The sequence below is a fragment of the Mesoplodon bidens genome (genome assembly GCF_964165515.1).
Source record: "Mesoplodon bidens genome assembly, chromosome: 2".
NCBI lineage: Eukaryota > Metazoa > Chordata > Mammalia > Artiodactyla > Ziphiidae > Mesoplodon > Mesoplodon bidens.
The window spans coordinates 13,648,299-13,792,477 of record NC_138177.1 but is presented as its reverse complement, the minus strand read 5'-3'; positions in this window follow the sequence as shown (position 1 = coordinate 13,792,477).

Sequence of the window (144,179 nt, the reverse complement as noted above, 5' to 3'; positions counted from 1 at the left end):
GTCGATTCCTTTAGTCCACAGATGATTTAACCAACAATGGCTATATGTAGGGATATAAAACATAAATAACGTGGCTTGAAAAGTGGAGCTGAGCCCATTTACAACTACTGTTTAGTAACCAGATCCAAGAGATGTAGCAGAAATCTAGATAGGAGGAGGTCCTTGATCTGAAGGATCCTAGTGGCTGTTAACACATGACAAGTGTGATCGAGACAAAGGTAATCTCAAGATTTATCTTTTAGAAAATTTCCATAACATGACTCACACTGTTACCAGGCTGTTTATGAAGTATTTAGCACCCCCTTTAACTGTGGTGCCCTTGGGCAGTATACAACCTTATCAACTAAACATTCTGGCATTGGTTATGACAATATGAAGCCACATGGACATGAAAATTGGAAATCAGCCTTGACTGAAGCATAGTGTTTAGGGAACACTAAATAGTTTGGCACTATAGAGTTAAGCTATATGAAAAGACTTGTAACATCCTCTTTTCCGGATAACTGAGATGGCGGTATTAAAGACCTTGTTGTCAGAAGTTTAGACTTTACATTGTAAGCAGTAGCTACCCGGTAGGTATTTTAAGATGGGAAGTCAGATTAATGAGAGCTCTGCTTCACAGACTCGGGCACTGGGGACAGTGTTGAAATACCCACTGGTTTTGGTGGTGTTATTAATATCACAAGTACTACTTTGCTAACATCTATCTTGCCCAGTGTTTTAATCCTTGGCTCTGTATCAGCACTGGTGTTTTTTAGAGGACTTTTTGGAGAAATATATGTTGGTTTCAGATTATGTAACCTACAGCATTTATTTATTTAAATTTTAAGGTTATTTTAAAAGTTTATAAAAATTATATGAACATAATTTAGTTACATATACTTAGAAAAATATGAGAAAAATTATATATGAATGTTAGTGATGTGGGCTATTGTAGTAGACAATTTGGAAGGAAAAGAAAAAACAGTTATACTAGAGTTGTCAAGTCTGAGATCTGATTCAGTATCAGACTTTACTAAATGATGTCAAGATTACAGGCAGCTGAAAAGCACACATGAAGCAGAGGGAGGTCTGCAAAGTCATGGACACCTTACCAGGTCCTGTTCTCTCACACTAGACATGTCTTTTGGGCCCAGAGCAGATGAGGTCTTAGATGCAATTTCTGGCATTCCTCTTACTGTAGGGAGCCTTTCATCTCTACTACTTTATGGCCCAGAGTTGTATAGCTTAGGTGACATTCTCCAGGGAGCCTTGCATCATTGGTCCAGGGTTTTATTTACTCTAGGTAATCCTTAGCCAGAGCCATCTTTCTAAGGACATAGACATTTACAAGATAATGAATCTTTTTCCTAGCAAATCTCATTAGTTTTCTAGCTTGAGAAAGTCCAGTTGACAAGGAAATTATGTTATCTTCCTTTCCCCTTTCCCAGTATCATTCCTGTCTTCCACAGGGGAGGGAATGGATCACTGGCCTGTTGCTTATACTCTTTTCTCCCAATAATATTTTAGAACCATTCTGAATTATTAATGAAATAAAACAAGTTTTATGATCAGGAAATTCCCTAGAGTTATAGCAGCCTGATTTAAGTCATGGAAAAAATTGGGAAGAACCAGCTGATCTGGGAAATAAGATGGTACCCTTGGGTGGGAGTGAAGTGGAAAGTTTTTTAAACCCAAGAGAACTGATTGAAGGAATGTAAGGAAGTCAGCTCTTCACTTACTCTTTAGCATCTTGACTGCAGCTTGATTGACTGTGCTTTATGTATTAGACAGTTTTAGAATCATATAAATCACTATGTCTCACTTTTAAAAATGTTTTCTTTCCAATGGATGAATGCTTGCTGGTCTTCCTTTTTAAGAAAAAAATTAAATGTCTATATTCTGGGCAAACATACGGTATGCTTTAAAACTGCTAGCAAATAACCTACATAAATGGACAACCCATTATCTTGATTATTACTTACCACAGATATAACATTTGACTAAAACAGTATTCACTCAAAGTAACTGACAAGCATTAGTTACTTAATATGTTCATGTTCTTTATGGATAAGTTAAAATACTTGAATACATATGTGAGTCTGTACACACACACACACACACTCTCTCACACACTTCCAGGATTAATATGGAACAAGAGGAAATATTTGTTGCCACTGAATGTCTATATACTAATGTCTATAAAATTCCTCCAAAATGATATCGGTCTTTTCAGAAATAATACTCTCAATAATAACATTTATAATCACAGTTAGACACATTTTTAGCATAAAAATTATTTTAGGAAGCTCTTTGCAGTTAAACTTCTGTGATTATTTTTTCCAGCTTTATTGAGGTATAATTGACAAATAAAAATGTTATATATTTAAGTTGTAAAATATGATTTTTTTACAGACTTAATTTTTTTAGAGAAGTTTTAGGTTCACAGCAAAACTAATGGGGAAGGTTTAGACATTTACTGTATACTCCCCCCACCCAGACATGCATAGCCTCCGCCCTTATCAACAGAGTGGTACATTTGTTACAATTGACGAATCTACATTGATATGTCATTATCCCCCAAAGTCCAGAGTTTCCATTACAGTCCATTCTTGGTGTTGTACTTTCTATGGGTTTGGACAAGGGTGTAGTGACACATATCCATCATTATGGCATCACACAGAGTATTTTCACTGCCCTGAAAATCCTCTGTGCTCTGCCTATCCAACTCCCACCCATCCCCACCCCCAGGCAACCACTGATCTTTTTACTGTCTTCATAGTTTTTCCTTTTCCAGCATGTCACAGAGTAGGAATCATACATAGGTCGCCTTTTCAGATTGGCTTCTTTCACTTTGTCTTTTTTTTTTTTTTAACATCTTTATTGGAGTATAATTGCTTTACAGTGGTTTGTTAGTTTCTGTTGTATAAAAAAGTGAGTCAGCTATATGTATACATATATCCCCATATCCCCTCCCTCTTGCGTCTCCCTCCCACCCTCCCTATCCCACCCCTCTAGGTGGTCACAAAGCACCGAGCTGATCTCCCTGTGCTATGCGGCTGCTTCCCACTAGCTATCTATTTTACATTTGGTAGTGTATGTATGTCAGTGCCACTTTCTCACTTCGTCCCAGCTTACCCTTCCCCCGCCCCACGTCCTCAAGTCCATTCTCTACATCTGTGTCTTTATTCCTGTCCTGCCCCTAGGTTCTTCAGAACCTTTTTTTTTTTTTTTTTTTAGATTCCATATATAGGTGTTAGCATACGGTATTTGTTTTTCTCTTTCTGACTTTGTCTTATGCATTTAATGTACCTCCATGTCTTCTCATGGCTTGATAGTACATTTCTTTTTAGTGTTGAACGATGTTGCATTGTCTGGATGTACTGGTTTGTTAATCCATTCACCTACTGAATCACATCTTGGTTGCTTCCAAGGTTTAGCAATTATGGATAAAGCTATTATAAACATTTGTGTACAGGTTTTTGGGATGGACATAAATTTTCAATTTCTTTGGGTAAATACCAAGAAGTGTGATTGTTAGATCATATAGTAAGAGTATATTCAGTTTTGTAAGAAACCAACAAATTGTCTTCCAGATTGGCTTTGCATTCTCACCAGAAATGAATGAGAGTTCCTATCATTCTACACCCTCGCCAGTATTTGGTATTGTCAAGTGTTCTAAATTTTTGCGATTTTAATAGGTGTGTAGGGTTGTTTTAATTTGCATATCCCTGATGACATAGGATGTGGCTCATTGTTTAGTATGCTCATTTGTCATCTGTATATCTTTGCTGAGGTGTCTGTTAAGGTCATTACCAATTTTTAATTGAGTTGTATGTTTCTCATTGTTAAATTTAAGAGTTATTTGTATATTTTATTTTATTTTATTTTATTTTTTTTTTTTTGTGTGGTACGCGGGCCTCTCACTGTTGTGGCCTCTCCCATGGCAGAGCACAGGCTCCGGACGCGCAGGCCCAGCGGCCATGGCTCACGGGCCCAGCCGCTCCGCGGCATGTGGGATCCTCCCAGACTGGGGCACGAACCCGTGTCCCCTGCATCGGCAGGCGGACTCTCAACCACTGCGCCACCAGGGAAGCCCCTGTATATTTTAGATAATAGTCATTTATCAGATGTATCTTGCAAATATTTTATCCCTGTCTGTGGCTTGTCTCTCATTCTCTTGACTTTTGTAATAATTTTAATCCATTTCTTCTTGTGGAAAATAACACAGTATCCTTTATTTTGTCTTCCATAAAAGATACCCTAAGACATCCCCATACGGGTATCCTTGGATTTAGTGCAAATGAATTGAAAATGGGAAGAAGACACACACCCTCTTCCCCTGTCTGAATGTACATTCATAATAGACTAGAAGGTGGGTGTTACCAGTTAGTCTTTTATTTCCTTCAATGGACTGAAATGTTCTCTAGAATTATGTACCTTAACAAAGACAGCTCCCCCTCCTGGGTTAGTTACAGTCTTTAGTCAAATAATATCTCAGGCATCCTTTCCTCTCACATGTGAGAGTCCACAGGTATGCCTGAATTTAGTTGTTCTTCCCTGTGTTTGTTATATTTTCTGTAACTCAGGTGGGGGGTTGATATTCCGGGTCACTGAAGGATCCTCTAGGGTATAAAGAATGAAAATAATGTTTGTGGTTAATCATTCCTTGCTCATTAGAATCTCTAGAGAGAAGTGAGATCAAAAGTCCCTCTTCAATTTCAAACAAATAACATAAGCATCATACATCTTAGCCACTTCAGACTGAATGTGCCACGTAGGGCATTCTGTGTCACAGTTATATTCATGACGTTTGGACTGAATTAATTTTATCTTTCAAATGATCAACATTATATTCTATAAAAAATAATAGAAAATGTGGAACTTTTCCTCCTGAGTCTCATCTGTTACACAAACCAGAGCTAGGTAGGCAATAAATAGCATAGGCAACCAGAATGGTGGGAAGCAAAATTATGGAAGAGGAAATAAATCAGGGTGAAATGGCCAGTCCTTCAGGACAGGCTTCCATAATATGGAAAGATAAGGTTTAGGCAGGAATTAAGCTGTTGGATAGTCTTTTCCAATATACACTCTATTTTATTCTTCTGTTCTTTTAAGTCACTTTTGCTTTAGAGTAAATCTCTTCTACTTAAACCTTCGTTATAATTTGAAAAGCAGCCAGTCTTATCCTTCTCTCTGAAAATCTTGTGAGAGACATGGATATTGTGCCCAGAAAACACAAATATACACATAAACACATAATAATTTTAGGGTTTTACATATAATGTCCATCCAAAGACCTTATGAGTGGTCCATGAAAGGTGTTAAAAATCCCTCTATTTTATAAAATGTAAGGAAAAGAAACTTACTATTTCATCTAATAATGATAACTAGACTAGAAAATATAGAATGAAATCAATTGTTCTTTTATGATTTAGCTTATACAATACCTCTCAGTTTTATCATTTTAAAGATTTAAAACTTCAATTCATGTGTATTATTCTATAGTTTTTAATTTATATGATATTATTTATGTATCTGCTTATTAAAAATCCTAGTAATTTTGAATTAGCAATCTTCCTGAGTTCTTAAACATAGTCTAATAATTTGTACCAATATAACCATCTTCATATCTCATTTCTAAATTTTCTCCCATTATGAAAGTATTATTGGGATCTTTTGTTTTTTAAATACATGATTGAGTGCTTTCAACATCTCTAACTGTAATCTGCTCATGTGAGTCTACAAGTGCAAGAATATCAGCCCTGTTCAGGCCATATATGAGTATCTTTGAACTTTTTACTTTACAGAACCTGGGATTGTTTGGATTTCTTGAATTCCTTATTTAAAAGAACTACTTCATAAATGGCTGTTAGTTCTTTCTCTGAGCTATGTGATTATAAAAAGATATACCTACTGAAAAATCTGAATGAAAATGCAAGATTTTTAAAAGGTATATAATTATACATTAACCAATAATAGTGTGGAGGTATGAGAATGGAAAAAAGTAGTCATTCAAGTTATCCACTTCTATACAACAAGCCACCCCAAATCAACTGGCTTAAAACAACCATGTGTTAGCTGTCATGGTTCTGTGGCTTGAATTCTTTCAACTAGACTGTTCTCACTCGGAGTCTCTTCAGGAGCAGCAGGTTGATGGCAGCTGGGACTGAACTCATATGAAGGATGGACTGGCCTGACCATTGATGCTCCCTGTGGGCTAGTTGCTCAGCTGGAGTTCCCCATTCAGCACCTACACATCACCTTTTCCTGTGGTAAGGGACTCCTCACAATGTGGGTAGTTGAAATCCTTACATCAAGTCTCAGGGCTCAAAGAGAGAAGGTGGAAACTTCCAGGGCTCTTCTAAAGGCTAGGTCCAGAACTGAAACAGTGTCATTTTGCTGTAGATAATGCAAGTCATTAAGGCCAATGCAGAGTCCAAGGGAAGGGAATAAGACTCCACTCTTCATGGGAGGAATAGTAAAAAAATGTACTTTCATCTCTCACAGTATCCATTGAGATAATTACCAGAGATGAGCAGGGTTAACAGCTACAAGAACAGGGATGTCTAATACTATATTTTAGGTTACTAACACTGCTATGACATTATAGCAGTGTTACCTGTATGTCCCCCCAATTTTTATTAGTCTGCTACACACATGTATAAAGGTTGTGGAAAATTGCAGGTGAGAGTATTAAAAGGAAGCATAGCTTGTCCTGTATTCACCACTCTGTTAATAAAAAAAGAACATCATCCTATCTAAAAGATTATGTCTAGGGCATTCAGATAATGAGAAGCAGTCAAATGAACAGTGGTACATGATCAAGATAGAAGTCCATCTAAATCTTTGAGAGGTCCTGAAGTGAAGATGCCGCATTGATCTTATTCATACCAGTAGTTTCCAAACTTATGGTCTGTCTCTCTCTCTTCCATTCTCCCTAACAACTATTAATATCTAACAGAATTGGTGTTTACTACACACATTTTGGAAAATGCTCCCTACCAAAATGCTCCCTACCAAAATATAACAGAGATGGTGTTGAGTTCATAGAAAGGATAATACCTTTGGGTTACAGGTTTTAGGATAGATTTAATGACAGAGCTAGGAATCTAGAATCATTAATGAAACTTGTTTTAGAAGACAGGGGAGGAAACTTTGTTAGAAGAGATATTAAAGATCATCCAGGCCAAGAGTTTTCATAATATTTTCAAGGAATCTAAGGTTTTGGGGGAGGTGTTTCAGAGAAGACCAGGAAGGGTTTCTACCTCTTCTCTGGGAGGAGTCAAATATTAGATTTCACTTGAAATAGTAATGCTGATTAAAAGATGAAGGAGCACAAGGAGAGGCAGAGAGCATTCATTTTAAGAGGGAGAGAATCAGAAATAGAACGGAGATCCTCTGACTTTTAGACCAGGATATTTGCAGTCTTGTACCGTCATCCCTGAGGAGGGGAAATTTGAGATTAATGGAAGTTAGGTTGTTTTCAGATTGTGAACAGTCTTAAACTCAGGATAAGGATTTTGTCATTATTCTTGTAGATTTTGAAAATTCCACAAATATTTATTAGCAGAAAATAGGATTGCACTTTTAGGAAGATGGGTAGAGTGCTAGATAAAACTGAGGAGATAAACACTGCAATTGAGAAGGAAAACATTTGAAAAAATTGACTAGCTGTTTATTTAAATAATCCTGGCAAGAGGTAGTGAATTATAAGGGCTCTACTTATTCCGTGCCAGTGGAAAGGTAAGCAGGAAAAGCAATACATCATCTGCATTGAAGTTCTTAAGAAACTTCCTTACTTGGATGAATTTGATACTTAATTCTGTATGCGGAATTTCTAACAAATTAAGTCGTGATTGTAGCAATATGGGTCAGTTGCTGATAGAGATATATAATGCTTATACATATATTACTCAGATGGGAGGATATATCTTTCATTAAAAACATTTGGTGTTAAGATAAATTTCTACACCTTAAATACTTTTGAGGTGAAATCAGCAGTGTTACAGGATAGTTTACTGAAAAAGGAAATTAATGATGGTTTAGTACATTCAATTGTGTAGACAAAGAATCTTCCTACAAGACACTGTCTGAAACACACCACTCAACTCTTCAATGCCAGTTTTTTTAATTAAGCTAATTCTTTAAGCCCCACTAGGACAGACATGTTTGTCTGTTTTGCTGTCATTTTCCCAGTGTCTGTCACTAGTAGACACTCACACAGTAGACACAGAATGAATACTATCTGTCACCAGTAGAAACTCAAAGTGATTTGTAGAATGAATACATGCTAATCCATGAAGCTACTTATTATCATGTGGTTAAACATTTTGCATAATACACTATTACATTTTGAAAGTTTGTAAAAAACTTACTCATCACTAATAATTTCTGTGAGAAAATATGATTGGATAACATAAAAACATAACATTTTATGTAGAATTGAACATGCTATAATTGAAAATTACTTAGAAACTCTTCAAAGAAAATATGCATGTATATATCATACTGTACAAGGTCATCCCTCCTTTCTGAGAGGACTTTCAGCCTAAATTAGTTCATCCAATCAGACGACTGATGAAGCAGTTTTTGCCACACTTGAATTTTCTGCACAACTCTAATGAGGGAATGATACATAATTAGAAAGTCTGGAAGAAAATTTGCAAAGCCCCATCTGTTTTTCTTTCATGTTTTTCATTTATTCTTCCTCACCTCAGCTGAAAAAAATATTTTGATGTTGAATTTATGAATTTAGTGCTTCAAATAAAATAATTTATTGTAAAGTAGGACTTTCAGTCTCCCCAATTAATTTCTCAAAATTGAATGGATTTTGAACTTCTTGGAATAAATACACATCTTCTGATATTAGACTATTACAATCAGTGCAGTGGTTTTTGGTGAGAAGATCCTGTATCAGGGACTAAGGTAATTTCTTGTAATTTGGGCTGCATAGGGTCTGATTGCAGATAGCCTATGAGAAATTCTGATTAGCAGTTGTAGATGTGTTTGATTAAAAGTGATAAAGTCATCACTAGTTGATAAAGGCAGTTGGTGTCATAGAAAAATTCTCTTCCAAAGCCATGACTCATGGGAGTGGGCAGGGGTCTCTGTCCCTTGGGTGGCAAAAATATCGGGGCCCAATGAACTCAATTTGGTTATAGGAATTAGCAGCTCTTTGATAGGGAGTCCTCTGCATTAATTAATTTGCTTTTCCTTCAAGGTCTTAAAATATCCAACTTGATCTTTGTCCACCTGATTAACCAGTTAATTAAATTTTTATGTAAGTCTTCCGACCTAGTTAATTTGCCAGGGACATCCATTAATGGGGAGTAACAGATGAGGTTCTTCCTGACCCCTCGGTACAAATCGCTGCTTCTCATCTAATTCTAGTGGAAGGAGCCCCTGCTTTCACTAACATCTGTGCCATCGTGGAAACAAATAAGCAAAGGGCAAACACTGAAACTGGGAGGACTTTCGAGTCTGTAAGCTTCTACAGTAGAAGTTAAAACACTGAAAGGAGAAGGGAAATGTTGATAAAACTGACCTCACACAGAGCCTTTCAAGGGGAGAAGCACTTCAATGTTTATTTAATAGACAAAAAAAGGAATAAAGGTATAAATGGCTAATGGGCTGTGCCAGCTCACTCTTTCGGTATCTTCCTCTGTCCAAAAACTCTGCCTTAACATTTTTTTTTTCTTAAAATTTCAGTGCTTTTCCTAAGTCACAGATTTTACGCCGGTAACAGGCCTTGTCTTTTAGAGTTGTGTGATCTGTGTGGTTTAGGAAGCTTAACTTGGCAGTGGCTGCAGGGCAGTGCTGTTGAGAGCACATGAGTTACTCGGATGCTTGCAAAAATGGGCAAAGGGGTCAGAGAAGAGGCAGAGAACAGAAATATAAGGAGTTTAAAATGTTTCTTAGGGTTAGGCCAATATTGAGGAACCGGCAGTGGATTTCTCCTCCATCCCGTTCTCCATCTCATCTCTCTTCTTCCTCTTACCTCCCTTTTCTTTCTCCTCTTTCTCCTTTCTAAACTTTGAGATCCTTATTTCCCAGACCCAAACTCAGGCTAAAATTATTTATTCTGTCCTTAAAGTACGCTCGAGTTAAATACAGTCCAAGGACTTCAGACCCTGATCATCATAATTTCCTTGGGAAATGTTGCTTCGTGACAAACTTTGTTGTTCTATAACACAACAACACAATTTCCTAGGTTGGGGGTCTGCTTATATTTCACAGATCTATGGGCTATCTCTCTGCTTTCCTTTTTCTCCTCATTAAAATAAAAATCAAGATGTTCTAGTAAATTCCTTTCACTGATTACTCCGTTGATGGTTGTGTTCCTAAATACCTGGGAAGAAAATTAATGAGCTTTGGCAGAGTTCTAAACGTGTGCATATCCTTGGAAACTAATGTATTTAACTTCAGCCATGATGGATTGATCTGGTGTACTGTTATACTTGCGGTTTCAGAGAAATGATTTATAAGAAGAAAAACAGGTGTCATTTTGTTTATGATTTATGAGCTTTGATTGTTAATCCTGAATTTTTATATCATTAGTCCTGAGAAAGGGATAATATAAGACAGGTGCAATGAGATTTCAAATATTTTCATATGTATAAATCAGTTTATTATCCATACTTTGGTCATGGGTTTTATAATAGAGCACATAGTCATGATGGAACACACAATCCTTAACCCTAGCATAATTTCTCAAATACATATATTTGCCAAATTGCATAACCATATGTATATTCTCATGGGTATAGCTATATATGTATGTGTGTGTGAAAAATCAGTTTAAGTATAGGTGAAGATTGCAGTAGAGAAATAGCTTATTCAAAGGAATTTAATGATGGAATACAAATAATTAATGTAGAAAATAAATTCCTTTTAAGTATGTGAGGTCACCTACATTTTATAAAATGAAAAGATTTTCAAGGATTTATTGAGCTAAGTTCAGGAGAATTGCCTTTCTCCTTGCCAGGCCCTAAATAAATGAAGAGGTTAGTTTTTATAAATGAGTGAGCAAAAGGTGCAGAACTCTATAGAGACATGAACCAGAAAGATTTTTCAAAAAAGTTCCCTTTTTTTTCTGACTCAACATAACATTGAAAAATGACTATACCTTACCCAACCCATTTTTTTCAGTCTTCTCTGAGTGTTCTTTCTCCTTGAAGGGTTTCAAAGTTTCAAGCTAAGCCTACAGCTCCATGATGGGAGGCAGAATGTGGCTTGTCTCCCTGGAAACCACCTGGTCACTGCTGCCTTTCCTTGAGGTGCCTGCCTGGCCTTCTGCTCTACAGGCAACACAGTGGAGAACTGTCAGAGGTTCAACCAGAGAAGCAGTGCCAGGACGAGAGATACACATTAAAAGAATTATTGCAAGGAACTGGCTTGAGCGTTGGTGGGAGGTGGCCAGGCAAGTTCAAAATCCATAGGAGAGGCTGGAATTCTTGGGCATGAGTGGAAACTGTCATCCACAGGTGAGATTTCTTCTTTATCAGGGAAGCCTAGGCAAGGATTCTAGAGGCCTTTCACCTGACTGAATCAGGTCCACCCAGATTATCTAAGATCATTGCTCTCTCATGTTTGGCTTTTATATATCATAAACAGGTAAGAGATGATAATCTCCCTTACGTAGAGTCAGCTGGCTATGAATTTTAATCACATTTTAAAATTACCTTCATAGCAACACCTGGATTAGTATTTGATTGAAACTGCTCACTGTAGCTTAGCCAAATTCACACAGCCAAAAACCATCACATCACAATGATGATATACTGTTACAGCTTTTCTTTTCTCATTTGGGGCACCCAAAGGCAAATGCTGTTATGAGTCAGTGCAGGATCAAGATACTAAGGACATTTTCATGCTTCGTGGTTGTTTTTTTTTTTTTTTACCCCTGTTTCTATAGCTGAGCCTTGTCTTCCTGTGTATCCATAGTAACAATTCTACCAATTCCATTTATTCACAAATGGAAGAAACATTGCCAGGAATTTTTGCCACTGGCACAGAAGAGTTCTTATGGAAAATTTTGCTTTATAAGTTGATAATTTTGTCATATTGCTTAAAATATAGTTTCATGGTTTAGAATATTTTATGTAATAATTGTTAAAAAGATGGAATATTATAGGTAAATATGAAACATCTTTAAATCATAAAAGTCTGTACTCTTTTGTGGGATATTTATATTATTATAACACTTTTACATGGATAGGGTAGAAGTTAAATTAACTGATGTTTTCACCTAATATACTATACTACTCTATCATAATATTCTTTAATTTTGAGTATAAGAATATAGTCTATCTACAAAGAAAATAAACAGTTTTGTTGAAATATTCAATTGAAGACACTTTTGGGAGAGAAATTAGTATAAAAATCATATTGTAGGGGGAAACATTCATCACAGGCTTGAGTCTTCTTATGTCTTAAAAGGCTTATTATCATGTCACTTGAAACAAAAGTTTGAAGGCTAAGTTTGAATTAGCTTCTAGTCAAGATATGAAACTAAATTAGGAAAAAGTCTAATCATTTCAGTCGGAGCAAAACTAGAAGCAAAATAAAGGATTTCTTCAGAAACTGAGGTTTTCTTAAGAATTGGAGACTACGTGTTTATTCTGTTTTCCCCCTCTTTCCAATCCCTTTTATTTATTGTATGGCCACTGCATTAATTAGCAATTTTATTTGTTTGTGAATATCTCTGAAGTACCTGAAGTAAATTGTAAAGCGATTTTTTTTTCTAAGAGCACTGTTTGTCTATGCCCAAGCTAAATAATTCAAAAATTTTCATTAGTTTTCTAAGGTTAATTGGGTCTCATTGTCTTTTCTTTCCTATATCATTTGATAGCTGAGTGGGAGCATGCACATACCTAAGAGCTGTTTTGTAAATATTTGTTGATTGATGACAGAGGCTGGTTAAAAGAGTTTTAATGAATCATTAGTACATTAAATTAATAAATCATGACAACAATATTAATGTTGGCTTAGCTATTTCTAGACTGCTTCATATACACAAATAGTCCATTAGTGGCTTTGAGTTCATTGCTTTATATATTTAATTAAATATAGTCTAAATTAATTATAAACAACAAAACTTCCTTAATAAATATTTTAAATGGATATCTCTATATGTCTTCCTGTATACTCATCAGAATATTACATAGGTTCAGGAAAAAATAGAATATGTTGACTTAGTTCACTTGCCCACTATACATGCACACTTGAATCTAATTAATTTTTTACCTTGTGAGCATCATTCTCCTATAACCAAGGCAAACAATTTATCACAACAAAGGGAGGTGTCAAAAGAGGTGTTTTTCTCTTGGGGGAACTGATTTTCCTAACTGACTAGCAATTTTGCTTCTCCAGCATTTCCCAGTCATAGCCAAGCTTCCCTTCCCTGCTTATGATGTATAAAAGGCAAACATGAGAAAGCAAGTTTTTCTCAGAAACCATCTTTTTAGTACTTTTGTTATATTGTTTTCATTCTGTTTAGAGATAGATTTGTTCCATCTTTTACGGAACCAAAAATATAGCCATGATGATTTAATTGCACTACACTAAATGCTGATGGTGGTAACAGAAAAAGGAGGAGGACCTTACAGATGCTACCAGTAGGACAATATAAGCTTAGAGCCGCAGATCATTAGATTTTTGTTTCTTTTTTTTGTGTGTGTGGTACGTGGGCCTCTCACTGTTGTGGCCTCTCCCGTTGCGGAGCACAGACTCCGGACGCGCAGACTCAGTGGCCATGGCTCACAGGCCCAGCCGCTCCGCGGCATGTGGGATCTTCCCGGACCGCGGCACGAACCAGCGTTCCCTGCATCGGCAGGCGGACTCAACCACTGCGCCACCAGGGAAGCCCGATCATTAGATTTTTAAATAATATTTTTAAATTACACTTTGATCTAAATTGATTGTCAGATTCAGATCTTGAGTTCTTAATGTTTTTCTGGATTCTACTATAAATTGACAATATTATTTGGCTTCAGTATATAATTTTACATAATTTCACTATGCACCTAGTAAGGATGTAGATTATACTATTTTTAAATATACAGTCAAAATCTAGTTTAATGATTTAGTCTAATTTTCATCAAGTTTTTTTTCCCCTGTGAGATCTGTTAAATCTGAAAATGTATTTGAAAACGATTCTGAAGTTGGACTTCCGGTGGCTTTTGTCACTTTGCTGACAATGGTAAAATATACACTGCTGAGGAATCACAGACCTGCCTTACTTTCCTTGTGGGTGCTTTCTCCAAGTATAGGCAACTGCACATGAGGGTGATTGGGCAGGTCCACAGAGTAAGAGAAGCAAAAACCGTCAGTTACTGATTAATCATATTTCATGTGTTGCCTTATCATGGGGCTAAGAAAGAGATGGTCCTTTGGAAATTACAAACTTGTGAAATAGGCAGATATTAAACAAGTAATTGTAAAAAGGTAGCGCTTGAGAGCAATGAGACAACATTAGACATGGAAGAATGGAAAGTGAAAAGCTGTGCTTCCCAATCTTTCTCAGCGCTGTAGGCTGCCCTTGACTAAACTCTGAGGTTTGATGATGTCACACCATTAATCTCCAACAAGCTGGCAGTGATAAGAGCCACACCAGTAGAGTGATTTGACTTGAGCCCAGATTGTAGCCGATTGAGAGGCCAACAGCAGAATCTCCCCCCAAGGGCGTGTTATGAGTTGTTCTGCTTTTTGTCCTAGTGTTTCCTCCCATGCTGCCAGGGCCCAGCCTGCTGCCAAGTGACACACAGGGCTCTGAGTTCAGAGGAGTCCCTCCCCAGCCTCGGGAGAGCCCTTAACCTCTGGGATATGGGAGCTGATGGGTGAATGTTCCAGCACACCCTTCTTCAGACACACAGTTCTGAAAGGTGTTCCCTTTACTTCTTAGAAGGTCCCTCATGGTGGACAATTTTCCTGCCTGTCCACTCACTGCAGCTTCCTGAAATCACTCCTCAAGCCAACTTTCTGCACTTGTTTCAGTCTCCAAGTGCCGGGGAACCCAAATGAACACTGACTGGCCACTGAAGGGGGATTTAGATCAGGGAAGGGTTTTGTTCATTTATTTGATGAAGATGGGAGAATCATAAATAAATAGAAAATCTAACCAGAAAGATCCAGGAGTGAAAGAGTGAGTGAATACAAATGAGAGAAAGGTGTAATCAATGGAGCAAGTTACCGCAGGAAGTAGAAAGTGATGGAATTCCCTGTACTGAGTGATTACCTTAAGTTAGAAGAGGGACACACACATACCTTCACACACAAAGGGAAAAAAAATAGGGGTGGTACAATGTTTTGTACATTTTATGATGAGAAATACATGGAGTTCCTCCTGATGGCTTCTGTATTTTCCATGAAATCCATTTATTCATTTGACATATACTTATTGAATGCCTACTACAAGCCAGCAACTCTGCAAAGCACATCATCCAGAGAGCAAGAGAGTGACTATTCTCAGGAAAACTCACTGTCCTCAGCGAAGGCATTTTAAATAAATAAATAAATAATTTACTTAAAAATTTTTATTTACAGTTTTAAGACGAGAGAACCTGAACAGAAATCTGCTTATTGTCTCTTTTAGTATTATTTAATATATATGTAACAAAGTGGAATTCATTTTGGGAGTTTACATTATGGAAACTATATATCATATTCAAGAACATTAGAAAAATACAGAAAAACAGAATTCAGGAAAATTCTACCTGTGATTTCACTAGACAATCATTATTTACATTTTTACTCATGACCCACCCATTTTCATGCATACATTTAAAAATATAGTTATAATTATATTATGAACATACATATGTGGCTTATTTTATTCATTTAACATTGTAACATAACTATTTTTCTATGTCACTTCACAGTATTCACAAAATAACTTTACTTATTATAATATTTCAAAAATGAATACACTACTGTATACTTAACCATTTTCCTCTACATAACATGTAGAGTTTCTCCATACTGTTTTAATATTATTTGAATGTAATTTTTGACTAGGTACTATATTCACATGGCTCAAAATCCAAAAGATTCATAAGGGTAAACCTTGAAAAGGCTCTCCCCCTCTTGGATACCAGTACAGACCTACACAGTATGTAAACTAGTCTCTAGCCTCTGAGTCCTCACCTGTGAACAGGTGAGTTGGCAACTTCCCTCCCTCTCATTCAGTCTCCTATAATACAGCCTGGGCTTTCGTGCATCAGGGCTCTAGAGGGTTTGCCTTCAGGAGCCACTAGGGTGATCTGCAAATGTATTGTGTTCTAAACTCCTAACACTCCTGCTGCAGCTCTTATTTCTGTAGGTAACACTGGTAAGGGTAACCTTGAGGAAACCTTGGTTTCAGTGGTTACACTAGCATCACATCTCCTGCCATGGACATTTCAGGGGCTGTTGCTGCTGCTTTATCTAGGAATGATCATCTAATATCATCTAAAATGGCCCATCTTTGAGCCAAAGTGGATGCTGTTAATAATTACACAAGGACAACAGGTAGAAACTGCTTGAGCAAAATGGCCCCTATGGTCGCCTTATTATAGCAGGGGCTCTCTGCTCACTGGTAGTAGATTTATTTCCTTGATTGCTTACAGCCTGCTTTCTTAAAGACCTCAGAAAAAGTCCATCTGAATGAAAAGAACATATTAAGGTACTATGGAGTGCCAAGTCCACCCAGATCATCCTTTGATACTGACAAGACCTGGACACTTGGGTGGGTGAGAATTAGTGCTTGCTCCCCTTTTGCCAGAGTCTTGATTCTGATGCTGTGGTGTTTGTTGTAGGCTGTCAATAGTTCTAGAACTCCTTTTCCCTTTAATGCTAAGAAGTCCACCAAGACTGTACAAACTGAAGCTGAAGGCAACAAAGTACAGCCCATGCGTGGGCAGGAGTGATTGCCAAGGGCCTAAGATTACAACTTGCGGTTTTCCATTAAATGTCAAAAAATCTAACATGTAAGGAAAAGTGTGGTGACAGATGCTTTGGCTGTAAATTGTCATTGCGTTTTTGTTGTTTATTGCAGATCATAGATAAAGGAAATTTGGTTTGGTTTTTAACATTTGGTTTATAACATGTTATAATATATGAAGGGTAACAAAAATTAAATTAGCAAAATGAATTAAAAACAACTTCTGCAAACATTTTGAGACTAGTATATTTAAAACTAAGTTTTTACTTAATTTTTATTTTGATTATATATTCATGCATAATTCAGAGAAGACACTAGAAATAATATCTTTATGGCCCTGCCTGACTTGATGCAGACATTGGCAAGCAATTGTTAGAAAGACATTGATCAACTAAATTCATATATTTTAAGTATCTGAAAAGTTAAATTGGAAACTGAAAAGCCAGGCTTGTTATACTTCACAAAGATGCCCAAGCATTGGGTTCTTTACTGTGGAACTATTTCACATATCTCTCTTGAGCTCTCAGCATTAGGCCATCTACCACAACTAAATGTTATAATCAATTCATAGCTGAACTCCTAAAGAAAACGAATGTTCCCAAATTCCATAAAGATTGATGATGCCCATGAAAGGATGGCATATATTTTGTGACAGAGCAAGATTTCTTATCTGTCCTGGGAGCCATTGACTGCAGACACATTGCTATTCAAGCAGTGGTAGTTAATGTTTTAATCTTTATTAATAGGAGAAAAGATTCCATTTGTTTAATATACAGGTTATTTTTGATGCTAAATGCAACGTAATTGATGTAATTTAAAAGTTCCAGGGATAATGTCATGATTAATTCATCTGTAAACAATCTGGCATCTTTCATTTTATTGAGGCAGGCAAATTTTTTTAACTAGCTGAAATGTGAGTAAGAACATTTATGACAACAATTATCACTTAAAAATATAATGCAGTATGAAAGATGAATGTCCTATAGGGCATTTTGCATTTGCTGTAAGGTCTTAAGAGCTGTAATTCGGCATGATTCATTGTCTCTGTATGAAAAAAACAGGAGGACAGCATAACTAGCCTTGTGTCTTTGGGCTGAATGAGGTTTTAAAATTTCATAAGAGAGGTTACTGAGCATATTTCAAGGGTCGATTTCTTGAGAGTTTTGCTGCCCCTATGCAACTATTCATTCATTGTATCATTTATTCACCCATTCAATAAATATCATGAAGTGCCTTTTAAAGGACAAGTTTGAAAAGACCTCTTTCTGTAGATCGTGGAGAGTCATGGGAACACTATTATTTTAAGTAGATAACCTTGGAGATTTGAAAGGGATCACACTAGAGGCACAGAGAAAGTGGATAGGATTCTGTTGATATCATCTGGGGAAGAGATGGGCTATGTCTGAAACTTGAGAGTGAATGGGACAATTCACCATACATTTGCTGTATCAGAAGCATACAGATCAAAGGCACAGGGGAGTTTTAACATATCATGAAATGAGGGTTATGTAAGGGGCACAGAGAGAAGGGCCCATAAGGATGACAAAAAAAGAAATGGTGAGAGAAACACTTGGATCATTAAGGGGGTGTTGTCACAAAATCCAAGGAACGAGTGACCAACAGAAAGTTCTAAGGATGTGGCAGGAATAAGAAAGATGGCTTTAACCATGAAGTCATCATCTGTGACTTTGTAAGAGCAGTGTCAGTGGACTCCTACTAGTAGAACACAGATGTCAGTGGGTAGAGTAGTGGATGGAGTTGGGAGTTGAGAAGTGGAGGTGGAGTGTTGATAGTTATGTCTTGCAGAGAATATAGCCTGGGTACTGAATGCCCTAGATCCTCAGCTTGCCATCGACCATGACCAAAGTTGTAGTTGGATATGTACACAAAGGACAAAAAGTAGGCCAATGGTTGTTTATTATTGGCTAAAGCTTTTACTCCAGACTCCAATGTATTTTTCTATGGAAGTAGGATGAGTTAATGAGGCAAACTCTTCAAATACAGGTCTGCTTGTAAAACCAGTTGGGGCAGTGAATCGGGGGGCGGGGATAAACTTCAGGGGTTTCACTTGTGAAGAAAGATAAAACATGGAATAGAGTCACATATCCACAGAACAGGTTCAAGCAGGTGGACTTTTGAGAGGGTGGGGGAGCTAGGGGATGTTTGTTTTATATAATAAACATAACACTTTCTAAGTTCTTTACAAATGTTAACTATTTAAATGGTTTTATTTTTAAATTCCATGAGATAAAAATTGTTATAGATAAATAAACAGAATCACAGCAAGAGTAAGTACATTGCCCAAGGTCACACTGCTGTGAATAGAAGAGCCAGGATTTGAACTTAGGCAGTCTGGCTGCAGAGTCCCTGCTTTTAACATGCTATATTGTATAATTTGGGGGGTTACCATAAGGACATAGAGTAGTGGTTGAAAGTTATCATTTGGGATCTGCTGGGTTCAATCTTGCTTACTAAAGAGGTCCTTCAATTTAGAACTGTAGAAATACAAAAATAGTTAAATTTTGAAACACTGACTCACATCATGTAATAAGTTTCTTCACCAATTTATATGTAATGTTAAAAATAATATCCAGCTGCAATTATGCTGATTCATTGTTAGCCTTGAGTTTCTAAAATGTATCACCTTCAAGAATGAGAAATTCAGAACTAGAAGAGAATATAAATGTTTTAGAATGGGCATGAAGAAAAATGGGATAATGAGATGGGGATTCAACTTCAGGCTAGTAAAAGGCACGTTAATCAGCTACAAAGCCTGTCTGAGTCTGAATAGCAAACACTGGCAGTAGACCAACTGGTCTGGCTTTCAGGAGCAATAGTCAATAAAGAGGAACCTGTGTGCGTGTGTATCTGTGTGTCTGTGTATCAGGGGTTGGGGAAAAAAATGATCCTGTCTTTTCAGGGTTACTGAAGGGAAATGCAGTGAGGCAGATGGAAAAGAGAGCAGTTGGAATTTTAGGAATACATATTTACATAGTTTTGTACAGTTCAGTAATAATCCAGATAAATTGTCTGGGCCAGATGGTTGGTTTATCCAGGCATGCTGTGTGCCTTTTTGTATGCAAATGAAATGTCTACATATCAGGAGAGGCTTGGGAAGAGTCCACAAGGAAGCGACCAATTTAACCTAACCTAAAAAGTGATAAATTTAGGGCCCAGAGAGGAGAATATTGGAGGTTGAAAACATTGTTTCCTAATATGTCCTAGTGACTTAATGTTAATAAATGAATGTGAACTCACTGATCACCTAACTGTTCTCTAGTAGATGTATTATGGAGTGGTCTTTTGCATAAGTAGGTGGCAGAAGAGGCCAATAAAACTACAGTTTCCTTCAATTTTTGGTTTATTCAGACCATTTCAACTTTAATTTCCCCAAAACTAATCATTGGGAGGAAATTAAGAAGCCCCCAAGTGGTTAAGAAATTGCAAATTCTCACACTAGCCTCATGGAAATACCTATCAGATCAAAGTTAGCTATATCAAAAGTATATCTGACCAGAATGGGAAGGAGGCCTGAAATCCTGATGAAACTAATGACATCTGCGTCACCCAAAGGCCCTGCCACCCTCAGTAACTGTGTTCTTTATCAAGTTATTCTCTCTCCTTGAACCCAGGTGGGTGTGAGGATGTGACTCTCATAGTTTGGCCAGTGCCTACCTTAAAAAGAACTGAAAATCAAATGCTGCTGCTATTGATAATTTAGGACCGAGGAAATATGTTACTGAGTCATCTAGGATTAGGGATAAAGCAAAATGTGAAAGAGAGAAATGTTCAAATAGAATAAATTATGGGTAAGCAAAGGATTTCTCTGGGAAAAAAGAGGCGTCTAGAGCAGAAATTCCATGAGTGGGAGCCCAAGTAGCCCTTGAGATTGATAGACAGAAACTAGTTATCTTGGTGGAATGGGTTAAGTGATCTAATCATCTTGGTAAACTTTTCTTTCCCCTGGCCCCCTTCTCTTAATTCACTCTGAACCCTGGCCACAGAAGTAAGCACATGACCTAAGCCTAGCCAATGATGTAACTCCATCTGCCTGGCAACAGTGATTGGTCCAAAGAGTAGGCATGTGACCCAAGCAGAGCCAATCAGATTTTTCTTGTGATTGTTATTTGGGCATTGACGAGAAGAAATTCTTTTCCCCCTGGGAGTTGCTAATGCAGCTGCTGGTGGTAGGCTGTGGAGTTAGGCTACTGGTAGTAGGAGAGAAAGAGCTACTGATACCTCTCAAAGAGAAACAAATGGAGAAAGGTTCTCCATTTCTGTGTCTAGCCTGTCTTGAGTTGGTTACTGGCATCTTTCAGGTCCCACTTTTAAGTCCTATTCTGGTCTATGCAAAATTAGCCCCCTAAAAATAACCATTCTTCCCCCCACCCCACCCCAGCTATCCAAGTGTGTGATTTTTGAAAGAAAAGCATTGGTAAGTAAAACGGTGGTTTAAAAAAATCAAATCATAGAAGGCTGTGGTCAAAAGGAGAGATTTTAAAATTCAAAGACATGAAAATATGTCAGGAGAGATGGTGAGGTCTAACAGAAGGAATGACTGATAAAATCTTAAGTCAGATTCTACTCATGTCAATATATTCTTCCTAACGGCCATGAAAATGATGGGTCCAAAGCATCAGTGGAGAGTACCTTGCTGTTTCGTTTAGAAAATCATCCAGAGGGGCCGCCTGAACCAAGATGGCAGAGTAGAAGGACATGCTCTCACTACCTCTTGTGAGAACACCAGAATCACAACTAGCTGCTGGACAATCATCAACAGGAAGACGCTGGAACTCATCAAAAAAGATAACCCACATCCAAAGACAAAGGAGAAGCCACAATGAGATGGTAGGAGGGGTGCAATCACAGTAAAATCAAATCCCATAACTGCTGGGTGGGTGACTCAGAGACTGGAGAACACTTATACCACAGAAGTCCACCCACTGGAGTGAAGGTTCTGAGCCCCACATCAGGCTTCCCAACCTGGGGGTCTGGCAATGGGAAGAGGAATTCCTAGAGAATCAGACTTTGAAGGCCAGTGGGATTTGATTGCAGGACTTCGACAACACTGGGGGAAACAGAGACTCCACCCTTGGAGAGCACACACAAAGTAGTGTGCGCATCGGGACCCAGGGGAAGGAGCCACTAGTGACCCCAGGGGAGACTGAACCAGACCTACCTGCTAGTGTTGGAGGGTCTCCTGCAGAGGTGGGGGGTGTGGCTGTGGCTCACCATGGGGACAAGGACACTGGCAGAAGAAGTGCTGGGAAGTACTACTTGGCATGAGCCCTCCCAGAGTCTACCATTAGCCCCACCAAAGAGCCCAGGTAGGCTCCAGTGTTGGGTTGCCTCAGGCCAAACAACCAACAGGGAGGGAACTCAGCCCCACCCATCAGCAGTCAAGTGGATTAAAGTTTACTGAGCTCTGCCCACAAGAGCAACAGTCAGCTCTACCCACGACCAGTCCCTCCCATCAGGAAACTTGCACAAGCCGCTTAGATAGCCTTATCCACCAGAGGGCAGACAACAGAAGCAAGAACTACAATACTGCAGCCTGTGGAACAAAAACCACATTCACAGAAAGATAGACAAAATGAAAAGGCAGAGGGCTACATACCAGATGACGGAACAAGATAAAACCCCAGAAAAACAACAAAATGAAGTGGAGATAGGCAACCTTCCAGAAAAAGAATTCAGAATAATGATAGTGAAGATGATCCAGCACCTCGGAAAAATAATGGAGGCAAAGATCGAGAAGATGCAAGACACGTTTAACAAAGACCTAGAAGAATTAAAGAACAAACAGAGATGAACGATACAATAACTGAAATGAAAACTACACTAGAAAGAATCAATAGCTCAATAACTGAGGCAGAAGGACGGATAAGTGACCTGGAAGACAGAATGGTGGAATTCACTGCTGTGGAACACAATAAAGAAAAGAGAATGAAAAGAAATGAAGACAGCCTGAGAGACCTCTGGGACAGCATTAAACACAACAACATTCACATTATAGGGGTCCCAGAAGGAGAAGAGAGAGAGAAAGGACCCGAGAAAATATGTGAAGGGATTATAGTTGAAAACTTCCCTAACATGGGAAAGGAAATAGGCACCCAAGTCCAGGAAACACAGTGAGTCCCATACAGGATAAACCCAAGGAGAAACATGCCGAGACACATAGTAATCAAATTGGCAAAAATTAAAGACAAAGAAAAATTATTGAAAGCAGCAAGGGAAAAATGACAAATAACATAGAAGGGAACTCCCATAAGGTTAACAGCTGATTTCTCAGCAGAAACTCTACAAGCCAGAAGGGAGTGGCATGATATACTTAAAGTGATGAAAGGGAAGAACCTACAACCAAGATTACTCTACCCGACAAGGATCTCATTCAGATTTGATGGAGAAATCAAAAGCTTTACAAACAAACAAAAGCTAAGAGAATTCAGCACCACCAAACCAGCTCTACAACAAATGCTAAAGGAACTTCTCTAAGTGGGAAACACAAGAGAAGAAAAGGACCTACAGAAACAAACCCAAAACAATTAAGAAAATGGTCATAGGAACATACATGGCAATAATTACCTTAAACGTGAATGGATTAAATGCTCCAACCAAAAGACACAGGCTTGCTGAATGGATGCAAAAACAATACCCATATATATGCTGTCTACAAAGACCCACTTCAGACCTAGGGACACATATAGACTGAAAGTGAGGGGATGGGAAAAGATATTCCATGCAAATAGAAATCAAAAGAAAGCTGGAGTAACAATACTCATATCAGATTAAATAGACTTTAAAATAAAGAATGTTACAAGAGACAAGGAAGGACACTACATAATGATCAAGGGAACAATCCAAGAAGAAAATATAACAATTATAAATATATATGTACCCAACATAGGACCACCTCAATACAAAAGGCAACTGCTAACAGCTAAAAAAGAGGAAATTGACAGTAACACAATAATAGTCGGGGACTTTAACACCACACTTACACCAATGGATAGATCATCCAAAATGAAAATAAATAAGGAAACAGAAGCTTTAAATGACACAATAGACCAGATAAATTTAATTGATATTTATAGGACATTCCATCCAAAAACAGCAGATTACACTTTCTTCTCAAGTGTGCACATGGAACATTCTCCAGGCTAGATCACATCTTGGGTCACAAATCAAGCCTCAGTAAATTTAAGAAAATTGAAATCATATCAAGCATCTTTTCTGACCACAACTCTATGAGATTAGAAATGAATTACAGGGGAAAAACGTAAAAAAACACAAACACATGGAGGCTAAACAATACATTACTAAATAACCAGGAGATCACTGAAGAAATCAAAGAGGAAATCAGAAAATACCTAGAGACAAATTACAGTGAAAACACGATGATCCAAAACTTATGGGATGCAGCAAAAGCAGTTCTAAGAGGGAAGTTTATAGCTATACAAGCCTACCTCAAGAAACAAGAAAAATCTCAAACAATCTAACCTTACACCTAAAGGAACTAGAGAAAGAAGAAGAAAAAAGCCCCAAAGTTAGTAGAAGGAAAGAAATCATAAAGATCAGAGCAGAAATAAATGAAATAGAAACAAAGAAAACAATAGCAAAGATCAATAGAACTAAAAGCTGGTTCTTTGAGGAGATAAACAAAATTGATAAAGCATTAGCCAGACTCATCAAGAAAAAGAGGGAGAGGACTCAGATCAATAAAATTAGAAATGAAAAAGGAGAAGTTACAACAGACACCACAGAAATACAAAGCATCCTAAGAGACTACTACAAGCAACTCTGTGCCAATAAAATGGACAACCTGGAAGAAATGGACAAATTCTTAGAAAGGCATAACCTTCCAAGACTGAACCAGGAAGAAATAGAAAATATGAACAGACCAATCACAAGTAATGAAATTGAAACTGTGATTAAAAATCTTCCAACAAACAGAAGTCCAGGACCAGATGGCTTCACAGGTGAATTCTATCAAACATTTAGAGAAGAGCTAACACCCATCCTTCTCAAACTCTTCCAAAAAATTGCAGAGGAACGAACACTCCCAAACTCATTCTATGAGGACACCATCATGCTGATACTGAAACTAGGCAGAGATACTACAAAAAAAAAAAAAAAAGAAAATTACAGAGCAATATCACTGATGAATATAGATGCAGAAATCCTCAGCAAAATACTAGCAAACAGAATCCAGCAACACATTAAAAGGATCATACACCATGACCAAGTGGGATTTATCCCAGGATACAAGGATTCTTCAATATATGCAAATCAATCAATGTGATACACCATATTAACAAATTGAAGAAGAAAAACCATATGATCAGCTCAATAGATGCAGAAAAGGCTTTTGACAAAATTCAACACCCATTTATTATAAAAATTCTCCTGAAAGTGGGCATAGAGCGAACCTACCTCAACATAGTAAAGACCATATATGACAAACCCACAGGAAACATCATTCTCAATGGTGAAAAACTGAAAGCATTTCCTCTAAGATCAGGAATAAGACAAGGATGTCCACTCTCACCACTGTTATTCAACATAGTTTGGGAAGTCCTAGCCGTGGGAATCAGAGAAGAAAAAGAAATAAAAGGAACAGACATTGGAAAAGAAGAAGTAAAACTGTCACTGTTTGCAGATGACCTGATACTTTACATAGAGAATCCTAAAGATGCCACCAGAAAACTACTAGAGCTAGTCAATGAATTTGGTAAAGTTGCAGAATACAAAATTAATGCACAGAAATCTCTTGCATTCCTATACACTAATGATGAAAAATCTGAAAGAGAAATTAAGGAAACACTCTCATTTAACATTGCAACAAAAAGAATAAAATACCTAGGAATAAACCTACCTAGGGAGACAAAAGACCTGTATGCAGAAAACTATAAGACACTGATGAAAGAAATTAAAGATGATACAAACAGTTGGAGAGATATACCATATTATTGGATTGGAAGAATCATTATTGTGAAAATGACTCTACTACCCAAAGCAATCCACAGATTCAGTGCAATCCCTATCAAATTAGCAACGGCATTTTTTACGGAACTAGAACAAAAAATCTTAAAATTTGTATGGAGACACAAAAGACCCCGAATAGTCAAAGCAGTCTTGAGGGAAAAAAACGGAGCTGGAGGAATCAGACTCCCTGACTTCAGACTATACTACGAAGCTACAGTAATCAAGACAATATGGTACTGGTGCAAAAACGGAAACATAGATCAGTGGAACAAGATAGAAGGCCCGGAGATAAACCCATGCACCTATGGTCAACTAATCTATGACAGAGGAGGCAAGGCTATACAATGGAGAAAAGACAGTCTCTTCAATAAGTGGTGCTGGGAAAACTGGACAGCTACATGTAAAAGAATGAAATTAGAACACTCCCTAACACCATACACAAAAATAAGCTCAAAATGGATTACAGACCTAAATGTACGACTGGACACTATAAAACTCTTAGAGGAAAACATAGGAAGAACACTTTTTGACATAAATCACAGCAAGATCTTTTTTGATGCACCTCTTAGAGTAATGGAAGTAAAACAAAAATAAACAAATGGGACCTAATGAAACTTCAAAGCTTTTGCACAGCAAATGAAACCATAAAGAAGACAAAAAGACAACCCTCAGAATTGGTGAAAATATTTGCAAACGAATCAACAGACAAACGATTAATTTCCAAAATATATAAACGGCTCATGCAGCTCAATATTAAAAAAACAAACAACCCAATCCAAAAATGGGCAGAAGACCTAAATAGACACTTCTCCAAAGAAGACATACAGATGGCCAAGAAGCACATGAAAAGCTGCTTCACATCATTAATTATTAGAGAAATGTGAATCAAGACTACAGTGAGGTATCACCTCACACCAATTAGAATGGGCATCATCAGAAAATCTACAAACAACAAATGCTGGAGAGGGTGTGGAGAAAAGGGAACCCTCTTGCATTTTTGGTGGGCATGTAAATTGATACAGCCACTGTGGAGAACAGTCTGGAGGTTCCTTAAAAAACTAAAAATAGAATTATCATATGATCCAGCAATCCCACTACTGGGCATATACCCAGAGAAAACCATAATTCAAAAAGACACATGCACCCCAATGTTCATTGCAGCTCTATTTACAATAGCCAGGTCATGGAAGCAACCTAAATGCCCATCGACAGAGTAATGGATAAAGAAGATGTGGTACATATATACAATGGAATATTACTCAGCCATTAAAAGGAATGAAATTGGGTCATTTGTTGAGACGTGGATGGATCTAGAGACTGTCATACAGAGTGAACTAAGTCAGAAAGAGAAAAACAAATATTGTATATTAACGTATATATGTGGAACCGAGAAAAATGGTACAGATGAACTGGTTTGCAGGGCAGAAATTGAGACACAGATGTAGAGAACAAACATATGGACACCAAGGGGGGAAAGCCACTGAGGGGTGGTGGTGGTGGTGGGATGAATTGGGAGATTGGGATTGACATATATACACTGATATGTATAAAATGGATGACTAATAAGAACCTGCTGTATAAAAAAATAAATAAAATTGAAAAAATTAAAAAAAAAAATATATATATATACTCCCCAAAATCTAGTCTTAGAGGAATCAGATGACTGTGTATGTGTGGAAGAATTAATTTTTGAAGCCTACAAAAGTAATTTTTTAATCTAAATCATTAAACAATTTTTTCTGAAACAAACAGAAAGAATCCATTTATCAAAATAGGCAATCAGAATTCCAGGTTCTGGATGGAATTTCATTAGAAAATTACCTAGTATTATAATTCAGTGGATTTCTTATTTTTTACCCTCTTATTTAGAACCTGGGTTACTAGACTGTTGTTATCTTTTGGTTGGTGGTTTTCAAACTTGAGTGTGTATCAAAAACAGCTGGAGGGTTTGTTAAACACAGATTGCTGGGTCCCATCCCAGCCTTTCTGATTCTGTAGGTCTAGGATGGAGCCAAGTATTTACATTTCTGGGTGATGCTGAGGCTGCTGATTAAGGGCGCACACTTGGAGATTCACTACTCAAGGACACAAGAAGTCACAACAGTTAGATAAGTTTGGGTGAAATTAGCTCCTGTTTGTGGATCCCTATGGGGTTTAGTATTTAGTTGCAGATCTTCACTTTTACCTAACACTTAGGCGTCCTTAAAGCACTCTAAGAATGGAGGGGTAATGCTCTTTCAGAAAACTTTCAGTGTGACTTGTGACAGCATCGCTTTGCTTAAAGGTAGCGACACCAGTGTGCCAGATGAGGCAGAACCTGCCGAACCACAGTGGGCTACCAGATAAAGAGTTAGTGCTCTGATTGGCCTTAGCTCTCAGAATGTTTGTTATGAGTTGTTAAATTCAATAGCGCTTCGCTTCATTCCATAGGAATCTGGACCTTAATGCTGCACTCCTTAGTAATGTAATCTGGCTTGTTAGGAAAGGACAATGGGAAACATCACTTATTGGGTGACCACTCACTGGGGGTATTGCAAGATCACACCCACTAGACATATCTCATTGTCAACGTCCTTAGGAGCTATAATTTGTGTAATGCATGAAACGCCTCTACCTGTTTTAGTTGTAGTGCATTTAGACAAGGTTTTGGGTTATGGCTCAGATTTATTAATGTATGTTCTTGAGCAAGTTTTTTCTTATTTTCTCTGACTGGGCCTCATTTTCCTCCTCTGTTAAGGGGATAATAATGCCTATCCTTAATTAGGGTTGCTCTGAAGATTAAATGGTATAGCTTGTAAAATGACTGGCAAGTAATAATAATTTAATTCTTCCCTTTTCTCTTTTCATCATTTGACTAATAAATATTTTTAAATGAAAAAAAAAAAGAAAAAAGAAAATCATCCAGAGGAAAAGGACATTGGAGGTTGATAGAGCCCAGAAATGAGGACTTTGAGACTTGGTGTAAGAAGAGAATGTGCAATCAGAAGAGAAAGTCTGCTGAGCCATGATGGAAGATAAAGTACTGGAGGAAGCAGTGATAATGTAATGAGACCTACCAAATACATCAAGTGTCAGGTTACAGGCAGAGCAGACTGTTTTAGATTTTATGGTTCAAATGGAAGGTTTTTGTTTGTTTGTTTGTTGTTGTTGTTGTCTATTTTGGGTAACAAAGAGAACACTTAAAGACAAGATCAGAAGAGACTTCATCGAAATAGAACAGTTTATGTCCAGGGAGAATGTGGCTTGTGAGGTCTTTCTACTTTGAATTTCCACAGGGACGTGGAGACATTCCAAGGTCAATAGATTCTCCCAATTAATAATAATCTCCACTAGGTGGCAGCATATTGTGATAAAATTTAATCCTAGTCTTTACACATATTTGCAGTATATTTAATTACCTCTGAAATCTTAAGAATTTGATATACAAATTGATATTTTCAGCATGTGGGTATATTAGAGAATCATTTCCTGCCGTTTCTTTCTTTCGTAGATGAGTTTGTGCCCAGGGCCACCAGATGTTGCAGCCTTTCCCAAAGCTCCTGATTAATCTCTGTGCTTTGGTTTGGGACTATGGAAGGAAAGGACACCTTTTAAAACTGATCTTTTGAAAAAGAACATATTTATGAAATTTTCTCCAAGGTGCTTATAGGCGAATGGCTGACTAACATGTCTCACCTCATTAGCTTAGGCAGAATTAAAATGCTAGATATTTATTTTCCAGGCCAATGTGCTTAACTCAAGTATCACACTGGTATACTTCTGCACAAAGTCACTTGGTATCTGATTGGTAGCTTTCTCCTACATAACCATACATCAGGTGGTGGCAGGAACCATGTGTTTTATTCCAGTTATATAAACTATGGATTAGAATAGGCCCTGGCAAATAGTAGTTGCTATAGGGATGTCTTTGTGTAACTGTATGGTCACAAAATATTTTATATGATTACATATTCAATCATACCTACAGAGCTAAAATATCCTCTCTCACTGGGCTTTGGGAAAACTTCAGTGAATATTTACCAGAAAGAAAAAAACAGGAAAAAAGCAAGAGGTAACCAATTTAAAATCTTAGACATACCTAAAGTGAGTGATAATAGAGAATTTAGGTAGTGAGAAACTGTGCTAATTGGTTTCCAAACAAGGTAAAGAATATCACACTAGAAAAGCCCTGTATCTCAGAAGGTAAAACAATAACATCAAACCTCTCTCCTCTGCATTACAAATGCCATCTGCATTTCAATGATACCATACTCCAAAGAATAATTTCTATCTACTAAGTTTGTTAGATAAGCCACATGTGCTGTGTTTCAAATCACAGAGTCATAAAAGTGATCTAGTTCTTTGATAGATTTGCATAATTCCCTAATTGGACTACCAGTGATTCCCCTTGAGAAATATAGAGAGAGACTCTATGAAAAATAGAGTTTCTAAACTCCAATTTCCTGTGTGGATTGTGTTATTACTTTAAAGGAAAATAATCTCTAGCTGTTTTCTTCTTGTTGCCAGGATTTTTCCAATTCCTTTAAATATCTACCCAAGAATGTTCAATTTTCTCAGGCTCCTTAAAAATCATTCATCCCTTTCTACTCATTTTCACTTGTTAATCTTGACCAGTTTTCTCTTTGTCTCATATTTTACCTTCTTACCTTTATTCCATCTCTCCCCTTCTTAAACCCCCTAAATAAATTGTAGTTCCAGGTTTTCATACATCTATCTGTTTTTCCCACCCAACAGCTTTTCCACAAAAGCTCAAGATGGACATAATTGAAGAGTGGCAGGCATTATATTTTTCCTAGGACACAAAGTTTGTAACAAAGATTAATTCTTCTTATATGAAATAACTAATTTGTTATACTTTTGGTAGCATTTTAAGTTAGAGCAGAGGTTATGATTGTAATCCCTGAAATGTACCAATTCTCAGTTTAAATGTATGTATTCATTCATTTTCTGAGTACACCACAGGGGTTATGTATCTCTTTTATATCATATTGCTGCTAGTTTTCTTCCTAGTGGACCTGGGGCATCCATCTCTCCAGCAGTGTGGTCAGGAGATTAGGACTATTACAAAAGAAATGCAAAGAGAAAGAATTAGTATTCTAAGTAGAATTTTGCAGTAAGTAAAATGTTAAAGATTTTACTAATGAAGGTCAAGAGTCAAACCCAGAAATCTCAGATGAAGGTGTTTCTTCTTTAATGTAGAGATTTGACCCCTCCCATCAATGAGGGCTAGGCCTTAGGGTAGATTTACTCTTCTAAGGAATGAGGAGGATGGATTAGAGGAAAAGAAAGTCTGAAATTCTCCTAATAAAGCTGGGGGATTTTGAAAAGAATGAGAAAGGATATAGGAGAAGCAGAAGATCAGGCAAATGGGTCCTTATGTCTTTTCTCCAAGCCAGATAAGTCAGAGAGTCAATCTAGAAATGCCAGAGATGGGAGCTCTTGACTGAAATGAGGATTGGGACTCTGGGAGGGGTGTGTCACAGCAGGCTGCCCTGGGGCAGCTTGAGGGTGGCACAAAAGGGCAAGCACAGTGGCGCACTGTGGTTACAGAGATGGCTGACATTTAGCATGCTGAGTCACTCTTCCTTTCTGTGTAGCCTTATCTTCTAAGGGAGGACATAGATGCTAACTGAGGGAAGAGTGGGCAAGTCTGGACTGCCTAGCCCAGGGGCTCCATGAAGGATGTTACAGAGATGGAGAGAGGTCTGCAGTCAAAGTAGGAGTCAAGATGAGGTCAACTCAGCCAGTGATCACTACTAGACCCTGACCAAGTCAGAGGAGGCCACCCTGTGTGTTCAACCCTCCTTCAATTTAAGCCACCTCCTGACACGTTGGGGACGATCCAGAGGACAAGAGCACCGAGTGAAGACCAAAGGAGTGAGAGGATGCTATATGGATTCCAGAATGACTCCAATCTATGGGCTAACCCAAGGTACCATGTGCGTATGAGAAAGAAGATTGAAGAAACCTGAAAGTCTAACCAACTCTTAAGGATACTAGGAAAGACCTCATTGTTCAAACTAAGTTTTAAACTATACGAGTCAATTTTACATTTTTTCCCACAATGGAGTTTACTTTGGGGGACGGGTAGAGGATCCTTGAAGATGATTTGATCAGTTATACAAAAGGAGAAGTCAGGTTCCTTTTGCACATCTAAGTAGCTGTGTGAGAAACTCTGCAGCAAGTATTATTTGTGTCACAGTGGACAAGTCATTTCAAAACTGTTAGTATTAATTCACATTTTCATTTGGAAAAATAAATGAGTTAGACTACATAATTCTTAAGGTCTTTTCCAGTTGTGAGAGTCTATATGTTATGTGTAGTCTGTCCTTTTTATATAGAGGACACCAATGTCCCATTCTTTTCTTTTTTTGTTTTTTATGTGATAGAATTAAACTGATGTATTGAGCTGGCCTCTTTCATCCATGCTTGTGACCAGACTCATCAATTGTGAAGACAGCTAACCAAATCAAGAAATGTTAGGTTACAGCTGTAAAATAGAACAGAGGTGTCTACTCTGTAGAAACTGAACCTGTCACTTTGTGTTGATTAGTAAGATGCTCCAGCCAACTGTAAACAAATATTTTTCAGGGGCAGATTCCTGATCCCCTTATTTCCTTACCATGCCAGCCATCATGCCCAGCACAGCTCCAGCTGGGCCACAGAAAATTTTGTTCCTGAAACATGTCATTTCCCTATTGAAATCTATAACTTTCTTCATGCTCTTTCCATTTTTTAAATTTTTAAAAATTTCCTTCCTGACCATGCTACCTTCTTGGCTAACATTTGAAAATTCGGTAAATTCCTAATTTTGTTTCTAAATTTACCATAAAAGCTACATTCTTTGTGATATCTCCTAAAACCCTGTTGGCCTAGCTGTCTCCATAGCCAAGACTTCGGTTCTTCCTGACTTCTGGGACCTGCCTCTATTTCAGCATGTATGCATTCCACAGTGTTAAGGGTCCATCCACTCTTCTGGATGCTGGGGAACTTAACCCATATTGCATAGTAACATATCAGATAATATCTGATGCCAGCTCTGACCACAGACACAAATACTGCTCCATGAGCTCCTTGAAGGTCAGAAATGGTACCTTAGGCAGCCTTATCCCTGCTGCAGTTCCTGGTCTCTTAAGGTGCAAGCATAAATGTTGCACAGATAAATGGATAACTCCCATTTAATACCCAGACCTCCTCCTCCCATGTCTTGTTCTATTTGGTTCTCCTCATTCATGGCCCTTTTGTGTTTTCTTTTATTTACCCAGGCATCCCTTTAATTCCAGTTGCTCACTTTTAAACCAATCCTTTCCATTGGTTAAAAACAGTTTTGGCCAGTTTGTAGATATGGCCAGTAATGTGGGTTAACAGTTTATGTAAATGTTAGGAAGTTACATTTTAAATTACATTTTGAAAAAGCTTTTTTTTTTGCCCTAGGATAGTTATGTACAGATGAATATTGCTTTCTTATTCAAAATACCAAAACTTAATTATTTCATCATGTTCATGATTATGGTATGCTGTCATTTTAAATTTAATTATAAAAAGGGAGCAAGATACACAAAACTTGAATGTATAGAACTTTCCTTCCATAACTGAACCAGGGGTAGAACATAAGTCAGTTTTATTCCTCACCTGAGAAAGCTAATATAACTTCCTCTATATCCACTCTTGTTATATGCAGTAGAATAAATAATAGGAAAGTAACTCTATTTGTAAAGGAGATGGTTCAGAAAACCTTGAATAGAAATTTCAAATAACATGGTGGTTACAAGCTGAGTGACTTGTTTGTCATGGAATCAATACAGCTATATGTGAGAGGTGGTGGCAGAAAATGAGACAAAAAATTGTATAATACAGCAATAGAGATATACCTGGAAATGTTACGAAAGGAATTTGAAACCTATTTCATTGCTTGAATGGAGTCTGTGTTCTGCATGATAAGAGAAAGCATTGTGTATCTTCTATCTGAATGATCTTTTGTAATTTAAACCACAAGAATATCATGTGACACTGCCCAGTGGGGATTACGCTGTGTACTCTGTGTGTTCTGAAACAGGCCCTGGGCTTGGAATTAGTGAAGTAATTGACAAATGTAAAGCTTCAGCATGACACATAATTTAATTTGCAAATGTTGAAACAGAAACTCGGCATCTCAGAGGTGCACTGCTACCTTAGCTGGCATTTCTTCTTGCATCACAGTGCAATTGAGATGTGATTCTTTTCTTTCAAATTAAATAACTTCCCAATGCTGTTTTCTGAAAGATGCTGTTTTCTGACAAAGTCACTTTGTGCATGGCCACTCTAGAAATGAGGAGTGTGGTGAGGCCTCAGATCCTCCCGACAGTTGATTTACTTCCCAATTTATTTAGAGCAATAGTTTTGTTTTTAACCCCTGGGGTGAAATTTAGATTTCCACATGTGGAGAAGATCCAACAAGTTTGTAGTGAGTAAAGGCACTTGAAAATTTTAAGAAGTCAGAGAGGGACAAAGGTTACTCCTTCATATTATAACTTTCCCAACGAACTCTTTAGTTTGTCAGATGCAACTAGGAAAACATGTTTCTGTATCCGAATTGCCTTTTTATGTTCTTTAAGGAATAAGAAATCTGACAGCATTCTCTACTCTCTGTCAGGGAAGAGACTTAAAGGAAGATGCAAGCAGTGTAATTACAACTGCATAATCTCAATATATAGTCATATACATATACGTGTATGTATGTTTATGTGTGTGTACACACACACAATTCTCAGGCTACTGCAATCTTCAGAGTCAAATGATTTTTGAGAGTTGGGAAAACAGCTATAGCAGTCAAAATTAGTACTTCAGAGAGAAAAAAAGCACAAATATAACATTAAAAGAGATTGCTCTATATTCTCTTCCTTCTGCAGCATATTAAAAATAAGTTTTGCTAATTCAGTATATAATAACACATCTGGATATATATATATGTATATACAGAGAGACACGCATATATAACATACATATATATGTATATATCTTTATAAATTTCTTCATTACATGTTTGATCATTTTCAATATGGTAATGAAATGTGGTTTTGTAATTAATTCTTTTCGTATGAAATTAGTGACAATCAGGAAAATAAATGTCTATAATATGAGAAGGGAACATTACATTACAGGTATCATCATTAAAGATGCTTAGCTTAAATGATGGCTCTGACAACGAATGTGTGACAAATTAAAGTCAACCATGAGTATGTGGGGTTATTCCGGTAATACTAAGTATAATTCAATATTAGTACCTTTATTAATGCAGTTAGTCACATCTCCAAGACAAAGATGAAAATCCATAATATCCCTTCCAAATTGGAAAGGGATTTGGTAAATTGCAACATCTATATCTTATATTTTTTGTAGTTGGTTAAGTAGGAATAAAGAGACATTTCTTTAATTTGACAAGCCAGTAGTTGGCTCTTTTCCATACTGAGACCTCCTTCTTCCCTGTATGCTATTAGTTGTACATCCTACCGGTACTAACTCCTGAAAACCTCTCAAACCTGCATACCCCTCCAGTTCCACGGCTAATGCTCAGCTTTGTCTTTTATTGTCTGTCACGTAGACTATTAGAGTCACCTTCTAATTCTTCTTTCTGCTGTTTTTCTCACTCCCCTTCCATGTTGCTGTCAGAGTGATCTTTCCAAAGTGCAAACCTTATTTTATTTCCCTATTTACAAAAAAATAATGGTTACTCAGCACCTGTTGAAGAAATGTCTAATTTCTGAACAGAACATACTAGACCTGGTATGTTTGGATATCTGACCAACCTCCCAACTTTTACCTTCTATCTTTGTCACATTACAGTGAAAGTTCCTACTAGCTATTGATAATTTAGTTTTTTGAGTGTCATCTCTCTTATAGCTTGTGACACTTTCCAGATGTCATCACTGTGGCTTAGAATGCTTTTCCTACTCTGTTCTTCCTCGAAGAGTCAAGATTTAATGCAAGCAGCAACTCCTTTGAGAAATCTATGCAGATCCTTAGAAGTGAGAGAATTCTCTATGATTTCACAGTATCCTCATTTGGTCAGTAATACAGCAATTTCCAGTATATGAGCCATGGTGGTTTACATCTCCTCGAGAGAGGGATTGTATTTCGTTCAGTTTTGTATCCTTAGTACCAGCACTGTGTCTGGGAAATAACAGACACTGCTAAGTATATGTAGAAAGAATTGACTAATATTTCTCCTTGAATCATATTCATCATAAGGCTCCATGGAAATAAGAGCATCGTTCAGGAATACAGTAGTTGGCCCTCGGTGTCTGCTGGTTCCTCATGTAGAGCTGAGGACCAGCTGTACTTTACCAGTTTATGTAAGGGACTTGAACATCCACAGATTTTGGTATCTGCACGGGTTCTAGAACCAATCCCCCTTGGATACCAAGGGACAACTGTGTGCTGTTTGGAGCCTCATAGTTCAGGTAAATTTTCTTTCTTTCCCTTTCTTTTTCTTTCTTTCTTTCCTTCCTTCCTTCCTTCCTTCCTTCTTTTTTGCATAAATCAGTTTATTTAAACTAAAAAACAAAGAGAGAAACGGGGGGATTTCCCTGGTGGTCCAGTGGTTAAGACTCCGCACTTGTACTGCAGTGGGTGTGGTTCCGTCCCTGGTCAGGGGAGTGAGATTCCCCCATGCCGTGTGGTGCAGTGCAGCCAAAAAAAAAGAACCCAAACAGAAACAGTTCATCCATCTCCCCAGTCCCATCACCAGTCTGCTTTCTGTATGTATCTTCAGAATTTTGCCCAAGTGGAATCACAAACATTACAAAGTTTTTTTCTTAAATATAAAAAACAGGGTAAGGAGCAGGTTGGCAGGGACCAACCTAGTAGTAGTGGTATTTGGGAATAAATTAACAAAAAAATTTAGTATTACCATTTATTGGTGACAGACGCTAAGTTTTACTTACGTTCCATGGGGAGAAAAAATTCCAGTGTAAATCATGAATCGAAGCAGTACTTAACTTGCAAGGCTATGAGCTTATGTATGTGTGTATGTATTTCTTTATATTCCACATATATATAAGATCTTATGGTATTTGTGTTTCTCTATGTGACTTATTTCACTTTGCGTAATGCCCTGGAGGTCCATCCATGTTGTTGCGTGGGGCAAGATTTCATTCTTTTTTTTTATGGCTGAATAATCTTCATATATAATATCTTCTTTATTCATTCATCTGTCAAATAATACTTAGGTTGTTTCCGTATCTTAGCTATTGTAAATAATGCTGCAATGATTATGGAGGTGTATATATCTTTTTGAGTTAATATTTTCATTTTCTTTGTTAAATACCTAGAAGTGGGATTGCTGGATCATATGGTAGTTGTATTTTTCATTTTTTGAGGCACCTCCATACTGTTTTCAATAATATCTGCATCAGTTTACATTCCCACCAACAGTGCATGAGGATTCCTTTTTCTCCACATCTTTGCCAACATTTGTTATTTGTTGCCTTTTTAATAAATTGACAGGTGTGAGGTGATGTCTCATTGTGGTTTTGATTTGCATTTCCCTGATAATTAATGATGTAGAGCACCTTTCCATGTACCTGTTGGCCATCTTTATGTCTTCTTTGGAAAAATGTCTATTTAGCTCTGCCCATTTTGGGATCAGATTATTTGTTTTTTAGCTGTTGCATTGTATGAGTTAGTTATTCATGTGTTTTGGATATTAGCCCCTTAATAAATATATGACTTGCAAATATTTATCCCACTCAGTAGGTTGCCTTTTCACTCTCTTAGTGGTTTCCTTTGCTGAGCAGAAAGAAGCCTTTTATTTATTTATTTATTTACTTACTTACTTACTTATTTATTTTTTTGCGGTATGTGGGCCTCTCACTGTTGTGGCCTCTCCCGTTGCGGAGCACAGGCTCTGGACGCACAGGCTCCGGACGTGCAGGCTCAGCGGCCATGGCTCATGGGCCTAGCTGCTTCGCGGCATGTGGGATCTTCCCAGACCGGGGCACGAACCCGTGTTCCCTGCATCGGCAGGCAGACTCTCAACCACTGCGCCACCAGGGAAGCCCAAGCCTTTTAATTTGATGTAGTCCCACATGTTGATTTTTGCCTTTGTTGCTTTTGCTATCAGATTCAAAAAATCATTGCCAAGACCTATGTCAAGGAGCTTACAGCCTATGTTTCCTTTTAAGAGTTTTATGGTGTCAGGTCTTATGTTCTAGTCGTTAATCCATTTTGGGTGGATTTTTGTGTATGGTGTAAGATAGTGGTCCAGTTTCATCCTTTTGCATGTGGCAGTTCAATTTTCCCAACACCGTTTATTGAAGAGACCTTCCTTTCCGCATTGTATATTCTTGGCTCATTTGTTCTAAATTAATTGGCCATATACATGTGGGTTTATTTCTGGGCTCTCTATTCTGTTCCATTGATCTATGTGTCTGGGTCTATGCAAATACCATACTGTTTTAATTACTATAGTTTTGTAACATATTTTGAAATCAAGGTAGCATGATGTCTCCAGCTTCGTTCTTCTTTCTCAAAATTGTTTTGACTGTTTGAGGTCTTATATGATTCCTTAAAGATTTTAGGATTGTTCTATTTCTGTGAAAAATGCCATTGAAATTCTGATAGGAATTAGACTGAATCTGTAGATTGCTTTGGGCACTGTGGACATTTTAACAATATTAATTCTTCCAATCCATGGGCACAGAATGTCTTTCTATTTATTTGCGTCTTCTTCAATTTCTTTTATCAGTGTTTTATAGTTTTCATTGTACAGGTCTTTCACCTTCTTGGTTAAATTTATTCCTAAGTATTTTATTCTTTTTGATGCAATTGTAAATGGATTGTTTTCTTAATTTCTCTTTCTGATAGTTCATTGTTAGTGTATAGAAATGCAACAGATTTTTGTGTATTTACTTTGATCCTGCAGCTTTACCCAATTTGTTTATTAGTTCTAACAATTGTTGAGGGAGTCTTTAGGGTTTTCTATATATAATATCATGGCATCTACAAAAAGTGACAGTTTTACTTCTTTCTTTCCAATTTGGATGCAGTTTATTTTTCTTGCCTCATTGCTCTGGCTAGGACTTTCAATATTGTGTTGAATAAAAATGGCAATATTTGGCGTTTGTCTTGTTTCTGGAACAACACAAGGATGTATTATCTCGGTACTGAAATCTATCTGGAATTCAGAATATTACCCTTTTGGATTCCCTAAAAGTATACTTTGAACATATCTAGGGAAATTTCTTACTGTTACTTTGTTCACTGGTTTATTTCAACCAAGACATGCCTTCAAGACGATCTGCCTGCCATGTTCATAATCTCCACACAGCACCCCAAAAAAGAGAAAGAGAACACCAGTGCCACTTATCTCTTCTATCCACATCCTCCTCAAACTTTACACTTTACTTGACTTTAATATCTCATCCTTCCCTGTAAGATACTCTTCACTCTTCACCTCTATATCACTCTGCTCTCTGTTTTTCTTCTATTTCCCTTATTTATCCTACTTTAGATCATTTTAATTTGCCCGTGCTTTGATGTCTTTTTTCCGAACATTTTTTAGCCATTATTTCTCTATAATCTCTATTTAAGAATAATTTTAGCTATTTATATGGTTTCAGCTTTTATTTCTGTGCTATTTTTTTAACCCAATACATATTTCTAGATGTGACACCCCTCTTGTTTTCCAGAACAATCTACTTAGTTGATATTATTTTCAAAAATATCCTAATAGCACCCCTCACTAAATATGTACAAAAAAATTTGTCTTCTCCACAAATATGTTCCTATTTGTGTGTTTCCTAGTGTTGTTGGAGCATTATCCTCCAAATAACCATGGAAGAAAATTTCAGGGTTATTCATAATTTCTTATATTTCTCATCCATGTAATCAGAAAATAAATTACCATATTGTAAAGAACTCTGAAAGGTCTGAGATTGTTATCTTATTTATAAGCTAACAAGTTAGCCTACAATTTTACGGATGCTGGCAGAAGACATAGGTCTCGAGGGTTAGAGACAAAGGACTTTGTTACTCATGGGACAGCAGGCAGTACGATTTTTGTGTTCACATCCTTCCCCTCTGAGGACTCAGTCCAATGGGTATGGTGCAGAGGAAACCCATGGATGCTGCACAAACAGTGGGTTTATTTCACAGCTGAGGAACACTGACCTTATGGAGAACAAATCTTTTATAAGGGATTTGCAAGCAAAACTACTGACTCTTTGGCCTGGTGAGAGACACCATCTCTGTCTTCCAAGAAGGTGGAAGTAAAATCCTCTTGAAAGATAGTCACAGACAAAAGGAGTAAGTGTCTCTGAACTCAAAATATGCAGAAATACAAACCCATAAAGAATTGTCTCCCTATATGTATATCACCTCTCCTGTCTTCTATCCTTCATTCATTATTAGCTGTGTGAACTTAAACAAGTTACTTCTTTGTACCACAGTTTTCTCATGGTGTCAGTGGGAATAATAATGGTACCTAAACTATAGTGTTATTGCAAAGAAATATATATATATATATATATATATATATATATATATATATATATTTTTTTTTTTTTTTTTTTTTTTTTTTTTTGCGATACACGGGCCTCTCACTGTTGTGGCCTCTCCCGTTGTGGAGCACAGGCTCTGGATGTGCAGGCTTAGCGGCCATGGCTCACGGGCCCAGCCGCTCCATGGCATGTGGGATCTTCCCGGACTGGGGCACGAACCCGTGTCCCCTGCATTGGCAGGCGGACTCTCAACCACTGCACCACCAGGGAAGCCCCTGCAAAGAAATTGCATTGAGTTAATACATATAAAGTTCCTGTAGCAGAGTCTAGCACATTAAAAGTGCTCTTTAAGTTTAGTAATTGGTATTATCATTATTGTTATCATTATTATATTTACTGCTACTTTTCCATTTCCATTGTCATTGGTTCTTAGCTTCTCCCCTTAGTCTACTATAGTATGATCTTATGATGAGTCTGCCTCACGGCTCTTACCTCCCCTGTTTATTCTTTTCTCTATTTCCAAAGCTTATTTCTTAAATTATATGTGAGTGGTACTCATTCCATTCTTTCAGAAATTTGTGATGGTCCCAGGCTGGGTACAGAATGTGTCCTTCAGTATAGGATTTTGAGTCCCTTCTAATGACGTGATCCTAACTCTCTAACTTTTTTCTTTAATCTCCAGTACTTTTTATTTTGTGAACTGGTTATGCACATTTAGACCTCTACACCTTTGCTCCTGCTGTTCCCTCAGCCTGAAATCCTTTAACTTTTTATCTTTACCTGTGGAAGTCCTTGTGATATTACAAAGGTTCATTCATGCCACTGCTTCCTGAAAACTCCCTTGCAAGCACACACTGCCTTGCTCATTTTCAGTGCTTCTTTTGTTGTAAAATCATTTCTAGCTATGTGATCCGTATACTCATAATCCATCCCTGTCTTTATAGTCTTCCACTTTAACTTTCTACTCATCTAGTTACCTTGTTTCTGCTTGTCGTATATTCCAATAATTCTTTTTAACCATATGAATAGATGTAGCAGGCTCACTTCCCACAGCCTGGTAACTTCCTTTTGGATATTTGATTTGGACTGATTCAGCAATAGATTTTGCCCTGCATTATTTTCCCTGAGCATTGCTGAGTCCTAGCTCTAGGATTGTGGCCCTACAAATCTAGAAGGAAATCATCAATGCATCACAACTCTACCCTCCACTGTTTTTAACCTGACACACATTTTTGTGTAGGTAGCTTGTCATCTTGATGATCAAATGAAAGGTTAACCATCAAAAAAAAAAAATCACTGGTAGTCAACACTACAAATACTAAGGCAATGTTTTGATGAGCATAAAGAAGACATATAACTTTCTCAATGTAGCCTGTGTCTATTCAGAATGTAGGAGGAGATTTATTGCAATTAAATCATTTAATATATTATATATAATTATAGTTAATTAAGTAAAAATGTAATAGAATTCAAGAGAAAAGACCAAAGGAAAAATTAGGGTAAAATTTTAAAATATGTCCTATGTGCTGATCTGAACTTTTAATGGAAATTAGATTATAGCTCTAGGTTTATTTCTTTTCTCAATTGCACAACTCTTCATTGTTTTTATGGAATGTGTTTAATCTCAGGGTGCAAGATTTCTTGAAAACCATAAGATGTATATTTCTTTGCATATTTTATAAAACCAAACTTATAGGGACTTCCCTGGTGGCACAGTGGTTAAGAATCTGCCTGCCAATGCAGGGGACATGGGTTCGATCCCTGGCCTGGGAAGATCCCACATGCTGTGGAGCAACTAAGCCCATGCACCACAACTACTGAGCCTGAGCTCTAGAGCCCATGCTCCGCAACAAGAGAAGCCCACGCACCACAACGAAGAGTAGCCCCTGCTCGCCACAGCTAGAGAAAGCTGCGCGCAGCAACAAAGACCCAATACAGCCAAAAATAAATAAATTTATTTAAAAAAAAAAAACTTATAGAAGGCAGTCAATGAATGGCCTTTGCTATATTGAAACAAAATAAATCAAAAAACAAAAAAATCAAAATCTGTCAACTTAAAATGCTACTGTTCATTAATACACACATCTAAATTTATAAAGGCAGTGATTGAAAGATTAGGTTAAAAAATGTAAATTATTCTGTATATTAAAAAGCACTTGAAAGCAAAATTTCATGTCAATCAACAAATGAAAATAACGTAAATGAGGACTAACATTAAGATAGAGTTTGTTAAAAATCAGAGCTAAGATGCATATGATCAAAGAGAATATTTGCTATAGAAAGAAAACAGGTAGAACATGAAAGAAAGAGTAAATATAGTAAACATGTGAATGATGAAGGTCACAAAGTATCTTTCTAAAATTTGCCTCATACATATTTAGTACAACGAAAGGAAAGTATAGCACATGCCTTTTTGGGTTTTATTTATTTTATTTTTTTGTGGTACGCGGGCCTCTCACTGTTGTGGCCTCTCCCATTGCAGAGCACAGGCTCCAGACGCACAGGCTCAGCGGCCATGGCTCACAGACCCAGCCGCTCCGCGGCATGTGGGATCCTCCCGGACCGGGGCACGAACCCGTGTCCCCTGCATCGGCAGGCGGACTCTCAACCACTGCACCACCAGGGAAGCCCAGCACATGCCTTTTAAATATACAAGATGGCATGCCCGTCATGACCTGGGCCTTTGTAACCAGAGCAGTTGTCCTAGTTCCTGCCAAAATACTGGAGTGGGTCTCAGCACAGGATACAGAGCGGTGATAGGCTTCCCCTGGCTAGTCTGGCACTTGGATTAGCTATGTTACTACTTCTCGTGAAGCATGAGATGTCAAACAAGCTTCTAAGGGCTGTAGAGTATCTCAGATAATCCTGCTAGTCAATAGCTCATCTCATTTGCCAATGGACTGAAGGAGGTTCATATGTTTGGATGAACCAGTAACTAAGTGTCCAAGGAGGTCTTCTCTTCTAAACTCCTCTCTCCCAGATGCTACCAACTGTCCCCACCCTCCAGCACAGTTCTCCACAAATTATCACATTGGTCTACCCAGAGGAGCTGTTTGGAATAACTGGAATCACAAAAGAGATCTACTGAGGACCTGGCTCCCATTGTCTCTTCGAAGCTATATTCACTTCAAGTAGTCTGTTCCTACTCCAGTTAAAGTTATCTCTCTTTCCTCCCCAAAGCCTTCCCCATAATAATTCATTTCTTTCAAAATGCAGATGGGTGGTCCACTAGATTTCTTTAAAATTGCAGACCCTGGAGTTTTCTTAGCCCTGTGAAGCCCAGGCAGGAAATAGGCACATTTGTTCAAAGAAAATGACATGTTCAAATTTTGATGAGAAAGAAAGCAGTGCTTCAATTTACAAACAAAATGCTAGACTTTTCCCCCTGAGTATTATTACTTTATTGATGTTTATTTGTAATGGCCTTATGTAAGCTTTACAGTAAGACAAACACAGAGTGAGAAAATTTAATATTCCTACCCTATTGTCATTGGATAGAGATAATTGACTTTATTTCTAAATCAAGATAATCAGATCTCAGAATAACAATGTGTAACTTAGCCTAAAAATATTCACTTAAAGAAGGTCTTTAATGAAAACCCATTTTAGTCCTTTATTTATTCTTATTTGTAGAACTTGACTATGTACATTTAACTGGATATTTTTGATATTTTCCTGAGATTAATGCATGCCTGTGGGAAATTTTTCCTCTACTTAAACTTTATTTATTCATTATATTGATTATCTTTTAGAATCATTTTCATGCTTGATTTTGAAAACTATCAATTTACTCTGGTTGGAATATTCCATTTCTACATGCTACATCAAACTGCTGGTGTAATTGAATTACTGTCCATGTAGTAACAGACCTTTAATAAATTGATAGATGAATTGAATAAATTGAAACAAACTAAACTTAATTCTATTCATGAATCTTTTCCCAAACCATTCTTTACATTATTTGGAATAAAATTTAGATAGGTTACTCAATGACTCTATAGATAGATGGGTAGACAAATAGCTCTCCATGCATTGTTCCAGCAAAAACTGTCCTATGCCACTAATTAAATATTCAATTTAGAAACAAAAGGTATATGAAGAGGTAACATTATTCTTGTCATTATGGAAGAAATTATGACAATATTCTTTGTTTTAATTACTGAAGTTTGATATAGCAGTTTGATAAAAATATTGAATTCTCTATCAAATATATCAGTATTTTAGATCACAATGTGCCATCATTTTATTGCTGATCTGAATGGCTACATGGACCTTTCCAAGAAAGAAGTCCTATTTTTCACAGTGTGATTTTCCTTATTGGAAGCCTTGATTTCAAATCATGGGTAGCGGTAGGGCAGAGTTCCTAAATGTTATAGCCAATCCATAGTTTTTCCAAACACAAGGTTCTGAGAGGAAAACAAAGAAACAAACTTGAAAGTTGTCCTTTGCCAGGCGATCATTTCAGACAACCATTGTTAAGTGTCTACTATGTTAAAAGTTCCATAAGAAGAGAGAAGACATGGCTTTAAGGAATATATGTTCAATGCTGATAGACTGAACATCCCATGTCCAAGTTCTGTACTTGACTCTAGGAATACAGAAATAAGCAAGCCAGACAATTTCTATGCTCTCATGAAGCCCACAATGCAGAGGAGGAGATGGATCCTAAACAAATAATTATACAAAGTGTTATTTAATGGTGATTGTGGTAAGCATAGCATGTTGTGAGAAGGTAATATATGGACTGAACTCTAGTCTACAGGTATTGAAGTCTTTACTGATGAAAGGAAAATTTACCTGAGTTGGAACTGAAGGGCGTGGAACTGACCAGGCAAGGCAATGACCAAATTAGCCAGTATTAAATTTAAAGTGATTTTTATAGTATAGGTCATGTGTATTTTTTTTTTTTTTTTGCAATACGCAGACCTCTCACTCTTGTGGCCTCTCCCCTTGCGGAGCACAGGCTCCGGACGTGCAGGCTCAGTGGCCATGGCTCACGGGCCCAGCCACTCTGCGGCATGTGAGATCTTCCCAGACTGGGGCACGAACCCGTGTCCCCTGCATCGGCAGGCAGACTCTCAACCACTGCGCCACCAGGGAAGCCCCGGTCATGTGTATTTTTAAAGAAAGCTTTACAAATTAGTTACCTCCAATCATTTGAATGGCATGACTACCTATAAACAAAGACTAGATGGCAAAGGAATCGAGTGATGAACCTTGGAATAATCAGGAATGGAAGAACTCGAGCTGACGCTAAAGGTTGGGTAGTTCTGAGGTAGGCGACATTCCACTTGCTCAATACCCCCCAGTGTTTGTGTAGAACCTAGTATGTTCCAGCGAGTGTGTTGAGTGCTGAGAGTACAAAACACAATAAGCATCAATTCCCTGCTTTGAGGATCTCATAATATACGAGGGTAGATGGATATATTTCAGAACATTTCAATAGAATGTAAGTAACCTGGACAGAGACAGGGTCACTGCCCTGAGAAGAGAGTAAATAACTATACAAAGAAATTGGAGAACCATTTACAGAGGGGATGATGATAATAGTAACTAATTATTAGGCTAAGTGCTTACTATGGACCCGTAATTGCTCCAACTCAAAAATTAACTCTTGGGCTTCCCTGGTGGCGCAGAGGTTGAGAGTCCGCCTGCCGATGCAAGGGACACGGGTTCGTGCCCCAGTCCGGGAAGATCCCACGTGCTGCGGAGCGGCTGGGCCCGTGAGCCATGGCCACTGAGCCTGCGCATCCGGAGCCTGTGCTCTGCAATGGGAGAGGCCACAACAGTGAGAGGCCCGCGAACTGCAAAAAAAAAAAAAAAAAAAGTTAACTCTTTTCAACTTCATATCAACATTATGGGTAGTGATTACTAGTAGGCCCCATTAACAAATGAGAAAACTGAGGCACAAGGTTATACAGTCAGTAAATGGTGAAGACAGGATTCAGTTACAGGGAATCTTTGATTCCAAAGTCCACCTTTTAACCACTACTCCTGGACAGTTAAAATCATCATTTTTGCACTGGGAGTGAAATAGGACACTACTGCATGTGTGAAAGCAGCTGGCATCCACCAAACCCCAGTATGGTGTGAACATCTTTGAGATAAACAGGTTCCAGGATCTGTTTCTTAGCTTTTTAGACTTGGTAATTCGAAATTATTTGTCCACACCAAGGTAATTTGGCATCCGGACTAAAAAATGCTGATCAGTCATGCTAAAATAATTAGCCTGGAGCAGCCATTGAAGAACAGAGTTTGAAGTCAGACACAATGGTGGTTGAATCTTGGCTCCACCTTGTAGTAACTCCTTGCTCTTGACCAAAATATTTCATATCTCAGGGACTCAGTTTCCTCATCTGTAAAATGAAAATCATACTAACCTACTGGATTCTTGTGATGTGTTTGTGTGTGTGTATGGTTTAAAACTATTGCTCCAGTGCCTGGAGAAACCTGTAATCAGGATGGTAATGGTAGTGATTGTAGCTGTTGTAATTGAAATATACCTGACATGAGCATTGATCAAGATATAGTTTCTTCTGGATACTATAGGCAGAACACTGCCACTGTTACCCTCTGTTTTTCCAGTTTCTATGGGACAGATACTGTTGTTAGGCTCCATTTTCCAGTTGGGAAAACTGTGGAATAGAAAAGTCAAGACACTTCTATCTCTTTCTTGATCATTGCCACTCATTTCTGAGTGACTCACTGTTTCTCAAAATATGTAAATACATATATCCAGTGACAGTCTGCTGAAACCGGGAGCTGGTCTGGCTCGTTTATGTGACTTTGCAGATACCTGCTTTGACCCATTGTAGGTTTGTTTGATAGTTCAGTGTTCATGGTTATTGACTACATGTGGAGTGAAAGAGAAAGAGGGGAATTGAGAATATTACTAAGTTTTTTTATTTTTAGAATCTGGTTCTATTGTGATGCCGATAACCTAGAAAACATAGGGTGGTGAGTGATTTGATAAATTAAGTTTTAGATATACTGACTTGTTAATTAAAGCTAGCCTAATTGTTCCTACCTTTAGGCATCTGAATATGTAAAATATCATAATTGTCTTTTGCAAATGTAATTGTAAAAAACATCTTAAAAAGTAATTCAGTTCAAAATTATCAATATGTAAAGCAAGATGTGTTCCACCTTCTCTTTCCAAATCTATTCTCCTCCTTAGAGGTAAACACTGTTAAAAGTTGGGTGACCGTGTTACCCCCAACATACATGTTAATGTATCAGAAAGATCTTGTGTGCCTTTATAGTCCCCTCAGCCTCATTTTCCCCTGGACTATTGGCCACTGGTTTCCTGACTGAGACTTTGAGGAAACAGCCGGTTCTGTGTAGATGACCACCAACTCATGCAGACATAACCCAGCAGTGCTAGCCTCCTGCCCACTGCAACCCTCTCCCCTTCTACCTCGGGGCTTCCTTGTTAATGCCTTCATGAAAGCAGGTCTCTCTAGGTGCCCACACGTATATTTAAGGAAGGCAGAGAGATTGATGCCTGTGAGGCAAAACTTGGGCATGGGGAAGGTGAGCGTTCATGAATAAAACCTGCCTTTCTCCCCAGGATCTTGTTCTGAGAGATCTTATTCTGAGTTCTTTCTCTGGGAATAATGTCCCTAGAGACCCAGCCACTGTAACACCAAATGACATCCTGCATCCTGGGATTGGCCCTTCTTCCTTCCCACTCACTCCTGGTCCCTGGAATTGCACTCTTTAGTTTCATAGTAGCACATAATCCTTAGCTTCAGGAATTATTTTCCGTGGATATCATGGTTAGACAATTTAATTATATATATGGGAATTATTGTATCTATACATCCTTATGTGGAAAGAGTTCTCTCTCTCTCTCTCGCTCTCCCTCCCTCCCTCCCTCCCTCCCTCCCTCCCTCTAACTGGCTATGTATCATCATTTTTGTAGCTATTTTTCTTTTTGATCAACTTTCTTTGATCAACTTTTAGATTTTCTTCTACTTTATTGAAATCACAAGTGATAGATTTCCTTGTAGGCTTTTTTTTTAGCATTTTATATGTCATGTTATAAATAGACTTCTTTTCCCAGTATATTTTCTAATTGTAATACCTAATATTTCCATCAAAATGTCATTGTAGATACATGTACTATTGCTTTAAGGTAGATTCTGGAGGTGAAATTCTGAGTTCAAATGGTGTCCAAGTTTTAGTTTTCATACTCTGTTATGCTCCTATAAGAGCATGACTCATAAACTATGTAAAACTAATACTATCAATATTTGTAAACAATTATTAATTCATGTCAATCAGCAGAAGGTGGATGCTAAATATGCTACTCTGGTTTCAATTAGATTTCCCTGATAAGCGGTGAGACAAAGCAACCTTTTGGATGTTCATTAACCATTTCCACTGGATTTTTTCCTTATTGCTGCTATTTCCTTCTAGTTGAATTGTCCACTCACATCCTTTGCACTTTTTTCTACTGGTTTCATATTTGGTTTTATTTTTCATGGTGGTTTGTAGAAAGTCTTTATATTAATATGAAATGTATCCTTATATGTACTTCATAGATATTTGTCACTTATATTTTAACGTTGTTCATTGTAGCTTCATGATCCAAATTCTACATTTGCTTATGCAAATGCTTTCCTTTATTCTTTTGAATTTCATTCCTTTCTTCAAAAGACTTTTTCCACTCATATTTTATTTAAAATAAAAATATTTTATTAATTTAATGTGGCTTTGCTAACATTCTAATCCATATCTAATGTTTTTATATATGGTGTGAGGTAGGGATTAGCCGTGCTTTTCCCTCTCAAATTGATAGATAGTTGATAAACATTATTTATTAAATATTCCATTATTTTCTCATTGACTTGAAATTCCATATTTATCCTAAGCTTGCTTGACAGTCTGCTCTCTCTTTCTCTCTCTCTCTTTTCTCTCTTCTCAGCCCAACATTTATTTTGAATTGACTTGTATTGGCATCATCATGTCAATACCACAGTCCTAGATTAGTAAAGAATTATTGTATGTTTTTAAAACCAGCACGGAATATTCTATTCTTCTTTTTAAAAAATGCTGGCTATTTGGTTGTATTTATCTTCCAATATAAAACTTCAGACTCATTTTGTTATATTTTAAAAATTCAATTAAACTTTTAATTGTGGTTTCATTTAATTTATAGCTTAATTTAAGAAGGGATGACATAGTCACTATACTGAGTATTTCAATCTACAAGTACAAAGTATTTCTTTATTTTTTTTTTTTTTTTGCTGTACGCGGGCCTCTCACTGCTGTGGCCTCTCCCGTTGCGGAGCACAGGCTCCGGACACACAGGCTCCGCGGCCATGGCTCGCGGGCCCAGCCGCTCCGCGGCATGTGGGATCTTCCGGGATAGGGGCACGAACCCGTGTCCCCTGCATCGGCAGGCGGACTCTCAACCACTGCGCCACCAGGGAAGCCCAAAAGTATTTCTTTAATTGTAGAAGATCTTTTTTAGTAGGTTCCAGTCTTTTATTGATGGTTGTTCAGCAGTTAGTTGTGATTTTGGTGTTCATAAGAGGAGGTGAGCTCAAGTTCCTTCTACTCTGCCACCTTGGCCTTCCTCCCATAAATACAAAGTATTTCTAAAATTGAGAACTAATATTGGCATAAGAATTTCCATCTTTTAGGAATGTTCTTAACCACTTCATTATTTTTGATATTTTGACTGAAAATTTCCAATACTTTTTTGGGATATGAGAGTTGATAATATTTGTATGTTGGTCTTGAATTTGGTAATTTGCTGACTTCTCTTGTTTCCTCTAGGTTTTCAATTGACACTTTCAATTTCATTCCTTCACACACAAATTGCGCATTTTTTCTTTTTATTTTGGAATGTTTAGGATCTGTTAGGGACATTTAAAATTAACAATAATGGTATATACTCTTGGGACTTCCCTGGTGGCACAGTGGTTGGGAATCCACCTGCCAGTGCAGGGAACATGAGTTCAAGCCCTGGTCCAGGAGGATCCCACATGCTGCGGAGCAGCTAAGCCCGTGTGCCACAACTACTGAAGCCTGCGTGCCTAAATCCTGTGCTCCACAACAAGAGAAGCCACCCCAATGAAAAGCCTGCACACCACAATGAAGAGTAGCCCCCGCTCTCCACAACTAGAGAAAGCTCATGGGCAGCAGCGAAGACCCAACACAGCCAAAAATAAATAAATAGATAGATAAATAAATAAATAAATTTATATTTAAAAAATTAACAATAATGGTATTTACTCGTTTTCTTTCCCTTGTGTTAATGGAAATATTCTGTTTCTCCATTAAGTTTGCTGTGTTTATAGGATTGAATTTTATACAGAAGAAATTTCCTTATATTTATACTTTGATAAGAGTTATATTTGTTTTCTAAAAAATCAAGAATGATATGTTCCCTTTAAGGTGACTACAACAATCCAAGTGGTACTGTTAAATAACAGTTGTAAATACATATTTATCGGTTAAGTGTGCTGAGAGGAAGATAAAAACATTAGTAAGCCTTGTAAAATAAATGAATATTGAAGATGTGAAAGTGAATGTAAGCATGAAGAGAAACTAGATATCATAAAGGAAACAGAAATTGATTCTTCCTTGCTTCCATGACCATTGTACATACTGCCTTTATAGCACTTACACCATTGTATTTTAATAACTTTATAGTTAGATTTTCACTTATGCTCTGAAACAGTTGGGACCATTCGTCAGTCTATTTTCCTTTGGTGTCTAGTACAATGATGGACAGAGTAGCCATTTAATAAATCTTTTTAGAATGAATGGAAAGAGAAGGAACAGCCAAAGCTATCCAGGAAATCCAGGAGAAAATTCTGGCTGAATGGTAGTATTATAAAGATTAAGCTGAAAACCAAAGAGTGGCCCTTGGATTTAAAAATCAGAGAACTTTTGTGACTTGAGCAAGATCAATTTCAGTGAAGTGATAAATACAGGAACTAGAAGGTAATAGGATGAGAAATGAAAGAGAAGAGAGGAATCAAAGTTAGATAGGAGAGAGTACTATTTGGAAACATTTGAGAGATACACCAGAAAGAAAGGAAGGATGTTTAGCTTTTGAGAGAGGCTGTTTTAATGCAACTCATTTCAAGAATAAGAGAAATGTTAAATTTGGGGTTATAGAGAAAGACTCTTGTAGGAATTTAAAGTTAATGGCATCTATCTTCTGTTTGAAGTGAAGATAATTGAGTTTCACATAAGATATCTGATTTTTTTTGTCTCTAATAGCACTTTCAATGGATCCATTAGTTTACTTTTCTCATTTATAGAGCAAAAATATTTTGCCATCTTATTTTAGGGTGGTCAGAGAAATATAGACGTAGTATAATATTTAATAAGTACCCTTGTAGACTTGATTTCTCGAGAAGGGAAACCTAGGAAAGTAATGAAAAGTCATTTTCCATTTACTGATCATAGCAGATTTCAGGGCTGGGTCATCCAAAACAATTTGCTACATCTGGGAAAGAACATTCAATCTCCTGCTGCATAATGTTTGAAGTAAGCTTTTGTACATGATGACGTGTGAGTCTGTACAAAAGTTTTTATTATTCAAAACTGCCTTCCTTGCAGAATATGTCATCTGGATGTTTACATAAAGGTTCAAAATTTGTATTTTATCTTCTTCATTTTGGGTTCAGCATAAGCCGATGAAAGAACAGCCAGGTCAGCAGTTTTGTCACCAAAGAGCTGCAGAAAAGAGGGTTTAAGTTGCACTTAGCCCCCTCCTTGATTGTATCTGAGAGTTGTAAAGAAGATGCTTTTCACTTAAAAATTTGATGCAATTAGGCAGCTTTGAATTTGCTCACATCAGCAAATCTTATATTTGCATATGATCTAAATGGTTGCTGACACAAACTCCCAATAAGAATGAAGAGCTTATCTTAGTGGATAAAAGGTACATAGGATTGCTGTTTCAATCCCAGAGACTAACTTATACGTTACAACAGCTCCCAGTAAATTATTAAGTTGGTTGTCTGTCTCTACGACAGAGCTGGAAACTTAAGAATCAAATCAGAGAGGAGGACTAGTGAAACAGTTTCCTTCAATCTTCCAGAATTGTTACAGTTCCCTGAAAATGTGTATCATTGCCTTTGCTACCTACAGTTTGCCTGTGTAACACATAGTTTCACTCATTCAATTTTCAATTTAACAGGAGAAATTCACTCCCTTTGAGATGATTGCATTCCTACTTCTGCGTGTATCATCGTGGCTATAGCTTTTCTGTTCACACAGGGGCATGAGAGAAACAGAATCCACCCCGGGGTTGGGTGAACGTGGATATATATACACACCCACTGCACCAGTTACTTGCAGTATGTCCTTGATCTAGTGGCTGATTTTTCTGAGCCTCAATTTCTTTACCAGTGCCATAGAAACAAGGCTAATCACCTTGTGGCGTTGCTGAATTGAATAAAGCATGTGTATTTAACCACATGTGGTGATAATCAGTGCTAACAATCCTGGGGTGTTTGTACCTCGAAGGGCTTTACTTGTCCAGTTCCCAGTGTGGCGGGATCTCTCATGATCAGGTGAAGAAGTGACATATTTAGGGATCTTAGATGACCTTATTTCTCTCAACATTATACTTGACTTCTTCATGCTTTCACTGTATTTCCGAATTATTCTTTAAAAAACAATTTTCCATGTCTGTAAATTACATGTTAGGGAAACTGAATAGGGTCTGAGAAGAAACACATCCTTCCTAATTTCATCCTAACAGATCCGTTCACTTATTCATGGATGTAGACATTGAGTCATTTTTGATTTATACAGTGAATACCTTCATTCATATAATATGCTTTATTGTATGCTTGATGTGTTACGCTCACTTGGGGGAAACAACAGGAAACAAGGCAGTCATGATCTCTGCTCTCATGTAGCTTGCATTCTAGTGGAAAGACACATAAGGATTCATAAGCAGACAATTACAGACAATTGCAAAAAATGGGTAGGAGACCAGAAGAAGGAGAACTAGAAAAAATTTAAAAGATTGCAGAGAAGCAGAGAGTCCAAAAGGGATTAGACACAACAAATTAGTTTTCTCCATAGTGCCTAGTTCCTAGGTGTATTTTTTTTTGACACAACTTTAAACAAGATTTTTTTAGTTTCTCTTTCTGCTATTTCATCGTTAGTGTAAAGAAATGCAGCAGATTTCTGCATATTCATCTGGTATCCTGCTACCTTGCTGAATTCATTTATTAGTGTGAATAGTTTTTGTGTGGAGTCTTTAGGGTTCTCTGTATATGAGTATCATACCGTCTGCAAATAGTGACAGTTTTACTTCTTACCTTCCAATTTGCTTGTTTTTTAAATGTATTAAATATGAGCTTTCTACTATATAAAGGATTTGACAGTGACCCCCATCAGTCACTCAAAAAATTCAGTTTAAAAATATTCCTTGATCAGCAAATGGTGCTGAAACAACTGGACAAGCACATACAGAAAAGGAAAATAAAAGAGTCTAGACAGACCTTATACACTTCACAAAATTAACTCAAAATAAATAACAAACCTAAATGTAAAGTGCAAAACTATAAAGCTCCTAGAATATAACATAGGAGGAACTCAAGATGACTGGGGGTATGGCGATGACTTTTTACATGAAAGAAATCAGTGATAAGCTAGACTTCATTAAACTTAAAAAAATTCTGCTCTGTGAAAGACAATGTCAAGAAAATGATGACAAGGCACAGACTGAGAAAAAATATTTGCTAAGAACACAGCTGATAAAGGACTGTCATCTGAAATATACAAAAAATGATTAAAACTCAACAATAAGAAAACAAATGATCCAACTGAAAAATAATATCTGCCTCACAAAAAATATATACAGATGGCAAATAAACATATGAGAAGATGCTCCACATCATATGTCATCAGGGAAATGCAAATTAGACCAACAATGAGATACCACTACACACCTATTAGAATAGCCAAAATCCATTCCAGTGAATGAGTGACAGTGCCAAATGCTGGTGAGGAGTTGGAGCAACAGGAAATTTCATTCCTGGCTGGTGCATTTGCAAAATGGTACAAACAGTTTAGAAGACAGTTTGGTGGTTTCTTAGGAAACAAAACATACCCTTTCCATATGATCCAGAAACCATACTCCTCCTTGGTATTCACCCAAAAGAGGTGAGAGCTTATGTTCACGTAAAAGCCTGCACACAGATGTTTATAGAAGCTTTATTCATAGTTGCCAACACTTGAAAGCAACAAAGATGCTCTTTAGTAGGTGAATGGATTAAGAAAATGTGGTACATCCAGACAATGAGTTATTATTCAGTGCAAAAAAAGAAATGAGCTCTCAAGCCATGAAAGGACATGGAGGAAACTCAAATGCATGTTACAAAGGGAAGGAAGCCAGTCTGAAAAGTATGCATCCTGTATGATTCCAACTATATGACATTCTAGAAAATGCAAAACCATGACAAGAGTAAGAATGTCAGTTATTGTCAGGGGTTGGGCTGTGCAGGAGATATGAATAGATGGAGCACAGAGGATTTTTAGGGCAGTGAAACTACTCTGTATGATACTATAATGGTGGATACATGTCATTATACATTATTCCTCAACCCACAGCATGTACAACCCCAAGAGTAAACTAGAGGGTAAATTGTGAACCTTGGGTGATTATGATACGTCAGTGGAGGTTCATTGATTGGAACAAATGTACCATCTGGTGAGGGATGTTGATAATGGGGGAGGCTGTGCATGAGTGGAGACAGGGTATGTATGGAAATCTCTGTACCTTCACCTCAATTTGCTATGAACCTAAAACTGCTCTTTCTAAAATAGTCATGATTAAAAAGAAATCTTCCTTGAGAATAACTAATAGCATAGAAATCTCCCTCTTTGTAGCCAATTATACTGAAGCACACCATTGGGCTTCACATATTATAACAAGTACTGTTTATTAACTTTTCCTCATATGCCAAATGAGATGCTGGCCACTTTATAAGTTATCTCTTCCTCCTTATAACAACCTTGTGAGTTTAGTATCAAGCTCCCCCTTTCCCATATGAGGAAACAGGCTCAGAGAAGTAACAAGCACAAGATGAAGCATCTTATAAATGGGAAAGTTGGCAGCCAGCCTCAGACTTGTCTTGCTCTGAAGTCCATGCCCTGTCTACTACCCCGCATTGCCTTCCAATTTAACAGAAGGTAAGGTTCTGAAGATAAGAGGAGAGGGCTTGGTCAAAAATAGATGTTAGGGGCTTCCCTGGTGGCGCATTGTTTGAGAGTCCGCCTGCCGATGCAGGGGACACGGGTTCGTGCCCCGGTCCGGGAGGATCCCACATGCCGCGGAGCGGCTAGGCCCGTGAGCCATGGCCGCTGGGCCTGCGCGTCCGGAGCCTGTGCTCCACAGCGGGAGAGGCCACAGTAGTGAGAGGCCGGCGTAATACAAAAAAAAAAAAAAAAAATAGATGTTAGGTTTAACAAGCATGTCTTGCCCTACAAACTTGGGATTCAAATATACTTAGATCTCTTTTTTGTTTTCCCTCCAAGTAATCACTTGAGCATATACATCCTATATTGATAGAGGCCTCATATGTCTGCCTGAGAGCTGCTCCTCTTGTATGTGCTGTTGTGCTAGAATCCTAGACCATGGATCTGACTTCCAGATTTCAGTGGAAAGAGTATGAACTCTGATGAATCTGTGAAGCTCTGCTCCATGCTGCTCCCAGGGCTGCTGTTGAAAAGCTGTCCTATGGAGGCCACAGACAGTACCAGTTCCTTGATATTTCATGTCCTTTTCTGGTCCCTTGGTTCTTCAAGGGAGAAGGATTCCACACTCTTGAGAGTTGGGGGAGAGACCTGGCATAGGATGCCTGGGTGTGGGAAAAAGAGATTGTCTCTTTCTTTGAATCTTTCTGAAAAAGAAGGAACTTCTTTCTCAGAAGCCTCCCAGTAGACACACTTACATTTCAGTGGCCAGAACTGCATCCTATCCCAAACCTAAATCAATCACTGGCAACAGAGGCAAGACCTTCAATAATTCGCTGAGGTCAATCAGAACACCAGTGTTGGGGCTGTAATTGGGGCCAGTCTACCCTATATGTAGTCATACAGAAAATGGCAGAAACTGAATGAAACAGGGATTTCTTAGTAAAAAGAAAATGGAGGAAATAGTTTGGGTGGGCAAACAAAAGTATCTACTATCAACTTTAGAGCTGATCTGGTTAGGGTGAAGGAAGAAACAAGATGGCAGCAGAGGTGAACCGTATAGGTTTTCTGAAATGTCATCCCAGTAGTAATTATTCTACTTATTATTTCCAATACATTTTAATATTTAACTAGTAGAAGTAGCAGTTTGGCTTGGGGAAAGCATACTTCAAGATTGAAAATTCTATTCTGCCAAAATATAACGCATACTACTTCTATTATTTTTATTACTTTTTATTAGGACATAATGGCTTTTACTATGAGAGTAACTACTTTTATATTATTATGACAAAACCTCTGGAACATTTGAATGTGGCCTAAAGAAATTACACGATACAGACTGATTTGGATACAAAATTTTGTTGTTTCTATATTCAATATCCTTCTTGCAGAAAGATGACTCAGCATAACAGAGAAGAAAAACAATTGACTAATCATTTAATGTTAAAGTCATTGTTAAACCACTGACTAATCATTTAGTGTTACTCATTGAAAATGAGTAAAATACTTGTGAAATAAGCCATTCTTTATTCTCACAGGTGATTATAATTCAGTCTCACAGCCTAGAAATTATTTAACTCAGATTTCTTATTTGGAAAATTATACTTATTGTTAATTAGTAAAAAAAATCACTTAATTTTCTCACTGGTAAGATCAGAAAATTCTAGGTTTAAGTACACATTGCCTAATTTTTAATTTCTTGCATATTTCTATCCTTGTATAGCAGATACATGGATCACTTGTGTAAGTGTGTCATTAATACTAACTAGAGAAGAGACCTTCAAGATGGCGGAAGAGTAAGACATGGCAATCACCTTCCTGCCCACAAATACATCAGAAATACATCTACATGTGGAACAACTCCTACAGAACACCTACTGAACGCTGGCAGAAGATCTCAGACCTCCCAAAAGGCAAGAAACTCCCCACGTACCTGGGTAGGCAAAAGAAAAAACAATTAGGGACGGGACCTGCACCAGTGGGAAGGAACTGTGAAGGAGGAAATGTTTCCACACACTAGGAAGCCCCTTCACGGGCGGGGACAGTGGTGGGCGGGGGGGAAGCTTCGGAGCCGCGGAGGAGAGCACAGCAACAGGGGTGTGGAGGGCAAAGCGGAGAGATTCCCGCACAGAGGATCGGTGCCGACCGGCACTCACCAGGCCGAGAGGCTTGTCTGCTCACCCGCTGGGGTGGGCGGCGCTGGGAGCTGAGGCTCGGGCTTCGGAGGTCGGATCGAAGGGAGAGGACTGGGGTTGGTGGCATGAACACAGCCTGAAGGGGTTAGTGCACCGCGGCTGGCCTGGAGGGAGTCTGGGAAAGAGTCTGGAACTGCCGAGGAGGCAGTGGCAGTATGCCACTGTATTATCTAAGGCCTCATAGTGATTCATTGATTTGTTTATTCATTTAAGCCATTTTGAGCACTATGATTATTACTATTTTCTAAACCTCAGTACTCCTAGGGACAAATACCAAGCATAAATAGGCAGAAGTCCAAGTAGGATAGGCGAAAACGTTTATTTTCTAAATGTGTCTCTGTTGTGCTTTTACATGTACAGGATTTAGAAATAACCCAAGGGCACTAAGGGTTGAAAAAATAAAAGCATATGGAACTCCTGTACAACTTTTTAATCCTCTGTTTAACCATCTTAATTCTTTTAAAACATTTTCTGGTAGGTTTATTGACTGACTGATGGGTGGCTAGCTCCACTAATCATGGTAAATAATCTTTATTTATTTATTTATTTATTTTTTTTTGCGGTATGTGGGCCTCTCACTATTGTGGCCTCTCCCGTTGCGGAGCACAGGCTCCGGACGTGCAGGCCCAATGGCCATGGCTCACGGGCCCAGCCGCTCCGCGGCATGTGGGATTTTCCCAGACCGGGGCACGAACCCGTGTCCCCTGCATCGGCAGGCGGACTCTCAACCACTGCGCCACCAGGGAAGCCCGATCTTTATTTTTAATTTTTAAAAATTTATATGCCTTATCTTCCTCATATCTCCTTTTGAGTCTTCATTAGAGGATTATAGCCTTCAAATAATTCTACTGGTGTGTGACCTTCCAGGTGAATCAAAATGTGGTGTATAGTAGAAGTTAAACAATTAAATTCTAATGCACTTTTCCATCGTTGACTTTCTTTGCTCATTAATCTAAAATGTATTAATTTTTAAAGGCCATAATGATCTATATGTTGCTAGCCCACAGCTGTTAATATATTGCATTTAGATTCAGGAAACATTCACTGAGTACTTAATCTACACCTGCTAACCAAACTGTAATGAGTAGCTCTCCTGTGGGTTTGTTAGAATTCAGATTCTTTTTTTTTATTTTTACATTTATTTTTTGTTGAAGAGTAGTTGAATTACAATGTTGGGTTAATTACTGCTGTACAGCAAAGTGACTCAGTTATACATATATATATATACTTCTTTTTCATATTCTTTTCCATTATCAGTTATCACAGGATATTGACTATAGTTGCCGGTATATACAGTAGGACCTTGTTGTTTATCCGTTCTATATATACCAGTTTGCATCTGCTAATCCCAAACTTCCACTCCTACCCTCTCCCACACCCCTCCCCCTTGGCAAACCAACAGTCTATTCTCTATGTCCATGATTCTGTTTCTGTTTCATAGATAGGTTCATTTGTGTCATATTTTAGATTCCACATGTAAGTGATATCATATGGTATTTGTCTTTGTCTTTCTGACTTACTTCACTTAGTATGATAATCTCTATTTGCATTCATGTTACTGCAAATGGCTAGAATGCAGACTCTGATTCAGTATCTCTGGGGTTGAGCTGTGAGTCTGCATTTCTAAACAGTTCCCATGTGATGCTGATGTTACTAGCCCTTGGACCACAACTGGAGTAGCAAGGCTCTATGATTCTATTAAAGTCCTTGTATTAGGTGCTTTCCTGTTTATATCATTTTATTAATTTAACAGAATATGTAATACATGACTGTTACTCAGTACTGCTGAGTACTGTTCTATGTCTTGGGGATATAGCAGTGAATGCAACAGATAAATTGTTCTCATAGAGCTTTCACTTTAGTAAGGTAAAATATAGACAATAAATAAATGCATTATATTTGATGATGGTAAGTTATACAAAGATAAATATGTCATGGAATGGGGATAAATCACCGAATTAGGAGTGCCGGGGGAGTTGAGTATTGCAATTTTAAGTAGGGTGGCCAGTTAAGGCCTTAAAGAAGGCAACATTTAAGAAATTACCTGGTGGTTAAAAAAAAAAAAAAAATTACCTGGTGGGAACACCAGCCATGAAGATGTCTGAAGAAAAAGAATACAGGCAGAGAGAAACAAAAGTGAAGAAATGTTTCAAGCTAAGACTCATTCTTTATGTATTCATTATAATATAAATTACAACTGTATTATGAATTAAATAGTTTTCATGTAAAACTCAGATGTCCAGTAGAATTGTGAAACTTTTGCATTTGAAAAGAGAAAAAATAAAGGCACAAATGTGGCAAAATCTGGTGCTGTCTGACAGAAACCTTCAAAGGTAGATTTTTTTAAAAAACAGAGTACTATGTTATTATTAGCCCAGCTTCCTCGCACAAGAGTCCCAGGAGTTCCTTCCTACAGCCTGACGTCCGGATGAGTATTAACAACAACACAAGGATGAGAAGTGTCTTGGGTCTTTTGGCCACAGGATCCCAAGTATGCACACAGACAAAAACTACATGTACAGGAAAACTTACAGCTGCCTCCAGTAACACACAGCTGTGGTGTGTCCTCTTCAATGTGTTTGAGTCAAGTTTGTACCAACTCATTACTGAAAGCATCTGGGCAGTCAAAAATGCACTGTCCATTCAAGACCTTGGCCTTCTGTTCCGCTATAAGAGCCTGGGCTTCGGATGACCAGTTTCCAACATGGCGGATTTCCTGCTGGCAATTCTGATCTAAGGCACTAAGTTCTGATCAGAGTGGCAGGTAATGAGGGTCCTCGTCTCCCACCTCTGTGCCCTCACAGCTGTCTCCACTAGCTTTGGACACCTCCAGCTCCAGATTTAACTCTGGCATCCCCACTTTTTCTCTCTAATCTAGCCAGCCCTGACTGCATTCAAATGTGGAGAGCATTTGAATTTCTCAACTATATATTAAAAAGAAAAAGGCTCCAAGAAATGAGGCACTTGCTCAAGGAAAACAGGTGATGAATTTAAATTGTGATCTACGGACTCAAAGTCCAGCATTCTAAATACAACACTACTGGTAAAGCCATGTCTAATTTACACTGACATTATAAGGTGTAAATCTTCCTTGCCAGATATGTCTGTTTGTTCAGCTCTGCAGACTTGCATTCTGGTCTTCTCTGCAATTCCCCATGCACGGCAATGGTAGCACCCAGTTGTACTAAGCTCATTGTTTTGGAGGAAATAGACCGAAATAAGGAAGTTAATATAAAATCTAAGCAGAAATAATTATAGTCTGAACAGTCAATCCTATTATATGGCAATCCAATAATATAGTAGTCGTAGTAGTAATTTTTAAAGATTTGGATCTCAAACACAGCCAACAATGTACTTCAAATCCCAGTCAAATTTCTATAAAATTTACTTACCAACATCATTTAATAAATGACTTAAAAAACATATTTATCAGGACAAATTAGCATATCAAAGACCTGCAATTGCCAATAATATTGAAAAGTGTCTTTAAAAAAACTGAAATCCAGAAAACATATAAAACACTCTAGGAGAAAAATAGGTCAAGGAGCAGCATTCCTGTTGAAAAGAATTTGAGAATGCACTAAAGGGGAGTGATCAATATAAAAATTATATTATTGAACCAAAGGATCTTTGGAAAATTCACAAATTTGATACAAAAAGAATATTAACAGATATTTACCTACCAGGAACTTTACAGTTTGTTAGAACAAGCCCTTATTTTATTTTATTTTTAAAATTCTCCCTCTTTGTGTATTTAAGATACATCTGAGGGGAGAGAAGCAGTATTTAATGCTCTGGAGATCATGTGTAGGATATAAGATTAGTAAAACAAGGCGTCCTCTATAAAATGCTATGGTAGTTCCATGAGACTAACAGTGTCAATAAACTAAGAAAATAGAAGACAGTCAGTTGGCTCTGTTGCCTTTCTCTTTACTGGTAAGATTGTGTGTCAACACCCTAATGGCCTTGAAGGATTTGTTTCTTTCTAGAGTTCAAATTACAACTCTAAATAGAGATGGCAAAATTCACTTCCCAGTGAAGAAGGAACTTGAATTAGACAATAAAACTACAGATGACAGAAGTGTGTTCTAAATATATAGTTTTATTTTACCAGAGTAAATTGTTGACAGCATTCAAAGGGCCTTAGGCAATGAAACTTAGATTTGGAAAAGTAATATACATCATAGGTACAAACAAATAAACAATAAAATGAATTAAAACCCCTCAGTTAAGTATTTTATTCGTTCTCTGCAGAATTGGTGAAGATATATTATTTAATTTCAGTGTGAACACATCTGCGTTCTAACTTTTGACACTTATTCATGGGGGAAAGTAGATAAGGATCATTGAAACTAAAATTCATTGTGAAAAAAATTTTTCCGACCCGAGTAATGAGCATAAAAGCAATTTTTTCTTTCAATTCCCAGTGATAAATTTAAATGATGGATGGTAGCATAGTGACAGCATCCAAGACCAAGACTGTAAATATCATCTAGAATGCTGAAGATTCCCAATTTTATCTCTTCAACCTAGATCTCTTTCTCTCCTGAACTCCAGACTCAAATATCATGTTGCCTACTTTAAAATGTCCATTGAATATCTGATAAAAATCTCAAATTTAAAACAAAATTTCCAATCATCTCTCCCTAAAACCTGTCCCTCTCACAGTCTTCCCCATCTCAGCAGATGGCAACTCCTTTCCTCCAATTGCTGAGGCCCAAACCTTGGAGTCATCTTGATTTTTCTCTTTGATTCACATTCAACAGAATTTGACCACTTTTCAACATCTCCATTGCTACTACCATGTTCTGAACCACCATCGCTTCTCAATCAGACTGTTAGAATGGCGGCCTAATGGATTCCACTTGGTTTCCTTCTAGCTTTGCCACTCAACTCCATACAGTCTCTCCTCAACACAGTATCCAGAGTGATTCTTTTATTACCTAAGTCAGATCATAACTTATCTGCTCAAAATCTCCAATCTCTCTCTCTCCACACACACACACATACACACACACACACACACACACACACACACAGTGAAAGACAAAGGCTGTACAATCGCATATACAAGGCCCCAGATGCCCTGGCTTCTTTCTTTTTTCTCTGACCTCATCTCCTACTATCCACTCCTTTGCATACTCCACTCAAGCTATCCTGGTTTCTTTATCTTTTTCTTAAAAAGTCAAGAAAGCTCCACCATGGGACATTTGCAGTTGCTGTTCACATTTCTTGGGATGCTCTCTCCCAGATAACCTCATGACTAATTCTCTTTCTTTAAACTTTGCTCAAATATCATCTAAACAATGACATGTATCATGACCACTCTATTTAAAATCCATTTTCTGTGCCTGGAGCATCATTAACAAATCAGAAAAATAAGGAACAATGACACTTAGAAACTTAGTATATAGATGATATAATAATAAATAAAATAAATATTGTTTAGAAGATGTTAAGTATTACGGGGATAAAAAAGAACATTCAGGCCTTCCCTGGTGGCGCAGTGGTTGAGAGTCCGCCTGCCGATGCAGGGGACACGGGTTCGTGCCCTGGTCCGGGAAGATCCCACATGGCCCGTGAGCCATGGCCGCTGAGCCTGTGCGTCCGGAGCCTGTGCTCCGCAGCGGGAGAGGCCACGACAGTGAGAGGCCCGCATACTGCAAAAAAGAAAAAAAAAGAACATTCAGGACAAAGCCCTAACAATATTGTCCTTAACCTGCATTTAACCATAGGGTCCTCCAGTTCCATTCTCCCCCCACCAAGATTGCTGTCACTCAGTTTCCAGATTTATCATTCCCTTGACTTCTTATATAATGATATCACATCGATACAACTATAGTTATTTTAGTTGTATTTGACTTTATACAAAGACTATCACAGTGCATGTAATTTTGGATGTATCTTATCACAATATTATATGGCTAAAATATTGTCTGTCACTATCGTTTATTTGTTCAATAATGTTTAATTTTGTTTATATTCCACAATTTAGACATCCATTCTCCTGATGTCTATTTGAGGTGATGAGAATTTGAGCTGTTTCACCCTTTTGTTATTATGAAGGTTACCATTCTTGTTTGTCTCCTTATATATATGCTCTCTCTCCACAAAATTCCAACACTTTGTAATCTCCTGCAAAGTTCTAAAATCAGCCCAAAGTTTGAGCCATGTCAAGATAACTGCCAAAGATCTCTCACCTTCCATGTTGGGCAGCCGACTCTCAGGAGGCTGCCTGCTCCCAGCGGGCTCATCCCAAAGGGCATCTCCACTGAGCTGCCAGAGAAGTTCTCATAACAGTAGTCGACCACCCTCAAACTCTCTCAGAGCCCCAGCCTTCCCTCCCAGAATCTGCCCCACCACTCACCGCATCCTGCTTTGGAGTGTAGCTACCTGAGACTTTGCTTTGGAGCTGAAGGTAGCAGGGGCAGAGAAGAAATATTTGCTCCCTCTGGATTGGGTGAGAGGAAGCGCGTTCATAGCTAGTGAGGACAGATTCCAGACTTCTTTATATGGAAATTGGCAGCCATGCATTTCTACTCAAATCGTATAAACCATGTTCTAACTGCTTTTTAGTTCCTACGTATTGTCAGCACTATAAATCCGCTATATTATTCCTTGGAAAAATGAATTCTGAGTCCAAAATAACCTATTTACAAGTGACCTTTTGGAACATAAGCTGTTTACAAGTTAGAGACTCTTGAAAATGCATCGCAGAGTTAGATGCAAATCGTTTTTCATTATCTGATGTTATGGATCATCTGCTTCACTGCTCTTCTTCATTAGCACAGATAATAGAGACCTAACTGAATTACTGCTTTCAAGCGTATCCATTACTTTTGTTCTGTACTGCACAAGTTTCCTTGGGTCCTTAACAGCATCTCCAGCTTGACATTTTAGTTCCCTGTTTTTGAACAGAAAACCCTCTAATATAACTAGTGACCTCCATAAAATGCCAATAAACAGACAAACTGAATTAGCTTTGTCTCCTTTATTGAACAGGCATTTACTAAGAACCAATTCAGGGTGTAAATGCGGTGTCAGGAACAGTAGGAGACAAAACTGGAGCATGCTTTCCATAAGTTTATCAAATATTTATTGAAAACTTGTTATATACAGGACACACGTCTAGGTGTTAGGAATAAATACCTACAAAGCAATAGACTTGGCTCATGCACTAATGGAGCTTCCATTCAAGTGGGGGAAGATGACAAACATTTTAAAGAGTAATACATGCACTGTAATATATAAAACTGGTCAAGTGATAATGAGATCATGTAGTCAGTGAGGAGAGATTCTTTTTGACCTTACAGAGAAGTTCTCTGTGAGAAGTGATATTTGAAATGAGATCTGAATCATGAGGTGGCTTCAACCATGGGAAGAGTGGGGTAAAAGTGCTCTAGACAGAGAAGATCAAGTGTGAAGGCCCTGATTAGAAACAGGTTTGGTGTGCTCCAAGGACAAAAAAAGTCAACCAAGGTCCAAATTATAGGAATTCTGTTTTTTTAAAAAAACTCTATATTTTAGCAGTTGGTAAAGCCAATAATATGCTATTAACAAATAAATCTGAATATGAAAAATGAAAAGGTGATGGACAAGATGTAAGACCTAGATAAAAGCAAGTGATATGTACATATAGAGAGGAACAGACTGTGTGGATGGGGAGATGCATTGCAGACTTAAAGATAACACATATTAATTATTTTTATTGCTGAGATAAGAGCTGATGTTTGTTGATATCTTACTGTGTGCCAAGTGCTCTTCAAAGTACACAAAAAGTACCTTACTTAATCCTTATGCTTCCCTATGGGAGGATCCTAAAAATGTGTGTCTGTTAATATATGAGGGAATTTGGTCACAGATAGGTCAAGGAACTTGTCCAGGGTCAGATAGAAAGTACTCGATGACACTGGGATTCAAATCCATACAGTCTGATTCACCACTATCATCAATAAACTAGAACCTGAATTGTGGTCAGTTGCAACAATGGCACTAATTTTTTTGCATCTTCCTGTAAACACTTTTCGCAATGTGACTTGGAGCTAACTCCCATCTAGAGATGAAGTCTATTTCTCCACCCTAGGAATCTGGCTTTGACTATGGGACTGGCTTTGACCAATGAGATATTACCACACTTGAACCAGGAAGAGTCTGGAATAGTTCTTATATGTTGGCAGTTGCCCTCGCCTGCTGCACTTGAGCACCCTATGGCCACCCCTTGTGAACAAGCCTGGAATAGACTACTAGCTGATGAGTGGGAGATGCCCACTTACCTCCATCACTCCTACTGATGGCCACCCCCCCACCAGGTATGCAGGTGAGACTTTTCTATGCCTAGTTGACTACAAATGTGAGAGTGAACCCAGCCAACACCACCTGGAGCATAAGTGAGCCATCTCAGTTGAGCTGAACTCAAATTGCTGAACCATGGAATTGTAAGCAAATAAATAGTTGTCATATCAAACCACTAAGTTTTGGAATAGTTTGTTACACAGCAAAAATAAGCTATTGTACAGGTCAAAGTAAAATGATGGCTTTGGGGTATTTGAAGACATTAAACAGCCATTCTGTTTTCTGTTACGTGTGAAGATGCTGTTATTCTGTCCTGAAGCAAAATAAGTAGAGGGGACTAATCAAAATGTGCTCTATGTTCATGATCGTTTGTGGGGTCAATAGCAGTCTTAACAAACTGTTATGTCCTAAAGACCATGACACTTGATAAAGCATAAAGTTAGTAGAGATATACTTCTAGCCAACCTCATCTGCCATATTTCCTGCTATTTAACTTCAATGCATAATCAAATAGCACCATGAGAATATTGATGGTGAGCAGCATGATTAGTGTCAACATTAAAGCTTGGATGATTTCATAAATGCTGTTTTAGAGTATTTGTATGTTAAAATTCATCATGGACATCGTTTGCCCAGAGAAAATATGTTAATAATGTCCAAGAAAAGACGATAGCCAGTAGAAATACGTCAGCCACCTCTGACAGAAAAATAAGATGAGAAATATCTAGTATGTTGTTATAGCATTAAGTAAGCAAGTTCTTTCCAGTAGGGTCAGCAGAATCAGATAGTGCTTTGTCCAGAAGATTTGCTTATCTGTTCAAATCTACCAACCCCTGTTTGGCCTGCCAGGTTAATACCAGCATTCACCTCACAGATTTAAGGATGCAGAGTTAACACCAATGAAAATTGTTATCAGTCAATATTTATTAGAATGAAGTTCAAATTTATTACCATGGCCCATTTTCTGATTCCAGAATACTCACATGACTGTTTGTATGTGGCATGTTGCTAGGATTCAGAGAAAGATGATAGTTACTGTGGTATTACCCACCCAGCAGGAGTCATGAATAGCAATGAGGACAAGTTAGGGTGAGTGAGCTTTAAGAGACAATTTCACTGCTATATTTAAAATGGGGACTTCCCTGGTGGGCAGTGGTTAAGACTCCACTCTCCCAACTCAGGGGTCCTGGGTTCGATCCCTGGTCTGAGAACTAGATCCCACATGCATTGCTGCAACTAAGAGTTCCCATGCCACAACTAAGGAGCCTGTCTGCCACAACCAAGACCCGACGCAACCAAATAAATAAATAAATATTTTTAAAATAAATAAATAAAATAAAATAAAATGGATAACCAACAAGGATCTACGGTATAGCACAGGGAACTCTTCTCAGTATTCTGTAACAACCTAACTGGGAAAAGAATTTGAAAAAGAATAGATACAGGTATATGTATAACTGAATCACTTTGTTGTACACCTGAAACACAACGTTGTTAATCAACTATACTCCAATATAAAATAAAAAGTTAAAGAGACAATTTCATAAATGTGAAGAGATGTTGAGGTTAACATGACATCTGTAATGTCCCAAAAAGCACAGGAGTAAAGAAAATGAAAATGTATACAATTGGAGTGGAACTGAAAAATATCATCTCAGGTTAGACACTTCCTAACCACTCCCCAGCAACTCCTTGTTGAGGGTAAGAAATTCAATCTGTGCCATTTACCAATTGGGTTGGGCAGAGAAGAGGAACCAAGCACATAATATTTTCATTAATATGAAAAACACTAGTGTACATTGGCATTAATAATCATCATACATGCCTATGCCTTAATATTTTTAGAAGATTCCCTTATGCTCAAGTTGAATGCTTATGCTATATTTTATCCAGTCACAAAGACCTGAGTCTTTACTGTTTCAATTTGTGCTATGAATGTACATCGGGTCTCCTTCACTAAATATGTTTTTAGCCATGGCATAATGGCAGCAGAAAAAAATTTCAAAACGGAACTCTTTCTCATCTGCAGAAATAAGCATTCAGGGCAATATTAATGATAAGAGCCACTACTTTTCCTTTTCACCTCATTATTAGAGTAACATGACTGCATAAAATATTTAGCAGATTTCCCATATTTTCTTTGAGGAAACAGAGTAAGATTTCTTACATACGGTTTTAGCCAGCATACCATTTCACTTTCAAACCATCTGTCCCTGCATAATTGCTTTTAATATTTTTGGTCATTCTCAAGGTATCCTGAGACAAACATACTCACGAGTAATTCGTGGGGCAACGATACCCTCTACCTCTGTAGGACAGGTCTTATAAAATCTGTATCAGATGTGGGAAATGATGCTGGTCCAGCTAACATTTTCTTTCATGCTACATTCTAAGGACTCTAACGAGTCACAAATGGCAGGAAGCATTTTTTGTTTGAAACGTTTTATTTTATTTTCTGTCTTTTAAAAAGTTGAAGTATAGTTGATTTACAATGTTGTGTTAGTTTCAGGTGTACAGCAAAATGATTCAGTTATACATATTTAGTGTTCACAACATTTTAAATGCAATAATAAAAAGAATAAAAATACTGAAACAGTTTTACAACCTGCTTTCATTAAATTTTTTGACTTGTCTTGATAACCTTCCCTCCTCCACCTTCAAACACTAGTTTATTGATAAGGAGACTTAGGATACACAGAGAACACTATATTTTTGAATGGTAGAGAGAGGACAAGAACTTGTTATTTTCAATCTCTAGAACAGATGTAGTTTTCAGCTCTTAGTTTCATGAAGAGGGAGAGGTTGAGTGCATGAAAGTCTGTGCTTGCATCATTTAAAAATCTTCATTTTTATATGTTTTATATATTAAGGTTTTGTATAACTATTTTCCACTGAAAAACTATATAAAGGTGACACCATCATTCTAAGCTGCAATATAGGGTACACCGACTACATTACTATTTATTTTTTTATTAATAATAATTAGGAACATGTTAATGCAGGTGTAGTTGAGACCTAAGAAAAAGAAATGAATGGTTATCATGCTTAAAGTAGATCAGGCTGAAATAAATCCCAATATGGTAAAATTATTCTTACAGTCCTTGTATTTTATCTGGTGTGCCAGATAATTTCTTTGCCAATAGAAGATCTATATTAACTTCATTGCTTGCCTGGCATTTTATGGATAATTGACACTGATTGCACAATTCAAAACCCTCTTAAAGAAATTGAAAATAGAGGGAAAAAACTAAATTTTAGTTCTGATTGCTATTCAAATGTAAACATTTTCCATCAATAGCTAATTTTCTATGTGGGTGTGTATAGTATCTCTGCCCTATTTTGATATTATATTCTTACTACAGTAAAATAATTATGTACACATGTAATAAAAATTCAAGATATGAGGATCTAATGTTCATTTTACTCTGCAAAATTTCAAGGTAGTTAATGACCGTTTTCCCTTCAGAGGCTCTCCGGTTATTTTCTATTTCTAGCCCTGGTCTTGCCCGCCAAAACAGGGCTGACTGGTGTTTGCTTTACATCTCTCTTGACCTCCTGCAGACTGAAAGTCGGACACCTAGGCATCTTGGTCTGGCCACATAAGCCAAAATATCAACTCTGTAGCTGTTAACGTGTCATGTTATCAACGTACGGACAGTCCTCTTTCCTCTCAGCCACCCCTTGTGTACACTCTGTTCTGTCAATCAGATGCATATGTTTTCACAGGAGGCCAATCAAAGCAGCAACCATTTACCATATGTGATGATGCCATATGTGACTCTATCCTTTTTGCCATTGCTTTCTTGAAAAATGAGTACACCAGAGGCATTTTACCCACACATTTTCTTTCACGTCTAAAAGCAGCCATTTCTAGGCTATCCAAAGTTTTAATCATCACCAGGGCTTTGAGATTCTTGAGGAGATGCTAACAAATTGTCAACAAAATTCCAACGGGTCATAGTTCTACCACTCACCGAGTCACACCGGTGTTATTTTCTTCTTAATGAGGTGTCAGGTTGCAGCAACCAATCTGCATCTACTTTCGATGTAAACTTCTAAGGGGATGATAAAAAGAGGAAGTAAACTCCTCTTACTCTTGGAACAGTTTCTGAAATCCAGCCCCTGATGATCATTTAGTATAACTGAATCTTGAGTGGGGGATATGCTTAGCTCACTGTCTTTGCTGACACATGTATAAATTAGTGCTTGAAGTAGGAAAAAGAAGAATGTTGGTGTAATTTTAGGTCATTGGCTAGCTGACCAAAGAAAGCCCGTAACCTCTGGTGCTAATGCCCCAACTCTCCAAGTTTGTTAAGGGAACTGTAACAAATAAGGAATAAGGTGGTGTTCTATTAGTTTCTGGGTTTTTGCTAATACCTTTCAATCAAACGTCTAGTAAATATTGGATGGAGAATACAATTTTGACTTGTCTAAGTGATGATAATATATGATCTCAAATCCTGGTCTTGGAAGCTTGCCGTTATTTGGCTCAGTGAATAGGCACACATCCAAAGTGATGAGCACGCTAGGACACACATGAAGAAAGAGACTGTATAACACAACACACACACACACACACACACACACATACACACACTTTTAATGCAGAGACCACTGAAATAAGTGCCCTAGGATTTGAATATTTATCCAGTGTGTAAAGCACTCCAGTTTCTTTTGAAGGAACAAGAAGGAAGGTTGAAGAATTTCCACCATATTTTCTTAGCACCAAGAGTAGAATAAGAGCTCCCCACTCTCCTGTTTATTTTCTTCTTCCTCTAAATCATATAATTGCACAAAGGATTTGAGATGATTTTTATTACCTTTTAATTTGCTTGCCTCTAATCAGCTTAAATACAGTTGTACTTTGAAGTCCGTTAATATGCTTGTACACCTAAGATTTCTGACCATATTATTAGTTTGCTCTAAAAGATTGTTTAGTTCATAGACTCCTTCTTGATCTTTACAAAGGCTTTCCTTGATTATTAAGAGATATAATCTGTTGCCTATTCTTAATTTATGAACCATCTAATATTTTTTCAAAGTAAATTATTATTGCTGTTACTAGTTATATACAAGTTACCAAGTTCAGTATTTTGAACTTTAGAAAGTGCAGTTCTCAATAGTTGCTGAGTAGGTGCTAGATACGTCCCTTTTGGCCCTTTACTATGTTCAAATCAAATGCATTTCTCTTTCATTCTGTTCTATTGTAATATTTCTTTGCAATTCCTCTAATATCTATTGAGTATTACCATTTTTTCTATCATTCTAAATTTATATAGAGTTTAAATTAGCTTACTGGTTGATAATTTTTTATCTCATAAATCAAATATGAACAAGTAACAAATCTGTTTTGATTTATATAAGAAACATCACAAAATATTTCTGAAGAGATTGAAACATTGTGCTATATGAAATGTTTCCGTGTTTATTGGCATCTCAGAAATAATATTTTTATTTTATTAAGACATTGTTTTTTCTTAACAAACTATAAAAATCCCTTTAGTCCTTGCCAATAAATAATTAAATCTTTCATCAAGCTTCCTCTCGCTTTGAAGTACATAGATGCAAAGACTGCTTTATAAATCCCACTTGTTGAAGTATAATAATAGTGAAATCAATGTCTTAGAAAAAAGATACATCTATCCAGTGTCTCTTTAATAACCACTGAATAACAAAACCTACAGGGAAATACTTGCCCTGTTCTCCACGGGATACACTGAATCAAAGTATTTTCATTAAAACTAATATGAAATGACAGAAAGTAGAGAAAAGGAGAATGCCACTTGTTTATTACACTTATTTTTGTCACATGTCAGATATTGATAAAGCAATTTTAAGAGATGTATGCATGATATAATGCAGTGAAATTGACTTTTGTTTTTGATAACCACAGGTGCATTTTTACATCTGCAGGAATATTCTCTTTGAATAGCTACCTGCAGTTAATTTCAGGTTCACACTGATCTTCGGGTGGCCTAGACAAGTTAAAGTGATGATAAATCAGACAACCTGAATTATCAGCATACCAAATAGGATATGAAGACTTGGTCATGCACCACGTTTCAGAGATGCACTCATCTCTGATAAGGTATAGTGGCAGACACCTAATATAAAAATATATTGAGTGGTTTTCAAGCCAGAACAGATCACAATGTGAAAAAATACTCTTTGTTTTCCTTCTTTGGTGAGGTTGAGCCACATAAACATTTATTGAAAATAACAACAATCAGGGAAGCCATGAAAAAGGACACAAATCATCCTCCATCTTTAAGTTTAGCCAATAAAAATAATTAGGAGATCTAAAATAAAATTGGCTAAACCTTAAACTTACATATACACTGCTAAAAATATTTTTCGAGGCTCACCACACTGAGTGGACATGTAGAGGGAAAATATGTATAATTCAATGTGAATCCAAGATAGTAAATTCTACAGGGAATTTCTGAAAGAGATTTAGGCAGGGAAGCAGATGGATCAAACTGGGTCATGTTAGACAGGATAAATATTATGGCTATTCTTCTGCCACAGAAAATAGGAAAATCATAGAGCTACATTGCTGGTGCTTTTTGAAAATTGGCAGCTACTTTTAGGTAGAAAAGATTTGGAAGTATTTCACTTTTTTTTTAAGGTTTTGAAACGGGTTTTTTGTCAAGAAATATCTTCTGTGATCATTCTAACTAAATACTAACTAGAATCAATCTTAGGCTTCAGTCCCATATCTTTCCTCGGGGTGGACTGGTTTATAGAGCTCTTATCGACAAACAGTAAAGTGCCAATTTATAACTCTCTATGGCTAAATGGAACTAAAAATAAGAAAAGCTACTGCATGAGGAAAAGCAATTTTAAAGTGAAAAGATGGTCCAAGTGAAAAGAAAAACCCCTAAATTGTGGCAAGTCAGTAACATGCTAGAAATTAGGAGAGAAAAAGTAATTTAAGCAAAGAATAGTAAGATACTCTTCACCTGTTCACAGTTAGAAGGTCAGATAAAGAATTTAAGCATTTCCTTTTGAAAACTTAAATTGTTTCCCACAATCCTTTATTATTTATTTCATACTCTTTTGTGGGGTTTTGGCAGTGTTGTTTCTTGTCAATATCTTCTCTCTCCTTAAGAATTGTCACTCTTCCAAGGGTGTGCTAGGGCCAGACTTTGTACCAGCTCTCCAGAATTGCCTGCACATTGCTCCTAAACTTGGCATTCAATGAATATCAAGTTGATAGCTTGAAATCAATCATACTGGAAGTATTTATACCATAGAAAACTGCAAATCCTTCAAAGGAAGTTTTCTCTTATCCCAGAAAGCCAATTGGTAAACATCTGTCTAGAAACCACTGCCCTACTGCAGTCTAGCAAAGCATAATGCTTAGTAGAGATTCAGTTTTTTAAAAAATTGTATCTTTTGGGCTTCCCTGGTGGTGCAGTGGTTGAGAGTCCACCTGCCGATGCAGGGGACACGGGTTCGTGTCCCGGTCTGGGAAGATCCCACATGCCGCGGAGTGGCTGGGCCCGTGAGCCATGGCCGCTGAGCCTGCGCATCCGGAGCCTGTGCTCCACAACGGGAGAGGCCACAACATTGAGAGGCCTGCATACCGCAAAAAAAAAAAAAAAAAAAAAAAAAAAATTGTATCTTTTTATTGAAGTATAGTTAATTTACAATGTTGTATTAGTTTCAGGTGTACAGCAAAGTGTTTCAGTTTTTTATATATATATATATTTTTTTCAGATTCTTTTTCCTTATAGGTTATTACAAAGTATTGAGTATAGTTCCCTGTGCTATACAGTAGGTCCTTGTTCATTATCTATTTTATATATGATAGTGTGTATATATTAATCCCCAAATCCTAATTTATCTCTCCCCCCTTACCCTCTGATAATGATAAGTTTGTTTTCTATGTCTGTGGGTCTATTTCTGTTTTGTATGTAAGTTCATTTGTATCTTTTTTTCAATTCCACATAGAAGTGATATCATGTGATATACATCTTTCTCTGTCTGACTTCACTTAGTATGATAATCTCTAGGTCCATCCATGTTGCTGCAAATGGCATTATTTCATTCTTTTATTACGGCTGAGTAATATTCCATTTTATATAGGTACCACATCTTCTGTACCCATTTATATATTGATGGACATTTAGGTTGTTTCCATGTCTTGGCTATTGTAAATAGTGCTGCAGTGAACTTTGGGGTGCATATATCTTTTCAAATTATGGTTTTCTCTGAATAGCCCAGGAGTAGGAGTGTGGGATCATAAGGTAGCTCTATTTTTAGTTATTTAAGGAACCTTCATACTGTTCTCCATAGTGGTTGTACCAAAACTAGCTATGGGCATTTAAATTCTCTTGGCTCTGATGGGGGAGAAGACTATAGAGTTATTTCCCTAAATAGAGGAGATAGTAAAGAGGATAAAATTGTTTTCCTTTGTAGTTACACGGAAACTTAGAACACTTCTGTACTCTGGTCACCTAATGTGTGGGTGATTTTCCCACAGTAAGCAATTATCTTATTCCCTGGACACCAGCTGACTGTCCTACAATTTAATTCAGTTCTGACAATATATACCTGGAGATACCACCAGATCCTGCAGGTTAAAGGTTCATTCCCATAGACTGCACGCCCCCCCCCATCTACCCCACGTACACACTTCAGATGCTAATCTCAAGTCCAGGTGCTTCTGAGGACCAGCTATAAATTGAAGATTCCCACACCTCCCTGCTAGGGTTTGACTACTTTGCTAGAACGGCTTACAGAACTCAAGAAAACAGTTTGCTTACTATATTACCATCTTATTATAAAACAGTGTAACTCAGAAACAGCCAGATCAGCTCAGTGCATAGAGCAAGTTATGGGGGAGAGGCACAGAGCTTCCATGCCTTTGCAGGTATACTAGCCAACCTCCCCCAGCAGCTCCACATGTTCACAAAGCCAGAAGCTCCACAAACCCCGTGATTTTAGGCTTTTATGGAGGCTTCATTACATAGGCACAGATGATTAAATCATTGTCCATGGGTGATTAAAATCAGTCTCCAGCCCCTCTCCCTTCCCTGGAGGTCTAGGGAGTGGAGCTGTAAGATCCAACTCTCTGATCACAAGGTTGGTATCCTTGTCAACTAGCCCCCAACATTTGGGGCTTTCCAAAAGTCTCCTCATTAATATAAACTGAGGTGTGATTAAGAGGGGCTTATTATGAATAACAAACGATACCCATTTCACATTTTTTGGCTCTGGAGCTATTTCAAGAACTGGGAACAAAACTAAATACTCCTGTGGTTCTTGTATAGGAAATGACAAGGGTTTTATGAGCTATGTGATAGTAACCATGAAGATGAAATATTTATTTCTTATTATAAATCACTGTATCACAGATAGTATTCAAAACAAAGAAATCCTATTTTTTATTTATTTATTTTTTGTTTGTTTGTTTATCTTCTGCTTTTTATTGTCTGCAAGAGACCAATTTTTTTTAACATCTTTATTGGAGTATAATTGCTTTACAATGTTGGGTTAGTTTCGGCTGTATAACAAAATGAAGCAGCTATACGCATACATATATTCCCACATAACCTCCCTCTTGCATCTCCCTCCCACACTCCCTATCCCACCCCTCTAGGTGGCCACAAAACACCGAGCATCAGCTCGATAATGTTCTCGAACACCGAGCATCTCCCTGTGCTATGCGTCTGCTTCCCACTAGCTATCTATTTTACATTTGATAGTGTATATATGACCATGCCACTCTCTCACTTCGTCCCAGCTTACCCTTCACCTCCCTGTGTCCTCAAGTCCATTCTCTACATCTGCATCTTTATTCCTGTCCTGCCCCTAGGTTCTTCAGAACCTTTTTTTTTTCTTTTTTTAGATTCTATATATATGTGTTAGCATATAGTATTTGTTTTTCTCTTTCTGACTTACTTCACTCTGTATGACAGACTCTAGGTCTATCCACTTCACTACAAATAACCCAATTTCGTTTCCTTTTATGGCTGAGTAATATTCCATTGTATATATGTGCCACATCTTCTTTATCCATTCATCTGTCGATAGAAACGTAGGGTGTGTCCGTGTCCTGGCTGTTGTAAATACTGCTGCAATGAACATTGTGGTATATGACTTTTTGAATTGTGGTTTTCTCAGGATATATGCCCAGTAGTAGGATTTCTGGGTCATATAGTAGTTCTATTTTTAGTTTTTTATGGAACCTCGATAATGTTCTCCATAGTGGCTTTATCAATTTACATTCCCATCCAACAGTGCAAGTGGGTTCCCTTTTCTCCACACCCTCTACAGCATTTATTTTTTGTAGATTTTTTTGATGATGGCTGTAATAACTGGTGTAAGGTGATACCTCATTGTGGTTTTGATTTACGTTTCTCTAATGATTACTGGTGTTGAGCATCCTTTCATGTGCTTGTTGGCAATCTGTATGTCTTCTTTGGAGAAATGTCTATTTAGGTCTTCTGCGCATTTTTGCATTGGGTTATTTGTTTTTCTGATATTGGGCTGCATGAACTACTTGTATATTTTGGAGATTAATCCTTTGCCAGTTGACTTGTTTGCAAATATTTTCCCCCATTCTGAGGGTTGTCTTTTCGTCTTGCTTATGGTTTCCTTTGCTGAGCAAAAGCTTTTAAGTTTCATTAGGTCCCATTTGTTTATTTTTGTTTTTATTTCCATTTCTCTAGGAGGTAGGTCAAAAAAGATCTTGCTGTGATTTATTTCATAGGGTGTTCTGCCTATGTTTTCCACTAAGTTTTACAGTGTCTGGCCTTACATTTAGGTCTTTAATCCATTTTGAGTTTATATTTGTGTATGGTATTAGGGAGTGGTAATTTCATTCTTTTACATGTAGCTGTCCATTTTTCCCAGCACCACTAATTGAAGAGGCTGTCTTTTCTCCACTGTATGTTCTTGTCTCCTTTATCAAAGATAAAGTGACCATATGTGTGTGGGTTTTCTATCCTGTTGCATTGATCTATATTTCTGTTTTTATGCCAGTACCATACTGTCTTGATTACTGTAGCTTTGTAGTATAGTCTGAAGTCAGGGAGCCTGATACCTCTAGCTCCGTTTTTCTTTCTCAAGATTGCTTTGGCTGTTAAGGGTCTTTCGTGTTTCCATATAAATTGTGAAATTTTTTGTTCGAGTTCAGTGAAAATTGCCATTGGTAGTTTGATAGGGATTGCATTGAATCTGTAGATTGCATTGGGTAGTATAGTCATTTTTACAATGATTCTTCCAGTCCAAGAACATGGTATATCTCTCCATCTGTTTGTACCATCTTTAATTTCTTTCATCAGTGTCTTATAGTTTCTGCATACAGGTCTTTTGTCTCCTTAGGTAGGTTTATTCCTAGGAATTTTATTCTTTTTGTTGCAGTGGTAAATGGGAGTGTTTCCTTAATTTGTCTTTCAGATTTTTCATCATTAGTGTATAGGAATGCAAGAGATTTCTGTGCACTAATTTTGTATCCTGCTACTTTACCAAATTCATTGATTAGCTTTAGTAGTTTTCTGGTAGCATCTTTAGGATTCTCTATATATAGTACCATGTCGTCTGCAAAGAGTGACAGTTTTCCTTCTTGTTTTCTGATTTGGATTCCTTTATTTCTTTTTCTTCTCTGATTGCTGTGGGTGAAACTTCCAAAACTATGTTGAATAAGAGTGGTGAGAGTGGGCAACCTTGTCTTGTTCCTGATTTTAGCGGAAATGGTTTGTTTTTCACCATTGAGAATGATGTCAGCTGTGGGTTTGTCATATATGGCCTTTAATATGTTGAGGTAAGTTCCCTCTATGCCTACTTTCCAGAGAGTTTTTATCATAAATGATGTTGAATTTTGTCAAAAGTTTTCCTGCATCTATTGAGATTATCATATGATTTTTATCCTTCAATTTGCTAATATGGTGTATCATGTTGATTGATTTCATATATTGAAGAATCCTTGCATTCCTGAGTTAAACATCACTTGTTCATGGTGTATGGTCCTTTTAATGTGCTGTTGGATTTTGTTTCCTAGTATTTTGTTAAGGACTTTTGCATCTTTGTTCATCAGAGATATTGGCCTGTAGTTTTCTTTTTTTTGTGACATCTTTGTCTGGTTTTGGTATCAGGGCGATGGTGGCCTTGTAGAATGAGTTTGGGAGTGTTCCTCTTGTAAGCAACATATAGATGGGTCTTGTTTTTAATACAATCAGCCACCCTGTGTCTTTTGATTGAAATTTAGTGCGTTGACATTTAAAGTGATTATTATAGGTATATACTTATTGCCGTTTGGTTACTTGTTTTCTGGCTGTTTCTGTAATTCTTCTCTGGTATTTTCTTCTTCTTTCCATTTCTTAACTTTTGGTTTGATGATTTTCTTTCATGGTGTGCTTATTTTCCTTTTTCTCTTGTTTTGTCTATGTTGTAGCTTTTTGATTTGTGGTTATCCTGGGGTTCATATATGTTGACCTATAACTATATCTACTTATTTTAAACTGGTAGTCATTTAAGTTCAAACATGTTCTAAAAGATATATATTTTTTACCCCCTTCCCCCATGTTTTATGTTTTTGATGTCATATTTTATATCTTCATATTATCCCTTAACTGTTTATTGTAGTTATTATTGGTCTTACAGTTCTTTTTGTCTTTTAATCTTCATACTAGCTTTTTTAAATGGTTGATCTCTAGCCTTTACCATATATTTGCCTTTACTAGTGGGATTTTGCCTTTCCTGTAGATTCTTACTTCTTATTGTACCCTTTTCTTTTACTGTTGGAGAAGACCCTTTAACATTTCTTTTAGGGTAAGTTTGGTATTGATGAACTCTGTTAGGTTTTGCTTGTCTGAGGACAAGGTAGATTCTTATGATTTTTGTTAGTGCTCTGGTAGCCTAAGTCAGTGAGATATTTTATGCCTGCCTTCCATAAAACAGGATATAAGAGCACATGGTGATGTAGATTTCTACTATTATATGATGGAATAAAATTTATTTGCAAGAGAAAAAATAGACTGGCTTTTGCATTTGCCTAATGAATGAAACTTTGAAGATATTTCTAGATATAAATACCTTAAGAAAGAGTTTGCCATGTTTTATCTTACGGTTATGGATTACCTTTGCTTTAAACTATGTCTAGGGAACAAACTGAAACATTTGTTATGTTCATTATCTATTTTATAGCCCTTAAGATGGAAAATAAGCTGTCTCTGAAGAGGCCCAAGTGGGATGCTTCCAGGCATTTCTTGTAACTTGTAATACCACACTGCCTGAAATGATAGTGATATATTCTTTACTTAACTTTACAAACTTGCAGGTTTTATTATTAAAGAACACAAAAGAACCGAATAACACAGACTTGCAGTGGAATAATGTTGCCCTGGATAATGTGAAAGCAATCATTTTGTAATGTGTAATTCATTTCTTTATTGTTTCTTGTCTGGATTGTTCTGAATTTTCACTCCAGCTGGAATCATCACTGTTCTCATGCAGACGTTATAGCCAGTCACATGTGGAAGAACAACAGATAGCTTGATTAATCTAGTAATTATTTTACATCCAAGATTTCCTGACTGACTTTTGTTTCCTTTCTTCTAAAACTTTCTTTGTGTTAGTTTCTCTTCTTGGCAATAAAGGTTATCCCAAATGTCCTATGAAGAGATCCAAATAAGGCAAAATATCTTATCCTAGCATAGGACTGGCAATTCAGTACTGTTGTGAACAGCATCTGAATGAGGCATAAGGTATCAGGACAGAGGATATCTTTCCTCATTCTGATTTGGCTTGACTGCCATTTGATTTGATCTTTATGCAGTCCTCTATTATTCTCTCAGTGTCGGCATCTCTTGAGCACCAATCAATCCTGCATCTAGAATGAAGGCTTCTGGCACATGGCTCAGGTTTCATATATACTCAAATCTCTCATGAACTATTCATTTTCCATTGGAAAACAGCCAGGTGCCTGTTGCCACTGTTTCTTAATTTTGACTTCTCCAAATCATTAACTGAACAAATTTTTATTTAACACAAGCATGTGCCCTCTGCTAGTATTAGACACTTGGGATAGATTTGTAAACAAAACAAAGAGTCCTATCTCCTAGACTCTACACACTACTGAGAGACAGCAGATGGTAAGTGGTACCTTAATAATTAGTTAATTGTATATGTTAGGGATAAAAAATGCTATGAAGATAATTGGTGGATGAGACAGTTTGAAGAATAAGCATGGCCACAAAGCCTGATTTGGACAAAGTCTTGAAAGAAGTGAAGGAGTTTGCCAGATAGAGTGTGTTAAGTTTATCGCAGGAAAGGAAATCGTCAGTTTGAAGGTAGAAAGTCTGCCCACTGAGGTGGAGGTGGAGTAACAAAGCTGAAGAAAATTAAGTAAAGGAGAAGCGTAATAGAAGGTGAGGTCAGAGGGCTATTGTAAGGCTTTCACCCAAAGTGAAATAGAGATACATGAAGGGCTTTGAACAGAGGAGTGATGTGAATTTACATTTTTAAAAGGATTACTCTGAGTTACAGGCTGAGGATAGACTCTAGGGAGGCTAGGTGGAAAGAGAAAGACCAATTATTCCAGGGCAGAGATGGTGGTGGTGAAAAGTGATTGGAATCTAGGTGTATTTTGAAGGAAGAGGGAACAGGATTCCTGACAATTTTGTTGGGGCTATAATAGAAACAGAGGAGTCAAGGAGGACTCCAAGGTTGCCTTGAACAACTGGAAGGATAGAGTTGTCTTTACATGACTTGGAGTTCATTAACTTCTGGATAATCCTGACTCACCTTTTAGATCCTGAACTCCAGTTTTTTTTTTTTTTTTGAACACCTGTTCTGGCTTTTGCATTTCCTTTATCTCCCTATATTTCACTGTGGGAAGTACACTGTGTCTTGACTTCTTTTTTCTTTTTTCTTTTTTATACTTAGATTTACTATTACTTCTGTCCTTGCTTCATTTCCTTTCCTATTGTATCAACTACTTTAACATAACTGTGCTTAACTCCACAGCCATGACCTTCCACTCAGTCATCCTGAAAATCAAACTGTAGAGGTGGCCCAATTATTCATCCTCAGAATCTTTCGCATGAACTTCTGTGGATTACCAAATAAAAGGAAAAGCGATGCAGACTGGTGGGACCACACATTCATATTTTCCTACTTGATTGGGACCATTGCCAAATTGTTTTTTCCTGCCACTTGAGGAAACTCATATTCCCCTCAACTTTTACATTGTCATTATATGCCTTTTACCCACTGCATGAAGATGATAGAGGCCGTCAGAAATTAATGATCTCATCTGCATTCACATCCACATCTACACAAGTACATCTGCAGTCATGAAAACAGTTGATTTGCCTATTCAAGGCTAATGTTTGCACCCGTACTTCAGATCCTATTCCCTCAGAACTTTGCTCTGTCAGTTACCTATACTTTTTCTATCTCCCAGACCTCCCTTTACAGTGATTTTTTTCATCTCAGTCTATAAAAGAGGTCCAAGTCTTCCTCTGAAAAAAAAAAAAAAAAAGTAACCTTCCCCTCTAGATGTTACCCTAGTGCTCTCTTTGCCTTCAAAACCACCTTTATGTATAGGACAGTTCATATTTGCTTTCACTCCATTCTAACCTTCAAGCCCCATCTCAATCACAGCCACTTGAGTCTGGCCCCACCACGTGGCTGAACGTGCTTACTAATATCATCTGTAGTCTCCTAAGATATCATCTCTTTCTAGAATGCTAGAACCTGGCACTACTGACCCTCTCTTCTTACTGACACCCCTGGTTTAAATGGTTTCCTTGATAGATGACTGTATTAACCATGTCTTCTGCTTTGTATACTCTGACGCTTTGACATCTGGGCCTTGTTGACCCAGGAGACACTGTCCCTCCCAGGGTAACCCGTTCCTAGAGAATCATCCCATTCAAATGCAAAACCAAGCAATCCAGAGCCCACATCCTCTATCTTTCTCTCATACTCCTGGCCACTGTCCATCTGCCCTAATTACCCCAGGGCCAGGGACCAGACAACTAGGGACAGCCCCTATGCCCCAGAGCCTGTGGAAATGATTCAAACTATCCAATCCTAAATCCACTTACGTTGCCTCATCTGTTCCTTCCCACTGAAACCACAGTGAAAACTCTTCCTCACATTTTCCCCTCTCCCTCTGTCTCCTGATGGACCCCCCCTCCCAGTACTTCCTCATGTGTCCTTCCACCATAGTGTGACATGTCCCTCCTCTTGGGACCTGTGATTATAACAAACTATCTTTTCAGTGGCAGTTCTCTCCTGACCTGTTGGCCTTGTCATACCTAAAAAAAATAACAAAACACTGACTTGCTTGGTTCTCCTCCCGTATGACAATTTTCCTCAACTTTCTTTGAACTCCTCTTCTGAGTATAAATAATTCATAGGTGAGTGATTCCAAAATCCCTATCCACAGGTACTCCTGTTTTTCATTGTTTTGTGACAGAGGATATGCAAAATTTTAGTCTGTTGTGCCTACTACAGTATAGCTGACCCCTATGCCTGGCAACTAGTCATTACTCAACATGCTTTGGTTCCTTGCTAGTATTAAAATACTCTCTCTCTTCTTAGAATTCACTGTGTGAATATTCTAAAGCAGAATTTGTTGTTTTTGTACTCCAGTTTCATCTGTTTCATGTAGTTCATGAGAGTCATTACATGTGATTGTTAATTTTTTTTTTAAAGTAAAATTTCTCCATGTTAGTTAGATGCATTATTATACAATGAATCACCCCTGTATGAAGCTAATGATCATGATTAATTTCTTCTCCTCTTTTATCCTACCCAACATATCCCAGTCATTATAATGTTCTGCTTGGCTCTTTGATAGCTTCCTAAGTGCTCCCTTCTTCTCCACTTCTTCATCCCCAAATCTGTTCTCTAAACTGCCATACCAAGTTGGACTTCCTAAAAGTAACTCTGGTTATGAAATATTAACACACATGAAAGACTTCTTATTTTCAGGGTAAGGTCTGGACTCCTAGGCATTATATGATCTAGCCAACAATTCTCAAACTAATCTAAATTACAGAATCACCTGTGAAGTCTAAGAATCACATAGAAGTCTAAGGCAGAAGAGGGCTATGAAACTATTTTTAAAACAATTTCTAACACAAGTCAGATGATCATTCAGGTTTAAAAATGATAATAGCCTTCCATTCTTTTTAACTCATTTTTTTCAATATTCTCCACCCTTGGGCTCCAGATTATTGACATACTTGAAGTTCTCTGTCTCCAAAGATGGTTCAAAACCTACCCTTTCCCTCTGTTTCTCGGGTCCTCTTCTCTCAATGCCTTGAGATATGACATCATTGAACCTTCTGTAAAAAAGAGCTGACTACTCTTCCACATTACCTATCTGACAGGGTTTAATGTTATTTTCTGCTCTGAACACAGAGCTCTTTATAATTAATTCCATTTTAATTCTAAACACATTAAGTTAAAAAATTATTGCCTTTTTCATTGTGGTAAAATATACATAAGATAAAAACTAACATTTTAACCATTTTTAAGTGTTACATATTTCACAATGTTGTGCAACCAACCCCCAGAACTATTTTTATCTTGCAAGACTGAAATTATGTACCTATTCAATAATAACTCCCCATTTCTCCCACCCACTTCCACCCCCAAGGCCCTGGCATTTATCATTGTACTTTTTAATCTCTATGAATTTGACTGCTCTGGGTACGTTACATAAGTGGAATCATATGGCATTTGTACTTTTATGGCTAGCTTATTTCACTTAGAATAATGTCTCAAGGTTCATCCATGTGTAGCATGTGTCAGAATTCCCTTCCTTTTTTTTTTTAACATCTTTATTGGAGTATAATTGCTTTACAGGGTTGTGTTAGTTACTGCTGTATAACAAAGTGAATCAGCTATATGCGTATGTATATCCCTATATCCCCTCCCTCTGCATCTCCCTCCCACCCTCCCTATCCCACCCATCTAGGTGGGCACAAAGCATCGAGCTAATCTCCCTGTGCCATGCAGCTGCTTCCCACTAGCTATGTGTTTTACATTAAGTAGTGTATATATTTCAATACTACTCTCTCACTTCATCCCAGCTTACCCTTGCCACTCCATGTGTCCTCAAGTCCATTCTCTACATCTGTGTCTTTATTCCTGTTCTGCCCTTGGTTCATCAGAACCATTTTTTATTTCTATTTTTTAGATTCCATATATGTGTTAGAATACCATATTTGTTTTTCTCTTTCTGACTTACTTCACTCTGTATGACATACTCTATGTCCATCGACCTCACTACAAATAATTTCATTTCTTTTTATGGCTGAGTAATGTTCCATTGTATATATGTGCCACATCTTTATCCATTCATCTGTCGATGGACATTTAGGTTGCTTCCATGTCCTGGCTATTGTAAATAGAGCTGCAACGAACATTGTGGTGCATGACTCTTTTTGAATTATGGTTTTCTCAGGGTATATGCCCAGTAGTGGGATTGCAGGGTCATATGGTAGTCCTATTTTTAGCTTTTTAAGGAATCTCCATACTGTTCTCCATAGTGGCTGTATTAATTTACATTCCCACCAACAGTGCAAGAGGGTTCCCTTTTCTCCACACCCTTTCCAGCATTTATTGTTTGTAGATTTTTTGATGATGGCCATTCTGACTGGTGTGAGGTGATACCTCACTGTAGTTTTGATTTGCATTTCTCTACTGATTAGTGATGTTGAGCATTCTTTCATGTGTTTGTTGGCAATCTGTATATCTTTTTTGGAGAAATGTCTGTTTAGGTCTTCTGCCCATTTTTTGGATTGAGTTGTTTGTTTTTTTTGATATTGAGCTGCATGAGTTGCTTATAAATTTTAGAGATTAGTCCTTTGTCAGTTCCTTCATTTGCAAGTATTTTCCCCCATTCTGAGGGTTGTCTTTTTGTCTTGTTTGTGGTCTCCTTTGCTGTGCAAAAGCTTCTAAGTTTCATTAGGTCCCATTTGTTTATTTTTGTTATTTTGTTTTTATTTCCATTTCTCTAGGAGATGGGTCAAAAAAGCTCTTGTGGCAATTTATGTCATAATGTGTTCTGCCTATGTTTTCCTCTAAGAGTTTTATAGTGTCTGGCCTTACATTTAGGTCTTTAATCCATTTTGAGTTTATTTTTGTGTATGGGGTTAGGAGGGGTTCTAATTTCATTATTTTACATGTAGCCATCCAGTTTTCCCAGCACCACTTATTGAAGAGGCTGTCTTTTATCCACTGTATGTTCTTGGCTCCTTTATGAAAGATAAATTGACCATATGTGTGTGGGTTTATCTCTGAGCTTTCTATTCTGTTCCATTGATCTATATTTCTATTTTTGTCCCAGTACCATACTGTCTTGATTATTGTAGCTTTGTAGTATAGACTGAAGTCCAGTAGCCTGATTCCTCCAGCTCGGTTTTTTTTCTCAAGGTTGCTTTGACTATTTAGTGACTTTTGTGTTTCCATACAAATTGTGAATTTTTTTGTTCTAATTCTATGAAAAATGCCATTGGTAGTTTGATAGGGATTGCAGTGAATCTGTAGATTACTCATGTTCACAATATTGATTCTTCCAATCCAAAAACATGGTATATCTCTCCATCTGTTTGTATCATCTTTAATATCTTTCATCAGTGTCTTATAGTTTTCTGCATACAGGTCTTTTGTCTCCTTAGGTAGGTTAATTCCTAGGTTTTTTATTCTTTTTTTTTGCAATGGTAAATGGGAGTGTTTCCTTAATTCCTCTTTTGGATTTTTCATCATTAGTGTATAGGAATGCAAGAGATTTCTGTGCATTAATTTTGTATCCTGCTACTTTACCAAATTCATTGATTAGCTCTAGTAGTTTTCTGGTAGCATCTTTAGGATTCTCTATGTATAGTATCATGTCATCTGCAAACAGTGACAGCTTTACTTCTTTTCCAATTTGGATTCCTTTATTTCTTTTCCTTCTCAGATTGCTGTGGGTAAAACTTCCAAAACTATGTTGAATAAGAGTGGTGAGAGTGGGCAACCTTGTCTTGTTCCTGATCTTAGAGGAAATGGTTTAAATTTTTCACCATAGAGAATGATTTTGGCTGTAGGTTTGTCATATATGGCCTTTATTATGTTGAGGTAGGTTCCCTCTATGCCTACTTTCTGGAGCGTTTTTACCATAAATGGTTGTTGAGTTTTGTCAGAGCTTTTTCTGCATCTATTGAGATTATCATATGGTTTTTATCCTTCAATTTGTTAATATGGTGTATCACATTGATTGATTTGTGTATAGTGAAGAATCCTTGCATTCCTGAGATACACCGCACTTGATCATGGTATATGATCCTTTCAGTGTTCTGTTGGATTCTGTTTGCTAGTATTTTGTTAAGGATTTTTATGTCAGTGTTCATCAGTGATATTGGCCTGTAGTTTTCTTTTTCTGTAATGTCTTTTTCTGGTTTTGGTATCAGGGTGATGGTGGCCTTGTAGAATGAGTTTGGGAGTGTTCCTCCCTCTGCTATATTTTGGAAGAGTTTGAGAAGGATAGGTGTTAGGTCTTCTCTAAATGTTTGATAGAATTCGCCTGTGAAGCCAACTCGTCCAGGACTTTTGTTTGTTGGAAAATTTTTAATCACAGTTTTAATATCAATGCTGGAGATTGGTCTGTTTATATTTTGTTTTTCTTCCTGGTTCAGTCTCAGAAGATTGTGCTTTTCTAAGAATTTGTCCATTTCTTGCAGGTTGTCCATTTTATTGGCATATAGTTGCTTGTAGTAATCTCTCATGATCCTTTGTATTTCTTCAGTGTCAGTTGTTACTTCTTTTTCATTTCTAATTCTGTTGATTTGAGTTTTCTCCCTTTTTTTCTTGATGAGTCTGGCTAATGGTTTATCCATTTTGTTTATCTTCTCAAACAACCAGCTTTTAGTGTTATTGGTCTTTGCTATTGTTTCCTTCATTTCTTTTTCATTTATTTCTGATCTGGTCTTTATGATTTCTTTCCTTCTGCTAACTTTGGGTTTTTTTTTTTGTTCTTCTTTTTCTAAATGCTTTAGGTGTAAGGTTGGGTTGTTTATTTGAGTTTTTTCTTGTTTCTTGAGGTAGGATTGTATTGATGTAAACTTCCCTCTTAGAACTGCTTTTGCTGCATCCCATAGGTTTTGGGTCATCATGTTTTCATTGTCATTTGTTCCTAGTTATTTTTTGATTTCCTCTTTTGATTTCTTTGGTGATCTCCTGGTTATTTAGTAGCATACTGTTTAGTCTCCACGTGTTCTTATTTTTTACAGTTTTTTTTCCTGTAATTGATATCTAGTCTCATAGCATTGTGGTCGGAAAAGATACTTATTACGATTTCAATTTTCTTAAATTTACCAAGGGTTGAATTGTGACCCAAGGTATGATCTATCCTGGAGAATGTTCCATGAGCACTTGAGAAGAAATTGTTTTCTGTTGTTTTTGGATGGAATGTCCTATAAATATCAATTAAGTCCATCTTTTTAATGTGTCATTTAAAGCTTGTGTTTCCTTACTTATTCTCATTTTGGATGATCTGTCCATTGGTGAACGTGGGGTGTTAAAGTTCCCTACTATTATTGTGTTACTGTTGATTTCCTCTTTTATGGCTGTTAGCATTTGCCTTATGTATTGAGGTGCTCCTATGTTGGGTGCATAAATATTTACAGTTGTTATATCTTCTTCCTGGATTGATCCCTTGATCATTATATAGTGTCCTTCTTTTTCTCTTGTAATAGTCTTTATTTTAAAGTCTATTTGTCTGGTAGGAGTATTGCTACTCCAGCTTTCTTTTGATTTCCATTTGCATGGAATATCTTTGTCCATCCCTTCACTTTCAGTCTGTATGTGTCTCTAGATCTGAAGTGTGTCTCTTGTAGACAGCATATATATGGGTCTTGTTTATGTATCCCTTCAGCCAGTTTATGTCTTTTGGTTGAAGCGTTTAATACATTTACATTAAGGTAATTATCGACATCTATGTTCCTGTTGCCATTTTCTTAATTGTTTTGGGTTTGTTTTTGTAGGTCTTTTCCTTCTCTTGTGTTTCCTGCCTAGAAAAGTTCCTTTACCATTTGTTGTAGAGCTGGTTTTGTGGTGCTGAATTCTCTTAACTTTTGCTTATCCATAAAGTTTTCAGTTTCTCCACCGATTCTGAATAAGATACTTGCTGGGTGGAGTAGGCTTGATTGTATTTTTTTCCCTTTCATCACTTTAATTATGTCCTGCCCCTCCCTTCTGGCTTGTTGAGTTTCTGCTGAAAAATCTGCTGTTAACCTTATGGGGATTCCCTTGTATGTTATTTGTTGCTTTTCCCTTGCTGCTTTTAATATTTTTTCTTTGTATTTAATTTTTGATTGTTTGATTAATACGTGTCTTGGTGTGTTTCTGTTGTGTTTATTCTGTGTTCTACTCTCTGTGCTTCCTGGACTTGATTGACTATTTCCTTTCCTATGTTAGGGAAGTTTTCATCTATAATCTCTTCAAATATTTTCAGACCCTTTCTTTTTCTTTTCTTCTGGGACCCGTGTAATTAGAATGTTGATGTGTTTAATGTTGTCCCAGGGGTCTCTGAGTCTGTCCTCAAATCTTTTCATTCTGTTTTCTTTTTTCTGCTCCCTGGCAGTTATTTCCACCATTTTATCTTCCAGCTCACTTATCCGTTCTTCTGCCTCAGTTATTCTGTTATTGATTCCTTCTAGAGTATTTTTAATTTCAGTAATTGTGTTGGTCATCACTGTTGTTTGCTCTTTAGTTCTTCTAGATCCTTGTTAAATGTTTCTTGTATTTTCTCCATTCTGTTTTCGAGATTTTGGATCATCTTTTCTATCATTACTCTGAATTCTTTTTCACATAGGTTGCCTGTTGCTTTTTCATTTATTTGGTCTTGTATGTTTTTATCTTGCTCCTTCATCTGTAACATACTTTTTTTTCATTTCCTTTTTTTTTTTTTTTTTTGATGGGTGGTGCTCTGTTTCTGTCTTACTGGTTGTTTGGCCTGAGACGTCCAGCAGTGGAGTTTGCAGGCAGTTGTATAGAGCTGCATCTTGGTGCTGAGATAAGGACCTCCGGGAGGTCTCACTCTGATTGATATTCCCTGGGGTCTGAGGTTCTCTGTTAGTCCAAAGGTTTGGACTCAGAGCTCCCACCATAGGAGTCGAGCCCAACCTCCTTCATGGGAACCAAGATCCCACAAGCTTTGTCACACAGTTAAAAAAAAAAAAAAAGTAAAAAGAAAAGGAATAAAGAAAGAAAAAAAAGGAGCAGTACAATATCAAAGAATAAAAAACAAAATAAAATTAGAAAAGTAAAAAATATACTAGGAAAAATAAACCTATAATTGAAACAACTGCAACAAGGTAAAATAAAACCTCAAAAGAAAAAAGAAAGAAAGGGCGGGGGGGACAAGCTAAAAGGAGAGATCACTAAGAAATTATAAAGAATAAAATAATATTAGAAAAATAAGAGATTTATTAGGAAAAATAAAAATATAAAAGAATCAACAACAGTGAATCAACAAGGTAAGACAGAACCCCAATCTAAAAGAGGAAGAAAGAAAAGGAAAAAAAAAAAGTTTTCTCCAGGGGCAGAATTTAGGCAGGGGGGTGGAACATAGGCAGGGGTGGCGTTTAGGGTGGGGTGGGACCTAGGTGGGTGGGGAAGTGACGTTTGTGTGTGGGGCATTGCCTAGGCTCAGGACCCACACAGCCAGAAAAGGCCTTGGGGGTGGAGACTAGGTCGGGTGACATTCAAGCGTGGGTCGGGGCCTCTGCTTAGGACCTGTGGAGAAGGGGAGAGGAAGCACGTGGAAAGGAGGACGTCTGGGGTGTGGAGTTCTGGAGTTTGGAGGTAGGGCCCTGGGTGAGGGTGTGTGGCTGGAGGTTAGGCCCAGCGCGGTTGGAGGGGGTCTCAGAGGGGGTCTCCAAGTGTAGAGGTAGGGCCCTGGGTGGGGGGTAGGGGTGGGGCTTGGGCTCTGCGCGGCAGGAGGGAGGCTCTGAGAGCAGAAAATTAGGCCTAAGTGTACAGGGAAAGCACTGGCTGCGTTCCCTTCTGTTCCTTCGCACCCCTACCCCACTGTCTCCCCCAGGGTCTCCCCTGTTGCCGCTGAACCCCTAACAGTGGGTGGGTCCTGCTGGGTGTAGGAACTCCTCCCCTCCCCCAGCCACCACTCAGGGATGCCGGTGCTGGCGGTCTGCCTTTAAGGGGAGCCTTTTGCTCCCCCTTCCCTCCCTCCCACTCCCTCAGGACCCATGAGGCCAGAGGGGGCCTAGGTAGGCAGAGGATCAGGCCTGGGATCTCAACAGCTTCCTGGGGGCCCAAGTGGGCAAGGGAAGCCTGGCCATGCTCTCTTTTGATCCTCTGCCCTCCCACTTGTTCCCGTTTCCTTCTTAAGGCGTGGAATCCCTTCCCCTCCTCCAGCCGCCCCTCAGGGGAGCCAGTCCCATCCTGCCTCCACTTCTCCTCCCCCTTCACTCCCCCCACGCCCCACGTCCTACCCAGTCACTGGGGGTTCCTCTCATCCCCTTAGGTGTCCATGGTCCCCCACTGGTGCCTGGTAGGTGCCCTAGTTGTGAGGAGATGCAAATTCCACATCCTCCTAGTATGCCATCTTCTCCCTTCCTTTTTAATGCTGGGTAATATTCCACTGTACATGCATATACCACATTTGTTTATCCATTTTATTCACTGAAGGACATTTGCTTTCACCTTTTGGTTACGTGAATAATACTGCTATGAACACGGGGGAGCAAATACCTGTTTGAGTTACTGCCTTTACTTCTTTTGTGTATACACCCAGAAATGGAATTGCTGAATCATGTGACAGTTCTGTGTTTAACTTTTTGAGGAATTGCTGTACTGTTTTCCACAGTGGCTGCACCATTTTACATTCCCTCCAGCAATGCACAAGGGTTTTAATTTCTTTACCTTATTAGACTTTTAGGTAGGGTTATCCTGAGAAACAGAACTGATGGAATGTGTACACATATATCTAAATATATTTTTTTTTCTTCATTTTTTGTTTATTTTAAGGAAATGTCCCATGTAACTGTGGAGGTTGGCAAGTCCAAAATCTGCAATGTAGGCCAGCAGACTGGAGACCCAGGGAAGAGTTGGTGCTGCAGTTTGAGTCCAAAGGCAACTTTGGAGGAATTCACTCTTCCTTGAGGGAGGTCAGTCTTTTTTCCATCAAGGTCTTCAACTGATAAGATGATGTCCACCCACATTAGGGAGGGTAATCTGCTTTAAGTCTACTGATTTAAATGTTAATCTCATCTAAAAAGATACCTTCAGTGAAACATCTAGAATAATGTCTTACCAAATATCTGGGTACCATGGCCTAGCCAAGTTGACACATAAAATTAACCACCATATTTGCTAACGTGTTATTTTCTGATTGAAGTTGTTTTTGCTTTTGATAATAACCATCCTTATGGGTGTGAAGTGGTATCATTGTGGTTACACTGCTCCCTTTTAGTAGAGTTTACAACCAACTGACAAGAATAGACCAAAAATAAGTTTATGACTCTTTTCCCATCATTTTCACACTAATATTTATGTCGGTAACATTTATTTCTATTATAATAATTCTGGAGATATAGCTTTGCTCATTTTTAAATTGAGTTTTGTTGCTGCTGCTGCTGTTGTTTTTGTTACACTGTAGGAGTTATTTGTATATTATAGAAATTAACCCCTAATCAGATATATGATTTGCAAATATTTACTCCCATTCTATGGTTTGCCTTTTAAATTTGTGAATAGTGTCTTTTTTAAAAATAAATAAATTTATTTATTTATTTACTTAGTTAGTTATTGTTTTTTGGCTGCATTGGTTCTTCGTTGCTGCATGCAGGCTTTCTCTAGTTGTGGCGAGTGGGGCCTACTCTTCGTTGTGGTTCGTGGGCTTCTCATTGCAGTGACTTCTTTTGTTGCGGAGGATGGGCTCTAGGCACGTGGGCTTCAGTAGTTGTGGCATGTGGACTCAGTAGTTGTGGCTCTAGAGCACAAGCTCATTAATTGTGGCATATGGGCTTAGTTGCTCTGTGGCATGTGGGATCTTCCCAGACCAGAGCTCGAACCCATGTCCCCTGCATTGGCAGGCAGATTCTTTTTTTTTTTTTTTCTATTATTTTTTTGGGGGCTGCATTGGGTCTTTATTGCTGCATGCAGTTTTCTCTAGTTGCGGCGAGTGAGGCCTACTCTTCGTTGCGGTGCATGGGCTTCTCGTTGTGGTGGCTTCTTTTGTTGCGGAGCTCGACTTCTAGGTGTGTGGGCTTCAGTAGTTTGGGCTTGTGGGCTCTAGGGTGCAGGCTCAGTAGTTGTGGTGCATGGGCTTAGTTGCTCCACGGCATGTGGGATCCTCCCGGACCAGAGCTCAAACCCATGTCCCCTGCATTGGCAGGCGCATTCTTAATCACTGCACCACCAGGGAAGCCCATGGCAGGCAGATTCTTAACCACTGCACCACCAGGGAAGTCCCGTGAACAGTGTCCTTTGATGCACAAAAGTGTTAAATGTTGCTGTAGGCCTATTTGTCTTTGTGCTTTTGGTGTCATATCCAAGAAATCACTGCCACATCCAACATCATGCAACTTTCGCTCTATGTTTTCTTCTAAGAGTTTTATAGTTTTAACCCTTCCATTTAGATATTTGATCCAGATATATCTATTTTAATTATTTATTTATAAATCTGTTTTCCACACCACACTCTTAGTGATGGCAGAAAAGTGGGATGCTCTTTATTTTTATATTCCCCAAGCTTGAAATGCTATGCCTGATATTTTATAAGTTCTTAATGTTCAAGGACTTCAAAATAAAGGAATGATTAATAATAAAAATGAAAATAACAACTTCTTCCTGTATCAGGTACAATTCTCAGCATTTTACATGTATTCAACTTATTTAATCCTCACAAAACACCTATTACTGAAGAAACTGAAGCACCGAGATTTTAAACTACTTGGCCAAGATTACATCAATACTGGGTGACAAACCTTGGAATTCATGAGCATATATATTAAATGTTGAAGCAATTCAGAACAGTATGATGTAGATGGCAGAGTGTAGCCTAGGTTCATAAATTTGGCTTAGCATCAGAATTACTTGAAAGAGCTTAAAAAAAACAGATTCTTGGACTACACCCAAGACCTACTGAGATACTGAGAACTGATGTTTTAAAAATCATCTTGGGGGGTTTTCATGCAGTCAGCCTGACATCTGCCTAAGCAATATGCTTTGTGAATCACTGAACACTGAACTTTCTCATTTGGGCCGGTACATGAAATGAGCAGAAAGCACTTGGAAATATATCCTTGCTGCTATTACCAGCTATTCAGACTGTCTATTTCCTGAGAATTGATGTTGTTTGACTAAATAAGAAATACTTCGGGGATTTGTACGGCTCAGTTTGCTGGACTGGGGAGCATTATTGCCATTAGGAGATAAAAATCGGTATGAAAGCAATGTAGAACCTAACCTTGTGTAGTAAGACCTATAGTAGGTGACTGTGTAAATTTATCTATGCAAATCATATAGAAAGGAAACGTAAAGAAGAGCATCTGCCAATGTTCTACTCCAAGTCACTCATCTATAAATAAACAGCCTTCAGATAGCAGGTAAACTGTTTTTGAATGAGCAAAGGAAAAATTTGAGTGAATCAATTAATGACTAAATAAAGAACAAACAGATTAACCCTACATCTGTAAATATGACACATGTAACGTCTGAACAAGCAATGCAGTGACTCCAAATTAAACTCTCAAGTATCTTTTCTTACCAAGGATTATTCTGCCTATAAAGCCCAGAAAACTTTTCAAAATGTTGGGGAATACCGACCTTTATTTTCAGTTAGTGCAGAGAATCCATGTGTGTAACTACAACAGAAAAAACCTCCTCTCTCTAGAACTTGAACATGAAGTGGACCCCTAAGAACTGGACTTGTATTATTATAGATAATTGCACATTTAGCCAAAGTAATAGCCACCTATTTCCCAGCAATGTGCCTCATTCTTATTTCTGATAGACTCTTAAAGTGCCTCATTTGAAAGCCAGGAATAGAAGAATCAAACTGACAATACCTACATGATAATAATGTATCTATTGTTTTGAGTCTTTGGAGTATGAGATAGAAAACCATTTCCTTACTTCCTCATGTGGGTTTGGATTGCACTGCTTCTGAAAATTAATATTTTTCACTGAGCAAGTGTGTGTAAGAGAGAGAGAAAAACTCAACGGTTCCAATCTGGGTAACCAATATGTGTGTGTGTGACTGCAAATTAGTAGAGAGACAGACTCAAAGATAAAAAATTCCACTCAGGGAAATCAGGAGGATGTGAAGTAGAAGATGCCTGAAACCACAGCAGAGGAGGGCTCTGAAAGAAGGGATGCAGAACAGTATAGTGCAGGACTTAGAGTGCCATGAGGGATGGTTAATGGTCCTGCTATAACATACTCTCCTTTCCCAGCTGTTGGATTTAAGGAATATATTCTAGGAGGAGAACACATGATATGGGTGTGAGATGGAGGACTTCAAATTTTTTTTTTTATAAAAGGTGAGTGAAGCTTTGAGTATTAGAAGAAAAATTCACATTGGAGAGCAGATAAGATCTGAGGATAAAAAGTCAGATTCAAACAGAGGTGAACTCACAAAGGACCCACTTGTGAAAAATTTTAAGATTTTTTGTACTTGTCTCTTTGAGTTTGGAGAAAGCTATATTCTTGTGCATCTTTAAGTTTCCTGCCTCTGGTATTGTGATCTATTTTATTTGATCTGTGTGTCTTGTATAAAGACAGTATGTAATTCAATGAAATATTTTTGACTGGGTCACCTGAGCAACTTTACTTCACAAACAAGATAAAACTTTTAATATATTTTAAGTTCTGACCTCAAACCCCACCAAAGATATGTAGGCAAATCTCTGAAATTGTGTGTCTTCTAATGTTCCATATAATATGTTATCATATTAAAATTACTATGTTTACCAGAAAAAAAATATTTTTATAGCAATAAAAACATGTATAAAGATGGTATTGATGCATTACATAGACGATTGATTCCTATTTATTTTTATAATAGCAAGGTATTTTTTCATCCTCAAATATCGATGCAGGGATGTTAAGTATACAGAGAGTCTCCTTATCCACTGAACAATTCCTTGATTGCATTACATTTGACTTATATAAAAGAAGCTGTACACTGATAAGAGTCTATAATCTACTCACTATCCTATTTCTCTTACAATTCACCTTTAAATTTTATTATTTTAGTCTTTCTGAAAAGATACAGATGTAATCTCTGCATTAAAAATAGACATTGAGGAGGGAATAATCCACCCAAACTGATTTGCTTTGGCATGTTTCTTCTGTCTTGGAACCTAATATGCATCTGTTGTCATTTCCATGAAAATGCTTCTGATTACTAATCAACCGTTTTTATTAATAATAAGTTAATACCTCTCCTAATGATTTTACATTTTAATGAAAGTGTAAATGCTAGATGTAATGCTAGACATATGAATTTGTGAGCCTATTGCAGAAGGCTCACTAAGTCTGCTGAAGTGAACTATTGAGAATGGTAAAACTTCAGACACAATATTATTTTTTTCTGGTTTTCTTAAGGAAAATAGTCCAGTTGACCCTTGACTAACACAGGTTTAAACTGCACAGGTCCACTTCCCTATGGATATTTTTCAATAAATATATTGGAAATTTTTTGGAGATTTGAAAAACTTGCAAAATGAACCACAAAGCCTAGAAATATTGAAAAATTAATATAAAGTTAGTTATGTCATGAATGCATAAAATATATGTATATACATGTATGTGTATGTATATATATAACATACAGAATGTGTATTAATTGACTGTTTATGTTATCAGTAAGGCTTCTGATTAACAGTATGCTATTAGTAGTTAAGTTTTGGGGGAGTAAAAAGTTATATGCCAATTTTCGACAGTGGAGGTTCAGCACCCCTAACCCCCCCTCATTGTTCAGGGGTCAATGGCAATCCTGTGTATCTGTTTAACTCTGCATTTTCAGTTCCAAGTGGTGCATTACATTTGACTGGTAATAGACTTTCCCCACAAGCAGGATGAAATGTTTCCTTAGAGTGGGATCAGAAGTCAAAGAAGAGGTTTCAGTCCTCATCATAAAAAGGCTCAGAACACTCTTTGACACTATGAGCCATGCTCTTCTATTTGAAACACTCACTTCACTAGTTTTTACTTCTAACTCTCTGGCCACCCTTCATTCACCATATGGACCCATCCTTCTCTACCATTAATTAGCCATTAAAGCTAGGTTTCTGTAAGACTCAATTCTAGGTATCTTCTTCTTATGTTCTCCTCTATAGGTCATTCTGTTCAAGCCCTCAACATACCAATAATTACCCAATTTGTATCTTTTGGCGAAACCTTTTTTTTTTTTTTTGAGCTTAGATATATCAACATTTCCATTTGGATTGCTCAAAAATTCCTTAATCTCAACTTGTCCAAAACTGTTCTCATACTATCCACCCCCTCCTCTCTTACCCCAAACCTGTTCATTTTCCAATGATTCATATATCAGGGAATGGAATCACCAAACTTCTAGCCATACAAGACAGAGACCTTGTTGTTTTCCATTTCCTTAAATCTTACACAGTAACTCAGTGCCAAATCTTTTCCTTATTGTTATCTTAATATCTCTTGAATTCCAACAATAATCTATCATCACATCCCATGTCCAAATTACCATCTTTGGAATAGCCACCTAATCATTTTGCCTCTACCCAATACACTCTTTCCTCAATGCCATTCTCTATATCATATCCACAGCAATCTGTTCAAAATGAACATCTTACCATGTAATTCAATGCCCACCTCCCCAACTACGTGTCCAAACTTTTCCAATTTAAAAAATTCAATGATTCTATTGCAATATTCTATTGCTTTTTTGTTTATAAACACTTTAATGTTTTAGAGTAGTTTTAGGTGTGCAACAAAATTGAGGGGAAAACACAGAGAGTCCCCATATGCTCCTTGTTCCCATATATGAATAGTCTCCCACATTATCAACATCTCCCACCAGAGTGGTACATTTCTTACAACTGATGGACCTAAATTGACATATAATGATCACTCAAAGTCCATAGTTTACATTAGGGTTCACTCCTGGTGTTATACATGCTATGGATTTGGACAGATGAATAATGGCATGTATCCATCATTGTGCTAGGGGAGATGAACAGGTAGAGCACATGGGATTTTCACTGCCCTGAAAATCCCATGTGCTCTACCTGTCCATCCCCCCTTCCCCACGCCCATCAATCACTGTTCTTTTTACTATGTCAGTAGATTTGCTTTTCCAGAATGTCATAGAGTTGGAATCACACCATATGTAGCCTTTTTAGGTTGGCTTCTTTCACTGCATAACGTGCATTTAAGTTTCCTCCATTTCTTTTTATGGTTTAATAGGTGATTTCTTTTTAGCACTGAATAATATTACATTATCTGGATGTACCACAGTTTATGTACCCATTCACCTACTGCAGCACGCCTTGGTTGCTTCAGAGATTTGACAATTATGAATAAAGATCCTATAAACATGCATGTGCAGGTTTTTGTGTGGACCTAAGTATGGAACTTGTTTGGATAAATGCCAAGGAATGCTATTACTGGATTGTATGGTAAGAATGTGTTTAGTTTTGTAAGAAACTGCCACACTGTCTTCCAAAGTGGCTGAACCATTTTGCGTTCCCACCCGCAATGAATGAGAATTCCTACTACTACACATCCTTTCTAGAATTTGGTGTTGTCATTGTTCTGAATTTTGGCCATTCTGATAGGTGTATAGTGGAATCTTGTTGCTTTTCATTTCCCTGATGACATACAATATGAAGCATCTTTTTATATGCTATTTGTCATCTTTTCTGGTGAGGTGTCTGTTAAAATCTTTGGCCCAGAAGTGGAGTACAGATGGCGGTGTGGGAAGATGCAGAGTTAGCGTCTCCCCACAACGGGCACCTGCCAGCCACTGGTGGGGGAATCTGACACACAAGGAGACAGGAGGAGCCCTAAAGTGAACCAGTAGGATGTAGCGGGACTGAGCGGGGAGAAGAAGTGGAGGCCAGACAAGATCGGCATCCCTGAAGCTGGGGAGATCAGGAGAGGCAGGCAGGAGCGACTCTCCAGGAAGAGCGGGAGAGGAGTGGAGGACGATCACCTGGTCCACTCGGGCCAGAGGGCCTGCTGAGCCCCCAGGCTGGTCTCCTGCCCTCCAAACACCCCTCCAGGACACATGGGTCCTTGGGGGCATAGGAGGAAGGCCAGGGAAATCAAGAGAGGCAAGTGGGAGGGGCCCTCCCAGACTGGAGGAGCAAGAGAGGAGAGAAGAACAGTTGCCCCACCCACCTGAGCCCAGGAAGCCTACTGGGCTCCCAGTGAGGCCCCCTGCCCTCTGAGACCAGGGGTGGGGGGCAGGCCTGGGCACCTTCTGTTCCTGGAGCCTAAGCCCCACCCCCAGCAGCCCACCAGGCCTTTTCCAGCCCTGTGGGTTCTGAGCATTGGCCCCTCCCACCATCCAAACCTCACCCGTGCTTAGACCCCACACTCCACAGCCAAGGCTTCCCCCCACCCTTTTTTTTTTTCTTTTCCCTCCTCCTCTTTTTTACTCTTGTGGTACTGATGTACCTTCCAGTTGTTGATTCATCTAAATTTTTATATTCTTCCTAACATACCTGATAGTTTCCTAGTCTAATTTTATTTTTTATTTTGTTATTCTTTTTTTTTTTTTTTTTTGCTGCCCCGTGTGGCTTGTGGGATCTTGGTTCACAAGCCCAGGGTCAGGCTGAAGTTCCTGCAGTGGGAGCTCAGAGCCCAAACCACTGTACTAACAGAGAACCTCAGACCCCAGGGAATACTCATCAGAGTGAGGTTTCAGGGAGTGCCTCATCGCTGCATCAAGACCCAGTTCTACCAAGTAGCCTCCAGTGTTGGAAGCCTCGGGCCAAACAACCAATAAAACAGGAACACAGTCCACATAAAAAGAAAAAAAGAAGATGGCAAAAAAAAAAATGTGTCACAGATTAAAAACCAAGGTAAAACCTATGAGACCAAATAAATGAAGAGGAACTAAGAAATCTACCTGGAAAAGAATTCAGAGTAATGATAGTAAAGATGATCCAGAATCTCAGGAATAGAATGGAGGCACGGATTGAGAAAATACAAGAAATGTTTAACAAAGATCTAGAAGAAATAAAGAATGAACAAACAGAGATGAACAACACAGTAACTGAAATGAAAAATACACTAGAAGGAATTAATAACAGAATAACTGAGGCAGAAGAATGAATAAGTGAGCTGGAAGACAAAAATGGTGGAAAAAAAACTGCCTAGGAGCTGAATAAAGAAAAAGGAATGAAAAGAATTGAAGACTATGTATGGCTGATTCACTTTGAAAAAAAAAAAATTTAAGACAATCTCAGAGACCTCTGGGACAACACTAAATGCACTGACATTTGAATTATAGGGGTCCCAGAAGAAGAGAAATTCTGAGAAAATATTGGAAGAGATTATAGTGGAAAACTTCACTGACATGGGAAAGGAAATATTCACCGAAGTCCAGGAAGCACAGAGAGTTCCATACATGATCAACTCTAGGAAAAACACACCAAGACATATATTAATCAAACTAACAGAAATTAAATTCAAAGAAAAATGACTGAAAGCAGCAAGGGAAAAACAAAAAATAACATACAAAGGAATCCCCATAGTTATCAGCTGATTTTTCAGTGGAAAATCTGCAGGCCAGATGGGAGTGGCAGTATATACTTAAAGTGATGAAAGAGAAAAACCTACAGCCAAGATTACTCTAACCAGCAAGGATCTCATTCACATTCGATGGAGAAGTCAAAAGCTTTTCAGACAAGCAAAAGCGAAGAGAATTCAGCATCACCAAACCAGCTTTACAACAAATGCTAAAGAAACTTCTCTAGGCAGGAAACACAAGAGAAGAAAAAGACTCACAAAAACAAACCCAAAACAATTAAGAAAATGGTAATAGGAACACACATATCAATAATAACCTTGAATGTAAATGGATTAAATGCCCCAACCAAAAGACACAGACTGGCTGAATGGATATAAAAACAAGACCCATATATATGCTGTCTACGAGAGACCAACTTCAGACCTAGGGACACATACAGACTGAAAGTGAAGGGATGGAAAAATATATTCCATGCAAATGGAAATCAAAAGAAAGCTGGAGTAACAATACTCCTATCAGATAAAATAGACTTTAAAATAAAGACTGTTACAAGAGATAAAGAGGGACACTACCTACTGATCAAGGGATCAATCCAAGAAGAAGATATAACAATTATAAATGTTTATACACCCAACATAGGAGCACTCAATACATAGGGAAATGCTAACAACCATGAAAGGAAAAATCAACAGTAACACAATAATAGTAGGGGACTTTAACACCCCACTTACACCAATGGACAGATCATTCAAACAGAAAATAAATAAGGAAACACAAGCTTTAAATGACACAATAGACCAGAGAGATCTAACTGATATTTATAGAACATTCCACCCAAAAGTGGCAGAATACACTTTCTTCTCAAGTGCATATGGAACATTCTCCAGGATAGATCAAATCTTGGGTCACAAATCAAGCCTCAGAAAATTTAAGAAAGTTGAAATTGTATCAACCATCTTTTTGGACCACAATGCTATGAGATTGGAAATCAGTTACAGGGAAAAAAATGTAAAAAGCACAAATACATGGAGGCTAAACAGTGCTCTACTAAATAACCAAGAGATCACTGAAGAAATCAAATAAGAAATTAAAAAATACATAGAAACACATGACAGTGAAAACATGATGACCCAAAACCTATGGGACTCAGCAGCAAAAGCAGTTCTAAGAGGGAGGTTTATAACAATACAGTCTCACCTCAAGAAACAAGAAACATCTCAAACAATCTAACCCTACACTTAAAACAACTATAGATAGAAGAACAAAGAAAACCAAAAGTCAGTAGAAGGGAAAGAAATCATAAATATCAGAGCAGAAATAAATGAAATAGAAACAAAGAAAACAGTAGCAAGGATCAATAAAACTAAAAGTTGGTTCTTTGAGAAGATAAACAAAATTTATAAACTCTTACACAGACTCATCAAGAAAAAAGGGAGAGGACACAAATCAATAAAATTAGAAATGAAAAAGGAGAAACCATAACTGATACTGCAGAAATACAAAGGATTATAAGAGACTACTACAAACAACTGTATGCCAATAAAATGGACAACCACGAATAAATGGACAAATTCTTGGAAAGGTACAATTTTCCAAGTCTGAACCAGGAAGAATAAGAAAATATGAACAGACCTATCACAAGTAATGAAATTGCAAACATAATTTAAAATCTTCCAACAAACAAAACTCCAGGACCAGATGGCTTCACAGGCAAATTCTACCAAACATTTAGAGAATAGCTAACACCCATCCTTATCAAACTCTTCCCAAAAATTGCAGATGCAGAAACACTCCCAAATTCATTCTACAAAGCCACCATCACACGAATACCAAAACCACAAAAAGATATCACAAAAAATATTACAGACTAATATCACTGATGAACATAGATGCAAAAATCCTGAGCAAAATACTAGCGAACAGAATCTGACAGCACATTGAAAGAATCAAACACCACGATCAAGTGGGATTTATCCCAGGGATGCCAGGATTCTTCAAAATATGCAAATCAATCAATGTGATACACCACATTAACAAATTAAGGAATAAAACGATATGATCATCTCAATAGATGCAGAAAATGCTTTTGACGAAATTCAACACCCACTTCTGATAAAAAACTCTTCAGAAAATGGGCATATAGGGAACCTACCTCAACATAATAAAGGCCATATATGACAAACCCACAGCAAGCATCATACTCAATGGTGAAAAACTGAAAGCATTTCACTAAGGTCAGGAAAGAGACAAGGATGTCCACTCTCCCCACTCTTATTCAACATGGTTTTGGAAGTCCTAGCCATGGCAATGAGAGAAGAAAAAGAAATGAAAGGAATCCAAATTGGAAAAGAATAAGTAAAACTGTCAAAGAAAATCCTAAGGATGCCAGCAGAAAACTACTAGAACTAATGAATGAATTTGGTAAGGTAGCAGGATACAAAATTAATGCACAGTAATCTCTGGCATTCCTGTACACCAACAATGAAAAATCAGAAAGAGAAATTAAGGAAACACTCCCATTTACCATTGCAACAAAAAGAATAAAATATCTAGGAATAAACCTGCTTAAGGAGGCAAAAGACTTGTACTCCGAAAACTATAAAACACTGATGAAAGAAATCAAAGATAACAGAAAGATGGAGAAATATACCACATTCTTGGATTGGAAGAATCAACGTTGCGAAAATGACTATACTACCCAAATCAATCTACAGATTCAGTGCAATCCCTATCAAACTACCAATGGCATTCTTCACAGAATTAGAACAAAAAAACTTACAATTTGTATGGAAACACAGAAGACCCCGAATTGCCAAAGCAATCTTGAGAAAGTAAAATGGAGTTGGAGGAATCAGGCGTCCTGACTTCAAACTATACCACAAAGCTATAGTAATCAAGACAGTATGGTACTGGCACAAAAACAGAAATATAGATCAGTGGTACAGGATAGAAAGCCCAGAGATAAACCCATGCACATGTGGGAACCAAACTTATGACAAAGAAGGCGAGAACATACAATGGAGAAAATACAGCCTCTTCAATAAATGGTTTTGGGAAAACTGGACAGCTACATGTAAAAGGTTGAAATTAGAACAATTCCTAACACCATACACAAAAATAAACTCCAAATAGATTAAAGACTTAAATATAAGGCCAGACACTGTAAAACTCTTAGAGGAAGACATAGGAAAAACACTCTTTGACATAAACCACAGCAAGATCTTTTTTGACCCACCTCCTAGAGTAACGGAAATAAAAACAAAAATAAACAAATGAGACTTAATGAAACTTAAAAGCTTTTGCACAACAAAGGAAACCATAAGCAAGACAAAAGGACAACCCTCAGAATGGGAGAAAATATTTGCAAATGAAACAACAGACAAAGGATTAATCTCCAAAATATACAAACAGCTCATGAAGCTCAATATCAAAAAAACAAACAACCCATTTAAAAAATAGGTGGAAGACCTAAGTAGACATTTCACCAAGGAAGACATACAGATGGCCAAGAGGCACATGAAAAGATGCTCAACATCACTAATTATTAGAGAAATGCAAATCAAAACTACAGTGAGGTATCACCTCACACTGCTCAGAATGGCCATTATCAAAAAATCTAAAAACAGTAAATGCTGAAAGAGTGTGGTGAAAAGGGAACCCTCTTGCACTGTTGGTGGGAATGTAAATTGATACAACCACTATGGGAAACAGTATGGAGGTTCCTAAGAAAACTATACATAGGACAACAATATGACCCAGCAATTCCACTCCTGGGCTTATACCCTGAGAAAACCATAATTCAGAAAGAGACATGTATCACAATGTTCATGCATCACTATTTACAATAGCTAGGACATGAAACCAACCTAAATGTCCATTGACAGATGAATGGATAAAGAAGATGTGGCACATATATCAGTGGAATATAACTCAGCCAATTTCTCAGTTTTAAGAAACAAAATTGAGTTATTTGTAGTGAGGTGGATGGACCTAGAGTCTGTCGTACAGAGTGAAGTAAGTCAGAAAAAGAAAAACAAATACCATATGCTAACACATATATATGGAATCTAAAAAAAACCCCAAAATTGTTTGTGATGAACCTAGTTGCAGGACAGGAATAAAGAGGTAGACATAGAGAATGGACTTGAGGACATGAGGTGGGAGGGCAAAGCTGGGGCAACGTGACCATAATATCAACATATGTAAACTACCAAATAAAAAATAGTTGGCTGTTTGGAAGCAGCAGCATAGCACAGGGAGATCAGCTCGGTGCCTTGCGATGACCTAGAGGGATGGGATAGGGAGGATGGGAGGGAGGCTTAAGAGGGAGTGGATATGGGGACATGTGTATGCATATGGCTGATTCACTTTGTTGTGCAACAGAAACTAATACAGTGTTGTGAAGCAATTATACTCCATTAAAGATCTACTAAAAAATCTTTGGCCCATTTTTCAAATGGGTTGGTTGTTTTCTTATTTTTTACTTTAATAGTTCTTTGTATATCTTATACAACAGTTTTTTATCAGATGAGTCTTTGACAGATATTTTCTCCCAGTTGGTGGCTTGTCTTCTCAAACACTTGACATTGTGTTTTTCAGAGCAGATTTTTAAAATTTTAATGAAGTCCAACTTCTCAATTATTTATTTCATGGATTGTGCCTTTGGTATTGTATCTAAAAAGTCCTTGCCATACCCATAGTAATCTAGATTTTCTCTATGTTATCATCTGAGAGTTTTATAGTTTTACATTGTACATTTAGGTTTATGATCCATTTTAAGTTAATTTTTGTGAAGACTCTGAGGTCTGTATCTATATTTTGGTTTTTGTTTTTTTTGTGTTTTTTTTTTTGAATATAGGTGTTCAGTTGTTCCAGCACCATTTGTTGTAAAGACTATTATGCTCTATTTAATTGCCTTTACTCCTTTGATCATGATTTATTAACTATATTTAGGGAGATCTACTTCTGGGTATTCTGTTATATTGATCTATTATTTCACCAGTATCATGCTTCTTTAACTGCTATAGCTTTATAGTCGGTCTGAAAATCTGGTAGTTCAGTCCTCCAACTTTGTTCTTATCTTCAGTATTGTATTGGCAAATCTTGGTCTTTTCCATCTTCACATCAACTGTAGAATCAGTTTGTTAATATCCATGAAATAACTTGCTGGGATTTTGATTGGGATAGCTGAATCTATAGATCAAGTTGGGAAGAACTGACATCTTGATGATATTTCCATTTATGAACATGAAGTACCTCTTCATTTATATAGCTCTTTTCTGGATTTTCTTTATCAGAGGATTATAGTTTTCTTCATATAGATCATGTACATATCTTGGTAGATTTATACTTATGCATTAACTTTTAGGGATGCTAATATAAATAGTATTGTGTTTTTAACTTCAAATTCCACTTTTCTTTGCTGTATACTGGAAAGCAATTGACTTTTGATTATTAACCTTGTATCCTGCAACCTTGCTCTAACTGCTTATTAGTTCCAGGAGTCTATTTTTTCAGATTTTCTACATATATGATCATATCATTTGCACACAAAGACAAAATTATTTATTTCTTCCCAATCTGTAATCTTTTATAGCCTTTTCTTGTCTTACTGCATTAGCCAGTGCTAGCAGTACATTGTTGAAAAGTGGCAAGAGGGGACATCCTTGTCTGATTTGGATCTTAGTGGGAAAGTTTCAAGCTTCTCACCATTAAGTAAGATGTTAGCTGTGGGTTTTTTGTAGATTTTATAATCAAATTGAGGAAATTTCTCTATATTCCTCATTGAGAATTTTTATCATGAAAGGGTGTTGGATATTGTCAAAAGCTTTTTCTCCATCTATTGAAATTATCAAGTAATTTTTCTTTTTTAGCCTTTGGATATGACATATTACATTAGTAGATTTTTGGATGTTGAATCTGCCTTGCATATCTGGGATATATCCCACTTAGTTGTGGTGTATAATTCTTCTTATACTTTGAAGGTTCAACTTGCTCATGTTTTGTTGGGAATTTTTACATCTATGTTCATGTGAGATGTTGGTCTGAAGTTTTCTTTTCTTGTAATGTCTCTGTCCAGTTTTGGTATTAGGGTAATGCTCATAAAATGCCTCATAAAATAAGTTAGTATTCCCTTAGCTTCTATCCTCTGAAATAGATTGTAGAAAATTTATATAATTTCTTTCTTAAATGTTTGATAGAATTCATCAGTGAACTCATTTGAGTTTGATGCTTTCTCTTTGGGAAGTCTATTAATTATTGATTGGATTTCTTTATAGAGATAGCCTCTCAGGTTGTCTGTTTCTTCTTGTGTGAGTTTTGGAAGATTGTGTTTTCAAGGAATTGATGCATGTCATGTAGATTATCAAATTTGTGGTCATAGAGTTGTTCATAGTATTCATTAATTATTCTTATAATGTGCATGGGAAAGAATCTCTCCTTCACTTTTGAAGGGTGATTTTGCAGAGTACAGAATTCTAGGTTGGTGTGTTGTTGTTGTTTTTCTCACAACACTTTATTTTACACAATTCTGTTCTTGCACGTTTGTTTGAGAAACAGAAAGAACACTAGTATGGCTTGAGCAGAGGGTATCAGTGAAGAGCAGTAGGAAATACATTTAAAGAGGTTGCCCAGAGTCACACCATGTAGAGAACACCAAATTCAAATTTTATTTTTATTATTATGAGAAATTATCAAAAAATAATGATCAGGGTGATGACACACTTTGTAAGTATGTATTTAGAAGAGATGACATGAGTTGTTGTATAAACTGTAGGTTAAGAGAGAGAGCAGAATAAGGCCAGGAAGTTTTGCAGTGGTCTTTAGGAAGACCAATTTGGCTTGGATTATGGAAGAAGGAAAAAAGATGGTGGACGTTCCTCACAGCAGAGATGGGATGAGAAAATCCTCAGGGCTGCCTCCCATCACCTCAGCACCAGAAGTCCCAAGATAGGCAGCTGAACATCCTGGTCTATAAGCAGAGAGGGTAACTGTCATCATTGACTGTGTTGCCCTTCAACAGACTGCCTTTCCTCCAGCATTAGTGTAATGGGATCTGGGGACTCTGTGAGGGGAAAATGGCAGAAAAACAGGCGATCGACGTGAGGTCTAGGCTGTACCTATCATAATGTTTGTATGTCATAGCCTCATTCATTAGGAATCTGCAGTGTGCTTTGGAAACAAAATTTTATCAGTAATACATTACCCTGTCTTCATTTATCTGCTATGGTTGTTTGTGCATCCAGAACCTCAAGGAACTATTTATGGGGTTGTGGTTGATGAATGGCAGATACTTGGGTCCCACTGTGTGCTCTGGTCAAAGAACATCTTAATGTTATTCCTTTAACATAAATATTCTTTTACATAATTTTTGGCCACAAAATTTATACTATAACCTTCATATATGAGTGTTGCTAATGTTTGAAAGAAGAAACTCCCAAGGTAATTGAGTTATCAATCAATTGTTGAGTAATTAATGCTCTCTCCATATAAAGTATGAAATATAAAAGGATGTCTCACTTCAGGAAAAGGAAATAGAAGAAGTAAGCCAGTAAAGAAGTTCAAGAAGTACCATTTTTGGGGAATGTAAATTGATACAACCACTATGGAGAACAGTATGGAGGTTCCTTAAAAAACTAAAAATAGTACTACCATATGACCCAGCAATCCCACTACTGGGCATATGCCCTGAGAAAACCATAATTCAAAAAGAGACATGTACCACAATGTTCATTACAGCACTATTTACAATAGCCAGGACATGGAAGCAACCTAAGTGACCATCGACAGATGAATGGAGAAAGAAGGTGTGCCACATATATACAATGGACTATTACTCAGCCATAAAAAGAAATGAAATTGAGATATTTGTAGCGAGGTGGATGGACATAGAGTCTGTCATACAGAGTGAAGTAAGCCAGAAGGAGAAAAACAAATACTGTATGCTAACACATATATATGGAATCTTAAAAAAAAAAAAGTTGTGAAGAACCTAGGGGCAGGACAGGAATAAAGATGCAGACGTAGAGAATGGACTTGAGGACAAGGGGAGGGGGAAGAGTAAGCTGGGACGAAGTGTGAAAGTGGCATTGACATATATACACTACCAAATGTAAAACAGATAACTAGTGGGAAGCAGCCGCATAACACAGGGAGATCAGCTCCGTGCTTTGTGTCCACCTAGAGGGGTGGGATAGGGAGGGTGGGAGGGAGACACAAGGGGGAGGAGATATGGGGATATACGTATACGTAGAGCTGATTCACTTTGTTATACAGCAGAAACTAACACAACATTGTAAAGCAATTATACTCCAATAAAGATGTTAAAAAAAATTTTTGGTCACAGAAGTGTACCTGGAAACTTGGGAGAACACTAGGTATTTCTATGCCTTAAGCCTGAATATTCTTCTACTAAGTGTAGCAAAAGATTTTAAAAGTTCCTAATATACAGCTTTACTTAGTAACCACCAGTATGAAATATAATTCTTAATATGTGATTGACAGCCAATTTTCAAACTCTGAGAACAGTTATTGAGTTTAATAAATATCATAGAAAGTCACAAGACATAAGCTATATTTCTTACCTTCCTTTGGTCTTCATTGCTCATAGCATTAATATTATAAACTACCCTTATTCTCCAAAGAATTATCTCTTTCAAGATGTTCATCACTACCTCTGCCACATTACTTATGCATATTTTATTACTTAACAAAAAAAGAAATTAAATATCCAAAATGAAATTTGTATCATTTTAAGGATTAAATCTTTAAAACAAGGACATTCAGATCAAGGTCTGAGTTTATAGTCACTATTTTCTAGTCTATCTAGGCACTGTCCAGAATTTCAATCATGAAATACACGATATTCTAGCTATCATACTTTAGTTTTTGACACTAAGTTACATAATTAATTATATGTAGAAAGCTTTAGAGATAACCACAGGGGGATTTTTTATTAATTTAATTAATATAATATTAAATTTTAACTGATAAAAGTTTCAAGTATTGTAAAAATGATATGTTTATGTATGAAAGTTATTTGCAAAAGGATGCTGACTTTCATCATGAATATTTGAAAAATTATGCTGCTTGATTATGTCTTCCTAATCTTTACAGGAAAATAATCATGAAAATACAGAAACTTGCAACAATGTATGATCCTAGTAAAGCTGTGATCATGTGATGTAGTATCAGGGAGGTGTTCCCATAAAAATGTTAATTGTTTACTTGTATCAGTCAACCACCACGATGGGACCGAGTCTGTTGTGACTCTACTGCCCTTCATCTCCCATCACTCCCACAGTGCAGCTCTTCCCATGTCCCTCTCCTAGACGCCCAGGGCTTTTCATCTTTGGTTCTGTACTATAAACTTGTAAGATCCTTCTCCTTCTACCCTTCCCACTTTTACCACAATTTTGCTTTTCAAACCCACAGAAGAATGTGTACAGGTAGAGAAAAATAGGTCAATAACCATGTTAGGGGTAGTTGCAATAATGATTATTGCCTATTTCTAAACTGGGAATATTGGTGGAGTATATTTTTAATCTCTGAAGGAAATTCTGTTACCAAAGCATTTAAAGAAAAAAAACAAAGCTTGAGATTGAATAGCAGGGCCAGACACTGAGAAACAGGGAGAGTCCAGAGATTTTATTCATTCTCCCTCTATACCCCTACCACATTATATGCAGGTAGGCAGTGCAGGTTGGGGATTGAGAACCCATTCCTACAATTTACAACATATCCTGTATAAGGTGGCCATCACCATTGGACTCTCAGTGTAACATGTTATTAACCCAGATGCTAGAAATACATATGGTCTACAATTTCCAATAATATAGCATATTTGGAGTAGAAATGTACTAGCTAAATTACAGTATAGCTCATGGCTTGAAGCTGGTAATATGAAAGGGTTTACAAGAAGGGGTGTGGGACCAAGAGGCTCTGAGAGTTAATATTGCTGAGTGAGAAGCATTATAACTGCTTATAATGATCTAAGATTAAATTATCTCCACAGACAGAGCACCAACTAGTAAAACAAGAGTATCTTTTCTCAATCCAACAGTGGTGACACTAGCTAAATAAAAGATAACAATATCAATCATTGGACTAGGGTCTGCAATTCAGCTTGCCCTGCAACTGAACATCTAAGAGGAAGAAGACTTTCTTAGGGTTTGTCTCAACCAGGTAGACAGTGGGATATCATCAAAAAATATGCAACTTTTTTTTTTTTGGTGCAGCATATTATCTCCTTATTCTTTAAGACTAAATAAGCTGGAAAAGAATAGGACTTAGAAAAGACGCCTCAACCTAAGCTATAAAAAAATTCTATTCCAGATTTACCAAAAAAATCCCATTTACAAAATATAGGAAAAAACAAATTTTAGAAAGTGTATTTTAGTAAAATTCAATAATATCTGGACACTGTTAACTATATGAACAAAATTTATATTATGAAGACTAATATGCAGAAAAAAATACAAGTTTGGATGCATTAAATGGGCAGTTAGTATAGATTGGAGGAGGTGACTACTTCAAATGCAAAGGTGGCAAGTCAAAATTCCAAGGAACAGGACAAATCAGGGAAATATGATACTACCAAAAGGATCACAATAATCTTCCAGTAGCTGAACTCAAAGACGTGGAGATCTCTGATATGCCATAAGGATTCAAATAGTTGCTTTAAGAAAACTCAATGAGCTACAAGAAAACATAGACAAACAATTCAACAAAATCAGGAAAACAATACACAAACAAAATGAGATGTCTAATAAAGAGAAATCATAAAAAAAATGAACCAGATAGAAATTCTGGAGCTGAAAAATACAATGAATGAAATGAAAAATACAATAGAGAGCAACAGCAGACTTAATCAGGCAAAAGAAAGAACCAATGATATTGAAGACAGGAACTTTGAAATTATCCAATCAGATGAGAACACAAAAAATAATTTTTAAAAAAGTAAAGAATCACCTATAGTGTGATCTATAGGATAACATAAAAAGGACCAATGTGTGAATCATTGGGGTTTCAGAAGGAAAGGAGAAGGAGAAGGGAGTAAGAAGTTTTCTTAAAGAAATAATGGCTGAGAACTTCCCAAATCTGGGGAGAGGTTTGTATAGCCAAGTTCATGGAGCTCATAGGTCACCACATAGAATCAAGAGATTCTCTCTAAGAGACTCTAGGACACATTATCCTAAAACTGGCAAAATTCAGAGACAAAAAAAAGAATCTTAAAAGCAGCAAGAGAGGGATTCCCTGGTGGCGCAGTGGTTGGGAGTCCGCCTGCCGATGCAGGGGACACGGGTTCGTGCCCCGGTCTGGGAGGATCCTACATGCCGCGGAGCGGCTGGGCCCGTGAGCCATGGCCGCTGAGCCTGCGTGTCCAGAGCCTGTGCTCCACAATGGGAGAGGCCACAACGGTGAGAGGCCTGTGTACCGCAAAAAAAAAAAAAAAAAAAAAAAGCAGCAAGAGAATAAAAGCTTATGTTACAAGGAATTCCCATAAGGCTATTAGCAGATTTCTTAACAGAAACCTTACAGGCCAGGAGAGAGCAGGACAATATATTCAAAGTGCTGGAGGAGAAACTGCAGCCAAGAGAACTTTCCCAGACAAAGCACCCTTCAGAAATGAATGGGAGAGACACTTTCCCAGACAAACTGAGGAAATTCATCACCACTACACCTGCCTTATAAGATATGATGAAAGGAGTTCTTCCAGCTGAAATGGGAGGATGCTAATTAGTAACATGAAACCATACAACACACTGGTAAAGGTATATGTGTACTCATCTGAATCCTCTAATGCTGTAATATGGTGGAGAGTTAACCACTTAACTCGAGTATGAAGGACATAGGACAATTAACGTTAAAAATAATTACAGCTACAATAAGTGTTTGGTGTCCTTGGAAAATGATGCCTGATGGAAGGAATAGTAAAATCCCAGGCTACACAGGATAGATGGAATCAGATCATGGAGAACGTTGGATATTAGTTTCAGGAGCTTGGTGATTGAATACCACTAAAGACCATTAAGTGTCCATAGTTGTGTGTAAAAGATCCATTTGGAGGACATGTGTATAGTGTATTTGATGGATTAGCTTGTGGTGATTTCTTCATCATAAGCCAAGTTTTTGACAGTTAACTCAATCTCAAATGAAGAGGAAGCTACCCAGCCCTGGTGTTTAATATCAGGAAGTACTTGTTGCCCTTATTCCGACTTGGGTGATGGCCAAGAAACTTTGTCAGCCCAATAGCTGGCTATGAATATCTAATGTTTAAATCTCAATTTCATGAACGGCATTCTCCTGAAAATGTTCTTTACCAATCAGAAAGCTGGGGAAAGGTCATTTGAATAGACACAGTCTATTTTATAGGCTGACTTTTCATTCCCTCCTGAGCGTATGAAATGCTTTTTTATTCCCTCCTATTTCCTTTTTGTCTAGTTTCGCCTAAGACTTTCAGTTCTCAAACAGTTGTCAAACAGGAGATAAACTTGGGTTAAGAGAAGTTACAGGCAAAAAAAAAAATGCACTTCCTTATCTCAAAGATAGCACCAAAGCAAGTAGATGCCATTTAATATTCAGGCTTGGGCAAACTCTCTGTGGACAAGGGAGCAGATTTTGTTAGAGGGTTTTTTTTTCATGAAAATAGTTTTATTCTAATTCTGAATGCATATCATGTATTGTTCACTGAATTTGATTTTTTGTTTAGTTCAATTAATCTTATGCTTAAATAAAAATTCTCTGCAAGTTCTGGTTGTGGTTTTCCCCCCACATTAACATATATTTCAACTGAAAATTGTAGAAGATTAGACCAAGGACTGTGAAGCAAACTACATCTACACAGAATATCCTATTTTTATTTGATAAAAGATGCTAATAAATTGTATGACTGGCAAACATTTAACTCTGAAGAAATAATCAGGAAGATAATTTTCAGTATGATATTATTATTTATTCTTTTTTATGTAAATATTCAGAAACAATAGAAGATTTTCAGTCTATTTTCCTGAGAGGCCATGTATTTTAGAGATACATAATAAAGACTGTATTGTGAGGTATGGAGCCAATTAAAAAAAGACAAACTTCTCTTCCCTGCTTTTATGCTCTTGCAATGTAACTTGCTTTATTAAATGTGATATAGGCAGACACTTGAAAAGTACTTGCACACTGGGGCTTGCTGCTCTTGGAACACTTTATTTGCTGTAAAAATAAATCCAAGCTAGCCTTCTGGAAGAGGGTGCCATGTGGAGAAGAAGTGATATACCCAGCTGACAGCCAGTGGTCAAATATAATACGTGAGATGTAAGTGAGACCCATCTAGGTCATCCACCCTCCAGCTGACCTACTGGTCAACCTGACAGCTGACTACACATGATTAAAAGAGCCCAGCATAGGTCAGGCCATGCTGGCCAAGGCCAGAAAAATTAGATGTACTAAGAGGAACAGATGTACTCACTCATAACTAAAATGATTTTTCTGTATATAAATTATAACATTTTAATTGAATATATGCATATAAATGAATTATAATTCTGCCCATGCCTTTGTTACTAGAGGAAATTCTCTGTGAACTGATATCTAAGATATCAATGTGAACCAACTCTCTTATGACCTATATTTATATACATTTTTAAGTTTAGCTATTTTAGTAAAATATCAGATACTGTGTGAGGATGCAAGCGTTAATTTCAAAACAATTTTAAATCTTTGCTACATGAGGTAAAATTCTATCAATACTTACTAACTCTGTGCCACAAATACTGATTGCAATGTCTACTAAGTGAAACCTCAAGTTTGGAAAACATACTTAGACATGATTGTCAAAACAGTTTGTTCCCACATTGTAAATCTTTTTTTTTTTTTTTTTTTTTTTTAACAGTACGCGGGCCTCTCACTGTTGTGGACTCTCCGGTTGTGGAGCACAGGCTCCGGACGCACAGGCTCAGTGGCCACGGCTCTCGGGCCCAGCCACTCCACAGCATGTGGGATCTTCCTGGACCGGGGCACGAACCCGCATCCCCTGCATCGGCAGGCGGACTCTCAACCACTGCACCACAAGAGAAGCCCCACACATTGTAAATCTTAATTAGCTTGTGTCATTTATTGGAAGGGTTACACTCAATGAAGAATTCTGGCAGTCTGGTGAATTTAACAAATGGAAATGATCATATTAGTGTTTGCATCAAATAACTGATATTGAATTCCCTGACTATCTTATACATGTGATCCTTTGGTTATTCTTCTTCCTCACTTTTCAAAATTTTCCAAACTATGAAAGAAATGCACTCAATTTTAAATCATTCAGTCTAGGGACTTCCCTGGTGGCACAGTGGTTAAGAATCCGCCTGCCAATGCAGGGGACACGGGTTCAATCCCTGGTCCAAGAAGATCCCACATGCCGTGGAGCAACTAAGCCCATGGGCCACAACTACTGAGCCTGCGCTTTAGAGCCCGTGAGTCACAACTACTGAATCCGCGAGCCACAACTACTGAAGTCCATGTGCCTAGAGCCCATGCTCCGCAACAAGAGAAGTCACCACAACGAGAAGCCCACACACCACAACGAAGAGTAGCCCCTGCTCACTGCAACTAGAGAAAGCCTGCATGCAGTGACGAAGACCCAACGCGGCCAAAAAAAAAAAAAAATCAATTAATTAATTAATTTTTTAAAAAAGTAAGATGAGAAAATCATTGGGAATAAATCTCTGAAAAAAAATCATTCAGACTATATTTATACCACGCTATTGACAATTTAATCAAGTTTTTAAGTTTTTAAAGTCCGTTACATTCTACACTATATAAGTATAAAATGAAATTTGATTGCTTTCTCAGGTTATCTGTCATGAATACCTAATGGAAACTTTCCAGGTAAGCTTCACCACCAGACTCTCTATACATCAAACCAAATGTACTCACCAATGTTTTATGATACTTCAGTAATCACAGTTATCATTCTGGGTCCCACAGTATGAGTTTGTCTTATTGAAGAAAATGAAGCATTATCAAATATGGAACCTCTCATATTTCTTGATAACACTCAGAGGAACTACTCAGTTCTTATCCATCATTTCTACACCTTAAAATTCTGTACATTACCTACAAAGTGATATCTAGGGTTCTGGCAAGCAGAATCTTAATGCTCTAGATATTTAGTGTGAATGTCAAAGTCTGTGATTTCCCCCATAATAAATTTCAATTGACTGGTGTCACTTACTGGAAAGGTTACATGTGATTGAATTTATGACCATTTGCTACTGAACTCAGCTTATAAATTGCTAATGATTCTGGCAGGTGATTCAGTTTCCTATGCAGTGAAATATTTGAGGTTAATTAAATAGCCTCCATTACCTCTTTTCACCGAAATGCCAATGAGCTGCTGAGAAGTTAAATAAATATACTACTTGGTACCCAGTGGTGCCAAAAATCTACACTATGTATGTGCTTTACTGAGACTATTATAATGATCTTCTAAAACAGATATGAAGGGTTGGATCCTTAAACATTGCTAAATGGAGAAATTATTTGAAATGTAAATGTTTTTTCCAGCACCATTAGACAGAATCCCATCATATCAAAGTAAGAGTAAATAAATTTAATAATATAGTTATTAGAAAAATAAGTTTTAAATATACAATGATGAACAAACATAAAATCATAAATAAAATTATTTGCAGACACAAAACATAATTTTTCAGTTCCCTTAGATGTTTTAAAGTAACTTAAGATTATTAAACAAATAATTCATTGCTTAAAATAGTTCACATTTAACTTCAAAATAATGCTAAATTACAGTAATTCAGGTAGCAAATTTTAAAAATAAAACACAATGGATTTCCTTTAAGAAAGCAATATCTTTCAGCTCTTATTATCTCAGGAAATATTCCTATTTTGACAGAGGTATAGTGTTATATAGATAAATACTCCTAAAGTGGTATCATTCAAAATCATTGGGATTGATGTGCATGAAATTTTTTCCCATCCTATAAGTATATCTATTCTTCCTTTCTTAGTTTTTATTAGAACCCTACTTTGTTTGTTTGTTTTTTTAAGGTGACAAAATTCCTAGCTAGAGGATTACATTTTCCAGTATTCCTTATAGTCAGGAGTCAACATTGAAATGCAAGAAGTTATCGCATAGAGTTTCAAGTAAAGCTCCTTATGACTTTATCTGGGAGGTAAGTCTATTCGCTTTCCTTTCTGTTCTTTTCCTTTTAGGAATTCTCAAGTTCTGGCATCCAACCTGGATCATAGGTGACCTTGAAGATAGTGGAGCAGAGGGTGCCTAGTGACCTTGAAGATGCCTCCAGACTTATTTTATACAAGAAAGAAGAAAGAAAGTGCTAGATTATTTAGGTCCCTTATTTGGACACTTACTAACTGAACTTTATCCTAACTTATATAGCTATCAAGCAAGTAATGCATTAGGTGGTACAGCAAAATGTTTTAATAAGAATATTAGCCATTTGTTAATTGAGCAATAATTTGAAAGATACATGATCAATAATTTTTCTGTAATTTTTTGAGCTTTTCTAATTAACAGTTTACACATATTTACTTATCAGGATAAAAATAGAATTAGTTTTTTTTTATTAAATGTTTATTGGTATACATATAATTTTAACCTTATCAGCTCTTACTTACTCTGATCAAAGAATGGAGGTAAAGTGATCCTCAGCCCCTGTATTCATTTGACATTGCATATCTCAAACAAGATAACCCAGTTGTAATATTTTAGGTTTTGTAAGGATGGGTCTAAAGGTCTAACATCATAATCTCCAGGCCTGACTTTTTCATAGAGCTCCAAAATAATTTGAGTCCCTCTATGGGGCTGGTGCTGTATGTGAACAAAACAGATTTCATACCTGCATTCACAAGAGTTATGAGCTTAATATACATGACAGACAAACAAGAAAATTAGAAATCAGTATATATTTGTATATTCTGTAAAATGCTGGGACTAGCAGTTCAGGATTGTGAAATAGAGAGTGACAGAATGGAAAATAATTATATTTGTTATTCAGGGAAAAGGTAATCACGAAGATTCTAGAAGGGAGAGGGGGAGGCATCTAGGAAAAGAAGAGGGAAACATGTGAAAAGTCCCTAAAGACCTAGTAAAGAAGTCTTTACCAAAAGGATGATACATAAAGGATAGTCAGTTAGAAATCCTTGAAGTTCTTAAAGCAGGTATATGAGGAAGCATGACTTATTCTTTTGAAAAGATTACTCATGCTGCTCTGTTGAGAAAAGATACTAGATTAAGTTGGAATTAGCTAGGTAAGTTTATGAAATTAGCCAATAGAAAAGTAATAAACAAGGATATTTATATGAAAGCCACTGTAATCAACCAATTGAAAAAAAACTTAAAATGTTTAAACGAGGAATCTTTATTGTCTTACCACAGAGAATTGCTATTCATGATGGCAAAATGCCCTTAAGAATGAAAATATATATCATGGGATGACACATATGACAGTGTTTATGCAGTGTTGGTAAGCACATAACTTTATTTTGAGTATTCCTGTGTTGTGTTTTACTCTATAAAATCAAGTGGTAGTATTGAACTATTATTAAGGTATGGGAAAGACATGATCTGCTATCTAAACATTATTTTAAAAAATTTCTTAATTATCAATTTGATTTTATTGCATGGATATATATACATGTTTAGCATAGAAAAGAGACTCAAATTTGGTCATAAAAGTCCAAGAATGAACTGTAATTATTTGATAGAAGTTCACTTGTTGCAACTGTCATGGAAAATGTGTGCCAAGAGATTTCTATAGTTCAATAGACATGATGAAATGATAGGGCTAGCAAAGGAAAAAAGGAAAATCAAATGATTTAAGAGTTAAGATTACAGTGTCTTAATATCTCCAGGATAATAGCCAGTCAAAGAATAGTAAAATGAATGTATAGCTAACAACCTAAATGATAGGGAAAATGGAATGATAAAAATTCTTGACTAATTAAAAAGAAACCAAGTAATGAGAGAGAAGGGAAATAAAAATAGTTGGAAGAAAAAAGTCCACAAAGCAAAATGTAGATGTAAACCCAAATAGATCAGTGATTACATTACATGTTGATAGAAATATAATCTAGTTAATATTGGATATATTAAATGTAAAAATATGCTGCTTACAAGAAAAATCACTTTAAATATAGGGATACATAAAGATTGAAATTAAAAGAATAGAAAAATATGTCATACAAAACCCACAAAAGCAAAAAAGCTAATGTACATCAGGTGAAGTAGACTTTTTGTTAAAGCATTCTTTCTAGTAATAGGTAAAGGGGAATGTTCCTACCAGAAGATATAATAATTCTAAATTCATATTTAGCTACTATTATAGTTTCAATATATGTAAAGCAAAAACAGAAGGTAAAGGAAAAATAGACAAACCAATAATCAATATGACATGTTTAAGCCACCTCTCTCAGTAACTGATAGAACCACCAGAGAAAAATAAAAATGTAGAAAGTCTGAACTATATGATTAACACACCCGACTGAATTGACATAAATAGAGCACTGTACCCAACAATGACAGAATAAGCATTCTTTTCAAGTGTCCATGGAGTGCTTACTAAAATTGAACATTTGCTGGACCCTAAAACAAAGCTTAAGAAAGTTCAAATGATTGAAAGCATTCAGTGTATTCTCTGATTACAGAAGAATTAAATTAGACATTGATTCTGCAAAGATAACCAGAAAATACACGGAAAGAACCACAATCAGATGAGGTACTTGCTAATGGCAAAGGGGACACGGTATGGGCAGTGGAAGAAGCTTGTTGTAAATATCGCCTATGACCACAGGACCAGCTACAGAAACAAGGACTATAAATTGGCAGGAGTCTTTCTTCCTTATTTTATTATAAATGTGTTTGTGTCTGTGTGCATGTGTGCATTAAGCAAACATCTTTTTATTTCCACTCTTATCCCCTTATTATATAACGTAAGGTGTATTGACTTTGTATCATTGTATTTAAGTATTGTTAACTTTACATCATAGAATTTAAATTACAGAATATCAAGAACAGTGAACATTACCCAAGGCCCTTGCATTCACTTCTGGGGAAAAGGTTAGTATGTTTTGTTTAAATGCAGAATAGTTGTATCATGTTAGGCAGAAGTATGACATTTTATTGTCTTTATTTGAAGATTAAGTATAGTTTAAGGAGATGTGTAATGGTTAGGACATGCAACACCACTACTAAGTTATAGTTAGGACAGCAGTCCTGCTTAGCTCAACCAACTTGAATGGGAAGGCTTTAGGAGCACATAATTGTTAAATGCTTGGATGTTGGTTTGAGATAAATTTCTTTACCATGTTAAGGAAGTAGTCTGCTATTCCTAGTAGAAGGAGTTATCCAGTATGAATGTCGTATTTTAACCATTATCAGAATTTTTACTTTGGTCTATTAATATATTAGCAGGTTTCCAATTATTGAATAATAGCAGCATTTCCAGAACAAAACACATTATCTTGGATTATCTTTTTAAAGGTACTGCTGAACTGTCCTTATTTATATTTGATTTAGGATTCATGTGAGATTGACTAGTTGATTACAACCTTTGACATATTAAAAATATCAGTGTTTGTGATTTGCTCTGTACCAAGGAAAGCAAATAGATTGCATAGTCCTTTTCTGAATTGCCTGATCTCCTAAATAAACTAGATGAACTGATTCATCGTTTTGTTCGTGTGAATGCATGACTCTGGAGTTGTTTGCAACCTTTGACATTGTTGTAATTTACCTTGACATTTCATTAATGTGATGCAGATTAATGCACGGATAATCACAATGTAAACAGACACATCCAATTTATAAAACTGGCAGTATCTTTTAGAGTTGAACACTTGTGTACCTTTTGAACCTACAGTTCCATGCATAGGTGTATAACCAATAGAAATCCTAAATTACACACCTCAGAAATGATATACAGCGATATTCATAGCACCACTATTTATCAGAGACAAAGGATAGAAATACTCCACGTGTCCATCAGGTGTAGAATGCATAAATAATTTGTGGTATAATTATACATTATAGTATTCAGTAATATTCAAATTAAGATATTAAAGCTACACAGAACATGGATAAATCTCACAAGCATAATGCTAAGAGAAAGTAGCAACATGCAGAATAGGTCATTCTGCATGGTTCCATTTATATAAATTTCAAAATCAGATAAAACTAATTAATGATATATATGTAAAATTAAAGTTTATCTTTGGAAAGGGCCTGGAAGTATATATGATGAAGCCTCCTATCTGCTGATAATATGCTATTTTTCAAAATTTCTTGCTTTGTAAATTTTACTTCATGAAAATTCACGGTGTTGAACACTTCATATTTGGTCACTTTTTTATCTTTATGCTATTGATATTTGTCAATAAAGCTTTACTTGAATACTAGTATTTTATTCTAAAAAAGAGAGAATAGAGAAATCTTTAGTGAATGCGACTATAATATATAATATATTATTTGCCCTTTTTCTGTGAGATGTAATTCATTTAAGCAAAATTACAGATAAGATAAAATAAAAGAAAGAACCTAATGAAATATTTTAATTTCTTCTGAACAGAAAAAAGGCATATTCCATGTGCCTAAGAGGATAGAACTAATTAAGATAAAATTCAGGCACACAAAAAGAGAAATATTTATAATTGTATTTTATATTAGTCAAACATTAATGTTCTCTTTCATTCTATTAAGCAACAAGACATTAATGTGGAAATTTATTTCAAGGCTAGAACTCATTTTATCTTGTGCTTAATCTTCTATAAAACATATGATAATATATGTTTGAAACAATAAGATTTTTTGGCCAAGGAGAAATTTACCTAGGCATAAATGATTGTGTTACATATACTTTTTTACTATTTTACTTATAATTTTTAAGGCATTTACAAACAGAATTACAGCCACAGACTAAAGATTACATATACAAAGATATATTTAGTTTTATATTTCCAAAACTAAGATTTTCCTCTGCTTCCCCAGTTTGTTTTAGATTTTGGTTTGCTTATATTGAACAAACTTCATAAAACAGATAAATAAGTAAATATATAAACCTGTAATTATAAATTGTGATAAGTAAAATGTATGCAACAAACATAATTTCTGTGATACAGAAGCCAGAACATAACAGGGAATGGGCACGCTTTTGAGAGGAGCTGATGGGTGGGTGACCTCTTTGAGCAGGCGATGTGTAAGCTACTACCCGAAGGATGGAAAGGAGTGGCTGGGAGAGAAGCCAGAGGGATGACTGGGGTCACGTCCTTGAGAGGAAGGGCTGGGCTTGTTAACATTGCAAAAGGCAATGCCCATGTGAATGGAGCTCAGTCACTGGGAAAGTTAGTGGAAGAAGTAAAAAGAAGGTGGACTGCGCTGATCTCCCTGTGCTGTGCGGCTGCTTCCCACTAGCTATCTATTTTGCATTTGGTGGTGTGTATGGGTCCATGCCACTCTCTCACGTTGTCCCATCTTACCCTTAAAAGGAAGGTATTTTAATCCTATTGATTAATGTTACTGTTAAAACTTTGTTTCCAATGCAATTTTGATAGTTGATCATTTAATAAAAATTAACAAAAGCTTTAAAAAAAAGGTGGAAAAATAGAGCCATATCTTGCAGAACATTGTAGGCTTTTAAGGAAGTTTGGAATTCATTCAAAGTGTATTAGGATGATAACAAAGATGTTTAAGCAAGTAACAGGTTGCAGTTTAGTTTGTTGTATTGTAGATTCTTTAAAAGATTGTTCTAAATTTTATTTATTCATGAAATACATATAGGTGGTCAAGGGTAAAATCTTGGAGGCCAGTAAGGGCGATAGTGCACTAGTCCAAGTAAGAGCTGATAGTGATTTGGATTAATGAGTGTGGAGATGCAGAAATGTGAACATATTAGAGAAACATTTAGAGGTAGAATCAAAGTGATTCATGATATACTAAATATGGAAAGAAGTGAGGAAGACAAGGGAATAAAATTTAGTGTCATTTATTGGAAGAATCACATTTTTAGAGTAATGAATGGGATTGAAGTTGTATTTTGGACTCCTTACATTTGATATAAGTATGAGACATTCAATTGGAGATTTAAAAAAAATGGTAGTTGGGTATAGTACAGGTAAAGGGCAAGGGAAGAAGTGAGATTGTGAGATAAAAAATTGAGAGTCATAAGCATATTGATGTTTCAACCATGGGAATGAATGGAAAAAAACTTAATAAGAGGCGACCACTCATCTGAGACCTCTTCATTCACCCCCCATAAGCATTAGAAATAAATTAATGGAGAGTAATTTAAATGTATTTTTAAATCAAAATGCTCTAAACATCAACTTCAACAGAAAAGTATTCCTTTGTTTTTTTAACTAGAAATTTTGCATGTGTCTGCTTAATGCATCTGGCTTCTTTGCATAGAGGAATCTGAAGGTATATGCAAATGGCTACCAGAAAATCAATTTTATTAGAAAACTCCATTTCAAATGAGCAGGGTCAGATAGTTCAGGTGGCCTAGATTTAATATATTGTATTCTACCTTCTTGAGTTTACTGACCTAATCACAGTCCTGTGTTGATGTTCACACTCAATCTGAAAGCAAAAGCATAGAATTTCACATTTTTATTAAAGATTATGATGTAATTCTGTCTTACAATGTATTGCTGAACATTATATTCTTAGACCCAAACTACTTTACATAATCTCTTTTCCCCATAAAAGGAACCCCTGCAAATTTTGTACTTCAAACTTATGCTAACTGAGAATTATAAATGGGAAACTTTCAAAATAACACATTTTGATTGAACTGACATAAAAACAATAATCTGAAGTCTGTGTCTCTGTCTCATTACCTTTTTTTGCTCTTTACCAGGACTATTTGACCATCGATTTATTTACTGTCTACAGTTTATACCTTTCCCACTGTATTGAACTCCTAAAATAATTCTTTTGGTTGTTTTTCTTTTCTTAAACTCTGTGGGAAGTTGAAAACATTTAAATGACTTAGAAATATTAAAATACTCCATCCCCTGTATTTTATTGCTTTAAGAAAGTGACATCTTTTGAACATAAAAACAGTAGCATTATCTGCAACACATAATGAAATGTCAAGGAAAATACAACAATGTCAAAGGTTACGAACAACTCCATACTCTTGCATTCATATGAGCAAAATGATAGATCAGTTCATCCAGTTTATTTAGGAGATCAGGCAATTCAGAAAAAGATTACGCAATCTCTTTGCTTTCCTTTGTATACAGGAAATCACAAGCACTGATATTTTTAATATGTCAAAGGTTGTCATGAACTAGTCAATCTCAATTTGGCCTAAATCCTAAATCAAATAAAAATAAGAACAGTTCTGCAGTACATTTAAAAACATAATCCAAGGTAATGTGTGTTTGTTCTGGAAATGCTGCAATTATTTAATATTTGGAAATGTGCTAATACATTGATAGACCAAAGCAAAAAATCGATAATTGTTACAATACAGCATTCATCCTGGATAACTCTTTCTATTGTAAATAAAAGACTACTTCCTTAACACAATAAAGAGATTTATCTCAAACCAACATTTAACAATTATGTGCTCCTGAAATCTTCCCATTCAAGTTGGGCGAGCTAAGCAGGACTGCTATCCTCAGTAGCACATAGTGGTGGTGTTGCATGTTCTAACCATTACAATAGGAGAAGAAATAGAAATAAAAAGAGGAAAATAGCAAATAAAATTATCAATTATTATGATTGTCCTCAAGAAGCTAGAAAACCCAAGTAAATCAACAGACTAATACTATATTAAGAGTAACAGAAGGGTTACATCTTCATTGTTTGTGTTTCCCACAATGGAATCGGTTCATAGATAGTTTTCACATTATATAAAGGATAATGCATTTCTACTACAAAATAGACAAAACATTGAAATACGTGTTACAAAGAAAATATTATCAGATATCTCAGTGAATTTGTGCTGTACTTGTAACATACTTGTAAGCCTATGTAAGAATGTGAATGATTTAGCAGAAGTGGGTTACTGTCACATATTTTCCCCTTTAAGCACTTTCTGTTTTTTCCAATTCTCTTTCAGCCCCCAATCCTCCATTGCTTCAGTTTTTTCCCTCCCCCGACTCATTTCTGCAAGGTTACCATTGTTAACCACCTTATGTGTATTTCTTTTTTCTACATTCCCTTTCTCCAGTTATACATACATATATACATATGTATATTATATTATATAGTATATATAGTTTAGTGGACACACACACATATGCCTGTGCACAGTTTTCTTTGCCACTGTTTGCTTAATTAAAAATTAAAGATCACATTAAATAGGGCTGTACAGCTTTCTCTTCTCACCCAGCTGTACATCATCAGTCTCTTCAACACAATTATTACAGCTCTACCTCATTCACTAGAGTAGTTTTATAATATTTCTTACATAATTTTCTGTAGTTTATTTAAAAATTTTAAATACGGACATTAACTATGATCTCAGAATTTCAGTTACCATATCTATGTTGAATAAACATTCCTATACATATTTATTTACATGTAACCTTTTTGTCTCTAGCTCTGCTATTTAAAATCCTGGCAAGCCATGGGGAACTTATTTTCAGCATATGACTCTATATCTTTGTTCACAGAGTCAAAAGTGCTGAATAGAAATTGCCTCAGTCTCCAAACACCAAGTATACAGTTGTGTCTGCTTCTGTATTATCTTTACTCTTTCTATCCTGGTAACATGAAATGGATGTTTACTCTTCTGTTTCGGACAAATTCCTTCACCATTGAGATGAATCTCATTCCCTTTTACATTCATCAAAATCTTCATTACCTGTATTCTCCTTCCCATCCCAAATATTCAACTTATTTTTATTTTTACTTGACACATCCTGTCAGCATTTAAGCATGTGTAAGTCTTCTTCTATTGTAAAAAACAAAACAGGTAAGCATAACCACATCTTTCTTTGACCCTGCATTCTTCTCTGGTTACCACCTGTTTCTCTCCTCTTTTACTGACGGATTTCTTACAGTCTCCATTTCCTTGGCCTCCTGATCAACTCTAAGCTCCTGAAATCTAGCTTCTGCCCTCACAGTGCCAAGATCCACAATATCTATTAGATTAAAAAAAAAGAGTTAGCCTTGATCTTTTCTCAGATTTTCACTTAAACAGTAAACTAAGAATAGCTTCTGTGATGGTTAATTCTGTGTCAACTTGACTGGGTCACAAGATGCCCAGGTATTTGGTCACAAATTATTCTGGGTGTTTCTGTGAGGATGTTTCTGGATGAGGTTACCATTTGAATCTGTAGACTGAGTAGAGCAGATTGTTTTCCCTATCGTGGGTGGCCCTCGTCGAGTCTGTTGTAAGGCCTGGATAGAACAAAAAGGCTGATATCCTCCTGCCTGACTGCTTTGAGCTGGGACATGGGTCTTTGCTTGCCTTCAGACTCAAACTAAATTATTGGTTCTTCTTGGGTCGCCAGGCTGCTGACTTTCAGATTTGAACTTAGATCATCAGCTCTCCTGGTTCTCAGGCCTCCAGACTCAGACTGAAACTACACATTAGTTCTCCTGGGTCCCCAGCTTGCCAGCTGCAGATCTTGGACTTGTCAACCTCCATAGTTGCGTGAGTCAATTTATTTTAATAGATCTGTCTATCTATCATCTATCTGTCTCTACCTATCATCTATTTATCCAATCTCCCAAATTGTTATTAATAGCTATATCTGGGACATGAAATTGTATGCAGTTTTAATTTTCATTCTAAAATGAGTATGATTCATGTTTTTTAGAGTTAAAAAGCGATGGTGGTAGTTCTTTTTTGTTTTGTATCTCAAGGAGTAGCATCTATTATTGACTGCACTTTTGTGTCCTTTCAAAATTCAGATGTTGAAACCCTAACCTCCAAGGTGATGTGTTTGGAGGTGGAGGCTTTGGGAGGTGATTAAGTATCAATGAGGTCTTGAGGATGGAGCCTCTGTAATGGGATCATTGTTTTTTAGAAGAAGAGGAAGAGACTGGAGCTTTCTCTCCACCTTTGCCATGTGAGATACCCAGTGAAAAGGCTGCTTTCTACAACCAGGAAGAGAGGCCCCACCAGAAGCCCACCGTGCTGGCAACCTGATCTTGGAGAACTTTGAGAATAAATTTATATTGTGTAAGCTAGCCAGTTTACGGTATTTTGTTATGGCAGCCTGAGCTGACTAAGAAAGCATCATGTTTAAAAAGGAACATTTCAGGTAATATTTAGTTTGTTTTTAAGATGAAAGACAGAATGCATAGTGGAAAATATATGAGATTTGGAATGAGACAAACGGGATTTTAGTACCAGTTCTGCCAGTGGAATTTGGATCAGTCCCTCAGCCTCTGGGGGCCAAAGGACCTTATCCCAATAACACCTATCTCAAAGTTCTGTGAGAAATTCTGAAATAATGAATTTAAGTGGTCATAGTAGATGATCAATCGATTGAAATTATTTAGGTTGCTCAAAATATATGAAACAGAATTCACTATGTGTTTTTCCCATTAGAACAAAAGCTCCATGATGGTAGATACTGTGTTTGTTTTATTCATGTCTGATTCCCAGAGAAATAATTGGCACATGGAAAGCATTCAATAAATGTTTTTGAACAGATGTGTGGATGGATTAAAATTAGATAGGAAAAAAATCCATCTTTATATTTATATCTTAGTCAAAACAATGTTGAGTAATGGCCATGAAAAGATTATTATCCTGGGGTATCAGTATTTTAATTGAAATGCATCTGTTAAAACAATATTAAAAGATTTTAAGGAACTCAGAAAATTGGCTATTATTTAACCTATTAAGAAGCAGTCAGACTTCTTCTTCCATTAACAAATCAAAGCTTTAAAAAGGCTTTAAAAAGAAAAAAGGTGAAAGAAATAGGAACTAAGGTTAAGGTAATAAATTAATGCCAAAGAACCTTGTGAATACTGATTAAGTTCCTGACATTCCAACTACCCTATTATTTATTATAATTCTAAACTAAGATTTACTTAGCCCTTTCTAAAAGATGAATGACTTCAAAATTATGTCCCAAGACTTATTTCTCTTATTACCTAGCAATTTTGTCCCTCTGGCTCACTTTGGAAAAAAGAATACCATATATATATATATATATATATATATATATATATATATATATATATATTTACATACTTACAGTTTACATATCTATCAATTTAATGGCTGAGTTTAGTTATCAAGTTTCGATCATCTTAAAAATACTTTTTTTAAAGCTGTAACTTCATAGTTAAAGCATAGCTTAATTTCTTTTCTCAACAAATAAGTTGCCCTCGGAAGTTCAAGGAGCAGAAAAAGAACATTTAACACTCGAAATCTTGTCCTTCTTTAAATCACAGATTTAGAGGCACTCAGGGATGGAAAGAACTTGAAAGATCTTTTTTGCCCAATCACTGAAAATACATTTACTCAACATAAAGAATCACCTGTTCCAAATTGTAAATCAGATACTATTTAAATATCTTTGGTGATGAAAGTTCCATGAGGGAATTCTTTTCTCAATGCTGTGTCCTCAAAACCTAGAAAAGGGTTTGCACAAAGTGAGGATTCAGTAAACATCTCTTGAATGAATGGAAGGATGAATGAATGAATGAATAATTACCTTCTGAGGCAAACCCAATTTTTGTTTTTTTTAAAGCTTCAGTGGTGATTTTGTAAAAACAAAGAAAAGAAAGAAAAGAAGGTACAATGCCTACACGAGGGGAAAAATACGTATGAAGAAGCAAGTATTACTACAAGAACAGTAAGTCATGGATATCTTTTCTCATCAATAAATATAGATCAATTACATCATGTTTAATAGATACAAGGAATTCTTTGAATGTACATATCATAATTTATCTTACCAATTCTCTTTTGATGAATATTTACATTGTATCACATTTTTGTTGTTGTTAATAATATTGTGATAAATATCCTGTCCTTACACTGTTTCTTGTCTATGTGATTTTAAAAAAGGACTTGATATAAACTGTTAAAGTGCCCTCTAAAAAGCTCAGATCAATTTATCAATGTAGTCCTGCTGAAAGTGCATTAGAATGCCAACTGGGAGCATTATCTGTGTGTTTTAATCTTTGTATAGCAGATAGGTGAAAAATGGCATTTCATTGTTTGTACTTACACATGTGGTGTAACACAACTGGTCAACAGCATGGGCTTTGGAGTTGGGCTGCCTCGGCTTGAATTCAGCATGCAATAGATATGGAGCCTTAGTTAACCCCTCTGAGTCTCAACTTTTTCACCCATAAAATAGGGATGAAAATAATATATGCTGTATAGGGATCTTGTGAGATTCAAGGTGTAAACTCTTTTGCTTATAGCTTGGAACAGTGCCTGACACCTAGTTAAGTGCTTTTTTCGGGTTGTTTGGTTGTGTTTATTCTATTATTACCATCATTGAATATAGTTTCTTCTCTTAGGAATAGTATCCTTAGCTAATATTGTGTATTTCAGTTTTTATTTTGTGTATATGTATATGTATACTGTCTCTGTCTATCCATCTATCTAGCTATCTATCAGCCATCTATCTATCTATCTACCTACCTGCCTACCTACTGATCTATCTACCTAAAATATTAGGAATATTACAGCATACTGGTATCTTCTCCTTTGGTCATTGAACTAATTTGCTAAAGCTGCCATAACAAAATACCACAGACTGGGTGACTTAAACAATAGAAATTTATTTTCTCACTGTTCTGGAGACTGCAAGTCCAAGATGAAGGTATTGGCAGGTTTGATTTCTCCTGAGGCCTTCTTCCTTGGTTCCCTCAGCTTCTCGCTGTATCTTCGCATGGCCTTTCCTCTGTGCACACGCATCCCTGATATCTCTGCCTCTTTTTTTAAGGATGACAGTCAGATTGGATTAGCACCCCACCCTTATATCCCATTTGACCTTAATTACCTCTTTAAAAGCCTAATCTTCAAATGGAGTCCCAGGGTTAGAGCTTCAACATATGAATTGGTGTTGGGGCAAGATTCAGTACATAACCATAATTTGTACTAACTATCGTATTCCCTGTAATAGTTTTGCGTTAAGGAAGTTTGTCTTAAACCTTTAAATGGAAGTTTAATACACATAAATAAGAGTTCACGAATCATAAGTGTGCAGTTCAATAAATTATCAGAAATTGAATGTACCTGAGTTAACAATACTCAGGTCGGGGAATAGGTTATGAGCCGCAACACAGAAGCTCCCACCCCCTTATCCGTCTTCCTGAACACAGTGCCTCCATTTGCCCTTGTTTTGAACTTTGCATATAAATGAATCATATAGTATGCACTTATTTGTGCCTGATATCTTTTGGTCAATAATCATATTTATGAAATCTCTCCATGCTATTGCATGAAGTTATCTTTCATTCATTTCCATTGCTGTGTACTCTTTGTTTGAAACTTATAAAACATTTATACATATCGCTGTTAATGAACTTTTATATTTCTAGTTTGGAGCTATTAAAAATAACACTGCTATAATAATTCTTATGCATGTGTTTTGGTACACTCTTGCACACCTCACTGTTGGGTATATACTTCAAATGAAATTGTTGGGTCAAAGGATATGTATTTGATCAAATATATAAGATCACATCAAAGAGTTTTCCAAAGTAGCTTCATGAACCTACACTCTCACTGGCAATGCCTGAGAGTTCTAATGCGTCTCCATCTGAAGCGTTATCGTTGGGCCTGTTTACTTGGGCCATTCTAGTGAGGGTGCAGTGGTGTCTAATTTTGGCTTTAAGTTAATTTTTTCTCTGATTAATAATGAGTTTGAGTGATTTTTTACAATATATTTGGCCATTTGAAAAATAAGTAAATTTTAAATGTTTATGTAGTTAAATGCATTTATGATTCCTAGTTTTAAAAACATCTATAAAATTCTCCCACTCTAAAGATTTCTTCTTTAAATTCACCTGTACTATCCTCTAGCATTTTTCTATCTTAATACTTTGTGTTTAAATATTTGATCTTCTTGAGATTAATTCTCTTCTAAGTTTGCAGGTAAGAATCAGATTTTTGTTAGTCCATATATTTTATCGGTTGGGCTCTTCTTGTTTGGGTTAATCTTCATCTTCTCACCTACTGACTGAGATTTTGACTTGTCATTGGTGCCAATTCTTCTTTCTGTGAGCAAATTATGAAGCATTTGCAGAAGGTTGCCATGTCCATGGGATACATGCAAAGAACTTTTCTTCTACTCCTGGAAGTATTTTTCTTGTTAAATAGGGACCATATCTTCTGCATTGTAAGGTCATGAGTCTTTTCAAGCTAATTCAACCTTTCAGTTTATTTGATCCGTGACTTTATTTTTTCAGAGAGAATCACAGGACGAGCAGGGTGTTCTGGAAATGAACTTCTCTAATGCCTGCCTATCATATATTAGACATACAGCTGTATCTGCAGCTCTTAAAAATTAGCTGTATTATTTTCTGGTAACACATTTTTTATCTTTCTCACTTCTAGGATTTACCTACTATTTTCTGTCTAACCTAAGTCTCCTGTGTTAAAAGTAAGAAAACCAGGGCACTAGATTTCAAATGTCTTTATGTACAATATTCTGTAATTAGTTTTATAAATTTATATAATATTCTAGTTTCCATAATCTTAGTTAGAGAATGAAATACTTATTTAATAGTCTTACCTAGGAAAAATAGATATCTTTAATTACTTAGTCCTCATAATGTATAATAAATATCCTTAGATTCTGAGGTAATGATGGCGAAAACATAGTAAGGATCAGTACATATTTTGGAATGAGTGAATGGACTCAGCTTGTACTGGGAAACATGCTCATGATCCTTATCAAGAAAGCCATTAATCTAGTTCATAAATATTCATAAGTTTGGTGTATTGCAGGGATTTGGACCATGAAGATAGAAAAAGAAGGAACAGTGCCAAAAAACACATAGCAAAAGCCAAGATTGCAATTAGGTTCTTTGGAATGGAATCAACAGTTTAAATATATACTCTTAGACTAGAACAGGTAGTTAACAATGTATGGACCAAAAAAAAAAATCAATATTATATAAAAATCTTATTTATAGATACTTCAACAGATTCCTTTTGACACTCATTCCTGTGATCTATCTTTTGAAAGACAAAGTATTCGTCTCAGCTCTGATAAGATTTCCTTTTATATCTTCTTCCTAATTCCTTTTCCCTCTCAGGCTGAGTCAGAGGTCCTTTCTCTCCTCCCCCAAACCATCTTGTGCCTGTCTCTACAGTTAAAATTACCATAACATTTTCAATACTGAGTATATGCTTTTGTGTCTGCTTTCCACAGAAATCTATGAGGGCAGGGACCACAATATTTTTCTTTGTGTTCTCAACTCTCTGCGTAATACTTGACACATTGTAAACCCACTATACATTATTGTTTAACAGAACCAACTTTGGAATTGAAAGGCAGAGCAAAGTGATTCCAGTGTAAGTAGACTTGAGTAAAAGACTTTCCCCTTTATTCACATATGGCTCACTTATGTTCTGGTGTCCTAAAGATAATTGATAATAGCTAATATTTATTTATCACTTATTATGTCCAGGCCATATATGAGATGGGGGATTAGTTTCCTTGGGCTCCCATAGCAAACTACCACACACTCAGTGGCTTAGAACAACAAAAATTTATCCTGTCACAGTTCTGGAAGCCAGAAGTCCAAAAACAAAGTGTCAGCAGATATTTTGGCCACATTCTATGCCTGTGCTAAGGCCTAGAAATGAAATTTTTTTAAAGTTCCCCAGATGATTCTCAATTACAGAAAGGATGGACAATCGCTATACCATGGAACCCTTTTCCATTAAAGAAAGAGCTTTGCTCTTGAATTTTAGAGCCCAGATTCGAAGACGTTTAACTTGAGAACCTTCACCTACATTACTTAAACCATGTCTCAGCTTCTTCAAGTTTAAGATCAAGACTTTCACCTTAATTGTTTATTGTGAGGAATAAATGTGAAAACATAAAACATAGATAGTGATAATACCTACCATTTGCCGAATTTTCACCATGTGTTCAGCATTGTATTCAAGTCTTTGCATGCATTATTGTGTATCCCTCTGGTATTACACAAGCTTTATAATTGGTTCTTCTTTTCTGTGCAGCCTGTATTCCAAACTGTTGTGCAGTATAACTTGAATAAAACAAGATGCTTTTCTCCCTAAAGTCTTTATGGAGGCATTGTCAGTAACTCAGACTGCTTTCTGAAAGGGGGAAAGAGCGGGTCAGCATATTAAGACTACAATAAAATTTAGATACCATAGTTATTCAAAGCAGCCAAAGCCAGGGGGAGAGGGGGAAGGTGCAGGCACCTCCCTGAAAAACTGGCTTCGTCACTAATGTGTAATGACTTAACTGCAGTCAAAATTTTTTCTCTGCCATGTGGGAGACGTTATTAAGGGGATAATGATGCTTGCCCAACATTCTTTAAAAAGTGTAAGCTATATAAAAGTGCTTTAAGAAATCAAAAGTACTATAAAATGCTATTAGGAACAACAAAAAGGCACCATTCAATGGTTAAAAAGAGAGCTAGGCTAGGGAAAGAGATCTTTTTGTCAGGGTCGGGGTTCGGGGTGGTATGTTAGCATCAGTGAACAAATTCAAAGCAGAGTTGCGCTGCCCTGTATGCTTTCATTTGAGTGCTAGTTGTTGCGCATGATATTGCTGTTTATCTTGTGTCTAAACTCTTCCCTGCTCAGTCTTCTAAATTTTCCATATCCAGGGTGGAAGGAAATTTAAAAATTTCCTTTAAAGTGCTTTTGTGCATTTGGGTGGGAGTGAGTGAAGAAATTACTCAAAATAACGTCTCCTACTAAATACTTTTAATGTGTTGTTAAAAATAGTGTTACTTATCTAACAATATTCTTACACATAGAGAAACTAATAGCATCACAAATAATGATGCTGCCAATAACTTTTTATACAGAGAGGTTTGTCATTTAAAGATCAGAATAACTTAAATCCAGTAATAATGTAATTTCAAACAAATGTATATCAAATGTCAATTAGAATGTATTCAAAAGATTTGGCATAGAATATATTTTAAGATTGTATTATCACTTAAATTTCATTCAAGCATTTTATTGGAATTATTAACTTCAAAAATAGGCAACTTTGTACAATTTATTGCCATATTGTTTGTTTTTGATCAGGTGGCTCAATAAGAGAGAAATACATGTGCCAAAGTCGGTTTCAACCTTTTCTACAAATTTTTTCTTCAGTCAAACCCTTTAGAAGTTCAAAAAAGTTAAAGCAAAGTTCCATTTTCACTACTTTTTTTTTTTATTGTTGATCCCTCAGTGCTTTCAGATAATAAACAAAATGGGAGCAGGAAATGTTGAAATATTGTCAACCAGGTTTTCTCATTGAATTTCCAATCTAAACAAAAATCTCGTAAGGAAACTACTTTCACAGTATCTCAAAGAAGTGTGGGGAATTTAAATAGAAGTTCAATATTCCGATTGTTATTTAAAACAATCCCCAAAGGACCTGAGCTTATCTATAATGTCATTTAGTCCTTTTTTATGTTGCAAAAGAGACTGAATATAAACCATTTCCATAACTGTATGTAGTTAGTAAAATACTGATTTTGAAAACCATATTGGTAGAACTACTAAAGGTATTAATAAAACTTAATTGAATTGGAATTTAGTGAAAAATGTCACAATTCTCGAAGTTCTTTATTGTTTACTAACACTAGATAGTTCCATGTTAAGTTTGAGATTCCTTGTTTTTTAAGAGCTCATGCTGCATTTTAGTTTCTTAATCTAATATCTTCATTTTTTACACAGGGACATGTATACTTTTTGCCCCCTATACATTGCGTACAAGAAAAAGAGGTTTTGAATTATCCTAGCATATCTTGTTCTTGGAAATTGACCTTGAAAATGGCTTATTAAACACTGAGAAATCCTGCAGTTATGTAGCCTCCTAAATTTATTCCACACAACATTTCACAATTTTTTAGCATAAAACTTTCCTTGCAAAAGAGTTTCTCTCCCCAAATATTAATATCATTCTTCATTAAAAAGGAATAGTTCAAGATGGAATGTTCCTTTTTCTCTCCTCTAAAACCCTGTTGAAATGTCATTGAAAAGTGCAAAAGGGTTTAAAGGCACAAGAGCAAAGAGAAGGAGGTGCGGTGTCATCAGTTTGTCAAAGCTGTAACCAGATTTGTGGAAAATGGAAAGTGGATGGAAGGGTGTTGACATATAATTCTATGTCAGTTCTAACTGAGGAGGAAATGGCCCAGAAGATGCTCCTATGAGAGACACAATGGACGAGGCTTTGTTTTATTTTCAGAGCCCTGCAGAGCCAGCACAGCCAGGATCCTTGGACAGGGATTGCACAAGTACAGGGCAGACCAGAAAAAAGCTGATTAATCAAAGAATCCACAGAAAGCCTCGCTGGCTAACAGCGCTTCCTGTCTCTGAGGGCTGAGTAGCTCACACGCCAGCCATTTTCCCAGAGAAACGCCGGAAGCCTGTATACATTTTATTACATTTGAGCTTTTGGTGTGATCATTGTTCCCGAGCTAACCCAGCACATTCTAGCATTTAACATGACTGTGTTGTCCTGTCTGCTCTCTAGCCATGCACTATAGAGCAGAGATCAGCAATTGAAGTGCTTGTCTGTGCTTGTCTGTGGTAGCCAATTCTCTCATAGGTGGAGGGTGAGGACTCCAGGAGAAGAAAGCTTACAAACGCGGCAACGGAAAAACACCAAACTAACTGCTAATGGGGGGAAGTTTAGTCTTCATTTTCAAGTAAGCATGGGCATCCAGAGTTACAACAGATATTTGAAAACACCAGAACAAAAATGGAAGGATCTAAATGAATAAAGAACATGACTAAGTTGAGAAGAAACAGTAATCCAGAATAGAAGAATTTCAAAAAATTTACTTAGCATTCTTTTAGAGATATAAAAATATAATGCAATGAAAACCTAGAAGTCTACCATTAAAAAAAAGAGAAAAGGAGAGAGTTATTTAAAATTAAAATGTGATTTCTTAAAAAAAAATTAAAGGTCCACTGAAAACATGAAGATAAAAAAATCAAGCTATTTTCCAAAACATTCAGCATAAAGGCAATGAGTCAGAAAATATGAAAGAGGAATAGAACTGTAAAAGAAAAGATGACAAATATGATCAATTTAAGAGTCCCAGTATTCAAGAAGTTGGAATTAAAGAGACAACAGAGAACGAGAAATAAAAAAAATAATAATTTGAAGAACATTTTCAAGCGTTAAAGGTACATCTTCAAATGATGGGGTCTTTAATTGCCAAATACAAAAAATGAAAAATGACTCACACAGACTTCATAAACCTTCAGAAATACAAAAATAAAGATAGTTTCCTGAAGGCCTCACTATATAATTTATAACCTAATCCTGGACAATTTATAGTTAAGGGGGTACTACTAAAATTACACTAGGACAATAAGGTTGACCCAGGACAATCCTGGATACAATGTGACTTCTGGTAACTGTAACTGTAAAGGAATGAAATTGAAATTGGCATCCAAATTCCCATCAGCAACACTAGATATTAGAAGACAAGACAAACATATTTTACGTGTACTTAGAGAAAATGATTATAGGCATAGAATTTTATAGGAAGTCAGTATAATGTCAAATATAAGGGCAACATAAATCTTCATATCTATATAGTCTCAAAATGTACTTTTATAAACTCTCCGTGAAAAAAAGTTTGTATAATTATTAGATGAAAACAGTAATCAGAAAAGACGAATGGTTAAGATAATAGAACCAATAGAAATAAGGAAAAGAAATCCTAGGTTAACAGCTAACTATGCAGTCAGCCCCTAGAGCAAGTGTTTCTTGTTTTAGCAGAAAAGGCCTCAAGCAAAGATATCCTTTGGAAGAATGTTGACTCCATGTAATAAATAGTTTAATTAAAAGAAATACCTATATTAAGGATATAATAAAAGTGGGTTCTTAGGGAAAAGGCAAGGTATGATAACCTCCAAGAAAAATGTAAAAATGCTCTCCAAGAAAATTTTGGTCAAAATATGAAGCCCTTAAAAATGTGGCATAACTTTGATCTATCTAGTTGCTCTTAGAATGTTCTCCTTTAAATAACACAAGCTTAGTGTCATAGGGTGATAGGGTGATATTTCTTTCTTTGTATGTCCATCCTATCAAATTGCTTGGTTGTAAATTGAATTTTATTCATACAATCATATTAAATGCCATTTATTGATTTTTTCCCAAATTTTAAAATCAACCTATAGTCATAAAAGTTAATTACAGTTTAGAATAAAATGTAAATATTGTAAACATTGTCAGTATAAAAATAATTTCAGTATTGGCAGAGATTTGGATATAAATAGGGGAATAGGAAGAAAGGTGTCTAGTTTAAGTTGGCAATTTTTGTTGTACACATTGGGGAATTTGAGAATACTGTCTAAAATTGACTGGTCAAGAATCAAGAGCTTAAGTCCATAATTTAAAATGTTCAGATATTTGATATGAGGTGAAACAATTACATAACTTTTATTAATTTAGAGGAAGGAATAATGCAATTTAAGGGAAATGTAAATAAGCTAATTCTTTTAAAGTAGAGATTCAATAATTAGTGTCTAAACTTAACCAAGAAAAAGAGTTATAAACATTTTATTAGAATTTATAAATAATAACTGTAGGTAAATGCTTGGCTTTTCGGGGGGGAAATTTAGAGTTAGGTGATGTGGCTGACAACTTTCATGTTAAGTTCTTCTAAATTGTTTGCCTTTTTTTTTCTTTTAACCGTATGTAACCTCATGTTTTGTAACTATAATTTTTTAACCCAGAAATATGATTGTCCAAACTATACATAGTTGCATATTAGTATTAATAGAATCACACTACATATACTGTTTTGCAGTTTGTTTTTTAATTGAATAACATATTTTGGTTAGTTTTCCATGTCCACAAAAATAGTTCTAACATCCATTTTAAAAGCAGAATGATTTGACTGTATCGTATTTCATCAAACATTTTCCTTTCTCCTGAGAACATAGGTAGTTCCCATGGATTTGGTATTATAAATTATGTGTAGTATATCTCTGCATTTATTATTACATGCTTTGCAAATGTCAATATAGAGTACATTTAAGGAAAAAAAGAATTATCAGGTAAACTGGTATGAACATATATATTGCTACACAAACTTCCAAAATATAAAATCACCCCAAAAGGCACATGGTAGTTCCTGTGCCATATCCATACCAACACTAAAGCTTTAAGATACATCAGACTAAATTGGATAACTTATTAAAATACAGTCAGCTGGTCCCTTGGTAGGTGTAAGTAAACACTCAGGATTTGCATTTTTAGCAAGTTCCCAGCTGATGCTGCTGTTGCAGGTCAAGGCACCCCACTTTGTGAACCACTGTATTATGGGTTAGAAAAATGCATTCTTTTTTTTTTCTTTCTCTCAAATATCACATTTATTTAGCACTGTGCAACTTACCGTGAGCTTTACATACTGTAACAAGTAATGGATTATGTTTAGCTGTTAGTACAGAGACTTGACTACAGTTGCTTATATAAACTACAGCATTGTTGTTTTTTTTTTTCTTTACATAAAAAAAAGTCTCAAGATAGCCCAGGGACATGCACAAATCCATCAGCGACTTCTTCCTTTCTACTCCACCATCTTCGGCATGTAGCTTGCTTCCTTAAGGTTGTCTCATGGTCCAAGATGGCTGCCAGAGTCCTTGCAATCTTGTTTGTGTTCCAGGTAGAAGGAAGGAAGGAAGAAATAGCAAGAACCAAAAATGCATTCTTAACTGAGAACGTTCTATTTCAAATGACCATTAAACCACTTCATTTATGAAGTAAGAACTTTACAACAGCATATAATTCCATTGCCCCTCCCATTCTCTGTGCTCTTGTCATTTATTTTATTTCTCTACATAGTAAAATTCACAATATATTGTTATTTTTGCTTCTGATAACCTTATGAAGAAATTTAGAGGGAAAGAGACTCTTTACATTTACCTACATTTCATCTTGGCCAGTGCATTTCATTCCCTGGCAGATCAGCCTGATCCTTGGAATTATTTCTCATTAGCCCAAAGAATCTCCCTTAGCATCCCTTGTAATGAGAGTCTCCTGGCGAGTAATTCTCTTAGGTTTTGTGTATTTTAAAACATCTTTATTTCATCTTAATTCTTGAATGATATTTTTATGGGGTATAGAAGTCTAAGTTGACAGTTTTGACATTTAAATTTTTCATCTTTTTATAACCTTAAAACTTAAAATTCCTGTATCTGGAAGCTAGGGCTTATCTCTGTTGTCTTCATTCTAACTCTGCCATGACAGCACCCCCTTCTCCCCATCATACACAGTTGACTTTGGCCACAGTGATTTGTTTTCTAGTTTCCCATATACAGCCAGTGATTTCTAAACTCATTTAATTGTTCGTTTTATTTAAATAATAGACCTTCTCCTCTTCCAGCCAATATCTATGATTAATAACCAAATCCTCTTCTTTTTATAAAGCCCAGTCCAAATGTATACTTCATACTTTATGTATGAAGCATTTCATTTACAATGAACTGTGAACTCTTTTAACTCCCAACACACTTTGTCTGACCCTACCGACTGGTGTTCATCATTACAGAATACTTATTTATATCACCATCTTCTCTCCTCTAAACTGTCAGAGTTGGTGGTAAACTGTTAGAGAGTTATGTTACTAGCCTATTCATCTTTCTCTTTCCTTAGTTTCTAACATGCTTGTTCCATAAATAACATGAATGATTTTGTATTCAAAAGTATTCTGCAGAAAATGTAATTAGTGTAACAGGTTTATTGTTGACTACAATAACTTGGCTTATGCTGCTTCATGAATTTTAAACGACTAACATAATTCCCTCTTGCATTTTTCATTTTGAATCTAAATGGAGACAGTTGACATGATTGATTCCTGGCCTAGGGCAGGCCCATCTGCAGTGGACACTGTGCTTCCCCGTCCTCTTTCAAGAATGAAGGACATGTTCTCCAGTTTCTGGGAGACCTGATAGCAGGCAGCCCTCAGCTGTCAATCCCTTTCAGGTTCTCTGCAGAGAGCCTCTGTGCTCAAGACCAGACTCTTGGGCAGTTTAGCCGTAACAACTGATCAAGAGGTTAAAAAGCTCAGCTCCTCCCCAACACAAGAGAGAACCCCAGGGAAGCTTAACAGAGACTTTACTGGGATTGTATCACAGCTTGACTTCTCCCCCTGCCCAGTTCTGTTCTTCCCTCCCACACATGTTGATTCTTGGTGCCCTGCGTAGTACACCTCCTTCCTTCTAATCTTCATTGCGGAGACTGTTTCCTGGGGAACCCATGCTGCAGTGCAAGATTGTGATCCAAAGCAGATACTAAATATTAAGTGAGATTTCTCTTTTTTTTCATTAATTTTTTTATTTTATATTTATATTTTATATTTATTTTATTTATATTAAATATATAATATTTTGTATTTTGTATTTTATATTATTTTATTTTATATTTATATTTTATATTTATATTTTATATTTATATTTATTTTATATTTTATTTTATATTTTTATATATTTTTTATTTTATATTTATAATATTTTATATTAAATATTTTATATTTATATTATATATTATATTTTTTATTTTATATTTTATATAAAAATGTTGTGTTAGTTTCAGGTATACAGCAAAGTGATTTGGTTATACAGATACATATATCTATTCTTTTTCAGATTCTTTTCCCTTATAGCTTATTACAGAATATGGAGTATAGTTCCCTGTGCTATACAGTAGGGCCCTGTTGATTAGATATTTTATATATAGTAGTGTGTATATGTTAATCCCAAACTCCTAACTTAGAACTCCCCCCCAACCTTTCCCCTTTGATAGCCATACCATAAGTTTGTTTTCTATGTCTGTGAGTCTTTCTGTTTTGTAAATAAGTTCTTTTTTTTTTTTTTTTTTAGATTCCACACATAAGTGATATCATATGATATTTGTCTTTTTCTGTCTGGCTTACTTCACTTAGTATGATAATCTCTAGGTCTATCCATGTTGCTGCAAATGACATTATCTTTCTCCTGCTAGACAATATACTTTAAAGTTTTTCCCTTCCTTCCCACACCCCTGGTCAATTAGTATGTACAATAAAGATGCAAACAAAAGACTTTATTAGTCTAATAATAACTAAAAATTTCATTTATTCTAAAAGTTACAATGAATTCTAAAGTCATATTTGTCTCATGTTATCTATATCCCACTTACTTCTCATTAGCTCATATAGTCCAGGGCATCGTAAAGAGAACATGTGTAACTCAGGTTCATTTGTGAACGTCAGGGTAATAAACCCACACAAACAGTTAATGTAGGTGCATATGCATAGATCCAGAAATTGGCCTGAACCAGCATTTGCCAGGCAGTCTGACATTACACACTGTCAAAGAAGATAAACTACAGGTATTTATAGAACTGGCCATAAAGTCATTTTGTAAAAACTGTTCCCTTTTTCACCTGCTGACCGAGGCAGTATTTGATTATTGTGGTACAGAGGAGAGATTGATCATACCTTTTTACTAGGATAAGAATAAAAACAAATTCAAGAGAGAAGGGGAAAAGCTTTCCTGTTCCCTTTAATACTTAATCAAACTGCCTAGATCCTGGGTTTTAAATTGAACTTGAGCATTTTCAGATTTCTGTTCCTTTCACGGGTGGGGGAAAAACCATTCTCAGGTTCAATAAGGAAAACAAAAAGTTGATACACTGGTTTAGTGTACACTAGCTTTTTAGTATATTGAGAAAATTGGTTTCTCATATAAATTTTCTTTTCTGCTGTGCAAGACTCAGTTTTACTACAAATGAGTGCTATAAAAAAGAAAAAAAGTATCTAACAAAATTCAGAGAATAGAGACAAAATGGGAACATACAAAAGTCCTAAGGAATCAAACTGTAGTTAAGCCAGGGTTGGATTAATGACAACAAAAACCAGTGTCTTTGTTGTGAACTCCTAGATATGGGAATATAGAAAGGACCAGAATGAGCCGCAGTAAAAGCATTCCCCAGAATGTGAATGAATTTTGATTCGAAAGAGTGTGGAGGTGGGTGGTCCCAGTCACCAGGAAACAGGAAGGAAACAGAAGATGTAACACTGGCAGTAGAAAAAGAGCTCCCCTGTCCACTGAATTCCCACAATGGGACAGGCCCTCCATATCATTTTTGTGGAGCCTTTGTGAGGAACACAATATATCACTTCCTGAACTTGTGTATGTATATGTAAATTATATTCATGTATAAGAAAATGCTACTCATAAAAATTTCATTTCAGTTTTAAACTTTCTTCACACCTTCATCTGTTCCTCTATATTGAAGAAACTATTTCTTGGATCATTTAATTTTGCTAAAGGGCCATTCTGACTAATTAGGTAAACATGACAAAAATATTTTCTCAAAAATTCAACTTGTGTGATGAAACTAAAGTGGTTCTGGTCATATTAATGAGTATTTAGTATTGATGAGATAAAGGCAAAGTTTTAGGTAGACAAGTTCATTCTGAAAAACTAAGCCATAGGCAGCATCTTCCTTTGGGGAATTTCAATGGAACTGAAAAAATAAGAGGGAAGAGAGAGGACAGAGGACCGAGACTCATTCATTTATTCATTCATTGGGTACTTTTTTTTTTTTTTAAAGAAGGAGGCATATTTTATACTGCTCATTGTTTCTGTGCTTGTCTTAGTCTGTTCAGGCTGCTATAAAAAACAACCATACCCCGGTGGCTTATAAACAACAGAAACTTATTTCCCAAGTTGTACAGGTTAGAAGTCCAGGATCAGGGTACCAGCATGGGAAGACCAGGTGGGGACTGCCATCTGCTGGCTGTGTATCAAGTGGCAGAAGGGGCAAGGGAGCTCTCTGGGACCTCTTTTATAAGGGCACTAATCCTCTTCATGAGGGATCCACCCTCATGACCTGATCACCTCCCAAAGGCCCCACCTCTAAATACTATCACATTAGGGGGTAAGTTCCAACATAAACTTCTGGGGAGGACACGGGTGTTCAATCTCTATCAGCACTCAAAGATTTCTGAATCAGGAAACACAGCCATAGAAACAGTTAAGATGATTTGGGTGCAGTGCAGACCAAATTTAAAAACAACAACCCAGATTCGAAAGTGTACCCAAGTCTTCCCAGAGCATCAGGAAAAGCTTCAGAGAGGAGGAAGAGTTGGAGTTAGGAGTTTGTCTGGGACAGAGTCTGAGGAGATCCCGAGGGACCATTTGGCCTATGCCTCATATTTAAGACAGACCCGTGATGTAAACTTTCTCCTTATCTTCAAATAAGGCAAATATATCAGAAACCCGTATGTAAGTTTGTATGTGTATGTTTTCCAAATGTGTTATTTTGTTAAGCATAAGTACTTTAAATATATCACATTTTAAACCCTGTTGATAGCTTGTTGACCTTTTTAATAGTAGTATAGTAGTTCAGAAAATGGAAGAGATCCAGACTTTCACAGCTCCCTAAAAGCACTGGTTAGGATTTATTCATCTTAAAGACATAGGTATGAACATAAAACCAATATCATTTTTCCCTATCTTACAGACTGGGAGAAGGTTGTAATAGTTCACTATAGAGCAGGTACCATTCCTATGTATATGCACTTGTCATGAATATACTGACACCATCCTATTCTACTCATACCTTATCATTCTACTCCTGAACCTCGACTCCCATGACATTCGTAAAAAGTATATTCCATATAAGAAATTGTTTAGCCTAAGAAAGAGTGTATGTGTCCACTCATGAGTTGAATTTTATATTAAAAATCTCTGGTATTCTTTCAGCAATATTTGAATGATACTGTGGGCCAGGCAGTATTCTAGGACCTGTGATAAACAGTGAACAAGACAGGAAAAAAGTCACTATCCTCATGGAACTTATAATTTAAAGTATAATTTTTAACCTGTTATTTGTATAGTTTTATATGCCTACAGACTTGGTCATTAGATGGTTCTCTGGTAATATATTTCATAAAGAAAAAAAAGAAGAAGAAGGAGCAGTGACCTTCCTGACAGCCTTCAAACAGCAAAGTTTAGAATAAGCATATGGAAATGGCTTGTGTGACAAGGTTAAGAACCTCAGAAGCAGAAAAATGGTTAGGAGAGATTTGTTTTCTTAAGTCAACTATCAAATTTCTTTGCAAAATTATTCCCTCCAGGAGGAAAATCTCTGTGAGTAACTGAAAAATAACATAGGGTCGAACACAATATTTCCATAGTTTTCATTTTTCGGAAATTCACTTGCAAAATATGTAACTTTTCTCCCCAGGTGGAGTTCTGCTTTCCCAAAGAGGTACTTAGACAGACTGTTGGCTTGGGTACAGGAACACTAAACAGTCAGGCTGGCTCTGGATGCTCACGTTGCCCACCAACACATTTGTTTTCTCAGAGTCTATTTAGCCCAGCAGGAGACTTTATGATACCACTGAGAGCCAAGCTGCTACCCACCAAGGCAGGATGTTTGCCACTCCTTCCTTAATTACCTCAGTTGTGCATATGGCTGAGCATTTACTATGTGTGAAGAACCTATGATGTATGGATCATTCTATGGCAGAACCTACATTTTAATCCTTTTGTTATGAGTAAAGGAACTAGATGAAGACATGGTAGATGAGAAGAAGAGAGTCGTAGATTCACTTTAAAAGAAAAAACACTTCACTCATTAAAAGGCAAATGGATGTGTGTACATCTACATATAAAGATATATAGACATTATGTAATTATTTAGCAAAGCTTCTTAGCCACATGCAGCAAAGTACTGTCTCCCGGTAGAATCCCACCATCATCCCCCATTCCCACTCCCCCTGCTTGTTCTTGAAGGGCACATGAAAACTGGCTAGAGAGTATATTTCTCAACCTTCCTTGTACCTGATACTGGCTGTATGACTAGGTTCTGGTCAATGGGATGCAAATGGAACTGGTATGTGCAACTTGTAGGTTTCATCCTTGTAAAGGAAGCTACTTGTCCTCACTTTCTCTTTCCCATTCCCATGATCTGGAACATGGTGAGAATAAGGGTAAGATAGCTTTTTCCATGTGAAATAATGAAGGATAATAACTCAGGAATGGTAGAGCAAAAAGAGAGATTTGTATATTATTACATCTGGTATATCTATATACATGTATACAACAGGATATTAATAACTCTGTTATATGAAAAATCACTGCATTAATTATGCCCTGCACCAAATCAATTTTTTTGTTGTTAAAAGACTAAATTATCCTGTGACCATGTAACAGATGTTTCTTTTTATAAATATTCTATTAACTTCTTGATTTTGTAAGACAACAAAAATTTCCTATTAATCATTGCTTCTTGATGTAGTATATTTTCAAAATATTGTCTGTAATAATTTACTA